The following is a 144179-nucleotide window of genomic DNA, read 5'->3' on the forward strand; positions in this document are numbered from 1 at the left end:
GAAGGAAAAGATAGAGGCAGTAAAGGAACCTGCATGAATTAAGAAGTTTCCTTGGGCTGTGCACATATTACCGGCGATTTGTGCCAAACTTTTCCAGCGTAGCCCATAGCCTCCATGAGCTTACAAGAAGAAGGAGCAAGAAGTTGCTTTCCAAACATTGAAAGAGCGTTTGTGCACTGCCCCAATGTTGGCATATCCGATTCCAGGAGCAGACTTTATTCTAGATACAGATGCGAGTGGATATGCTATAGGAGCCGTTTTATCACAACTGGTCGATGGACAGGAGAAGGTAGTTGCATATTACAGCCGTTCAATTGGGAAACCAGAGAGGAACTATTGCGTTACACGGAGAGAGCTGTTGGCATTGGTAGAGTGCATTAAAAATTTCCACAAATACCTCTACGGCCAGCGATTCCGCATCAGGACAGATCACGCAGCGTTGAAATGGCTTCTGCAGTTCCGTAATCCGGAAGGACAATTGGCACGGTGGATCGAGCGACTACAAAGCTATGACTTTTCCATTGAGCATCGAAAAGGTAGTACCTAGGAAATGCTGATGCAATGTAGTTGATGTAGTTTGGAATGCAAGCACTGTTCAAAGGCCGAGGCTAAAGAAGACATTATAGATGTCCGGCTAATGACTATAACATGTACAGATGAATTGGTAACAAAATCATTTTCGAGACCTTTGGCTGTAAATATAATGGAATATATCCTCAAAATCAAGGGTCTGGAAGAGAATAGCTTTAGCTGCAGCCGTGTTAACTTTTATATTGACAGTCAAGGAGCAATTAAGGCAATAATCTCGCATAGCTCAGCATCTAAATGCGTGTTAGAGTGTAAGCAGTCCCTGGAGAGAATCGGGACAGGGAGAAGCATAAATCTATATTGGGTCCTAGGGCATATGGGAATAGATGGGAATGAAAAAGCGGATGAATTAGCTAAAAATGGCGCATTCCTTGAAGCTTGCCCCGTAGACGCCCCAATTAGACTGCGCGAGATTAAGCGAAGGCGAGAGGTGCACATGATCGACCAAGCAGGAAATGCGTTGGTTCAAGCGCGGGGCTGTATAGTGTCGAAGATTATGTGTAGGTCTTACAACCTTAGACTAACAAAGTTGCTTCTATCATTAAAAAGAGAGGACTTGTAACGAAGCTTTTTCCGTCCCGGCGCTTCTCCAATAAGTGCTAGGGGTATACTCGCCGTGTCCAAGGTTCGCTTACAATAGATTTGTAAATTTGGGACACCGTGAAAATCGTTTTCATATAAATTCACTTTATTTCTCTAATTCTATATATGTATGTACACTATAATTAAAATGAAAAATTTTACGTAATCAAAAGAAGAAATATTTGTGGTTTTCGTTTCACTGTATGCTTGCTCTATACTGCGTGGTGGGCCAACGGTACTCGTGTCCCGTTATGACGCCTCGATGGTCGTTGCTGGTGTGTGTGTAAATGTGTTTTGTGACGCCCTGCGTCGGCGTGCGTATCCCGTTAGGACGCCCGGCTGGTCGTTGCCTGAGTGCGTGTAAAACGTGTTTCGGTGACGCCTTGCGTTGGCGTGTATGTACGCAACCCTAGTGTGGTTGACGTCGTGTATTTGCGTGACTGCTGTGGCCACCGTAGTATGTGTGCGTAGTGCTGTTGTGGCCAGCGTGGTGCGGTGACCAACGTAATGTGCTTGAGTAGCGCTGTTGTGGCCCGCGTCGTATGTTGGCGCTTGCGGTCAGCGTAGTGGGTTGGCGCAATGCTGTGGCCAACGTCGTATGTTTGCGTAGTGATGTGGTCCACGTACTATGTTAGCGTGGTGCGGTCGCGGTCAGCGTAGTGGCTGGCGTAATGCTGAGGCCGACGTAGTGTGTGTGCGATTGTGGCCGGGGTAGTGGATTGGCGTAATGCTATGGCCAACGTAGTATGTTTGCGATTGTGACCAGCGTGGTAGTTTGGCTGGCGAATGTCACCTGCTCGCGGGGCGTGTCACTGTGGTGGTGCCGTTGCTCACGAGTTCTCAAGCGGTGTTTGGTGGTATAACCGACACATTCACCACTTGAGGCCACGACTCACTCCTGTGAAGCGACCTGTCCACATGGTAGAACCGACAACTTCAATGGACGCTCCACAAGTAGCTCTGGTCACGACCACAGCTCCGTGCTTCGGCACGAGGGTAACTCTGGTACAGTTGACGTAGTAAGTTTGCGTAACTTTGCTGTGTCAACGCAGTATATTATCGGGGCGCTGTCGTGGTCAGCGTAGTAGATCGGCGCAGTACTGAAGCCAACGTAGTGTATTAGCTATGGTGCTGTTGCGGCCAGCGTTATAGATTGGGGTAATGGTATGGCCAGCCTATATATTAGCTATGATGCTGTTGCGGCTAGCGTTGTATGTTCGCGTAGTGTTGCTGCGGCCAACGTATATGCTTGCGTAGCGCTGTTTGTGGCGCTGTTACTGTCGGCGCAGGCGGGCGGACGCTGCCTGTTCGCGGGTGCGCGTTACTGTGGTAGTGCCGTTGCTGGCGAAGTCTCAAGCGGTGTTTGGTGGTATAACCGACACATTCACCACTTGAGGTCACGACTTACTCCTGTGAAACGACCTGTCCGCATGGTAGAACCGACAACTTCAAGGGACGCTCCACAAGTATCTCTGGTCACGGCCACAGCTCCGTGCTAACTAACTTCTGTCCTGCTATGTTGCTCCTTTTATTGCTTTGTTTGATATTGCTGGCTCGAATGGTTGCGTTGCCATGGTTGCTGTTCGATGTTGCGAAAGCTTGTTGCGTTGCTGAGATTTGTTAGTTTGTTTTGTTGGCATTAAAGTGTTGTGCTTGCCCGTTGTGTTGCTGAGACTTGTTGGTTGGTCTGCTGCTATAGCCTTTTGTGACTGGCTGTTGTGTCAATGCTGTATTGAACTTGTTGGTTGTGTAACGTAGCGTTACAATAAACCACTTGTACTTATGCTTGTATAGCATAGTCAACAACCACTAATAGCAAACCAATGAAAAAGCACAATAATGGTGCGTTGACTTCTCAACCAGTTTCTATAGCATAGCCAAAAACCACTTGTATAGCATAGTCAACAACCACTGATAGCAACTGATAGCAAACGAATGAAAAAGCACAATAATGGTGCGTTGACTTCTCAACCAGTTTGCAGCACCACCCATATAAACATTGAATTTGCATTTTTGCAATTCAGTCCTCGCAGGTGAGCCAGCGGGAGTGGTTGTCTTTTTAAAGACAAAATTGCCACTCCGGCTAGCTAGCCGAGTGGAAGGGGGCGCTGTCATGGCGCGGGTCACCCTCCACCAGAGTTGGACGACGCGAGTGGTGTCTTCGGACTATCCTTCCCTCCGTCGCCCACCCTGGTGTTGAGCGGCCCGCTGCCTTAATGACCAAATAACCCCCTCCCCCGCGGCTCGGACTGAGCGGAAGGGGCGCTGTCATGGCGCGAGTCACCCTTCACCTGGGCTGGACGACGCGAGTGGTGTCTTCGGACTATCCTTCCTTCCGTCGCCCATCCTGGTGTTGAGCGGCCCGCTGCCTTAATGACCAAATAACCCCCTCCCCCCTCAGCTCTGATTTTAGTAGGCTGGCCGGAGCGGAGGAACCACTCCCTCTAGTTAGCTGGGGAGAAGAGAGTGCGGCCGTGGCGCGAGTCACCCCCTGCTGCACCAGGATGACGCGAGTGGTGTCTTAGGACTATCCTTCCCTCCGTCGTCCTGGTCCGGTAAGGAATGACTCGCCGCCCGAACGACCGCACGACCCCCTCTCCGCAGCTCTGGTTTCGGCCGTGAGCCGATGCGTGCGCACAAGGGGCTACCGCTGTGCCGTTAAGGTGCACTTCCCCTCCGCCACGGGTCGACCCACGGCGCCTCGGCTGGTACAACCCCACCCCCCTTACGCACCTTCTACTAGTGTGCAAGTAGGGAGGCGGGGGTGTCCAGCGGTGAAACCAGCACTAACCCGAGTCCTCGCAGTCTCTTCCGCAGGTGACTGACCCCGCGACTACCAAAGCTGCCGAAGAAGAGCGATTAGCCGGATCCCGTGAAGCCGACCGACCAATACCAGCCCGTTGGTACGCCTATCCTACCCCGCCCGGAACACGTCGCCGCTGTCCGGGTAAACCCCGTCACCAGCCCATCTCCCCTCTCACCACGGCCCTGGTACGCGCTCCGTAGCCCACCGCCGCTGCCGCCGCATCGTCGCCCCTCTGGTGCCGCCGCTGCTACGACGACCGTTGGCCGTTCGTCATCCTACCGCCGTTAAGCCGCTGCATCCGTCACACCGCTGCTACGACGACCGTTGGCCGTCCGACATCCTACCGCCATTAAGCCGCTGCATCCGTCACGCCGCTGCTACGACGTCCGTTGGCCGTCCGCCATCCTACCGCCGTTAAGCCGCTGCACCCGTCCCACCACTGCGGCGACGACCGTTGGACCGTTGCTTCTATCCCGCCGCTGCTTCCGTACCGCCGTACCAGTCCGTCCGTTACCCGACCGTTCAGCCGCCCTACCGAACCTCCGTTAGTCGACGCTCCGCCCCCCCTCGCCATCTTGCGACGGAAAGCTGCTGTCCGCCTAATATCTCCAGCCGCGTGTGCGTGTGTTTGTAACAGATAAATATTGTGTATTTATTCAGTAGGGGTTTGTGGGACCTTTACTCGACTCTGGATTGACTGAGCGTTACCCCAGCCTTAGACAAAACCCACCTCATAAATGGCGCCCGAGCAGGGACCCTCCTCCGCAGATGACCGTGGAAAAACAACTACAACCACCACCAACACTGCCGGGGCGGGTTCAACGAACACATCGCTAGAAACAACACACACACAGGCTCCGGAAGGCACGCTGCTGAACACCGACTCGCTCAATTGGATCTACCTACTTAGGAAGGAGAAGCTGATCGAGGAGTGTAAGGAACACCGAATCGACGTGGAAGGCCAAACCGTAGCCGAGCTGCGTCGCGCACTGAGTACTTACGTGCGAGCGAAACGCGCCAGGAAATCCAGTGAAGACCTGTTGAAAGAGTTGGAACGAGAAGTGAACGGGGAAGAGGGGAAGTTCGCTACGCTACCCCAGCCAACAACAAAGCCGATCCCTTCAATCCAGATCCACAGCCCACAGCCGCACGGAGGAAAGGGAGAGAACGCATTACAGAAACGAGACGAAATGAGCGACGGTGAACTTATGAATACCGTTCGCCGCTGGGACTTGCACTTTTCAGGGGAGGAGTCACTGCACGAATTTCTTGAGAGGATAGAGGAGCTTGCCGAATGCTACCGCATCCCCGTCGACCGACTCCTCCCAACACTGCCGGAGCTTCTACGTGGGAAGGCACTGCAATGGTACCGCGTCCGTAAGCAACACATACACCGCTGGACCGATCTGCGGAGGGAGGTGCAACATTTTTTTCTACCTAAGCGACACATACGACATTTGGAAGAGGCCATCCGACAACGCAAACAGCAAGGCCGAGAGAAGGCCAAGGACTACATCCTCGCACTGGAAACGCTGATCCGCCAACACCCGACGATGTGCGAAGAGAATCACCTCGAACGGATCTATGATGGTCTACGCGTGGAATACCGCCTTTTCGTCAAACGCAGCGAGTTTAGGACGATCGAGGAGCTCCTGGAGCTAACGGAAGAGTATGAGCTGTTAAGAGGCGAGGAAGCGAAACAGGGAAAAATGGTGGCCCACAGCCTATACCACCTACCCATGGAATACGACAGCAAAGAGTGCTGTTGGCGCTGCAAGGAACGCGGACACCACCGCTTCCAATGTAAGGGCCCCTGGAGGAAGTTCTGCTCCCGGTGTGGCCAAGACAACATCCTCTCCAGGGACTGCCCATGCCCTCCGACTAGCCCAATTACCGAGAACGCATCCCGAACGCCGTCCAACGCTATTAAAGGAAGCCGCCAAGCACCGTACGTCCGACCAGAGAAGCCGAGGGAACCACCCGCCAGCAAATCAACCGCAAAAACACAGGTAGATGGCCGAATCTATATACCAGTGGTCATCGAGGACATGAGCGTGCGCGCACTAGTGGACACCGGCGCCACCCTATCCTATGTAGATGACACCATACGGAAACACCTAGAAAAGAACAACATCAAGGCACGCCCCAACAAGCGAAGTATCCAGCTGGCAGACCAAACGTGCGTCTTTACCTCAAATTCCTACCCGGCAAGGATTGTGTATCAAGGACGAGCCACAGACGCGATGCTGTCCGTTATCCCAAACTTGGCCGAACAGGTAATCCTCGGAATGGACTTCCTAAGAAAGAGGGGAATCATCGTCACGCTGGATGGCCAGCCGCTAGAGGCCACCGTGACCAAGACACGCTATGTGCATTGACGAGCCGAGAACACCTGAGCGACGAACAAAACACGGAACTGGGAAACTTCCTGGCGCATCACCAAAAGCGGTTTGGCGAAATCATCGGACCGAGCACTGCAGCCGAGCATACGATTCGTCTCAAACACAACCGACCGCTGAAGCAACGATACTACCCCCGCAACCCGGCCATGCAACAAGTAATCAACGAAAAGGTAGACGAGTTATTAGCCGGAGGAAGAATAGAACCATCACGAAGCGCGTACAGCTCGCCAATCGTGCTAGTCCGCAAAAAACAGGGCACGTGGAGGATGTGCATAGATTACCGTCAGCTCAACGCCGCCAGCGAACCAGACGCTTACCCGTTGCCGCAAATTGGAGCCATTCTCGACCAGCTGAAAGAGGCGAAATTCATCTCGACCATTGACTTGAAGAACGGCTACTGGCAAATCCCGCTCGCCAGAGCATCCCGACCATACACCGCATTTACAGTTCCTGGCAGAGGGTTGTTCCAGTGGAAAGTCATGCCATTTGGCCTACACTCTGCTCCGGCTACCTTTCAACGCGCTCTGGATTCGATACTTGGGCCCGAACTCCAACCAAAAGTTTTCGCCTACCTGGACGATATCATCGTATTGGGAGATACCTTCGAAGAACACTTGGCGATCTTGAGGGAATTGTTCGAGCGCCTACAAAGACACAGGATGCAAGTAAACTTCGAAAAGTGCAGCTTCGTCCAGCAACAACTCCATTACCTACTACATCATCAGTTCGAAAGGAATTCACACCGATCCAGCAAAAGTATCCGCTGTACAAGAGATGCCCGCACCGAAAACGCTCAAAGAGCTCCGCCGTTTTCTTAGAATCGCGTCGTGGTACCGCCGCTTCGTGGCCGACTTCTCTACGCTCGCCGCGCCGCTTAACCAACTGCTGAAAAAGGGACAAGTCTGGAAATGGGAGGCGCAACAAAATCACGCTTTCAAAGCACTCAAGGATAAGCTTTCCAGCGCGCCAATACTTTGTTGTCCGGACTTCTCTCGACCGTTTTTTCTCCAGACCGACGCGAGCGGAGAGGGCCTGGGCGTCGTGCTCTATCAACGCCATTCCGACCACGAAAACGTAGTAGCTTACGCCAGCCGAAGCCTAACCCAGCTGGAAAAACGATACTCGGCCACCGAACAGGAATGCCTCGCCGTGCTATGGGGTATCCGTAAGATGAGACCGTACCTCGGGGGTATCACTTCACCGTCATCACCGACCACCACTCACTAAAATGGCTGCACTCGCTCCAAAACCCCTCTGGACGTCTGGCAAGATGGGCACTGGAATTGCAACAATATAATTTCGAGATAGAATACCGAAAAGGAGCACAGAACGTGGTAGCCGACGCACTCTCCCGCTGCCCGCTACAACACGCCGATGACGACATTTTGTACACCATAACCAACGGAACAAACGATTGGCACGAGAGGAAAGCAAGACAGGTGCAGGAAAAACCTCAAGCACATCCAGATTACCAGATCGTCGATAACCGACTCTTCCGCCACATTTCCCCGAGAAATCAACGCTCGCGGTCACCGCAATGGAAGCTGTGCATCCCAGCCGACCGACGAAAGGACGTACTACAAGAAGTCCACGACGCCGCCGCCGCCGGACATCTTGGGGTGAAGAAGACGCTTAAGAGAGCACAACAGAACTATTACTGGCCCGGGATGTTCCGCGATGTTCTCAAACACGTACGGAAGTGTATCAGATGCGCAGAATACAAAGTCGAGCAAAGACGCCCAGCAGGATTGATGGCAACCATGCAATCATCACGGCCGTGGGAAATAGTAACCGCTGACTTCGTGGGACCACTGCCCCGTTCCAAGCAAGGAAATACTTGTCTCCTCGTCATGGTGGATAAATTCTCCAAGTGGGTGGAGTTGATCCCAGTGCGCCAAGCGACAACGACAAGCGTAATCAAAGCACTCCAAGAAAGAGTCATATACCGATTTGGCTGCCCGAAAACCTTCCTCACCGACAATGGTAAACAATTCGTCGGGAAGGCATTAGCAGCGTTTTTGAACGACCACCGCATCGATCACAAGTTTACGGCAGCTTACGCCCCGCACGAAAACCCCACCGAGCGAACCAACCGAGTCGTGAAAACCATGATAGCTCAGCGATGCAAGGACGACCACCGCACCTGGGACCAGGAGATTCCGCAAATAGCATTCGCGATAAACACGGCTAGCCACGAGTCGACAACAGCATCAGCAGCAGAAATCAACTTCGGTAGAGACCTTACAGCACCGCAGCAAGTGCGCACGGAGGGAGCAGTACCAGCAGAGCCACCAACCGTACCACCGTCCATCACCAAGTTATGGGACGAGATAAAAAGGCACCTAGCCAAAGCTTCAAAGCAACAGAAAAAACACTACGACTTACGCAGACGGCAATGGAAGCCACGCATACGCGAGCAGGTGATGAAAAGGGACCACCCACTCTCATCCGCGGCCGACAAATTCGCCCAGAAGTTAGCACCAAAATTTTCCGGCCCATATTTGGTGATGGAATATGTTTCCACGAACACGGTGAAATTAGGCCACCCGGAGCAAACAAAGCGACAACACGCGCACTTGCAAGATTTAAAGCCGTTCGAATTCTAAACAACCCCCGTTTTGCTTACTCATTGCAGGAATCAAACCGTCCAACAATGAGTCGAAAACAGCGGCAATCCACACCACCGGACTCACCGAAACCGATACGCCCGTGGCGCCCGCCGTTTGAGGCAACAGTGTGTCCGGCAAACAAACCGAAGATTCAGAGAATCCAAATTTTTCATGGGCCACCAATAGAGCAACTAATGGCCATAAAAGAAGACCCGCAACCAGAGCCACAGGGACGGGGCGACACCGAACACAACGAAACGAAGAAAACGACATACGAAGAGGGGCACCCCGATCCCGAACAATTTTTCGGGGAACTAAAACTAAAACGCCCGACAAAACTGAGCAAAAAGTGCTGGAAATTTTATTGGAAGAACCAGCGCGTCAAGGTGAAGATGATGGGCGAGAACCGGGCGAAAGTCTCGCTGATGGGAATCAACCGAATGGTACAAGTCGAATGAGACAGCAAGAGAAGAGGCCGCCGCATTTCTTTTTTATATTTTTATATTTTCATACCTTCTACAAAAACTTGTTAGATTTAAGTCAGAAATGAATTGTAAATTATTTTCACAACAAAAAAAAAAAAAAAAAATAAATAAATATATATATATATATAAATACCTTCATATCTACATAACATTAAAAGGGGAACAAGAGAAGTACGACAACGGACACAGTTTAGTACGACTCCACCCCCGACAAAAAAAAAAAAAAAAAAAAAAAAAAAACAAAAAAAAAACAAAAACAGTGGAACATTTTTTTTGAACAATTACAATAACATTAACTCTGTTAGATATAAGTGGAATGACTCTGTATATTTTTGGAAAAAAAATTTTTTTTTAAATAAAGTGCTTCGCCCACATGCACACCGGCACAAGACCTAGGCCATGCCTGGAGATCCATCTTTCCCCACCGCAGCTTTCCATCAACCGAAGTGGGAGGGGGACTGTAACGTAGTGTTACAATAAACCACTTGTACTTATGCTTGTATAGCATAGTCAACAACCACTAATAGCAAACCAATGAAAAAGCACAATAATGGTGCGTTGACTTCTCAACCAGTTTCTATAGCATAGCCAAAAACCACTTGTATAGCATAGTCAACAACCACTGATAGCAACTGATAGCAAACGAATGAAAAAGCACAATAATGGTGCGTTGACTTCTCAACCAGTTTGCGGCACCACCCATATAAACATTGAATTTACATTTTTGCAATTCAGTCCTCGCAGGTGAGCCAGCGGGAGTGGTTGTCTTTTTAAAGACAAAATTGCCACTCCGGCTAGCTAGCCGAGTGGAAGGGGGCGCTGTCATGGCGCGGGTCACCCTCCACCAGAGTTGGACGACGCGAGTGGTGTCTTCGGACTATCCTTCCCTCCGTCGCCCACCCTGGTGTTGAGCGGCCCGCTGCCTTAATGACCAAATAACCCCCCTCCCCCGCGGCTCGGACTGAGCGGAAGGGCCGCTGTCATGGCGCGAGTCACCCTTCACCTGGGCTGGACGACGCGAGTGGTGTCTTCGGACTATCCTTCCCTCCGTCGCCCACCCTGGTGTTGAGCGGCCCGCTGCCTTAATGACCAAATAACCCCCTCCCCCCTCAGCTCTGATTTTAGTAGGCTGGCCGGAGCGGAGGAACCACTCCCTCTAGTTAGCTGGGGAGAAGAGAGTGCGGCCGTGGCGCGAGTCACCCCCTGCTGCACCAGGATGACGCGAGTGGTGTCTTAGGACTACCCTTCCCTCCGTCGTCCTGGTCCGGTAAGGAATGACTCGCTGCCCGAACGACCGCACGACCCCCTCTCCGCAGCTCTGGTTTCGGCCGTGAGTCGATGCGTGCGCACAAGGGGCTACCGCTGTGCCGTTAAGGTGCACTTCCCCTCCGCCACGGGTCGAACCACGGCGCTTCGGCTGGTACAACCCCACCCCCCTTACGCACCTTCTACTAGTGTGCAAGTAGGGAGGCGGGGGTGTCCAGCGGTGAAACCAGCACTAACCCGAGTCCTCGCAGTCTCTTCCGCAGGTGACTGACCCCGCGACTACCAAAGCTGCCGAAGAAGAGCGATTAGCCGGATCCCGTGAAGCCGACCGACCAATACCAGCCCGTTGGTACGCCTATCCTACCCCGCCCGGAACACGTCGCCGCTGTCCGAGTAAACCCCGTCGCCAGCCCATCTCCCCTCTCACCACGGCCCTGGTACGCGCTCCGTAGCCCACCGCCGCTGCCGCCGCATCGTCGCCCCTCTGGTGCCGCCGCTGCTACGACGACCGTTGGCCGTTCGTCATCCTACCGCCGTTAAGCCGCTGCATCCGTCACGCCGCTGCTACGGCGTCCGTTGGCCGTTCGCCATCCTACCGCCGTTAAGCCGCTGCATCCGTCGCGCCGCTGCTACGACGTCCGTTGGCCGTCCGACATCCTACCGCCGTTCAGCCGCTGCTACGACGACCGTTGGCCGTTCGCCACCCTACCGCCGTTAAGCCGCTGCATCCGTCACGCCGCTGCTACGACGACCGTTGGCCGTCCGACATCCTACCGCCATTAAGCCGCTGCATCCGTCACGCCGCTGCTACCACGTCCGTTGGCCGTCCGCCATCCTACCGCCGTTAAGCCGCTGCACCCGTCCCGCCACTGCGGCGACGACCGTTGGCCGCTTTCCATCCTACCGCAGTTAAGCCGTTGCTTCTATCCCGCCGCTGCTTCAGTACCGCCGTACCAGTCCGTCCGTTACCCGACCGTTTAGCCGCCCTACCGAACCTCCGTTAGTCGACGCTCCGCCCCCCCTCGCCATCTTGCGACGGAAAGCTGCTGTCCGCCTAATATCTCCAGCCGCGTGTGCGTGTGTTCGTAACACATAAATATTGTGTATTTATTCAGTAGGGGTTTGTGGGACCTTTACTCGACTCTGGACTGACTGAGCGTTACCCCAGCCTTAGACAAAACCCACCTCATAGTTGGTCTGTTGCTATAGCCTTTTGTGACTGGCTGTTGTGTTAGTGCTGTATCGAATATGACGTGGGGTCGTTTTGTGTGGGCCAAATTAATGGTGTTATATTTGGTCCTCACAGACTGTAGACTCATGACGGGTATTCTGACTGGATACTGCCTTCTGGCGTCACATGCCTTTAAATTAGGCTTGGTCAGTGATAGCAGATGTAGGAAGTGCGCGCTGGAGGAGGAAACGATCGAGCATGTTCTCTCTTCATGCCCTGCGCTTGCCAGGCTAAGACTCCAACTATTAGGAGTGGTACAGCTGTCAGATCTAGAAGCAGCAAGAAGCTTAAGTCCTATGAAGCTTTTAGTATTTGCCAAGAGGACGGAGTTATTTTATAACATAGGTCCTGCTTTTTGATAGGGTTTTTCAGTTTGGTCGTTAAAACAAACTTCTGGTAACACTACGGACTTATTCAGTCTATGTGAGGTCCTCATGGACCGACCAGTACAACCTAACCTATCCTCAAAATCTAGCTCAAACTGTATACCTCTTTCTGAGTCCAGAAGAACCTAATTAGTAATTCAGTCTTCCTCCATATTTGTATTAGGTCGATTTTTAATTGAACTTCATTTTGTAGAACGATCTTTCACTTCTGCAATTTGTTGGCATCATTGACAGTTATAACGTCAAAGAATTTCTGAGTTACCAATTGTAGCCTGCAAATTGTGTTCTTTGATTATGCGGTACAAAAACAGCTCAGCTGATTCCTAATTCCCCTTTGGTGTTGAGATTTGAAAAATGTTTTAGTTGAGTCAACTGGTTTTTCATAGTGTTTACCGAATCTCTCGGATATGTTTCCTCAAGCTTTTACGCATTTAATTTTATTTCTTCTTATTTTCATGATCATCATTTCTCCAATGAAATTGAAACTCTCAAAACCCAGCTAGTAAGAGGCAACTGTACCTATTAATTTATCAATAACAAAGCTTCTGTACGGAATTTGTCTATAGCTGAAAGTTGAACTGCCGAACAATTGCCGATCGAACTCGTACAGACTCATAATCGTTTAGCGGCCTCTTCGTATGTATCGAACGCATTTTTTTTTTTTTATTTTACAAATGACAGCAGAGAAAAATGTCATGCCAAAGGGTTTTATGCTTTCGAGAATTTACATTTTCTTTGCTAGTCCCTACACCTCATTTCTAGCCAAGTCTTTCTGTTCAGCATCATCCCGAGTCGTAGTCAGTGAATTTTTGATGGGTACTAATCAAACTATCAGAGCTTTTGTAGCATCAGCAAGACTTGACCAGCGAGTACCACTCAAATATTTGGCACTGTAAGATACTTCAAGTGATGGTAAGATGCTCATTAATATCCCGTATCTCATCGTTGAACTCCTAAAAAACACAAAAAGCCCTCCCAGAAAATTGAAAAAGCTCTGTATGGGAGTATGCGCTGGCTGTTGCATAGCCCATAGAATTGTAACATGTCCCATGCACGGAATATAATCACTTTTAAGATTCTCGTCTGCATTCCGTCTATAAACATAGTTCGTTTTGGTGTGGACCTCCACAAAGAATAGCAGTCTTTTGTATTTGGTACGGCGGCTTTCCCAGTTTGGTTTACACCTTCCCAAACAACTTTCCCCCTTTATTATAGCCTGCCAACGAAGATTATGCACGGGATCCGGTAGCCATATCGCCCAATGTAAGGTGATGTAATACTTCTTGGTTTCAGCGGAACTTAGACTTCCTTACTTTTTGTTGATATTTAGACAAGTTGTTCAAACAAAATGAACACAGTTTTACATGCTACGTTGTACCAAAGAAAGAATAAGTAATCGCCAGGCCTTAGCGCCGAGTCCCGTCAAGCAAGATCCCGAAAATCCCGGGATCTCAAATGTGGAAAAAATGTACATCTCACACAAAAAAGCATAAACCTTACTCTTACAACATCTATAAATAGTGTTCGCCTGACCTACTATAAAATATGACGCAACTTAAGCAAAAATTCAGTTGTTGAAAACTCCTAGACGAAGTTGGTAACAAAATACTTGCAGCAGATGCAACTAACGGTAAAAGAAAACTCCAAACTTGAACAAGAAGCTGTTAAGCTTGCTGTCCGCAAGTAAGCTGTCAATTCGGCTTATAGCGCGATGCAACGTAAACTACTTCAGCGAACGAGTCGAGTATAAACAAGTGAAAGTGAGTTTTTCAGCCCGGAAGTGATTTAGCAGTGGCGCCGAAATAAGATAAAAAAGCAAACAAAAAATAAAATCGAACACCTCTGAAACGGAGCTGCGCTCTACATCTAATACATCATGTTTTACACCGTTATTTTTTTTACTGTATTAGTTTTGCTCTTTCTCTTTTGGGACGTTAAAAAACCGCCGAAATTTCCACCGGGACCAAAATGGTATCCAATTGTTGGTTGTGCTATACAAATCTCTGAGCTGCGCATAAAATGTGGCATGTTTTGCAAAGTCATTGATGAACTGGCCAAATATTACATAAACCCATATGGGTTATATGGACTAAAGATCGGTAAAGATAAAGTAGTCATAGCTTACTATAGCGATACCATAAATGAGATGATGACTAACGAAGATCTTGATGGCAAGCCCGATGGTATATTCTATCGTATGCGTACATTCAATTCGAAAAAAGGTATTTTAGTTACGGATGAGGACCTATGGGTAGATCAACGTCGTTTTATATTGCGTCACCTTAAAGATTTCGGATTTTCACGTGCTGGTATGGTGAATATTATTCAACGTGAAGCTCATTTCTTATTGGATGATCTTAGGGAAGTTGTTAACGAGCATGGCGGCAAACGTGCAGAAATATCAATGCACGATCTATTCAAGGTGAATGTGTTGAACACATTGTGGTCCATGATGGCTAGCAAAAGGTACGATCGCAAAAGTGAAGAGATCACCAATCTACTTACAATGTTTTTTGAACTCTTCCAAAACGTGGATATGGTTGGCGCACTCTTTAGCCATTTTCCATTTATACGATTCATTGCACCAAACTATTCCGGCTATAATGCCTTCGTAGAAAGTCATCAGCGAATTTATGGTTTTTTGCGTAAGGAAGTTGAGAATCATCGTCAAACATACAAAAACTATGACATGCCTCGTGATCTAATGGATAGTTACTTACGTGAATTGGACAATCCAAATCGAGGCGAATATTTCAGTGAAGAGCAATTATTGGCCGTATGTCTGGATATGTTTTTAGCTGGCTCAGAAACTACGAATAAAAGTTTGGGTTTCGCTTTTTTGCATATGGTACGCAATCCCGAAATACAGGATAAGGCATTTGCAGAAATCAAAGAGATGATTGGCGTTGAGCGTTTGCCAGAGTGGAGTGATCGTACCAAATTGCCTTACTGTGAAGCCATCGTGTTGGAGGCTGTACGAATGTTTATGGGTAACACTTTTGGTATACCCCATCGGGCATTGCGCGATACACGATTGAGTGGTTTCTCGATACCTAAAGATACAATGGTTATAGCTTGTTTTCGTGGTATGCTCATGAATTCACATGACTTTCCCAATCCCAACAAATTTGAGCCGGAACGGTATTTAATTGATGGGAAACTTAAAATACCTGATGCTTATAATCCATTTGGTTTTGGACGACACCGTTGTATGGGCGATATACTTGGTCGACAGAATATGTTTATGTTTATAACAACGGTATTGCAGCACTTTCGCTTTGTGCCATTGCCAGGAGAAATGCCAGATGATGAACCATTGGATGGGGCAACAGCAGCTGTGAAGCCTTTCAGTGCCTACATCGTGCCTAGACATGATTTGATCAATAACAATCGAATAGAAATCGAGTGAATGTTGAAAATATCAGTGAAATTAGATGTAGTATATAGTTACCGTTGTGTGTGTCAAATTAGTACAAAATTTCAGTATGGAATTTTTTCACAAAATTGTATGAGTAACTATTTTTATAAACCTAATAAAACAAACAAATTTACTTTATCTAAAAAAACTTATTTTGAAAGAAGTTCGAAATTCCCGCGAATTACACCATCGCGTGCTTCACATCATTCTCGTGTTGTTCCTCCTCTGTATTCGATTTTTTCTGATAGCACCAAAAAAGGATACTTAGGACCTTAGGATAATTGACAAAGCCAGCATTCATATTGTTGAGTGGATATATGCATTTGCCATTATGAAGTTATGAAGTATGAATGTTGGATATTTCGAGTTCTTTACTCACCTCCCGAAAAGCTAGCTGATGAAGAAGTGAAATTCAGAAAAATGTCCTAGTAACCATCGCCGTTTGTAAACTTTGCAATTTTTCTCTAATATCAATAACAAAAACATATGGGCCTGTCTCGCTAATTAAATACACGGAGATAAATTTAGTCTGATTTACATCTTTTCTGGCGTCAAGCGAGCCTCTCTAACCTTTGAGGAGGGTTCGTTTGACGTGGCGCTGATCCAGGAGCCATGGCTCTCATCGGGAGGAAAGATTTCCAGGCTCAGGATTTGGTATTTACTTTGCGCAAACGTAAGGGAAGGTGCGTGCTGCAGTCATGTTAATGAAACAGCTGCATTCATATATGCTACCTAATTACACTACAGAGGACGTAATGGTGGCCGTCGATCAGAAGAATAACCAGGCATTAATCCTGGCATCCGGCTATATGACCTATACTGCGGAGGCTCCAGCGATGGAGTGCAAGAGGCTAGTACAAGAGAAAGGGCTTACAGGGCGGTTGGTTGTTGTTGTAGCGATAAGGTTGCTCCCCGAAGGCTTTGGGGAGAGTTATCGATGTGCTGGCCTTTTGCCGGATACAGATCCGGTGCGCTCCGGTACCACAGCACCGTTAAGATGCTAGCCCGACCATCTCGGGAACGATTTATGTGACATTAATCCTTCAGGCCATCCCCTCCCTCCCCAACCACAAGTTCCATGAGGAGCTTAGGGTCGCCAGAGCCTCGTCTGTTAGTGAAACAGGATTCGCCGCGGATAGGTGAGGTTGACAATTGGGTTTGGAGAAGCTATATATTGCGCTGGCAACGTGAAGGGTTGCGCTACACAGCCCCTTGAATCTGGTATTTTAGTCGCCTCTTACTACAGGCATACCTACCGCGGGTATATTCTGACCCCCTAACCCGCTGAGGTAGGACGGTTGGTCGTAGGCGCGTATGCAAATGCGCACCACAATGCGTTGGGAGATTAGATATGAATGAGAGAGGCGAGTCTCTATTTTGTTACATTCTGCAAACCAATTTGCAGATAACTAACAGCGGAAGTGTCCCTTCATATGTTGGTCCAACATCCAGTAATGTTCTTCACATTACATTGAACGTGATATATCAAGGTATGATTGGATAGGTCTTAGTAGACCAACCTTCTCTGACCTTGCGTATATCAGCTTCAGCATCTCCCTAAAGAAGGTAGAGAAAGGAGGAACCGTTTGAAACCCTAGGTCAACGAACTGGACGAAATTCCAGAAACATGTAGAAACAACACTGGAACAACCCAAAGAGGCTGCCAATGTGGAGTAATTGGAGGAGTCGAATGGTTTCCTAGCAAATCGCTTATGACTGCGTATGATAGAGCTTGTCCTCTAATAAGCTTCGCAGGAAAATCAAAGCCGCCATTGTGGAGCAATGAGCTGAGTTTTCTTACAAGACAGGTAAAAGAAATGTTTAAGCTGACAAAGTGCGGAAAGTGAAGCGTGCCGGGACGAGTATAGGGATCTGAGGATTTACTAGCTTGAAATTAAAACAGAATATAAAGATGATAAAAAAATTTTAAGGACTACCTTTATATAAATGGACAAAAAAATAGAGGGCAGTTTTTCCTTTAATACATAGTCTTGTTGAATTTTGACTAAAAAACTTTAAAAATAGCTCATAGAAAAGAATTTTGCGATTTAAAACTATAAAGGTGGAGCGCAGTCTTTCAATTTAAGGCAAACCATGTACTTGGGATTAACTGATTGATTATTTAAAATTTAAACACGCGCTACCTTTATAATTTTAAATCCCAAAATTCTTTTACAAGAGCTATTATTAAAGTTTTTTAGTCATAATTCAACAAGACTATGTCTGTATTATAGGAAAATTTGCCTTCTATTTTTTGGTCCATTTATATAAAGGTAGTTCTTAAAATTTTTTATCATCTTTTTATTTTCAATTTTTTAGTACTGCCTACAAAAAGGCAATTGCATCTTTGATTAGTAATTTAAGTAATTCCTAAGTGAAAATTCGTATCTTTATTTATTTGTTCAAAATAGCAAGATTTAAGAAAATTAGTGAACACTGGCGAAAACAACAGAATTCCACCTCGCATCATAACAAGAGAATTCCACCTCGTTTGTCAGCTACTTAATTTGCACAGCTGAAAATCGTGGTGAAATTCGCATACGCCTGAACGTCTAAAAGAATCGTGGTGAAAGTCGCGTACGCCTAAAAGTACGCAAGGACGTGCATTGAGTTGGGCATTCAAAGGGGTGGAATTCTACAACGCCTGCAACACTCAGGAGGCTAGCCATGAATGTATGGCCTAATCTTTTAAATAGTTCGACTTTTGCGTTACGTAGCTCAAATTTTTTGATCAAACATTGCACTGTCACTGAGTTGTAAACTATATTTCAGGTTTCAAGTCTCTAGATATCCAGGAAGTTAGTTAAAAATCGATTGCAAGATTCCCAATTCAAAACTAGTTTTCTCAATATCTCGACCCATGCGCCACCTAGCGAAATTTTTTTGATAAAATATTGAATTGTCACCGGGTTCTGACTTACGGCTCAAGTTTCAGATCTCCAGCTCACCGGGAAGTTACTCAAAAATCGATTGCAAGATTCCCCTCGTTTTTCAAGGATTTGTAGTTATCTCAATTAGCACGCTACCTACCTTTTCTGTAAATTGTATTGTCACAGGTCTCGAACTATGGGCTAAGATACAAGTCTCTAGGTAACCGGGAAGTTAATTAAAAATGGATTGAAAGATTCCCGAATTAAAATTAATTTTCCTAATATCTCGATCCATGCGCCACCTAGCGGATTTTTTTGATAAACTATTGCATTGTCACCGGGTTTTGGCTTACGGCTCAAGTTACATATCTCCATATCACCGGGAAGTTACTCATAAATTTATTGCAAGATTCCCTGCGTTTTTTCAAAGATTTTCGTTTATCTCGACTCGTCTGCCACCTAGCGGCATTTTGTTTTCCACGAATTGTAGTGCCATCGACTCGCAAACTATGTGCTAAGTTTCAAGTCTCTGGATCACCGAGAGGTTAGTTAAAAGTCGATCGCAAAATTTCCATTTTAAAATTAATTTTGTGTATATCTCAATCTGTGCGCCACCTAGTGGATTTTTTTCACTTGCATTTTAATGTCTCCCAGATCTGAACTATGTTCTAAGTATCGAGTGTCTAGCTCAACGGGAAGTTACCGAAATAATTTTCCGTGGGTCAAAAATTCGTATGGAAATGAGGGGACAAACATGAAAGGGACTTAATATAAAGGTAATAAAAAGAGAATCTAATGGAAAAATGTGTGTGGACATCGAGTGCCCCGGCAAAACAGCGCGGTTGAGGAAAATCCCAGCAAGAGGAAACACTCCAGGGACTAATAAAGGAAAAGTACGGGGAATGATCACCTAATAGTGAGGAGTCGCTTGGGGTGTTTTCCGACACACATTTCGCATCGGGAGATGATTCAGAAGTGCCAGTAGACAACACTTTCATTTCGATCACGAAGCGGGTAGTGCCGGGCTTGGTGACGGATGCCAAGATCGAATGGCCGGTGAAGACTTTCTCTAAGTTCTGGTATATTCCCAGCCATGCTACAATTTTCAAATTAGGTCGGCCGTGGAAAGGCTTAAAATAATATTGGCGGCCGCCGTGGTCCTGGTCCTGGGTTCAATTCCCGGCCAAAGTAATATTAAAAATTTAAAAACAAAAAAAATATTCTAATCGGGTCATTCTAGAGACAGTAAGTTGTCGTGGAGGCCCAACTCGGAGGAGACAGTGAAGAAGGCCTCGACGGCACTGTAAAAGAATGCTGGGTTGTACGTGGGGTTTATCGCCTCTCTTTTTTTGTATATTTACAGCGATTGTAAAGCCCGTCCTTTACTATGGAGCCCTTGGTTGGTGGATAGCCACACAAAAAAGAACCTCCCTAAAACAATTCACAATCAGCAAGCGGCTTAAGTCCAAGAAAGCTTCTAGTATTTGCCAAGAGGGCGGAGTTGTTTTATAACATAGGTCCTGGTTTTTCAGTTTGGGCGATAAACAAACTCATTTAGTCTATGTGGACCGTACAGAAAATAGATTTTTTCCAGTTTCGAAAAATCTGTTGGTTAGGGGCTTTTTGAATTAAGTTTACGATACTCTCATTGACGTACCAACAACAACAACCTGTCGTTATGTAGGCCTGTTTTATAATATCGAAAAGTGAAAAAAGTCTCGAAAAGTGTTTCGGCTATGCTACCAATTTATATTGGGCCAAAAGTAAGCCGGTAATTAGTACAAAAATAAAACGAAATGTAAAAGACTTTATCGACACAAAATCGATTCTATTGCCGATCGTAGGGAGTGCATTTTCAACACTTAATACTTTGCAAAGTAATTTAAAAAAAATTAACTCACCAAAATTGTTTTATCTTTTTTTTCTGTTTTTTGTAGACTTTCGGCAAAGTTCACTGCCTATACAATGCAAAACTCTGAATATCCTTATTGTTAAATGAAAAAAATTGCTCACTTTTGGTTTTCACAAAACAAGAGCTTGTGGTTACTGTTTTTATAAACCAATTTTTTTTTTATAATTTACAAAGTAAATATACATTAAAATAATATTGCAATATATAACAGAAAGTTAACTTTCATTCAATTCAATTAAATTTCATGTAAGTATTTTATGCAGTACATACTTTATATCGTTAGCTTAATGTGAAAATGTGCTAAGTCACTTTTTTTTTTGAAAAATTGTATTTTAATGCAGTTTTAAAACTGAATTCAAAATACATCGATCACAAAAAAATATTAAAATTTTTCATTTTTACGTGCTGTGGGCAATGATGTGTAAATGTGCTAAGTCGGCAGCTGTTAAAAAAATGTAAAAAAATGTGCTAAGTCAACCTGTCAATAATATCAATCTGAATTACCAGTAATTTCTTTGTGCACGCATTTTATTTATTTATTTAATTCATTCAGTCTTAAAGTTTGTTTGTTGTTGTATTAACGATAAAGAAACTTCCCGAAGGCTTTGGGGAGTGTTATCGATGTTGATGACCCTTTGCCGGCTATAGATCCAGCACGTTCCGGTAACAAAGCACTATTAAGGTACTGCCAGCTCGACCATCTCGGGAACAATTCATATGACCACATTAAACCTTCTAGGCCGTCCGCCCTCCCCAGCCCCTAGTTCCATGAAGAACTTGGGGTCGCCAGAGCCTCTGCTGTCAATGAATCATAATTCGCCACGGGTAGGTGAGTTGATAATTGGGTTGGAGAAGCTATATATTGTGCTGGCAACCCCTTGAGAGGGTTGCGAACACAACCCCTTGAAATTTCATTTACCCAATTGAGACATGCCTTTGGTGTATGATAAATGCTTTGCGCTGACTATAATCTACTTCAATTCTTACATGTCGATAACTACATGCTTTCTTACAGACTAGTTAAAAATAGAAAACAATTCAAGCTTAAACTTATATAAGCTGTTATTAAAATTAATAACACTACTGAATCGATTTGCTAGATGTATGGTCCTAGTTATAGGTCCATTCGTAGCATAATTCGTTTTATGAGTTATTTCGATAAATAATCTATTATGCCGAAGATCACGTAGTGGAATATATGGAAAGAACAAAGTAGATAAATCAGAGCAATTCGTGTTAAAGTTTATTACTTATATGCAAGCATGAGTGAGATAAAAGTTCTTCTGTCATGCAAATCCTGAAAACCAAGCAATTTGTGACTGCTGGTATATGATGGCAGGCCGTCTGGCCAGTGAAGCATATGTAAAGCAATTTTTTCAAAATTTTGGGAACTTTCTCAATTTTATAGGAGTTAGATTCATAGTAAGGATTCCATATTATTGAGCAATATTCAATACCACTTCTGACCAAGGATATATAAAGTGCCTTCAACGCCATAGGGTCCTTAAAGTCACTGGTGTTACGTCTACTGAACCCAACCATTGCAACAAATTTTGAAACAACAAAATCAATGTGACTAGAAAAAGAGAGTTTGGAGTCAAAAATTACACACAAGTCTTTACTCTCTTGACAACGATTAAGGGATTTAGTTTATAGATAAAGTATGTGGCAGTTGTCTTTATGGAATAAGACACAACACAGCATTTGTTTGAATTTAAAAATAAGTTATTGTCTGCGCACCATACAGCTAAAGAGTCCAGATCAGAACCGTTGGAAATAAAATAAATAAATAAATGTAAGGCGCGATAACCTCCGAAGAGATTTTAGGTAGAGCTTCTCTTCCAATTTACGTTGTGCTCCTTTTTTTAATTTTTCCTACAAATTGGCGGGACGGGACCTACTTCTTTTATGCCGACTCCGAACGGCATCTGCGAGGCAGATGAGTTTTCACTGAGAGCTTTTCACGGCAGAAATACACTCGGAGTGCTTGCCAAACACTGCCGAGGGGTGACCCCGCTTAGAAAAATTTTCTTCTAATTGAAAAACCTTATTTCTAAAATTTTGATGTTGTTTTGCCCGGGGTGTGAACCCAGGGAATTCGGTGTGGTAGGCGGAGCACGCTACAATCACACCGCGGTGGCCGCCAATAGTTTGACAAATAAATAGTAATTTTTGTGAAATATATAGTTTTAGTGTTATATTTCAATCATTAAAGGGGGGGAGTGATGGGGAAACATATTGAGTAAAAAGTGCTAAGTCAGGAGAAAAAATTTGTTTTGAGGGAGGAAATTGTGCTAAGTCATAAATAGCTGCTGGTTTTATTTATCTTTTTCAAAGCTTCTACACTCAAAAGTATTGCAACTAAGGTATCCTCATTCGCAGTTTAAAAAAAAAAGATTATTTCAAAAATTATTCAGTTTTTTTCGTCTCCTGTAAAATTCGTAAAAAGTGGCATAGCACATTTTCACATTAAGCTAACGATATATAAAAGACCAGCGATAAAAAGTGTATTTATTTTAAGAATGAATAAAAGAGAAGCTTATAAAAATATCGGTAAAAGTGAGGTAAAAAAACGGTAGTAAAAGGTGGGCTTATAATTTTTTCCCATAAAACATGGACTTATAGTTTTTTTCCATAACAAGCAGACATACCGAGACATTCAATTCGGAACAATTTCAGGATCCCTTTGGTATTATTTTAGGTATCATTTCGGGTAAGCTTCAAAATAATTTTGAGACTGTTTCGGTAGAATTTTGGGGCGATTGAAGCACTTCGGGTATGTTATTTCGGATAATTTCAAGACTATTTCGAAACCGTTTCGGGACAACTACAGGATTATTTAGGGACCAATTGGGAACGATTTCAGGATAATTTTGGAACTGTTTTATGATCCTGTAACTGTCCTGAAATTGTTCCCAAAAAGTTTTGAAACGATTCCAAAAATAGTCTCGAAGTGTACTGAAATGATCCCGAAACTGTTGTTGTTGTTTTAGCAGTGCTTCGCCACATCCAATCAGGTTTCTGGGTATTTAACAGAAACTGTTTGTTTAGCATTTCATTTCTCTCCGTAATGGAGAGTACTCTCGCCTCATTCTGTCGGCTGTGTTCTTGGGACATAAAAAGACAGCACGAAGTAGCGGTTCTGAGGGCAGTATTTTGGCAGGCCTGTATTTTCTGCCAGTGAGTAACCTTTAGGCTTGGCGACCATATCGGAGATGCGTAGCAGGCAAATCCTGAAATTGTTCAGAATTATATATGCGGTATGCTTTTTATGGACAAAACGATAAGTCCCTATGGTAATGCTAAGCTTCTCTAACATTTTTTATCAATTATATTTTTTAAAGCGAAAAACTTGTATCACATAACCTATCGCTAGACAAAAGTTTTGTTATCATTCCTGCAAAAGCTTATTATCATGTTTTCATATTTAATAGAAAGATTTCGTTTAGTTGTATCTAAACACTTAATATATATATTTTCTGGATATCTTCTTTTTATATTTATAGTTTCACTACCATTTTCATAAATTAGCATAAGTTATAGAAGTGCTGAAAATGTTTACATACATACATATGGATGTACTTTTATGTATGTATATACGAATTTTTTTAGTTTTATTGATATTTGATATATGCAAATGAATTTTTAAATCATACAGACAAGCACAACTATTGTTCGTTTTTATTGTAAAAATAAATTTGATTGTTATTCTAGTGTCTACGATAACTGAAGTCCGGTAATTGTCTGGCACAACATATTGCCACCACATAGAGTATTCCAAAAAAGAAGTTCAACTTAGCTGTTTGACGCGGTACTGCGCTCATTGTTTGCTCATTGCGAAAGCATTTTTCAATTTGAAATGCCTTTGGCACTGTTATAAGAGGCAATAAAAACCATAGCGAGTATTTTAAGCCATATACAACAAAAACACTATATGGCGTAAATAAGAGTAAAGCATATAAAACGTGTGATGCTGTTCGTCCAATTAGTATAGCCAATGTTACAATGCCTGCTTTCCGATCATTCTCTGCATCACGCGTATTATTGCTATGCAATATGGCTTCAGCATTTAGTGCTAATGGTAAAGCATAATAAATAGCAGTCCAATCCACATGACCTGTTTGTGACATAAAAGCAAACAACACTGAAAGTGGACCAAAGAGTATTAAAATTACGACATCTCCAAGTGCAATATATTTGAAACCGATTCCTCCAGTATATAGAAAACTGGATGATAGACCGCCAAAATATATTAGTGCTAGGTGCTCCATTTTAGCCGGACTTAGAATGGCTAAGCAGATGAAACCACCACAACCAGCCATGTATAGTATAGCGCCCAATGAGACCACCTGAAAAAGTTTACATTTCAAATATGTATATTTAGTAAATGTAATTATAAACTTTATTGAAACCTATATCTCATGTACTTCAAACGTGTCATAACTCAAAAAAAAAAAATTTTTCAGGAAAGCCATCCAAAGATGTTAAATGCTATATGTAATTTTATTGATTTTCAGATCCTTCTCCAAAACGAAATGAAAGGACCCCCTTTTGCAAAATCCGCTACATAAATTAACAAAAACTTCGAAAGTTTCATATAATTACATGCAGCAAGAAAAACTTAACAAACGTAACAAACAATGCAGCTAGGAGTCATTTCGTACTTTAACACAAATTAAAAGGTATATGGATGCCTTTAAACTCGATTTTTGATGTGTTTCCAATAACCTTAAGATTCGGATTTTTAATGCTTAGCAATATTACAAAGTTGTTACTTTAGCCCATATGAACAAATTACTTGTAGAATGCTTTATGGTCAATTGTACACATTACATTTGAGCAGATACATATGGGAGTTTCAATTGTTACGGTCGCGACACTTTTTTAAAGAAAACTGTCAAAGTAATGTTTCGATCATAATACGCATAATACAGGTAAATTACAAATAAAAAATTATATTGGTAGAGCCTAGGAAAATTCAAAGAAGAACGTTACGGTCACGACATTGTAAAATTGATAAATTGTGGGGAACTCATTTCCGTACCATACACTGTAAAATTTTCTCAATAACACCGTTTTACCATATGTTAATTTGTTATTGCATCTACGGATACTGCGGTGACAAAAAAAAAATTCTTAACCCTTTCTGATTAGCATTTTAAAATGTTACGGTGGCGACATGGTTAGTTTTTTTAGTGTATTTTGGGCATTATCTCCACAACCGTTTGCTACACACAAATGAAAGGCGTCCTACCTTGATACCTTGATAGTCTTAAGAAAACTAAATTATACAAACGAAATGCATCATATCTTGATGGTCTGAAAAGCTGGTTTCATGTGACATCAATATTGGCGTAAAATATCTTAAGGTTATCCAGGTTGTTGTTCTTTTAGCTATAAGGACACTCCCCGGAGGTTTTGGGTAGTGTTATTGATGTTGATGGTCCTTTGCCAGATATAGATCCGGCAAGTCATGGTTGTTGTTGTTGTTGTAGCGATACGGTTTCTCCCCGAAGGCTTTGGGGAGTGTTATCGATGTGATGGTCCTTTGACGAATACAGATCCGGTACGCTCCGGTAACACAGCACCATTAAGGTGCTAGCCCGATCATCTCGGGAACGATTTATGTGGCCAAATTAAGCCTTCAGGCCATCCCTCCCTCCCCACCCCCAAGTTACATGAGAAGCTTAGGGTCGCCAGAGCCTCGTCTGTTAGTGAAACAGGGTTCTCCGCGGATAGGTGAGGTTGACAATTGGGTTTGGAGAAGCTATATATTGCGCTAGAAACCTGAAGGGTTGCGCCACACATCCTCTTGGATCTGGTATTTTAGTCGCCTCTTACGACAGGCATACCTACCGCGGGTATATTCTGACCCACTAACCCGCTGGGGGAGTACTATATATTGCGCTAGAAACCTGAAGGGTTGCGCCACACAGCCTCTTGGATCTGGTATTTTAGTCGCCTCTTACGACAGGCATACCTACCGCGAGTATATTCTGACCCCCTATCCCGCTGGGGGAGTAAGTCATGGTCACAAGCACCATTAAGGTACTAGCCCGACCATATCGGGAACAATTTAGAATGACCACATGGAATATTCTAGGCCATCCCGCCTTCCCACCCACTAGATCCATGAAGAATTTGGGGTCGCCAGAGCATCGGCTGCTAAAATACTTTGGTCAATATCTTGAAACTGAATTCAGTGGACTTGAAGTTGTTGTTATTGATGTAGCAGTGCTTCGCCCCATCCAATAGGTGTGACCGATCACAAATTTTCATCAATATCCTCTAACGGGAGTCCAAGGAAACGCGATGTTTCAACAGGGGTGGACCATAATGAGAGGGGTGTTAGAGGCGTTGGTTCCACATTACAATTGAATAGATAGTTGCTGTCATGTGGGGACACATTGCAAGCAGGGCATACATTCTGTATGTCGGGGTTGATTCTGGATAGGTAAGAGTTTAACCTGTTACAGTATCCAGATCGAAGTTGAGCTAGAGTGACTCGCGTTTCCCTAGAGAGTGTGCGTTCCTCCTCTGCAAGTTTGGGTATTGTTTTTTGAGTACAGGATTCACCGGGAAATTCCTAACATAGAGGTCCGACGCCTGTTTGTGGAGTTCACTGAGGACATGCTTGTGTTTTTTGGCTTCATATGGCTGTGTTCTCAGGTGCCGTATTTCCTCATAATGCTTACGGAGATGACTCCCTAAGCCCCTAGGCGGTGTTGGCTCATCAATTTAGACTGGGTCGAAAAAAAAGTTGCTAATGTCCGCCCCTAAATTTAATGATTATGTCGAGAGGGTTTCGGAAATTTGTTTTTTTTTTATCCTTCGAAATACAGCCGAAAAACCTTTTCTTAAACCTTTTTTTAAAATTGCTATGTCAATATTTTAGCCTTGAGAAGCTTTACATTTCCGTTTAATGTCCTTTTAAGCTATGAAGTCGTTTTCACATGATTAGGTCAGCTAACAAAATTGTACCCCCTAAAGTATCCTTTTTTTCCTTACCAAACGAAAATACTGAAAAATTCAAGAAAATGTTTTCAAATAATAAACAAAGAAGTTTTATCACTTTCAATATTTATTGCAACTGTTATTTTACCTGATTCTTATTATACTTAGACCTGAAACTCATAATATTTTTGGAGGAAAAATTATTATTAGGGTTTGCATTGAAAAGTTAATAAAGATATGCCAAATTTCATAAATAGGGGAAGCCAAAGTAAAAAAGTGAGTCAAACCTGTTGTTTCGTATTTATAATAATAACACTATGCGACAAAATCAACTTTTTTTCTGGGTATTGGACCAAACCCACTTTTTTGTAGAGATTGAGGCTTAAGTTTATAAGCAATGATCTGCTCTTCAATATAGAATTAACAAGTTTCTATAATAACCTAGACAATTAAAATACTGATTTCATCTAAGCAAATGTACTCTATCATTCGTTTATTTATTTATTTATTATTTATTAAATATATTATTTATTGTAACCTTTTCTTAGCCATAGTCATTAGCTTTAAGTTTCAAGTTTAAATTGTTCCCATTTTATGCCTTTTACTTTTAAAATAATTGTTGCCAAATTGTTGTGCTGGGATGAATTGCCTAATAAATACAAATACAATACAAGTAGACAAAGTAATATCTCAGTTTTTGGAAGTTAGCCTCCAAAAAATTGATATCGGCTTTCGAAGTTCGAAATTCTACATTTCGAAATTATTATTTTTTTTGTATCATTTAATCGGGGATTGGCCGTATTGCTTTTTTTAAATGTATGAAAACATTTATTTGAAGCAATTTTTAATTTTATAATTTATTTAATAATTTGGAAAAAATTTAAACAACGTGACATCAGGACGGACAAAATATGCAAAAGAAGGCAATTGGGAAAAACTTTACAACAACTAAGGCATGACGTAGCTGAATGCGTTTGTAACCATTTCAACTATCGTAGGAGTGCGGGTTCGACTCCCACTCCCGGGAGAAAAGGCTTTGAAGAGATTTACAAGGTATAATCGAAACAGTTGTCGCCTGGTCCGTCCTGATGTCACGTTGTTTAAGTTTTTCCCAAATTATTAAATAAATTATAAAATTAAAAATTGCTTCAAATAAAAAAGATACAGAACTGTGGAAATGCACATGCGCTTCAAAGCTGCACGAGTCACTGCCAATAAAGCCATAAGATCGGCTAAAGTACATTTCTACGAAAATAAGTTCAGCACTACTTTAAATTCAAAAGAAACTTGGAATAGGATCAAGAAAATTGGAATTGGCAAATCCAAGGCCGATCTCTCTGCCCCCCCTGATGTAGATGTTAACGATATCAATGATAGTTTTTTAAAGTTACCTCCCTCGGCTGCTAATGTATGTATTGACAACTACGGTGATCGTGTAAGTGTTGATGCTAGTCCCCTCGAATTTGTTCGTGTCGATGACTGTGATGTTGTGAAAGCCATACTTTCTGTGAAGTCCACCTCTATAGGCTTAGACGGAATATGTGCAAAATTTGTGAAAATTATTCTAATCCTGTAATCCTGCCCCATATAACCTATTTAATAAACTTGTGGAGTTGTGGAAAGTTATCCCCATTCCCAAACAAAACAAAGAGTACAGGCCGATAGCCATACTGCCTTTTCTTTCGAAGGTCGTTGAGCGCATCCTACATGGGCAGATCGCCACATATGTGCATGTAAATAAACTCTTAACGGACCATCAGTCCGGTTTCAGACCAAAAAGGAGCTGCACTACGGCACTTATTTCTGTGGTAGAAGATATACGGGAGCGCATAGATGATAACTTTACGGCTTTCCTAACCCTTCTTGACCATTCTAAAGCCTTTGACTCTGTTGACCATACCCTACTATGTAAAAAGCTGGAAAACATGTTTAATTTTTCCCGTCATGCAACCAACCTAATCAGATCTTATCTAGACGGCAGAACGCAGGCAGTATGTGTAGATAATAGAAAGTCAAACTTGTTAGACGTTTCGCGTGGTGTACCCCAAGGGTCAATCCTTGGTCCTTTGTTGTTTGTATTGTACATTAATGACCTGCCTCGTGTTCTTAAGTATTGTGACGTCCACATCTATGCTGACGATGTTCAATTGTATACGTGCTGTCCTGTCGATTGTATGAGTTTATGTATAAGTAACTTGAATCAAGACCTTAGTCAAATAGGTGTATGGGCTTCCATGAATGGTTTATGTCTAAATCCTAGAAAGTCGCAGTGCATTGTTATCCTTAGAAAGCCGCTAGCTACAAATGGCTTAAACAATATTATGTTTGCAAATTCTGTTATAGAATATGTTGACACGGCAAGAAATCTTGGCATAGTTTTTAACAAAACATTGTCCTGGAGAGACCATATCTTTAGAACCGTAGGAAAAGTGTACAGTATGTTCCGTACACTGTAGTTGACACAGTATTCCACTCCGCTACATATTCGACTACTTTTATCCAAAGCGTACTTAATACCTACGCTCCTCTACGGCTGTGAGATTTTTTCTAACTGTGACGCTGTGTGTAAAAAGAAGCTTAATGTTGCCTACAATAACATTGCTAGATACGCTTACGGGCTGAAAAGACTTGATCACGTTTCCTGTTATTCTGCAAAGTTGCTCGACATTTCTTTTGACAATCTTTTAAAGTTTAGAACACTTATTACCTTGCATAAGATAATCTACACGAAGGAGCCTTATTACCTATATCGAAGGCTTCAATTTCTTCATTCTACGAGGACAATGGTTCTTGCACATGTTAAACACCGTATGCTAATTTCTGAACGCCAATTCTTCGTTACTTCGATTCGTCTTTAGAACTCCCTTCCAGCCAGAATAAGACAAATAAGTAATGCACTGCATTTCAAAAAAGAATTAATCTTGTTCTTTAATTGACTCACCTCTCCTTCTTCAACTGACTCTCTTTACTGATCTTCTATCCGTTTTTCTTGCCACCTCCTATTTCCTCAAAGGATAGAACCTAATATTATTACTGTACTACCTACCCTTGCAATGTCCCCTTTATTCTTATTTCTGTTCTGTGTCCTTAGGCTAAACTCTTTAAAATTTATTGTAACCATTAAGTCTTATTTTACAAATTATCTATTGTTTAACTAAGTTATTGAAACATTTTTTGAATTTTCGCCTTTGTTCTGTCACTGTTCTGACTAGCACAAAAAAATAAAATTTCGAAATGTATTACTTTTTGAGTTATGAGCGGACAAAATCTACAATAAATGTGCCGAATACCGGCCACCGTCCAGAACCTAACCCACACGACCCTCTATACCTGCTTTCCGTGTAAAATCAACGGTATTCCAGTTATGGGTGTTTTCTTGCGGAGCGTCTCATATGTGGTTCATTACTTGTATTAAACTCAGGCTTTTCTGTATACAGACCTAACTTAAATCGAGGTTTCCAGAGTGGGGATTTAAGTTTTTGCAATAACTTGCAAAACTCGAGCAAAATGAAAACATGTTTAGACACGGAATTAAAACAACAATGTATTAATGCTTACCTCATCTTTGGTAAGTATGTGATCAACTAGAGTACGGTCGTCAGCCTTTTGCTTGTCGATACCTTTGATAAAATCAAAATATGTATTCACCACATTACCAGCACAATGTACTGTAACTATTGTAAAGGCGGTTAAAAAAAAGGTTACTAGACTGAAGTCAGCTACCCATTGAGAGCGATATACCAGTGCCGAGCCCATCAGTGTTGGTACTAAACTACACGATAATGACCAAGGTCGGAGCGCATGTAAATATGTTTTCAGCTTCATAAATGTTCCAGTAGATGTGCGTTGAATTGGGGTTGATGATTTACCATTAAGTAATGGTTCACTTCTTGTGCTCTCGTTTTCAGTGCATTCACGAATTTTATTAGGATTATCATTGAGTTTATGGTTGCGCTGATGTACTGTTTCCGTTAAAATTTTTTCGGTGCTTATTTGATGTTCTGTCCTGATGTCTCTTTTATTAGGATTTACTTCCACAGACGCCATGTTCGCCTAATTTAAGAAAATATTGCAAATAATCATATGTACATATGTAAATAGTTCATATATGCCTATGCGCATAATTACACTCACGTTTTGCTTTTGAATATTGCTTTTGCTAAACTAAATATTTACCTTATATGTACCTATTGGCTGAGACAGTAGCAGAAATTTATTCGTTTTCTGTGTATGTATGTAGTATGTGAGAGGATCACGGCCTTGAATCCCAAATAAATATCTTTGGAGAAAAGAAACAAGAAATTCACAATTGTTTATTCATTAGAATTGGTATATTGTAAATATGCAAAAATGCTTGGTGCGATAATACTTTACATACGAATATACATACAAACATTTTTGAATATTGCGAGTGCTATAATTGTTAGAGCGATGGAGATTTGCTTACATGTACTTTCGGCTTGTGACACTTGAACTATTTTGCCATATTGTGACAATATACTTATGTAAATATTTTAGCAGTGCTATCCCAGCAAGTTTTCAATATATTTTAGAAGTGGTTAAGTATGAGCGTGTTGTATAAACTCCATTGCTGGAGTAAGTTGCAGAGCCGCTCTACTACGTAACTACAAAGAGGATATATAAATAAGAGTCAGCTCGCCAAGATATATAATTATCCTCTTTGATTTTATGCACTTTAATGAAACAGCGATGAATTAACAAAATCTGGGGTTATGCACAACAATTAGCTCAACCGAATGGAAGTTTCTCTTTTTGGCTTTTCCAATTAAACCCACGTCACCATTGTTAATATATTTAAGTGACAATAGAAAGAATGACCCAAGAAATCTTCAACAGCTGCGATCACCGGATTTTGCGTTGGTATTTTCATGTAGGATTTTAAAAATCCAAAATTATATAGTTAAAGGACGTTTCTTTACAATATAAATATTTATAGATAGTAAGTTTTAAGTTTTCACACATTTTTTGTTCACAAAACCACAAAACAAACGAAAGCAGAGAAAATCGAATTATTCCTCTGGCACGCTGAACTAAAAAAGGTAAACAAAGTTCGTCAGCTAAGTACTCACTGAACAGACCAAGAACGAAATGAAAACAAAGCGATGGAGGACGTGCGTGCGTTCAGTGGGTGCTCGAGCTTTCACCAGAGAATTGAAAAATTATGTTAAATTGGCAACTTCAAAAAGTGGATTGCTTTGTGGAAAGTGTCTTGTCGTTTCGTACGTTTCGTTGAGTCAGTCGTTAATTTTCATTCGTGCGGTTGTCTCTGATACGTTAGTTGGTGTTGTCTGTCTTAAAAAATATATAACATAAATTGCATATTAAAAGAGAATCAAAAAAGGTTGAAAATTTGGTTAAATTTACAATCCAAAACAAATCACTTGAACTATAGTTTAAATTTTTTGGTTTGTTTCGTGTAAAAAAAGACGTCAAAATTGAATCGACGAAGATTGACGAGACTTTTTCCTCCTCTGCAACTGCTATGGAGGATAAAGCAACAACAAAAGATCTGGATCAATGGATTGAACAGTTAAATGAATGCAATCAATTGACGGAAACACAAGTGCGAACTTTGTGCGATAAGGTAAGCTAATAATTGTTAATTAAATGCTTTTAATTGATAATTTCTTATTGTGTCGTTTGGAAATGCGGCCATTATTTTAATCAATGTCCACATAATTATAGAGTGCGTCTTTGTCCGACACACTGCCCGAGGCCATGGTGGAATCACCAGGTGAAGTAAATAAAAAGAGATAGAAGATGTACGCTATCGAACTGTAGGGATGTATTTTCAACGGTCAGAAGAGGGTAAAATGTTTGCCCGCTTTGGAAAAGTAGGAGTAGAAAAATAAATGCTTTGCTACGAAGGAATTACAGACTGTTTTTTTCAGCATATAATATCAGTGCAACCTAAAGCTAATACAAAGGGGATACACAGGTCCAATGCGAGCTTATATTACCTTACGAATAAAATTAAAAACTTTAAACTGCGATGAGTAGTAAAATTCGATAATGCATCTAAAGTAAACTGACCTCAACTTCAACTGAAGTAGAAGCTTTTATCGAAAAACAGGACATAAGTGGGAGTGGTGTTATTCATTATATAGTTGAAATCTAGGAACTTTGCGCACTTAAATGGGTTTCGGGTTTGATGAAAAGTTTTACAGTCACACTTGGAAGTGATCGTAATACTTTTAAATGTGTTTCGATTTCTAAAAAGCCATTGTTCTTTCCATCTGCTCTGTTAATTTGACATTGAGAGTCGGAAGTTAAACATATGACCTTCTAATATATCATACAAACTTGATCAGAGATCTCCCATAAGCTCTTAACAGTTAATTCATGATGTATTACTAATGTTCCCAAGTTATTATTTACTAAAATATGTCAGGGGATATAATAGGAGTCGGCCTAGAACCAGAAGGTGCTAATCCGATCGAGCCGGATTCATATATTCTAAATTAAAATATATAACTGTAACATTCCTCTTAGTGGCTAATTTTTACGCCAAAACAACAATAGTGAGTAACAATTTTTTGTAACTGTATTTAGAAATCCATTGTTCTAGCGAAGTGTTTACATAAATAAGGTGTAATAGTTTTGGTGTTCTTGCACATTTCTCGAAAGTCTTCAGTAGCGCTACACAGGCGAAAATCCTTGTTGGAAATGACGCGAATTCAAATAGTTTGTTTTAACAAAGACCTGTTTCAGTTTTCTTTGGAACAAATTAAAAATACTTATAATGGAAACATCAATAATATGAACGCAATAGTTAAGCACGACCTTACTTATGGAAGCCCACACCAAAGATACCCAAATATGAATCTCTGTAATTAAATCCGGTAAAGGTCCATCGATATTTTTTTGGGGAAAAGAATAATTGATTTTTAATTCTGTTAAATTCCTCTGCCCAACAAGAATTCTGTTAAATTCCTCTGCCCAACACAAGAATTCTGTTAAATTCCTCTGCGCGACTCAAGAATTCTGCTATACTCAGAAAGTTTACTTCTGAACAGAATTCTTGAGTCGGTTTGAAAAAAAGTACTCTACGATATTTTACTCCTGAAAAATGCAAAAAACAACACTTTCGGGGACAACATTGGTGAAAAATTTTCAGATAGCCGAATGACAGAACAAAGAAGAATTTAGAGCGAGACAATTACTTCACCTGGTTATTCCACCATGGCCCGAGGCAAAGTGTTTCGTTAATTCGTCAGCCATCTTACAAGTTGCAAATGACAAGTCGCTGAAGTTAGAAAGGGGCAGAAAGTGTAATCTGAATAGAAATGGCAACGTTTGTGTTCTTATGTGAGATGAAATTTAACGAACCTAATTTATTTATTTATTTATTACGGTTTAAAGCCTGATTCAAGATACAAATAGTACTAGACTAGTCTATCTTATAGGTAGAGTTTTACAAAATTCTAATAATTTTGCCTTAAAAACTAAGATTTGATTGCAGTTTTTAATTTCCAATGGGAGCTCGTTGTAGCCCTTTAGGCCTTTGTAAAAAATGTTTTGCTTATCTATTTCTGTTCCAAACAATGGCAATTTGAAATTATGTCTATTTCTAGTATTTATATTGTGTGTTTGCTCTATTAGAACTACGTTATTACTTAAATACTCAGGTACATTTTCATGTTTCATATTAAATATCAACTTCATGGTATGAAAATAAATTTTTCGTTTGACACTCAACCAGTTCAACTTTTTTAACATATCAGCCGTTCTAGCATCTCTACGTTTTTTAAGTATAAACCATTTTGACGCTTTTGTAGTTTATCAATTTCTTTGCCGGCTATTATGAATAATATCGATGGGCAAATACACAAAGTGTGGTTCAATAATAGATTTATAAATAATTATTTTATATTTTTCTTGTATATACTTAGTAGATCTCTGCACAACACCAATCTATTCCGCAACTTTCGCAACTGTGTAGTTTATATGTTCTTCAAATTTAAGTTTGTTATCAATTATAATTCCTAAATATTTTATGCTATGAACTTTTTGTATGCTTTCATTATTTATTTCGGTAATAGTCTAGTTGAGGGGTCGACTGCTAATACGCTACCAAAAATATCGAGAGAGGTGTCAAAAGACGCGTATTAATCTCGAGAACAATAATCCGATGGCGGAAAAGAACAATTTTATCCATGTCCGGAGATATTTGCAGTTGAAGTTGGCGATTTGCATGTGGTTGTTGTTGTGTTCGTACCCACAAAAAAATGTGTGCATCACCGTGGCGGTAGCCACGGTTATACCACACACCCGGACTTGGCATGGCGTAGCCCAGGGTTATTTTTTATAAGCGGTGGTTTTTCGTTAATATCTTTTGAACGAGTTAATATTTTTATTTTCCGCCTTCGGATTATTAATACTGATGTCAAGACGCGTCCTTTGACACCTCTCTCGATATTTTTGGTAGCGTATTAGCAGTCGACCCCTCAACTAGACTATTACCTTTATTTCTAAGTCCTCATCATTAATATTTTTTCTTGTTATGACCATGTATTTGGTTTTGTTTATATTAAGCTTTAGCCTATTCGTCTAATTGCAAAAATAGACCAAATTTTATGTTTTTGTAGCAGTGATTGTTGACAAATCCCAATGATAATTCTTTAGAAGTATAAATATAAAAAAAGCTTTTACCGATGGGACATATAAAAAAATTCACATTTGGGATGCGGATGTTAAGTTAAATACCTGATGTAAATCGGGTTAGGTATTCAATGTTTCCACTTAAAGGAACACGCAAATTTAAAAATAGCTATTTACCTCTTTCTTCTTTTAGTTTATCCGTTGAGTGTTAGACAAATCCATTGCATGCAATGTTTGGTTCAAATTGTTGTGAAACATAAGTGAGGTTATGTGGAGTACGTATTTAAACTTTGTGCCAATTGAAAAATAAAAAACCATTCCTGTATATTACGGATATAGCAGATCCCATCCCGAAACCTCGGGAGTTTCTATTAATTTACAATTTTTGATTTCGGCCCTGACGGTTTGGAATTGGATGTATGAAGGAAGTCCATAAGTGATACAGAGTATATTTGCATTAATTAGTCATCCCACGCGTTTTAGGCCGATAACTTTTTTGCTGAGAAACATTTCATGGCAAAAACACAATGGAAGGGATTGCCAAGCCACCAAACAATTTGATGTTTGTTGTTCTCCCGCTTTCAAAAAGGAAGATATATACTCCGAAAATTTAATTTTTACTCCGGCATAGTCGTTTCTCAGATAATAGTTTCAAATACTCCGAACAGCGTGTAGCGAAATAGAAATTGCAATAATATGAGACTGCCTAGAATAAGAACTGAGTTCGCCAAAAGGTCTCTAGAATATTTAGGGTATAAAATGTACAATGAGTTACCTTCTGAGTTAAAGACTGAACATATTAGAAAGTTCAAAGAAAAACTGTTTTTATATGGTACGTCACTAAATGTGACATGAATATTTATGTTAATCTTTTAATTTTAACCTAAACTAGGTCTTAAAGACCGTAATAATATGAGCGAAATGTAATAAATCGAAGAACTGTAAAAGCGCTACGTCATCAAACTTTTTTTTTTCAAATGGCGTAGCACTAGAGTATGGAACCACTGTGAAATACTTGGGGGTCATCTTTGACACCAAGCTCCTCTGAGACAACATTTCGACTCCATGAAAACTAGAGCCACGAAGTCAATCATGGTATGCAAACGTCTGAAAAACATCAGCAAAATATTTTTTATAAAGGTCTAAAAAGTTTCAATGAACTGCCTATAGATATAAAAAGTTGTAATGAAATCGTAGCTTTTAAAGCAAAGCTTTACGAATATTGTAAAACCTTAGCAATAAGATAGTAAATTGTTTTCTAATTTAATTTAATTTATGAATTAGGCTTTTTTGCCGTAATAAATACATGAAATGAAAAATAGTGATAAATCGTATGTGCTGCCTATAGCTTAAAAGCGAATAGATTTTCAAAATATACCACCTGTAAATAAATAAATAAATAATTACATTGCCAACAAAAGCCTAAAACTAGTACCCAAAGTAACCAATCTTGGTTTCATTATCAATACAACATTGACTTGCAATGACCATGTGAACTCTGTTGTTAGTAAGGTGTAGGTTAGGTTAGGTTGCAAGGGCTGAGCTGAACACTATGGTAACAGCTCACTACTTAGGCCACCAATGGGCCCATTGTAATACCCTATACGGTCTCAAAAGAGGACCCCTACCCTGCCTAAAGCGGGTCAAACCACCTCGTGGAAATTATACATTTTGCCAGAGCCTTTACTTCATAGCAAGAGACCTCAGCTAGGTCATGTAGAAAAGGTTTACCGAGGATAGCCATCCTACGCCTACTAAGCGCTGGACAGTGACAGAGAATGTGCTGGACGCTCCCTTCCTCCTCTGTACATCTGCAGCTGCGACAAAAGTCGAAGGTCGCTCCCCCATTCTAGCACCGTGCGTGCCTATTAAGCAATGCCCTGTTAGAACCCTTATAAGGGACGATAGAGCTGATTTGTTTAGAGTCAGAAGCGCTTCTGTGCGCCCCTTGTCATATGAGGGCCAGGTTTGCCTGGATGTCTCACACGAAGATATGACTGACCATAGTCCATTTGCGATTCTTAAAGTGCTTGTGCTCACACGAAGCCTGAAAGTGGCCATGGGTATGCCTACCGAATCATTTCCCGGAAGGATATGGTCGGTGGTGCCCCTTCTGACCAGCTCGTCTGTTCTGCAATTGCCTTCGATATCACTGTGCCCAGGTACCCATATAAGGCTGATACTGAAGTGCTGAGCCATCTCGTTAAGAGATCTGCGGCATTCAGTGACCGACTTTGCGTTGTCGACGAATGAGTCCAGGGCCTTTAATGCGGCCTGGCTGTCTGAGAAAATAAACACCCGTTTACCATCCTTAGGCATAGACCCGACATAGTTCACAGCCCTGTGTATTGCCAGCATTTCCGCTTGGTAAACACCACAGTGATCCGGTAGGCGAAAAGAGACCTCTAGACCCAGATCCGGCGAAAAAAGGCCTGCTCCCACCTTCCCGTCAAGTTTAGAACCATCCGTGAATATGTTGATGGCACCCGGTACCGTATGTTGTCTGGTATTCCAGTCCTGTCGCGATGGTATATATATACTGTAATTTTTAACGAAGACTGTATAGTGTATAATGTTCTGAGGAACCTGATAATGTCAGCAACCTTAGGAGCTAACATTAGGAGAAAGCTTGCCATACAATTAATTATGCCGATAATGTGCTACTTTGAGCTGGTGTACAGCAAGTTGAGTTCCCAGTCTGCACACAAAATTGATGTAGCATTGAACCATGTCACCCGTTATGTGTTCGGATTAAGTAAGTTTGACCACATATCTGGTGGGAGATCGCGTTTGTTGGGCTGTGAAATTTCTAATTACCTGAAAGCCAGCAACTGTATTTTTCTCTATCGACTTATTAGTTATAAACAGCCAAGCTACTTATTTGATAAGTTAGTTTTCCCCAGATCTGCCCGAATCAACGATTTAATAGTGCCAACTTATAACTATTTAACTTCGGGCCGGCTATTCTTTGTCAATGCTATTCGTACATGGAACTCTATTCCAGCACCTATTCGAAGTAGTCTTAATAAAAGCAACTTTAAAAATATTGTTTATACTTATGTATTTCAGTTAACGTAAATATGTATATCTGAGTTTTCGCTATCTACAATTACTAGACAATGTGAATGAGCTTTCCCACTGTGCTATTCTCAAAGTGTAATAATTTATTTATTTATATATTAACTATAGATGCTAAATTTAAATACAATTTTCCTATTAAATTTGTTATTTATAAATTTGAGTTTGGCATAGTTCGACTTATTTTATTATTATAAGAGTTATTCATCTTGGTTGTACTATAAAAGATCCTAGATCTTATTGTACTAATATCTTGTCAATAAATACATACATACATAGAATGGTACGGTATACCGATGGCTCGAAGACGCCAGAGAGGATTGAATCTGGAGTCGTTGGACCCAGAGCCAAGATATCAATACCCCTGGAGCATACCGGAGCATTTTTCAAGCACGCTATAAGCCAGTGCGCTGACCTGCACCTTCAGCGCGGATACTCCAATGAAACAATCGCAATACTCAGTGACAGTCAGGCCGCCCTCAAGGGCGTTTGAAATAAAATCAGCACTGGTTCTTGAGTGCGTTGAAAAGCTAAATAAACTAGGTGCACACAACGAACTACTGTTGGCCTGGGTTCCTGGCCAGAGAGGCAGCAACGACACGACCCGTTGGTCCTGAGCCGTTCCTGTCAGTAGCCCCGCAGGAAATTAGCGGCATCTATTTGTAGAAGAGAGGGAAAAGAGGGAAGAACACTGGCGCTATATTATATGATGAGTAAGGAAAACAAGCTCAAACAAAAGTTGGAGCAGGGGGGATTGGAAACACGTCCTTTTCAACCTCCCAATATATTTTGAGCTGTGCTGATCGGAATCTTCATGCATTCCGACAGCGTCATTACTAAACAAAGTTGAGGGGTGATTGGGTACACGTTATTTTCAATTTCCAACATCCAAAGACATGTTTAGCTGTGTTGATCGGAGATCAATACATTCCGACAGCTTAAAATACAAATATAATTGAAAAATATACGTTCCAAATTTTGTTGCCTTAAGCTGGGAGCACTGGAGGATTGGAAACGCGTCCTTTCCAACCGTCCGATAAGAGTGGCTCGTTCTGCTGAGCTGCTAGCTTTTGGGTTGGGCGGAATCAAATGCATTCCGACAGCATAAATAATAAAACTGTGTAATCATACGTCTTGGAGTAGGGCAGGATTGAGAACACGTCCTTCCAACCTCTCAATGAGATCATCCAAGACTCGCCCGTTGGGACCACCAGTGCTGATCGGAATCTCATGCATTCCGACACCCCAAACGCTAGAAATCCTATTATTATTAAAATATATTTATAATTTGTAATAATCTAAGTTTTAGGCTTAAAACGCTGTAATAATATATAAATAATAATAATAAACAAACATACATAAAATAAATAATAATTAATAAACAGTATCCTTCATGTCCCTTGCACCAAAGTCAAAGCTTTAGCGGGTAAAACTTCTTTTTACTTAAAGTAACTCCAATTTATTTGACCCATGAAATGATTTTATGCCGTGGTTCAGTTTTCGAGCCTGAGCCTTTGACAGACACTATTATCGATAAATGCTTTTAATTCGAGCATGTACCACCAGCTTCTCCAACCCAACCTAGAACAAAAAACTTAAAAAAAACTGTATAGAAGGTAAAATTAAATTAAAAATAAAATAATAAAATATAAACAATTTTATAAAGTAGTTAATGAATGGATGACTTGAAAGCATTTCTCGGCATGGAGAAATCAATATCTTGACTCTTTGAGGGCATTTAAGTTCCGACAGAGCACGGGAATAGGGTTATATTGGAAATTGGATTTCAGACTTTCGTCGGCCAAGCTTGTAAATAGTTTCTGACTGCTCTGGTATGATAGGTGCTACCTATTAGTATTGCTTAGAATAAACAAGTATTGAGCAATCTAGACATTTCCTAGATACAGATATATGTATGCACATCTTTTTGTTCTTGAGAATACAAAATTAATCGCTTGCCAGCAGGAAGACGGAAATTGTTTAAGAGGAACCATTTGTGTAGTTATAAACAAAATTTTTTTTGATTTTTTTTTAACAAAGAATTTAAAGAAAATTTGTACCAATACAAACACACTTATAGCTACAGTGATGTTCCATGTAGTAGAGCCACACACTTTCAAAATCGTGTTGTCCATTACTCTTGCAGCTTGGTATGCTCTTGTGGCAGCTGTGTATACAGATAGGTTGATGGCAACCTTAGCCATAAAGGAACATAAAGGAAACAAAATAACGAGTGCGCTCATCGAACCAAATAACACATACATAAACACTTGTATATACATAAGTACATGATCAATTTTTACAGCAAGCATTCTTATTCGAATAAATCGCTTTTCGCTGTCAAGTCGTAAACTCGAGTGGCAAATTTATCATTTAATTAATTTCATTTTAGTTAAGTTTAGTAATTATAGTTTTTTCATTAATGTAAATACAATTTAATTTAAATAAACGGGAGTTATACAGCTGCTGAGCTAATTCGGTGTGTTCATCTATTTACCACACTCTAATTTTATTTAGTTTTACCTTCTTTGTTGCGACTTGACCATTTCTAATCGCTCTACTTCTCGTATTAGCTACCATCTTTAATGCACTTTTCTAGAAGAGCAGTATTTTGATTTATATGTTGTTGTTGTTGAATTAACGAGAAAGACACTTTCCGAAGGCCCTGGTGAGTGTTATCGATGTTGATGGTCCTTTGCCGGATATAGATCCGGTACGCTCCGGTAACAAAGCACCATTAAGCTACTAGCCCGGAATTCAAGGGGTTGTGTAGCGCAATATATAGCTTCTCCAACCCAATTGTCAACCTCACCTTCGAGCGGCGAATCCCGTTTCACTAACAGACGAGGCTCTGGCGACCCCAAGCTCCTCATGGAACTTGGGGGTGGGGAGGGAGGGATGACCTGAAGGTTTAATGTGGCCATATAAATCGTTCCCTTAATGGTGCTGTTACCGGAGCGTATCGGATCTGTATCCGACAAGGGACCATCACATCGATAACACTCCCCAAAGCCTTCGGGAAGTAACCTAATCGCTACAACAACAACAACAACAAGCTACTAGCCCGACCATCTTGGGAACGATTTACATGACCACATTAAACCTTCAGGCAATCCCTCCCACCGCACCCCTGTATACCCTGTCCGACCCAAAAATGTCCGCTAAAAACGTTGTCGATAACATTTTTGAGTCGGACAGGGTATACATGAAAAATTTTACAACCAAATTCAAATTTTTTTTAGTAGGTCATGAAAAAAACCTTAAAATTCAAAGTCGAAAAAAAGTAAAAAAAAAATGAAATTTCGCAGGTTTGAAAATTACTTTTTTGGGTATGCGTAGTGGAGCTTTCTTTCCTGAGCCCAAATGCTATCGAAAAATCGATGGCGCCATATCGGTTAACTTTCGTCCATACAAATCGACCCACCCTTATATATATACATATCGCTTACCCGGTTCAATAATGACGTAATTGTAATATATTAAGTTTTGGTGAAGCAAGTTTCAATATTTGCTATGTGCTATAAAAATGTGCGAATGCAATAACGACGCAAGTGGTCTAGCGCGGAAACTATTTGTAATACAATTATAAAATTTATACACATACAAATTTATACAGATTAGTACTCTTTTAAAGCTTTTGTGCGCGTTATCTCGAAACTTTAAAATTTACATTTGCGTCATTATTGAACCGGGGAAGCGATATGTACATGTTGTATTTTTTCAAATCGGATTCATTTACAAGTACATGTACAGTGTACATGAAACTACGCAAAGGTAGATATATCGTCGGTACAATGCCAAAGTCACGAATTAGATTAGATTAGATTTTGCAAAGCCAAAACAACAAATGTGCATTTTTTTGAAAAAAAATTTAAAAAATCATTTTTCAATTAACATTACTTAGTGGTTTACAAAAGAAAACTTTCCAATAGTGGTTGAAAAATGGTTTATAAAAGTAAACCTTCCAATAGTGGTTGAAAAATACAAAATTAAATCTCTATTTTTAACAACGTCTTACGCGTTTTTCTCAAAACATCAAATATGCACATTCGTGACTTTGGCATTGTACCTACGATATATGAAAGGAAAATCCCACTTACTTTTTATTGTTGGGCCGGATTTTTCCGTTGCGTTCGAGCAGGCAACAATTCACAAGAGAACGAGCTACGCTGTAAAGGCGTTGCCTGCTTTTTAGAAAAGAACAAAATATGTTTACAACTGTTGCGCGCGTACAAACAGCGCAACACTTTTCCCAAAAAGAAAATGCTATAAATGTTTGATGTGTTGTGGCTTTGAATACACATAGTAAAATGCGTTTTTTGGTGTTCTAGTAACAGTTTTGAACTTTTTGTTTTTACAAAGTTGCTCAAAATGAAATCGGAAACCTTTTTTTTTCAAATCTCAGAAGAAAATATCTCTCGCTCTTGGCGGCCACCGTGGTGTGATGGTAGCGTGCTTCGCCTACCACACCGGATGCCCTGGGTTCAAACCCCGGGTAAAGCAATATCAAAAATTTTAGAAATAAGGTTTTTCAATTAGAAGAAAATTTTTCTAAGCGGGGTCGCCCCTCGGCAGTGTTTGGCAAGCGCTCCGGGTGTATTTCTGCCATGAAAAGCTCTCAGTGAAAACTCATTTGCCTTGCAGATGCCGTTCGGGGTCGGCATAAAATCATGTAGGTCCCGTCCGGCCAATTTGTAGGGAAAATCAAGAGGAGCACGACGCAAATTGGAAGAGAAGCTCGACCTTAGATCTCTTCGGAGGTTATCGCGCCTTACATAAACTTTTTTTTTTTTTTTATTTTCTAAAGTTACAGATAAGGCCCCAGGTTTTCAAATTGAATTCGTATAATTGTCCCGAATTCCAAAACGGAACATGGCTTATCATTAAAAAAGCAGAGGCGCCTTGACCTCGTTGTCCTTATAAATAGAATTACATTTTTCTTATTAGCAATTATTTATTTATTAATTTAATATCCTTTTATTTTATTTAATAGGCAAAGGAAATCCTCTCAAAAGAATCAAATGTCCAGGAGGTGAAATGTCCAGTGACAGTTTGCGGAGATGTACACGGACAGTTTCATGATTTAATGGAACTTTTCCGGATAGGTGGCAAATCGCCTGATACAAATTACTTATTTATGGGCGACTATGTTGACCGTGGGTATTATTCGGTGGAAACGGTAACTTTATTAGTGGCATTAAAGGTGCGCTATCGGGAAAGGATTACAATTCTTCGCGGCAATCATGAATCCCGACAAATTACGCAAGTTTATGGATTTTATGACGAATGTCTGCGAAAATACGGCAATGCAAACGTTTGGAAATATTTTACGGACTTATTTGATTATTTACCACTTACGGCATTAGTTGACGGGCAAATATTTTGTTTACATGGCGGTCTTAGTCCATCTATCGATAGTTTGGATCATATTCGCGCCTTGGATCGTCTTCAAGAAGTGCCACACGAGGGTCCCATGTGCGATTTACTATGGTCCGATCCTGATGATAGGGGTGGCTGGGGTATTTCACCCCGTGGCGCTGGCTACACATTTGGACAGGTAGGCGAAATTTTCATTCACTACATATTATATACCTATCAATGCAAATTAATTAATTAATTGTTTACATTTGACAGGATATATCAGAAACGTTTAATAATACAAATGGACTGACACTGGTATCACGCGCTCATCAGTTAGTCATGGAAGGTTATAATTGGTGCCATGATCGAAATGTCGTTACAATATTTTCAGCGCCAAATTATTGTTATCGCTGTGGTAATCAAGCGGCTCTAATGGAATTAGACGATTCACTCAAGTTTTCATTGTAAGCTAAATACGAATATCGATTAATGAATGTATTGTGTTAAAGATTACGATAATAAAATTCTTTATTATATTACAGCCTTCAATTTGACCCTGCACCTCGTCGTGGTGAACCTCATGTTACACGAAGAACACCAGATTATTTTCTATAAGATAATTCTTCACACATTTTCATATATTATACCTACATTTATATAAACACGAAAAAGGAGAACAGCAGTAAAAGCAACAAACAAAAAATTATTTATATAAATTTAACTTCAACCATAAAAATGCAGGCAACACAATAAAAAATAAGTAAAATCAATGTAGTTGAAGTAGAAGGGTATATAAATGTATGCAAATGAAGATAACACCACATCTTAGGATATTAGTCTGCATTTGAACAGACTTGTTAAATTACCGAGAACGAGATATCTTGCAAACGACGCAAACTCGTATGGAACATAATTATGCATATGTTTAATTTGTAGGCTCTAATTTGCTGTTTCCTAGAGATAGTCCAAATAAAGCAAGCAAATTACAAATGTATTTAATACGAAAATATTTAGTAAGTGCAAATTGAAACTGCATGCACACAATTTTTCACTCTTTAGTTAGAGAAAAGAAACAACTGAACCAGACACAATCGATTTCCATTAAACTACAACCAACCGGACGTGGTCTGCGCTAAAGAGAGGCTGGCAGAAGTTACTCCACAAGTGAAATATGGGCATAGTAAAAAATTATTAAGTAATAAAAAAGCCGATAACAACATACTTAAATATATAGAAAAAACCGTAAACAACTCAAATTTATTAATTCAAAAGTTACAATTTGTATGAACCGTTTTAACTAATTTGAGGAAAAGGTAGGTTTGTTTATGTTCAAATGAGCAAATCAAAGCCGAAGCGAATAAAACTCACACATCTTTAAAATGGGTAGCTGAAAGAATATAATCCAGGTGGCAGTGGCACGTATAATCTTCAATTGAGACAAGAACAGAACTGACTGAGCGAACACAAGATAGGCGAAGAGTTTGTTACGTGTAAGGCTTTAAACAAACATACATTAATACATATATACACAAAACATAACAAAGAATACAAAAAATTATATAAAATTAATTGAAAACTGAGAAAACAAAAAATAAATTACAAAATACAAGTTGCTAAATTGTGAAAAGAAAAACAATTTATTATAATTAGTATTTTATTGCTAAACTGAAAAAATAAAAAATAAATAAAAATGTATTATAAAATTTTAAGTGTATTTTAAGGATATGACATATTGGGTTTTAAATCATGCAACAAATAAAATTGTGCAGCACTTATAATGTCCGGGAGGGTTAGATAGGTAGATACATGTGAGGTTAAGCATTGCGACCTATTGGTCTATTGTGCCCTCATTCTCTTTACAACACCTCATCCAAGCCGAGTTCTCTGAGAAAATCCAGAATGGTTCTCGGCTTCAGAGAGTGTATGTGACTACTTTCTAGTTTCAATGATCCTATCTTAGGAAAATAGCAATCCGTGATACATCTACGGACATCTGTAGAATCACCAAACTAATCTGGCCAGAGTACAACCAGAAAAGAACCGATGATCTACTAAATAGGTTTAGGGAGGAAATATACAGAACCACTGCCACTATTACAGGGCACTGGCCGTTTGACCCGCACGCGAGTAGAATGGGTATCCCATACAATGAGAGGTGTAGGAGCTGTAGACAGGAAGGTGCCGAGAAAATCGGTTACTCACTTCCTCTGCGAGTGCCCAGCCCTCGCGAATTTCCGGTCCCGAACTCTAGGCAACTATGAGTTTCCGGACTTAAGGCGGTGTCAAACTGCCGCATCAAGGACATCAGTAAGTATATTGTTTTAGCCAAGTGGTTTGAGTAAAACAATACGCAGGGTACATCAGCCAAAAAATATAATTGGTTCCAGTAGAAAGTGAATCAAAATGGCAGCTAGAGCGCTACTTGGGCCCGGCTCCACAGCCGGGCAGCACAGCAACCAACCAACCATTCACTGACTTTTGACAAAGTAGTTTGGCGGTATATTAACCAAAGATTTTTAGCTCTCTATAACGACTGTGCTATTCACCTACTCTGTTTTAACATCATTAACGAGAACACAATATTGAGTTGAAATGAAAGAAAAATCACGAATTCTGTTAGACTTGAATATCCTTATTGCGGCGGATTCCTTTGCAAACTAATTGTCCAAATAAAACCAGAGATATCTAGTTATTCCAAAGAGGATAAATATAATAAGGGACGTCACTCGTTACTGTGCATAATGTTTTTGGTTAGGGTAATCGCAGGTTTTTTTTTGGGCGAGATGTGCATAAATGTGAGGTATTTGTGTTTATTTTTCCGACTGTATTTAATTAATTCTCTTTCCAAAAATCACATTTGCATAAGGTGCCTACAAGATAGACTGGGTTTGGGCCCCATACAAAAAAAATTGCAAATGTTCGCCCCTAAATTTAAGACCATGTTGAGAGTGTTTCGGAAATTTTTTTTTTTTTAATCCTTTGAAATACAGCCGAAAAGGTTTTTCGTTGTAACTTGGTTATTTGACGTCCGATTTTTAAAATTGATATGTCATTATTTGGTCCTTAGGAAGCTTCACATTTCCGTTTAATGTCCTTTTAAGCGATGAAGTTGTTTTCACATGATTATATATATCATAAATAGGGGAAGTCAAAGTAAATAAGTGAGTCAAACCTGTTGTTTCGTATTTATAATAATAACACTGTACGACAAAATCAACTTTTTTTCTGGGTATTGGACACAACCCACTTTTTTGTAGAGATTGAGGCTTAAGTAAACAAAGTAAGTACTATCTCCGTTTTAGGGGGGGGGGGGGGTAAATTATGTTAGCTGACCCAATCATGTGAAAACGACTTCATAGCTTAAAAGGACATTAGAAAGAAAAGTGAAGCTTCTCAAGGCCAAAATAATGACATATCAATTTTAAAAATCGGATGTCAAATAAACAAGTTACAACAAAAACTTTTTCGGCTGTATTTCGAAGGATAAAAAAAAATTTGTTTTTTCCGAAACCCTCAACTCAGTCTTTAAATTTAGCGGCGAACATTAGCAACTTTTTTTTTCGACCCAGTCTACTACACGGCATGGATAAATACGCGACAATTGAAAATGTCCCTCTTGGAAAACATTAGGCATCAATTTTTTTAATTTCCAGCGAGTTACTCGCCACTCTTATCCTCTTTGGTGGAAGTGAGTGAGGTTGATATTTTTTGCATTACCACTCAACTGTGAAAGAAGGCTGGTGCATTAGTGCACTACCCCCAACTCTGCTACTTACAAACATCAGATCGAACATCTCGAACGTTACTCCCCTGTCTTCTGTCTTGACTTATTCTCTTTTAGTAGGAGCCTTAGGTTCCTCAAAAATAAAACACTAAAATCTATAAATTCTTGTAGGAAAATAAAGATTTTATTTTCTGTCATGTAGATAGTTGACATACATGAATAAACATAATTTGCACATTGCTTGTAGAAGATAATTTATTGTACATATGTAGTGTCAAATGCAGATACAAACATTTGTATATAATTATTATTTATGTAATTATGTGCTTGACAAGTAATTTTTTGCAATTTAAATAAATTTTGTATGTATTGACAAGAAGTAATTCAATAAACTAGTGTCATTTTCGTGAAATAATACGACGAAATCAATCTAGCAAGCTTTTACTTTGTAATAGGATGTTTTCTGCAAAGCTTTTTAATTAGCATTAAAATAATAAGTACGCGTTGCAAGCAATATCATACATTATCCATTTAAATGAGCAATTAAAGGCTTGTCCTAAATACTAAAAATAAAATAAAATACATGGTCAATAATACAGTAATTATTTTTTTTATTTTAAACTGATAAATAAAAATAAGTTTGTTTATCGGTTCAAATTTCCATTGAAGTTATGGCGGTTCCCATTCTTTGATGTTCTCGCTGAAATCTCATTAAAATTATCATTTAAGAAATCAGATGTGAGTTTTGCTATATTAACTGTAGTATTTGCCGAATCATTTCTTGTATCGCCATTGCCATTTAAACACAAATTATTATTAATTCGTAAATGCTCCAACTGCTGTTCCAAAAGAGAATCTTCAGAAGTTCTTAAGATCCCTTTGCATTTTGATACATCATTGTTATGGTGATTAGAAATAGGAGAGTTTAAGCTTGCTGGTTGAAGTGATAATGCATCCGGGGCAGCAGGATAGCATGGCGAGCGCGGTCGAGGACCGTCATCAGCTGGCAAAGCGAATCCGTGTGAAATTAGCATGTGACCAATATTAATTTCAACGCCTAGAAAAATATTTGTGCGATTGGAACAGAAAGATATTGAAAATATATATATTATATACTATATACTATTGGTATTAACCTTCTGTCAAGTCGAAAAGTTCGACACCGGGTATCGGTGAGTTTTCTCGTGCGGCAATTGTGCCACCAACAACTTTTGAACGTTCTTTATAACTTACTATGCGAGAAATCAGTTTCTTCCAATTGGCAACTGTAAAATAAAACATTAAATGTATGCAGAGACGAATATATATATATATATATATAGATATGCCCTACGAGAGGGAGGGGAGAATGGGGGGATTCCCGTCGGGCCCGGGGTTTCTCAGGGGGCCCGCGATTTAGCGATACTAAGACGATTTTTTTAATTCAGGAGAGTCTTTAGTTGTTCCATATGCAATTTTTAAGCCGAATTTCAAAAGCAACGAATATCTGCATTTCGTTTTAATATAGTGAAGTTAAGAATAAATATTTCATTTGGCAGCTAGTTCAAAACGCTGTTTATAGAACACAATTTCTATTACTCAACTAGTCAGTTGAAAATCTAATTCAAAAGGAGGCTACAATTGATACACTTATCAATGAACAGCTAATCCCTGAAACTCAAAAGTGGAATTTTGGACACTATTTTATTTTTGGGTGAAACTCGAATGCTGATTACTCGTCTTGTGCAACCCACAGCCTCAATTTATGTGGTGTTGTACGGCTGCAATTACTTTCTTCCGAGTTGCAAAAAAATGTTTTACTATTTTTAGCAGCACTCCACAACGATGGGACATCCTCAAAAAAAATGTACCGAGCTCTCTACATAGTCTTTCAGACAAAAGCCAAATTTGACTGCGCAAGCATACGGAGATGTTACCGGCATTCTCAAGTACATCAACAAGTTCGAATGTATCTTTCTGTCCTCAATTTGGTTCAAAATACTGACTACCATTAATGAAAGAAACGTCGTACTCCAAGCTAGAGACACCACCATAGATGTCGAGGTCCGACATCTAGATGCCTTATTGGCTGATTTTAAGTTTATCAGGAACCAATGGGAAACAATTTTAAACGAATGCAAAACAGTTGCTATTCAATTGAACATCTCGCCAAAGTTCCCAGACATTTGAAAGAGAAAACCCAAAAGACGTTTTGAAGGCAATGGAAATGAGATGATTATGGATGATCCAGTCTGATTTTAAGAACAATACATTATTGGTGATCGTTGATTCGGTAATCACTGGCATTGCTGAACGATTTGCAGCTATGAGAAATTTGAACGAGAAGTTTTCCTCTTTATGGCAATTTGATGACATGGATGAAACTACGGTTCGGGCGAGCGCGGCAAAATTTGTCCAAAAATTCAAGTCAGACGTTTCTCAAAGCCTAGAATGCGAAATAATTCACTTAAAACACATTTACGAAGCAAATTTAGATAAAGGTCTGTCACCACTGGAATTGCTAAATGCCACTCTGTAGCTAATGCAGAACGTTCTTTCAGCGTCCATGCAAGAATCAAAAACTTCCATAGATCGTGTTCATCTGAAGAGCGAGTTCCAGGACTTGCCACGCTTTGTGTTGAATCCGTTTTAACAAGACAGTTAAATTTTGATATTATTATAAAAAATTTTGCAACGAAAAAAGCAAGAAAAGCCACTCTGATATCCGAACTTTCTATATTGAATAATTAAAATTTATAATCATCATTAAATTTATCAGAAATGTTCTAAAATGTTACGAAATAACTAGAAAAGATTATTTGAAATAATATGTGGCTGTTAAAAGAGAATTTTATTTCTACGTTACAATAAAATAAATAGTAAATATTCTGTGTTAATTTTATTTTCAGCTCTTAGTCCAAAAATCATTTATATTAGTTGATGTGGAAAAAATTGTAATCCATCATAATGATTCAGGAATGAGACATCATTAAATCAAATTAATCAAATGAATTAAAGGTTTTTTATAGGGGCCCGTAAATTGTTTAGTCCCGGGCCCGGATTTTCTCTCTACGGCCCTGTATATATATATATATATATATGTTTTTAATTACCTTGGGTCTGTTCTTCGAATTTTTGTATCGACTGTGGATCCCAAGTATCTGAATCCTTCAGCATTGTAGACTTTATACCAGCTAAGAAGCATTCTACCGCTTGAAACCTTTGTAAGACAATGCAATTTTTATCATGAATTCAGTTATAAAACATACAAGTTAACCTGCATACCTCAATGTTAAAAAATCTGTACGTAATTCGAAAACCTCATGTGTTGTAACATATTCGCTATCGCCATAGTCCACAAAATAAAGATCTAATACAACTTCATTCGGGTTGTATTGGTTTGGTAAAATGCCAACAATTTCTGCACGATACCATTTGCCATCATATTTAAATACAGCTGCCACTATCTGTCCTAAATATGGTTCCCCAATTTGATGACGAGCTTTATTCTCCGGTTCGCTATAATATTCTGTCATTTCTTGTACCATCTCATCAAGCTTCTTTGATTGTGGCCCAATAATTTGTAACCAAAATTTCGATGGTGATGCTATTGCAGATACGTAAACCTCCATTTGCTTATCTTCGTTGCGAGCAGCGAGCATTTTCTCACTTGGATGCAAATGTGAACTCAATGAGGTTTGTGAAGAGTACATGCTTGAATTGATGCTATTCGAAGGTGAACGACGGGGTTCCCTGTGCAGCTCGACTTCTTCAACGGCGCGCCGAAGCTCTTCATCCTCTTCAATTTTTTCGTCAATCAATTTACGTGCTATATTCACCTACAAGAAAGATATATTATAAATAAATTTGGTTTATATCAAATTTGATAAACTTTACTTAAACGTTAACACAGATGATATGAATGTACGTTCTACGCTTGTTATAAAATGTAATATGAAGCGATTTTGTTGATCCTGCTGTTGGGCGGATATCCGGTTGGTATCCACGAAAAATTGGCAGAACATTTTTGTTTATTTTGAACAAGAAACATTAGAATTGTTCCTTGGACAGCCCTAGATATGCCGCAGTCGCCCCCGATTTGTGTTTTTAAGAAAATGGGGACAAAACAATACCGTGTTGGGCGAGAGCAATAACTTCTACGACAGCCGTTTCGTAAAGAGCAACCCGGAGTAACGTGTAGAATTTCTGCCAGCTCCGACTTCTTGCCCTAAGTTTTATTTTTTCATACGCCTTCCTTACAAAAATGAGATTTAAAGACAGCTATGGTCTTATACGTCTGAGCATTATGTCATAAGGCGGCTATTTTGGGGTATTACATCTTAAATAAAAATTTTCATTAACAACTTACAAATAAACCTTAATTCTGCCAATATCAAATTTTGCAAAATATATCAAAAGTTATAAGCTGTAAAAAGCCAAAGATATATGTATGTATGTATTTCATTTCATTCTTTTTCTGCTTAACCGAAAGGTATGATTGTCGGCTTTCTATAAGCAAACAATTTGACTAAAATTATACAATCATATTTATAAACAAATACAGCGGCCCATATAGGGAGAAAATGTCTAAATCATGTGCCTACCTGTTGCTGGTTGCCCGTTATGAGAATACGTCTTTTGTCCATAGCGCCACCGCCACGACCGCCTCTTGAATCTATAGCCACTTTAGCTAAAGAGATGCGACATATTTCTTGCATAGCCTCACCGCAACGACCCATAATTTTTCCATAAACACTTTGCGGCACCAATATTTCCTCTTTCACAATTGGTGCACGTTCAATTTCTTTTAAAAGCAATGCACGTGCTTGTTTAACACCGTCAGCGTAGCCAGTTATATCACAGAGTTTGTATTTATCATTCTTGTCTCTAGATTGGAAAACAATATTTGAACATACATGCATACAAACATAATATATCATATACATCAGATAGAGTACATACTACATAATTTACCTCAAGCGAATTTTTGTGCACGTCTGCTGCTCGATAGCGACTAAATTGGCTCCACCACGTCCCACACATAACGGTATATGTTCGTTCGATATTTCAAATTTAATATTCACTTCTTTATCATTCGGTTTTGTCGTTTTAGTCGGTTGTGATTGTGCTCTGCTTTGTTTTGTGTCTGGTCTATGTTGTGCTAAATCCTCCCCCTCGTCCTCATCACGTATTTTAAAATAAGCATATAACATAGCGCCACCCAGTGTACATAATCCAAAACCGAGGATTAATTTAAATGTGGGTACACCGGCAAAAGCGGTATTACGCAGCATATTGTGGCAATTTTTTTAAATTATCTATAAATAATTATCTACATATTAATAAAACATCTTTGAGTTATAAGAAGGCAGTTTTGGAACGCCATTAACTCAAATACATAATAGAAAAGCATTCCTTCATTCCACATGGATCTTCATTTTAGTGATATTTAGGCTTTTCTTTACCATATAATTGCTACTTCAGTGCAATACATGGGGGAGCTGATGGGACATTTCAATATAGCAGCCGAAAAAGTATACACATATGTATACATATGTGGGTGGGTCAAATTTATTGTTTTTCGAGCCTCCCTAATTTTGTTAGAAAATTTTATATCCCAATCCGAATAGCGGTTCTCACAAATAAAATACATGAAAATAAATGTCCAATTCGGTTTCGGATTGGGATATAAACTTTTCTAACAAAATTGGGGAGACTAGAAATTCATTTCAGACCTATAGTCGCATGGACAATATTACTCAGTATGACCCATAGATTCAGAAACTGGATGTGCACCTGAAGCTTTTTTCCCCATACTATTTTTTTTTTCAATTACGATTATGTGGGTTCCGGGCCATAGTTATATCCCGGGTAACTGTCAAGCGGATCTCTTAGCCCGCATCGTTACAACTGAACCAGATGAAGATGGCTGTAGGGATAGCTGGGCCTCGAGTCAGCTCAGCAAACGTTGGCCGGACACCACGTTTTGCAGGGTAGCAAGATCTTTCTGGCCGAAAGTGGATGGTAGGAGGTCTGCTGAAATAATTGGGTTCACTAAGACTCACCTATCAATGGTCATTGGGGTTTTGACAGGGCACTGTCCTATGGGTATCCATGCCGTACGTCCCAATATACTGGAAACTCCATCCTGCTGCAGCTGTATGGAGGATGACCAGAACTAGGCGAAAGTACTTCGGTCGCGACTCACTTGGATTACCCGAGGATTTATCCAAAGTTGAGATCGGTATCATTCTGAGCTTTATCATTGCTACCCAACGATTCTCTAAGTAGCTAGATCTAAGTATTTGGTATCACAACGGACCTTCATGTTGTCCAAGTGAGCTTTCCTTATCAGGGCAGCTACCACCTAACCTAACCTAACCCATACAATTTGACCCGCCCTAATGTATATGGTACTCTTCGAGGATGTAGACATTTCCTTAAAGCTCAAAACAGCCGCTCATTTATAATTTAGTTCAGCGGCATTGGAATGATAAGACAGTTTTGGTAAGGGGCGATAGTTATCTTATTTATGTCGTAGGTCTGATATGAATGCAGCTTTCCAGTCCCGAAGGAAATTACTAATAAAAAGGATTCTAGGATAGTGAACTGTCCAATGTTTGGCAGAGATATCACACGACGTGTTAACCGTCTATAGTACAACCCGAAGAAATCGACACAGAGCTCCATTAAATTTGATAATATACATACATATCAAAGTTGTTGCTTTAAGTGTTGTGGGATGAACGGGGACGGACATTGCTCAATCGATTTCTATTGCGATTCTGATAATTTGAATATGGAAACATACATACATATATCAATCAGTTCAAGCAGTTAAAACCTATGTACCTTAACACACAAAACTATTATTCCTTGTGCTCTTAGCACCCCTAGGTAGAAAAATCGATTATACCGTTATTGTGAAAATGCAATATACATAATTGAATGAATTTTCGTGAAATGATGGCATCGTTGGATACGAATGGTAGCAAAAAATATTAATTTAGTTCTATTTGCAATGCGTTCGTATTTATCATGAAGCAGAATGAAATGAGAAAATCAATGGGTTTTTGTTTATTTTACACACATACATATGTATGTACATACGTAAGTACATGTAGCATACAAAGAATATCTACAAACATATATTATCAAAATATCATCCCCCAGCGGGTTAGGGGGTCAGAATATACTCTCGGTAGGTATGCCTGTCGAAAAGCCTTCGGGGAGCAACCTTATCGCTACAACAACATCCAAATATCATACGATCAAATGCATTGGATACCAAGCACTGTGGAGTCCCCTTATGATGATAGGGTTGATAGCTTTTAATATTACAAATTATTAGCTACAACTTGATAAGCAAAGCACTGGCTTCGAAATAATTTTGTAAAATTAAGTTGAACTTTAACTTGAAACGGGAAATTATAATTTATAAAAACGTAAATATTAGCATTTTTGAAAGTTTTCGAAATACGTGTTGGACACTTTTACATACGTGTATGAAACAAATCCGAAAGCAAATATATAACATCGACATAAACTTACAAATACAGATTGAGAGGGCTAAATTTAGTAGAATGACATAATATGAATTCGTTGAGCTAATGCATGTAAAATTAATAACTAATTATTATTGACAACGATGAGGGATTGTGTACTAAAATCTTATCAAAGCAATGAGTGCTGACTATTGGCTTTTGTAGGGAACTCAAATAAGAGTTTAGCCCTTTCTATATATATATAGTCAAAACTCTACCTGTATGACGTTTATGTTACGTTTAAATTAGTCCATTTACTGGATGGTACAAAATACCGATTCGTTTGCAGCTATCTCGATATGTATTTTATTTATTTATTATTACGGCTGTTTAGACGTAAAACTTAATAATTACTTAATTCTAAAGAATATACTAATATACTGTCGGAATGCCAATTGATTTCGATCAATGTATAGACTAGCATAACAGACGGACAAGGGTGGGACCATTATTTTTATGACGGTTGAAAAGGGCGCGTTTCCCATTGATACTGAGTTATTTTGCTCAGACTTAATTTGTTCTTTGATTTGTTTATGCAACCCAGTGTAATTTTTTATAAGCTCGGACAAAAACCGCTAATGCAAAAAGGTGTTCCGGATCCCACTCCCAGTTTGGGAGGGGTGCATGATTATTTTTCGTTTTTGGAAAGATGATACTGATTTCTCTGAAGGTATCGTCGACTAGAACAGGAACCTTAATTTTCCAAACTCCTCCAAAATCTTTACACACCTGTAATGACTTGAATTTCATATTTAAAAGAATTAATACATATGTATGTATATTTGTGTCCACACAACTATACGCCATTTTTTTTTTAAGTTTTTCTTTGCAACCGCCGAATGGCTTGACATCAATCTTTTTGAATATAAAAACCTATTTTTACAGGTAACTCAAAACTTTGGACTTGTTTTGAAAATTAAAATTCTTGTTTCAGTCGACGATAACTACAAAAATAACAGCATCAATTACCAAATATCTACACTTTTGTCTGTCGCTACGAAAATGTCTCGATGTTGTTGTTGTTGTTGTAGCGATAAGGTTGCTCCCCGAAGGCTTTGGGGAGTGTTATCGATGTGATGGTCCTTTGCCGGATACAAATCCGGTACGCTCCGGTACCATAGCACCATTAAGGTGCTAGCCCGTCCATCTCGGGAACGATTTATGTGGCCACATTAAACCTTCAGGCCATTCCCTCCCTCCCTACCCCCAAGTTCCATGAGGAGCTTGGGGTCGCCAGAGCCTCGTCTGTTAGTGAAACAGGATTCGCCGCGGATAGGTGAGGTTGACAATTGGGTTTGGAGAAGCTATATATTGCGCTGGCAACCTGAAAGGTTGCGCTACACAGCCCCTTGAATCTGGTATTTTAGTCGCCTCTTACGACAGGCATACCTACCGCGGGTATATTCTGATCCCCTAACCCGCTGGGGGGAACACCGATATTATCGATATATCGATAGTGCCTTTCAAAACTATCGGCGTATACCCATATTGTGGCAATTTTTTTAAATTATCTATAAATAATTATCTACATATTAATAAAACATCTTTGAGTTATAAGAAGGCAGTTTTGGAACGCCATTAACTCAAATACATAATAGAAAAGCATTCCTTCATTCCACATGGATCTTTATTTTAGTGATATTTAGGCTTTTCTTTACCATATAATTGCTACTTCAGTGCAATACATGGGGGAGCTGATGGGGCATTTCGATATAGCAGCCGAAAAAGTATACACATATGTATACATATGTGGGTGGGTCAAATTTATTGTTTTTCGAGCCTCCCTAATTTTGTTAGAAAATTTTATATCCCAATCCGAATAGCGGTTCTCACAAATAAAATACATGAAAATAAATGTCCAATTCGGTTTCGGATTGGGATATAAACTTTTCTAACAAAATTGGGGAGACTAGAAATTCATTTCAGACCTATAGTCGCATGGACAATATTACTCAGTATGACCCATAGATTCAGAAACTGGATGTCCACCTGAAGCTGAAGTTCCATGAGGAGCTTGGGGTCGCCAGAGCCTCGTCTGTTAGTGAAACAGGATTCGCCGCGGATAGGTGAGGTTGACAATTGGGTTTGGAGAAGCTATATATTGCGCTGGCAACCTGAAAGGTTGCGCTACACAGCCCCTTGAATCTGGTATTTTAGTCGCCTCTTACGACAGGCATACCTACCGCGGGTATATTCTGATCCCCTAACCCGCTGGGGGGAACACCGATATTATCGATATATCGATAGTGCCTTTCAAAACTATCGGCGTATACCCATAACCCGTGCTATCGATAGTTTTCCATCTCTAGCGCTTTGTTACCGGAACGTGCCAGATATATATCCGGCAAAGGACCATCAACATCGATAACACTCCCCAAAGCCTTCGGGGAGTGTCTTTATCGTTATTACTACAACATCGTTTGTGATTGAATTCCTTGGAAACGGCTCCAGGTCTCAGGGTTCGGTCAAACGTGTTTCGTACGACAAACGTTGGTACGTACGGCACACGTCGGTGGGTAATTGCCGCTTTACTCTCCCTCCGCCTTTTGTTTATCCTTTTATTTACTCCTCTCTCTTTATCTCTTTCTCCTTCTCCGTCTTTTCCATCCATTCCTTTCTCTCTAGCTCCCTCTCCTCCCTCCCCTGCGTCATCTATCCCTATCTCTCTATCTTCGTCTAACTAAATCTCAGTCTTATTCTCCTTCCCTCGTTTTTCTTCTCTCGAGTTTTTATTCTTGTCCATCCCTTATTCTCTCTCTCAGTGCTAGTCCCAGTCCCAGAGGGTTGTATGTATTTTTGAATGCTGTTTCATAAAAAAAAATAAAAATTAAAATTTTATATAAAAAAATAAAGGGGTATGATAATCAAATGAGATAAAAAAAGATCCGATACGATTGGTAGTCAAAAATGTTGTCGTTGAGACCAAAAATGCGACTCTAGACCTGAGATTTCCATCAGGTGAGCGAGGCTGTTTGTATTTTTGACGTTTATCGCTTAGTGAACACACTTGGTATAGGTACACTATGACCATGGTAACTGCTGCATAGAAATCAATTTTTGATTTTTTCCGTAAGAACGTATCAGCTGATCGCTCTCTCACTAGACAGAGTTGCCTAGTAAACTTTTGTGCGCTAATTTTTGACCGTTTGCAAATTTTATGCAAAAACACCTAATTAGAGTGTGAAAATAATTGGAAATAATTATGTAAAAGTGTTGATTATAAATATGTAATCTATTTATACTTATTTAATATGTATTCCGGCCTTTTACAATATCAAAAATTAAATTGGAAAAAGTTGATGTTTCCATAAGCATGCATGCAAACTGGCCAATGGCAACAGTGCTTTGTTGTAAACAATACACACACAAATATGTTATGTACATGTACACAGACGCATACATTGATACCTACTGGCTTGAGAGTTCGGTCAAACGTGCTTCGTACGACAAACGTCCGTACGTACGGCACATGTCGGTGGGTAACTGCCGCATAAGAGATACAAACTTATTGAACTATAAAAGATCATACAAGATCTTATTGTGCAAATACTGTCAATAAATAAATGAAATGAAATGAAAGATATGCAGCTAGACCAAAGTTAGGGCAGAACATCGTCTACATAGTCTCCTAGTTACTTAAAAACAGTTTATTTTCGAACCGTTGAAACTCGTTAAGGGTGGATGCTTTTGTATTTGACAATACTGTACTTGATGTCGATAACATAAATGAATGTGCAAACATGTTTTTAACGCTTGCATGAATTCTTTAGCATTCGCATTTAAAGAGGGCTTTTTCCTTTCTGGAGATTTGTATTCTTTACAAATTTTCTATAACACAGCGCAACAGTGTTTGTCCAGCCTAAAAGGATTTGTTGTCCCGAGTTCGCATCTGATCTTTAAAAAATAAATATTCTTTGAAATTTCAAAAACTAGCGAGTGGATGAAAGTTACATTGCCTTCTTAATACTTCTTGACCACTCCAAAGCTTTCGATTCTGTAGACCACACTCTGCTCTGCAGGAAGCTGGAAAACCTATTTAACTTCTCTGGTCATGCAGTTGCCCTTATAAGATCATATCTTGGCGATAGGACTCAAGCAGTATGTATAGATGGTGAAAAGTCTGACTTCCTACATGTCTTAAGTGGCGTCCCTCAAGGCCCTATCCTGGGTCCTCTGTTATTTGTTCTGTACATCAATGACTTACCCGATGTCCTTAAGTATTGTAATGTTCATATCTACGCTGATGATGTGCAGTTGTTTACGTGTTGTCCTCGTGATCAAACTAGCTTGTGCATAAGTAACTTAAACCACGATTTGAATCAAATATTTTCATGGGCTGCTATGAATGGCTTGTGTATAAACCCGAATAAGTCAAAATGTATTGTTATTCATAGAAGGTCTTTTCCCACTAATGATTTAGAGAATGTAGTGTTCGACAATTCCGTTATAGAATACGTAGATACGGCGAAAAACTTAGGTGTAATTTTTAACAAAACATTGACATGGAAAGACCTTTTTAGAACGGTTGGAAAAGTGTATGGAATGCTTCGTACACTATGGTTAACACAGTATTTCACGCCTTTGCACATAAGACTACTTCTCGCTAAAGCGTACTTAATACCTACGCTACTCCATGGTTGTGTTATTTACTCTAACTGTGACTATCTGTGCAAGAACAAACTAAATGTTGTTTACAACAACATTGCTAGATATGTTTATGGGTTGAAAAGACTTAACAAGTATCACAAAATGCTGAAAGGTTGCTAAACATTTCTTTCGAAAATCTTTTAAAAGTCAAAACACTGTCCTTCCTCCATTAGTGGATACACACGAAGGAACCTGACTATCTATATCGTAAGCTTATTTTTCTGCAATCATCAAGATCGGTGCTTTTTCTTAAGCACATTAGATACCGCACGCTAACCTCTGAGCGTCAATTCTTTGTTACTGCAATACGTCTTTAGAACTCCCTACCTACAAGTCTTCGACTCTTAAGTAATGCTCTGCACTTCAAAAAAGAGCTAACATCATTTTTTAACGACTCTTAAACTGGATCTCAAATTGATGTTAAAATGTTCATTTCTAAGTCCTTTTCCTTTCTCTGTGTCTTCTTTCTTCATTTGTTAAATACTATTTAATCTATAACCAGACAAAGGTTATCATCCCTACTGCTGTCTTTTAATATTTATTAATTACTTTTATTTAGTTTTAAGATTTACATTTACATACATAAATATTTCACTATTATCCGTTATATTTAATTTAATTTGATTAATCATTAAAGATATAAATGTTCAATTTTTTATAGCTCATGCTATTCATGACTAGCATTGTTAAATAGTTTGTCAAAATTGTTGTGCTGGGAACAAATTTTCAAATAAATACATACATACATACATACAAATATAGTTTTTTACAAATAACAACCGATATAGGCTGCTGAATGGTATTTTTCCAGAAAAGCTTTTTTCTGCACCTTTAACCCCAAATTTCGCGTAACCTGAGCAAATCAGAAATTTTCAAGATCAAACTAGGGCTTCAGCCGTAAATCTTATCAGATTCGATAAATATTTTTGGCAAAAAAAGAGTTGTTCAGATTTTCTTGCCCTGTGCAATTAAAGAGGTGTTGGGACGAAAGTCCTTTTCATGTTTTGATACGAGAGTTAGAAAAAGGAAACTTGGTTGCAATATTTATTTTAAAAAGCAGAATCAGCTTGCAAGAGTAATAAGGAATGCTAGAAAATCAGTTTTGCTGCTGCTATGACTTTGCCAAGCTTAGAATGTATATTAAATAGACAAATAAGGCGCTTAATAGGTTCGTATGTATGTGGTTTTGGTGGACAATATCTCAGAAGCAGTGGTGAAAGCTAGGTATGCCGAGTTTACTTGTTTATTAATGCTATATACTCATTTAGAATAGACTAGGAAAAAAGGTAAAAGTCTAGTTGAGGGGTCGACTGCTAATACCCTACCAAAAATATCGAGAGGTGTCAAAAGACGCGCATTAATCTCGAGAACAATAATCCCAAGGCGGAAAAGAAAAATTTTATCTCTGTCCGCAGATATTTGCAGTTGAAGTTGGCGATTTTCATGTGGTTGTTGTTGTGTTGGTACCCACAAAAAATTTGTGCATCACCGTGGCGGTAGCCACGGTTATACCACACACCCGGACTTGGCATGGCGTAGCCCAGGGTTATTTTTTATAAGCGCGGCTAAAGGCCGCCAACGCAGAAAGGTGTTCTGCGCAAAAATACTATGGATCCCACCCCCGGTTTCGGAGGTACGCGCGGGTCTTTTTTCGGTTTTTCGTTAATATCCTTTGAACGAGTTAAAATTTTTATTTTCCGCCTTCGCATTATTAATACTGATGTCAAGACGCGTCGCTTGACACCTCTCTCGATATTTTTGGTAGCGTATTAGCAGTCGACCCCTCAACTAGACTATTACCGTAGGTAGTTTTAGCTTCTCTAAGTAGAAGCCAGAACCCTGTTATCCACGTTACATGTTGTGTTCTCCTATAAAAGCTCCTTCACATAAGCAGGTTGCGTAGACGCCATCTTATGCAAGATGTGCACGTATTTTTATGGATTTACTCACAATGCATAAGATTGTGTTAAACATATCTATGTGAAAACTGCTTATGTGATGGGGCTTTGAGATTGCGTTGGACACATCTATATGAAAAAGTTGATTGCTGCTAGGCATTAAAGGATCATTCGTGCGTTTCGCAACGCGCTCATGCCCATACATATTGACGTGTACATTCACTTATATATTATATATTTACATACGGTTAATTTTTTCTTAGCGCGATAGCTCGAATCAGAGTTTTAAATATTCAAACATTTACATCACACTTTCTTAAATGTTAAGTTACACAAAACAGCTGACCAATCTAAACTTGTCCAGCAATAGATAGTTAATTTTTTGTATTTCTTGTTACGTGCGCGTGTATCAAATGAAATCACCGTCTTAGATTGCCAAGAGCACACAAACTTACCAATAAATGATGTCCCCGAAGCCTCTTTCAAGCGTGTTTGTTCATATGATGTATTTTTCAAAAATTTATGTTTTATGTTTAACTTAATTCAAGGACAATCGCTACCTAATAAAAATTAAGCACTTTTATGAACACTTTTCTGACTTTTCCATTGTACATGGCTTTTCGTTTTGTCAGACAAAACCATGGCGGAACGATACAAAGTGGCAGCATGGTGACATACCTGCAAACATAAATAAAAGTTCCATGTACTTTGTTTTTGTAAATTCGATGGGCTAATGTCAAAATCGTACTGCGCCGGAAGTTAATGTATCAAATCAAATAAAAAAAGTTTATATTCAGCTGTCCCATGCTGCCACATGTATAGTTCCGCCATGGACAAAACAATTTATATCAGTGCTGGTCAGCGCCAAAAATTGCCAATGCAGCCAGCTACCAGTATTAATGTCATTGTGAATGAAACTAAGAGCCTCCTGCGATTTACAACCAGATTGCCTGAATTTTCTGTGCGATAGTGCAGTCGGGTGGCTTCGTGACACACGTATTTGTTGTCGGCTACACGTTGATGAAAATCAAAAATTTTTGATTTTTTCATTTAACTCCAGCTTATTTGATAGTCGCGGGGTGTGATTGACAAAACAGCAGTGTTGTATTTAGTTTGTGTCGACATTCAAAAGTAAAGTGCGCTGAAGAACAGCAATTCATATTAAAATTTTTTGAAACTTATCAATGTTTACCAGCTTTATGGAATGTAAAGCTTTTATTATTATTTAATAAAATTTGTATTATTTAATAAAACTGCTGTAGTCGCAAGTAAAAAAAGTCATCATCCGATGACGATATATTCACGACCGAACGCTACGGTTTCTCAATGCAAATTTTAATTGATGGCTTTTAATTTGATAGTCGCGGGGCAAGCGTCAAATACCCGACACGCACACATACAAAAATTCAGTCAATCTGGTTGTAAATCGCAGGAGGCTCTAAGTGTGATATCTTATCTGTCAACTGCCCTACAAGAATACTGACTATCATATGACTATCATCTGATTGTCAGCAATGTCAACCTAACGATCAGCGCCTCATACAAACTTTCTATCACAAACTTAAGGGCATTGTTTACTATATAGTTTGGCAGCTTAAGTAGGGGTTATGTTGCGAATAGAGTGGAAGGCAGTGGACTAGGCAGTCGAATGTCATATAATGAAGGAATGGTGTTCGGAGTTTTTTCAAAGTTAAAAAAAAAAATGATAAAAGCTTTAATATAAATAAAACTATTGTTTTAACAACAAACACGCCATATATATTCTGTATACATAAATTTGTAAGGATTGTCTCACTTTCAAATTTTAATTAAACAATCTAGTTTTTTTTTGAAACTGAGTCGAGAACTGTGCGTGTGAATGTGCGAATTTTCACCGATCAGCTGTTAGTTGCGCTACTTGGTAAAATTTACAATGCTTAAGGGGACTTGCGCAAATGTGATGTAAACAACTGTGTACGTGTGAGTTTTTGTCTCCTCCTTATACACCAACATGGCCTACTGATTAAGTATATAGCCGTACTGCTCACTCTAATTCCTTTTCCTGGATCAGTGCTGACACTCTAACTATCAAAAGGTGTCATAAATGATAGTTTACTGTAGATATCAGGTTTGACTGTTATACTATCATAAATGACCATTGTTATATTCCGCCAAAAATGAAACAATGCTTTTTGCTTTTTATTTACTTTATTTCATTACGTTTTTAATTTTGTACGTGATAAAAGCATACGTGTTTCTTATTTGTTTAAAATAAATAGTTTTATAAGAATTCAAGTTCAGAATGTTGAATTTAAATTCAGAAAATAACAAAACAACAGAAGAGCGCTTTCCTCATGCGGAATCACATTTAAAAATGAATCACCACTAACCACTATCATTTTTCGCGTATCGATTTTTTGAGTGCGCCCATACATTCCGACAGCTTTTGGTATTTTTTAATATTATTTTCGATATTTTTTCTTTTAGCATGGAGCTTTGAAATGCTCTCTTTTTCATTTTTTAAACTTATTTTTTATATGGTTTTCGTCGGTTGAAAATGGCGGAATTTAAAAAATAGCAAAACAACCGTGATAATCTTTTGATTGTCATATGACAGTCAGTAGTGACAACATGATTAAATAGGATAAACTGTTCTCGCATACATAAAATTCCGTTGAGAATTATGTATCTGTCTCACATGCATAATGGTTTCTGCTGTATGCTCTTTTGTTCTGTACCAGGTGTCCGAAGCTTTCCCAGTTTGAGTCCTTTATCATGATTATAGGATGTCGTTGGGAACATGCGGACATGCGTGAGCGAACAAAGGAACGTACATAAATTTGAGTATCAATGTTTACGTCATCGCAGGTTCAGCATTGTCAATTACAAGTGTGAGTGTATTAGTAAAACTATCAGCGTTTCTTGTAGGGTGACTGACAGGATGTTCAATATGGCTACTTTTTAGCGTTTTGACAGTGTGTTCAATATGGCGGCGCATAGGGCCATGCGGGTGATAGAAAGAGATACAGAATGAGACAGCGATAGTCAATTACAAATCAGGTGATCCAATCACTTTGGAATTTTGATGTCTACCCTTCAAAAAACGCGAGTACTCAAAAAATAATGTAAGGAATACTCCTTTGGGAGTATAGGACTGCTCCAAATCTGATCTGTATTCATACAAAAAATGTGCTCCAATCAGCGGTGGGCACCACTACATTTACACAGTTACCAAATTGAGAATGTGTTAGTAAACACGAACGCGTAGCGAGCACGAAAGCAAAATCAATTATTTATTAAGTTTGATTTCAATGCTTGAACGGTGAGCTCGTGTCACACGCATTCTTTGGTACTCTGTTTTAAGCGCGCGTGCGACACTTCCTTACTGTTGGACCATCGAAATCAAACTAAAAGAGCTGTCGTTGATTTTGACGAAGTGGCCATTGTGCTCTCGCTTATCGTAGACATATATGGTCGCTTAGCATATGCTAAGCTCACGCCCACCCCGGGCTCCAATTAACATTGCGATGTCCTAGGAGAGGAGTAGGTGATCCCACTCTCGCTTTGTTTGTGAGTATTCCATAGAGTACATATGTGAGAGTACTTTCCAAAGTACTTTCACTGTAGTACTCCATGGATCACCCACAGAGGATCATATGCCAAAGTACTAAAGAGGAATTGTGTCAAAAAGAATTATCGAAGTGAATTTAATTTAAAAGGAAAGTAAATGAAGAGGGGCAATACAACTTTTATATTTTATACTACGAATATTCTTATGTTATTTAGCATTTGCGTCAATAAAGAAACTTATATTTCTCTATACATACTATAGTATGTATACATAAAACCAGTGCGCTGTTGCATTTTATCAGAGTTGCCAAAATAAAATTTTATTATTACCCTGCAAAAATTGTTGGATTACGTGTTCCATTTTCTTATGGTGGAATACTCTAACAATACCGATCATTGCTCGTTTTTTAACGACCGTGATCACGACACGATGACGATCGAACAGAGTTGCCAAAAGTAAAATATTGCATACAAATAACTGATAATAAAATTTTACTATGGCAACTCTGATAAAATGCAACTGGTTTTATGTATACATACTATAGTACAGAGAAATATTAGTTTCTTTATTCACACAAATGCTAAATAACATAAGAACATTCGAAGTATAAAATATAAAAGTTGCATTGCCCCTCTCCATTTACTTTCATTTTAAATTAAATTCATTCCGACACAATTCCTTTTTAGTACTTTGGCATATGAACCCCTGTGGGTGCTCCATGGAGTACTACAGTGAAAGTACTTTGGAAAGTAATCTCACGCATGTACTCTATGGAATACTCACAAACAAAGCGAGAGTGGGATCACCTACTCCTCTCCTAGGACATCGCAATGTTAATTGGAGCACATTTTTTGTATGAATACAGATTAGTTTTGGAACACTCATATACTCCCAAAGGAGTATCCCTTACACTATTTATGGAGTACTCGCGTTTTTTGAAGGGTTGTGTAGATATGCCTCGTGTTCCAATGGTACATGAACCAGGTACGGATAGAGATTTAACATGAAAATGCAACAACGATTGCCGTCTTCCCGTGAGTTTTACAGCTCCGACTCACGCTCAATTCTCACGGGAATGCTCTGGATCATTGAGAGACTTGAGAAGCACATGTCGTAACATTTTCGCACACGTGAAATGTGATGGGCAGATGCCGCCGCTGTTTTTCATTTAACTCATACGGCGAAAGGCTAAGCAGCGACATCTATTTATGAAAAGTAGGTTTGTTAAAGGCAGCGTTGCCAAACTAAAAAGAAGTAATTAACAAATTATCTGGCTCACAAATTGAACCAGACTTCTATCTGGATTTATCTGGCTCAAACCAAGCTAAAAAAACTGACGACACTTTATTGGAACTTCAAAACACGAAAACAATTTCTATCGTGAAACCACTATTCCCCAAAATTAGTGAGTTTGACATGTTTTTGTTTATGTTTTACATTTAGTGAGTTTGACATAGTTTTTGTTTATGTTTTACATTAACACTTTTAACAATAAAAACAATGCAAATAATACGCGAAAATTATTTCGGTCTCTAATGGTTCACTTTTTTCACAAGAAAGTTGATTTTACTGTGTTTTTATGCACCAAATTTTCAAACTAAAAACAAAATTTTCATGTGTCAGAAAAAATAAAGAAAAAACGGCCGAATGTCAAAAAAACCTATCGAAATACAAACTGGCTCTTTTGTTTTTAATGACCTAGATTGTATTTTCCTTGAATTTCGTTAGTTTTTTGAAATATAGTTTACACACTTACACCAGTACTGAAAACGTATTAGGCGGGAGTGCGACAAAAAATTGGAGATAAAATACAAGAAAAAGTACACGAAAATAATGTAGTCTCATATAGGTATAATAATAATAATACCCAACGTATTAATACCCTCCAAATCCCGCCCAACCGCCGCGAGGGGGGCATCCGCATGACGCGCGGATTTGTTTTTGCTTTTGCCGAGTTGTTGATAGGCGGAGGTTTGTTAAGCGTTGAGGTCTAAAACTGCTCAGCTACAGAATAAAAATCATCAGCTGAGTATTATAAATAACAGTTAGAAATTATGCATATACTACATTGTTAAGTAAGTGAACTTTTTAGTACGTAAAATTTTTATTTTTTTATTTATTTTTGTTACGAGTTAAGATAGGATAAAACAGTTTTCTTTATGGTAAAAAGTGAATCCGTTATATCAAATAAACTAGAATGAGTGTTGAAATCATGACACAAACACCGAAAAGGTTCATTTAGTTCGAAATTAGTTCTACACTGCCTCAAAAGAAGAGGTTTGTAATGGCTTGACACTCGTGATGGAACGTTAAAGTTTACTTCGTTTAAGAGAATTGGGCGAGAAATCAACCCATTCAGTAGTTTAGTCGTAAATATTACGCCTAGCATTTCTCTACGACTTGCAAATGTTGGAAGATTGATAAGCTTCAGTCGACTATATAAGGGGGAAGATTATACGCAGAGTCCCACTGAAAATTGCTTAAAGAGAAAAGTAGAAATTGCTTTGGTACTGACTCAAGTCTATCTGCATGAACTCGATATTTAGGATTCCAAACTATTAATCCGTATTCTAATATTGGTCTAACTAGAGTGGTGAAAAGTGCTTTAGTTACATAAGGGTCACTAAATTCTTTGGACCACCGTTTCACGAATGAAACAACACCTCTAGCCTTATTGACAGTACCACTAATATGAAGGTTGAAACTAAGTTTAGTATCTATCGTGACTCCCAAGTCCACAAAATAGTTTACTGATAGAAAACAAAAATTATTAATTACATAAGAGGCTGCTGGCAAAGATCTTCGAGAGAGACACAAGAATTTACATTTATTGAGGTTAAGCGGCATTGAATTCACATTGCACCAGGTAACTAGGCAATTTAAATCCGCTTGAATCAAGGGACGCTCTTAGATAGACGCATAAGACCAAACAAGTTTTACATCACCGGCATACATTAGGATTTTGGAATTTTTATTGTGGTTCAAATATCATTAATAAATAGCAAGAACAGAATTGGACCTAGATGACTGCCCTGTGGGACGCCAGAGGGAACATCAATGACATTAGAAAGAGTATTTTTAAAAATAACTTGTTGCGTTCGACCGCAGAGATACGACGAGATCCACTGGGTGAGACCAGGTTGGAAACCAAGCCGATTAAGCTTGTAGATAAGTAAGGAGTGGGATACTTTGTCCAATGCTTTACTGAAATCATCGGTGTGAAGATTTTCCCTAAATCCATTACAAACATGAGTTGTGAATTCAAGTAGATTAGTAATGGTAAATTTGTCTTTACAGAATCCATGTTGCTGTTCTACAATCAAAGTAGAAATGGAAAAAGTTAGCTGGTTGGTAATTATCACTTTGGAATGGCCGACAACTTTGCAATTCCTAGATAGTTTTCTACACACGACCTACTGCCACTTTTTGGAGGCGTGTGAGAAAAGATTCCATCCAAGAAGAGGGAAAAACTCCACGTTTTAGGGACAGGTTGAAAAATCAGTTAGGGGTTGATAAATATATTCAGCGCATTTTTTAAGAAAGCAAGTGTGAATTAAATCAGGACCGTACTTGTAAGATTCCTTCAAAGACGTTAAATATGAAAAAACTTCATGAGAAAATATTGCTGGAATATTAACTGTGTTTAGTGAGTTAAGTTGAAATGAATATTCGTTTGAAAAAGAGTTAAGTTCAGTGGAATAGTTGGACTTGAAAAATTGTGCAAAGAAATTAGCAATATCTTAGTCGTCGCTAGACAAATCTTCCTGGTATTTTAAAGCAGACGGAAACCCTTTAACACTTCGTTTAGAGTTCACGAAACCATAGAAGGCTTTCGGAATGCAAGTTATTTTCTTTATCATCTTGCAGATGTATGTATTATAGCACTTTTTGTTTAATTCAAAATATTTATGACGCAAAATAGAATACTGCAAGTAATCGGAGTAAGAGCCCGACCTTTTGAATAATTTGAAGAAGCGCGATTTTCTGTTTTTTAAGGACCTCAGCTCTTTAGTGAACCATATTTGGACTGGTTCGGTAGACACACGTTTTCGCTTAGGTACGTGTTTTTCCAAAATACCGTACGTGTTTTCCAAAAAAAAAAATAATAATTTCACTCTGGAGAGAAAGTCAATAGAGATGAGTTTCGCAGGAATGAAATTTAGCGTATCACACGATTTTCTATACATATGGTTGCGTTTGCAAAGAAAACATTATCTGAAAATATAATTGAATACTTGCTTTTTATGCATACAATTTTTGAATAAATACACTTATATGTGATAACCAATATAAAGGGGCATAAACGGCAGCATTAAAAACCAATATAATTGAAAAATTTATGTTCCAAATTTTGCTAACGTAAGCTGGGAGCAGTGGAGGATTAAAACGCGTCTTTTCCAACCTACCTTAAAATAATGACTATAAGACTCATCCATGTGTTACGCTAATCAATATTCTGATCGGAATTGAGCAATTAATTATAATAATGAAAGATGCTGCTTCCGCTAGTGTTGCGAAAAATGTTTCTGTATCACCCCGGGAAAAATGTTTGGATATTCTGGTCAATAGTGTTACGCCAAAGAGGATAAATATATAAAAGACGTCAGTTTGACGTCAGTACAGGTGGTGTTATCCCATCAGCTGATTGCTTCTTCTTCGCTTAGATAATGGTTAGGAGACCCATCTAGCGGCTGTGGTTAAACAACTAGCTACAGCAACAGGGTGTACCGAAAAGCGGAGACACAACGCTCTGATGGCCATAGGGTATAACATATAGCTGAATCAGTTGCGATGAATTGTGGACACACATAGAATACATAGAATTAGTGTAGAGGGTGAAACAAATACACATATTTCAGTTACATCTGAGTATAATGCGTATTGAAATTTAGTAGGACAAAATTTATGCGCAGCAATTTCAGAGGTGTATTTAAAGTTTGTCGCTTAGCAGTCCATATAAAGTTTAAGCGTAAACGGATATACGCGTGTTAAAAAAACACGGCTATTGTTGCATTTGCATGTTAAAAATCTATCCGCATCTGGTCGACGCGTCATTGGAACGTTACTAATATATATCTACCATGGCGGAACCATACAAGGTGGCGGCACGGTGACATACCTACAAACATAAAAGTTCTGTGTACTTTGTTTTTGTAAATCGATTTATTTATGTCAAAATCAGCTGTCAACGTTCACCCACTTTGTATAGTTCCGCCATGCTTCTTACTGTATAACAGTCATATGTACTATGATGTGATGTTTAAGATATTAATTGGGATATGTTATTTAAAAACACATGTATGTGAACTTTATATTTTTCAAATCACTTAGCTCCCACGAACCACGATTGTTGAGGCTAAGTATCGCTTTACAAATAGTTTCCACTTTGCATCACGGAGTATATTGGTTTATGCCTTTGTTTCAAAGATGTCGAAAACGCCAGGAAGAAGAAACGACCATGATTGTGACGAGAAGTTAACTCCTGTGAGATGTAAGTAAATACATACATATTACGAAATTTAGCTATATATCATATGCATCCACTTGAAAAAAGTTCTTGATAGCCCACGAGTGAAATCAAACTCCAACGATGATAACTTTTCTGCAATCAAAGCTCGTATAGAGGTGATTATTCCGCTCTTACAGAGTAATTACACCAAGTGGCAGTTGGCTCAAAAAAGAGGCACAACAATTTGTACATCAATAGAGGCAATCAAAGTGGGTGCATTACAAAATAGAGATCCTAAAACAAGTACACTTTATCCGAAGGACCTAAGACCGTATGTAGATAAACTCATTGTGATAGTGTCCATCTTCGAAGATATAACCAAAAGTGCGTTTGATTCATTGTGGCAGTTGAAAGCATTAGGCAAATTGGCCGGTGTAGCAGATATAGTTTTCTATCGCTCATGGCAAATATCTCAATACATCAACTTTTTAGACGAATTGAGCGCTAGTTATAATCAAGAAACAAAGGTGAAGCAATATGTTGCACGTAAGTCTATTTTTAAATCATACTTTTGAAAGAATTTAATTGCGTTAAAATTTTAGGTGAATTGCCGCATTGTTTGAGTAGAGCAGATTTAATCCGATGTACCACTGCATGGGAATATCCACAATTTGTTGACGAATGGACATCACTCTCGTTCTTGTTCCTGAATGAAGAAGACAGATGCCGAAACAAAACATAAAAAAAAATTCCAAGGAAACTAGCAGTCAGTACCTCAAACGTTAAAGACATTTAACGTTAATTAATTTATTAAGATTATATCGTGACGCCACAACAAATGCAGAGATCATAGGTCTGTAGATGTACTATATTTGTTACTCTAGTTTCTAATCATTTTCGGAAGGTAGACGGTGACCAATGCACCAACAGCTGCCATTGTGCAAATTAACGCCCAAACACCCACAGAAGTGTATGAATATTTCTTATTGATTTTTGCAACTTTTGACAGAGCATTTTTATCATCTATTAGCTGCAAAGGCAAAATAAAATTTTTGAAAACATATTGCACAATTATATTAAAATGCGCATATTACCTTTGATAAATCTTCTACTTCTTTATCGATTTCGGTGGTGACCGTTTTTAGCTCTGTTAAAGCTTCTACTACAAAACGACTGGCAAAACTTTTTTCTCCCACTACTATATCTTCCGGTGGCATAATTTTCAATTTATAATTGGCTGCGGATAAGGCAGATCGCATATTTTCCAAATGGTCAATGGCATTGTCCACGATTTCACGATTGTACATTTCCGCTTCGGGCATATCACAAATGCTAAAAAATAATATTTATTTTTTTGCTTTCCTTTTTATATGCAATCTTACATTACTTTTTATAGGTAGGATCCTGATTGGGCAACTCTGCAAAGAAGTTCATTAAATCCTCACGTTCTTTTGCATTCTTGAAACCTATTAATTCCAGGTCCAAATTAGCGAGGGAAGCCAAATCGCGATATGATATTTCCTCTGCCAATAGTTTCTCTATGCACTCGCCGGAGTTATCACCATGTGATGATAGTAGTGTAGTAAGAGCTTCCCGATTGCATCTTCTTTCGCCGCTGGAACGTACCCAAGATTTACGCTGGAGCCGTGCAAAAGCACTATCCCGATCATGAGTCAAGCTACGTTTTTGGAAATCAGTATTTGCATCAAATCGCACTGCGGGCACATTAAGTGCAGAAGGCACCCGTGTGCTAGCATCTTGCATATTTTTTATCTTTTTAGTACCAATAATTCTCAAAAACGTTTTATAGTTTTTCAGCCTTTACTTAGATATTTTTAGAAGCTCAGTTGTTTACTATATAGTTTGGCAGCTTATTTTGAGGTTATGTTACGAATAGAGTGGAAGGCAGTGGACTAGGCCATTGTGAATGACATATAAAGAAGGAATGGTGTTCGGAGTTTTTTCAAAGTTAAAAAAAAATGATAAAAGCTTTAATATAAATAAAAATATTCTTTTAATAACAAAAAAAAGCTTTATATATTCTATATACATAAATTCGTAAGGATTATCTCACTTTAAAATTTGAGTTAAATAATCTAAAGCTTTTTTTTTGAAACTGAACATTTGAAATTTTAAATCATTGATTTAAGAATGCTGTTTATTCATTCTTTCATTCCTTGTTCAGGAATGTGGCTTAAAAGTCAACCCATTCTTCATTCAGTAGTGGGGGAAAAAAATGCACTATTGAACTCATTCGAAGAAAGAATGATATAATTGAATGAAACACAAACATTTTTCAACACAGAATAAGCATTCAAATTAATGCAACCTTTGCTAAGTGTGCACACACTTTTCTAGTACCAATCAATTATTGCCCCTATTACCGTTTACAACTCAACTCTGGTTGGGTTGAAATTTCGCAATTTGGTATTACAGATTACAACTCAACCTGTCAAAAAAAATTTCGGTTGAGTTGTCTAGTCTTACAACTTTTTGTGGCATTGCCGTTTACAACCTTGTGTTGGTGTAGTTGTCAAAGACGTCAAAATTTTACAACTGCTTACTAACAGTTGTCTCATGCAATTTTGCAGTTGTTTTGAAAAAATTTTACGTTTTAGAAGACGGTTCACCATCTAATTTTTAACAAAAATGTTCAAAGTTGGTATCAAAAGACACGTTACGACCTCCGATTTAAGAATCCGAAAACAAAAATTGTAATTATTTGCGACAGCATGACACTGGTAATACGCGTCCAAAAATATTGAGATAGGTGTCAAAACACGTTAATCTCGAGAACAATAATCCGGTGGCGGAAAAGAAACATTTTATCTCTGTACGGAGATATTTGCAGTTGAAGTTGGCGATTTTCATGTGGTTGTTGTAATGTTGTTGTCTTTTTTCGGTTTTTGTTTAATATCTTTTGAACGAGTTAAAATTATTTTCTGCCTTTGGATTATTAATACTGATGTCAAGACGCATCGTTTAATACCTCTCTCGATATTTTTGGACTCGTATTAGTGGCATGCTGTCGTAAAAAATTACCACAAAAATTAAAATTTTTATTTCTAATAAAATCTAATTTCATGTGGTTGTTGTATTTTGCCAGATTTTTTGTACACAGTAATGCAGAAAGGTGTTGGACCCAACCAGAATTATTTTTACGAATCGCGGCCAAAGGCCGCCAACCCAGAAAGATGTTCTGTGCAAACAAAACTGTGGAACGGGCCTCATATCTCGGACCCTCTTGGGCCATTTTGTGGGTCTTTGTAAATATCTTTCGAAAGAAATAAAATTTTTAATTTCCGCTTTCGAATCCTAAAAACGGAGATGGAAACCCGTCTTTTGATACCACCTTTGATAAGAGTTAGTTGGTGCACGGGCTTATAAAACGTTACCAAAAAAAAGCAAAAAATTTAAAGCCGGTAGTTAAACCTTTTTTAATCAAACAATAATCACCAATTTTGTACATATTTCTAGAAAAAAACAACGTTTAAACGAATTACATTGAATAACTTTTTGACTTTATGTAGCGACATTCCATAGTTGGACGAGGCTGGCCGCAGTTCGGATGCAGTCAAAATAGGTGAAATTATGCGAGTCCCATTGATACTTATCACTACTCCTGGGAATCCTATTTGAGTAAAATACAATTTTTTCTGTTTGGGTTTTAAACTACTTCGCACAAATACGCTCCTCAATAATATCTAAAACCAGTCCAACACCAAAATCATAATTTTAAAATACGAACGCGTATGCGGAAATGGTCCTTAATTTTGTTTAGTACTGAGTAAAATGCTTCCTTTCAAATCTGCAAAATAACTTCATATGAAACTCATTATTTGTCACTTAAACATTTTCTTACTTGGTGCTTGGTAGTTCCAAGGGATTGGAATGATCACGCGAAAGTTTTCCGTATTCGCGACATGTCAGTCACCAACATTTTTGTCATTATAAAATAGATTTCATATAATATTAATAAAAAAATCACATTTGAAAATGCTTAAATTTCTGCCACAAATTGATCAGCCGTTTATTTATCTGTCAAATCATCACTTTCTGAAGTTGGCAACTCAATTCAATTTCAACTGAAATAAGTTGTAATTCGTAATACCAAACAGGAGTTGAGTTGTCTTAAAGTTGAGTTGTTTTAATTACAACCCAACTAAGTTGAGTTGTAAACGCCCTACAAGACAGGTACCCGTTCCCTAATCGATTACTTAATCGTCATCAATAACTTGTTCACCAATTATCGTCTTAATGACTTTTACATTGCTGTCGTGAAAAAGGTAACGCATGTGCTCTCTCAAAATAGTGTACGTGTGACTCTCTTTCTCGCTCTTACCTATTGTGTTTTCGACATTCCTTCTCGCTCGATGTTATTTACATTTTTAAGTTACTTCATCAGTTATGTTTTCGTTATCGCTAACCAAAACATATGCAACAACAACAATACGGGTAACTGGTCTATCGGTTACCCGTATCGGTTACCTTCTGTCAAATCGCTTTTTCTATGAATGAAACGCTTCCTTTATGTTCAGATAATATTTAATTATAAATTATTCATATATACAATGTTTTTTTAGAATTTAAATTATTGCCTTATTACTCTAGCGAACTTTACATATGTGAATTTTTATATTTATAAACTATATAAATACATTAACGTCTATTCATAGTCGTGCCCTTTCCAAAACCTTGTTTTGAAGTTCTTATTTTTCCTGCGCTGGTAGTGTTGCTCATCAGTTTGCAGTCATATTAGTTTGGTAGGTATAGTAACATCAGACGTAGGGAAATTAGGAAGCATGTCAGGAGTATCACCAGAATCCAAAGAAGCATGGTGATTCGTCACCTCCGTTTTCTTCCATATCCGGATTCATTCCATACTAGTAATTATAAATATCTTGTAGATGCCACATAGGTGTAACCATACCCTCAAGATATTTCCGTTCAAATCTTGTGGTGTACACGTAAACTTGTATTTGTTCTAAATTATTCACCACATTCTAAACATAGAAAAGATGTATTAAGTGTTTGCGTAAATACCATTGTGATTACAATATGGACAAACATTCAATTCTAAACTTTTCGTTGTTACATCAATTGTTTCAGCGTGTTGTACACGTAAATAAAAATTCATACTTGAATGTATTTTCGTCTTCCAATCGCATAATTTACATTTTAAATAATGACTATTAGGCATATGAGAAATCTCATGGTCCAATAATTTGTTGAAGCTTGGTGTAGCTGCTTGAATAACACAAAATTTACATTTTGTACCACGTTCGTTATATTTAAATTGTAAATGTTCTGGTTTCTCTACACGATGCATAAAGTTTAGATGCTTTTTCCAACAATGTGCTGAATTTAATTGAAATACATACATTGGGCATTGTCTCATGATAAATTTTCCATAAATATACTGAGCCTCTTTATGTAGGCTCTTTTCTTAACATCTAATTCTGGCCGTACAGGATATGACAGTTTTGCTTCAGGTTATAATCCACACTCATACTATTTTCAGATTCTGTTTCATAATTTTCATCATTTTCAACATTGGACTTTGCATCAACATCATTATCATCGTCATTTTTTGATAGCTCTGTTTTAAGCTTCATATTTATCAAAGGTTCATCTTCCTTAGTATTAGAATTAGAAACATTGTCATCTTCGGTTAAGTTTTTATCAAGTTTAGCTTTTTTCCTAGGTTTAAATTCTTTACTATCCGTACTAGAATTAATACCATCATCAACATTTTTCGTGGTCTGTTTGAGTTTTTAAATTTGCCAATGGTTCGCCTTTATCAGTATTAGAATCAGAATGGCCTTGGCCATCTTCACCGTGTTGCAAAGTAGGCGACACATGTTGGTGTTGATGTTTGCGCATATTGCGGATATGTTGGTGGTTCACTAGTCATTAATTGTTTAGAAGTTTCAACTTGTTGCGTTTGTTGTTGTTGTTGCTGGCTGATGATGTGGTGTTAACGTTTGTTGTACAATTTATTCGGGTGATTGCACATATTGTTGGTGTGTTATAGTGCTGGAAATCCTTCCAATATTGAAAGTCCTTGATTAGTGTAATCCCCACGTAGTGAACTACTCCTGTGACCGCGTCCGCGGTAACTATTACATCTGAAGGCGCTTAAGTTACAGGCATAGCTGACATCGCTTATATAACAGGTTGACTCTAAAGTAAGAACCAAAACAAAATATTAGAATCAGTGTTTATGAATAACATATTTAAAATAAGCTCTTACAACAACGTGATCGGTGGCTACATCCCCGTGAAAGTAGTGTGGTGTTCCTCCTTGTATAAACGTAGATACTGGATGTGCTCAACCGTGCAGTTTTCTTCTAATTTGAGCAAATGTATGTTCTTACAGCCACAGCTGGAATATTTGGGATATTTCTATCCTCACATCGTCAAAATCAAATTACCTAGAATGAAAAAGAAACTCATATCAGTAAGAATAGATTAAAAGTTTTTAATATAAGCCGAAAAGTGTTCCATAAATAGGGCTCCACACATAGCTCTTTTCCAAAGGCACAAGAGAAACTTCAGATAACTAGAATCAGGACCTGGTAAAGTAACTTCAAAGGCGATTTAGTCGCCACTACTTCGTATGCGCATTTCTCTACTCTCCCTTTCGGCATGCATCATCAATTTCGTCATTACTATAAAGGCCATCTTGCTCACAGCAATCCAACAATCTATTTGTCCGCAAATTCGTGGAACTAAATTCCTAATGGAAGGTTCCTCTCCAAAAACTCTGTTTACAGCAGGCATGCTTAACGAACGAAACGATATCATTTCGTTACGATAATCAACGCTAATAAACGAAACGAAGTCACTTCGTTTCGTTTATTAACGTTAAGAACGTCAAATTAACGTTAATTTCACGATCTTAACGTTAATAAACGAAACGAAGTGACTTCGTTTCGTTTATTAGCGTTGATTATCGTAACGAAATGATATCGTTTCGTTCGTTAAGCATGCCTGGTTTACAGACAGTCTTTCGCCGTGAAAACGAGGGCAGTGAAATATTACATGTTCTGCGCCTTCCAATTCGGACGGACAGCTTGGACAGAAAGGATCCTCCTCTATCCCACGCTTATGTAGATATTCCTTCAAGCCACCGTGCCCGCTCAATATCTGTGTGAGATGGTAATTTAGTTTGCCGTGTTTTCGCTCGTACCATTCCGCTATATTCCGGACTAGCATGAAGGTTCAGCGCTCTTTTCTCGAATCTTCCCGCCGTTCTTGCCACCTAACTATTGTTCGTGACCTTGCGGTTTTCTTAGCATCTTCAGATGGTCGGCTGAATCCAATGCCATACAGATCGGCCATTTCACCTGAGAGTAGATCTACTGGGATTTTCCTGGATAAAACATGGATCGCGTCGTCGGAACAGCACATGCTATTCGTATAGCAGTAATGCGGTAGGCTGCTAGTATATCTTTTTGGTGGACCATTTTAGATCTGTGCCATACTGGTGCTGCATATAATATTATAGAGCTGGTTACGTTGGATAATCGCTGACGGGTAGCTTCGCTTGGGCCGCCGATGTTGGGCATTATTCGCGTTAGGGTTCCACTAAATCTAGAAACTATGTCCCCCACCGCCCTGAAGTGCTCCCTAAAAGTTAGTTTTGAGTCAATGATTACTCCTAGATATTTCAAGGAGGGCTTTGAATTTATTTGAAAATCTCCTATGGTTAGGACCAACTCATCCACAGTCCGCTTTGAGCTCATCAGAACCACTTCTGTCTTATTGCTAGCCATCTCCAGCCCCGTGTTCGTCAACCATTCCTCTATTCTTCCCATGGCGTCATTACATAATGCTTGGAGCAGATCAAGTTTCTTGGCCACTGCTACTACGACAATATCATCTGCATAGCCGACAATTTCCGTGCCTCCGGGAAGGTGGTTTTGTAGCACCCCGCCATACACCGCATTCCAAAGAGTTGGACCTAGAACAGATCCCTATCTAATCTATCTATCTATCAAATTATTCGGAGCAGGTACGGAACTTGTCTTGGGACACCCAAAGTGCACCCACGCTTCTCATGGCTCCAGCGGGTTAGCGGCTTCCTAGAACTTAAGCCACTTGCTGCTTCTAGATCTGACATCTGTCAGCTGGAGTCTTAGCCCGGCAAGCGCAGGGCACGAGCACAGAATGAAATCGATCGTTTCCTCCTCCAACTCGCACTTCCTACATCTGCTATCACTGACCAAGCCTAATTTAAAGGCATGTGACGCCAGAAGGCAGTATCCAGTAAGAATACCCGTCATGAGTCTAGTCTATAGTTTAATGATAATAAAAATATAAGAATCAGTGTTTATGAATAACATATTTTAATTAATCTCTTACAACAACCTGATCGGTGGCTACATCGCCATGTAGGTAGTGTGGTGTTCCACCTTGTATAAACGTAGGTACTGTATGTGCTCAACCGTGCAAATTGACATTAGCAGTAACATTATTTACATAAACATAGCTTGGTATTTGTGAAGGCCTCAATATAGCATACATTGGTCCAGTTCGGTGTGCACCAGCCACTGGTACAAACACTTTTGAATGCATAGCTTTCATATAGGATGGATGTCCAGCAGTGCTCCGGTTGTGCCAATATGTAATGGGCTGCTCCGTCTCTTGGTACGGCTGTATAGGTATAGGCGGGTGCAATGTATTACTAGGCTCAAGATCGGAAGGTACATAGATGGCTCGAAGACGCCAGAGGGGATTGGAGCCAGAGTTTTCGGACCCAGAACCAAAATATCAGTAACTCTAAAAGCACATCCGAGCATTTTCGAACGGAAGTATTCGCCATAAGTTAGTGCGCTAAGCTGAACCTTCAGCGCTGATACCCCAAAGAAACAATTGCCATACTCAGTCAGGCAGTCAGGTTCCACTAAAGGCACTTGCGGCGTTCGAAATAAAGTCAGCACTTGTCCTTCAGTGCGTAGAAAAGCTGAATCTTGTGCTCCTACACAACGTAGTACTGTTGGCCTGGGTCCTAGGCCACAGGGGAGTGGAGGGCAATGAGCAGGCGGACTCCATGTTTAATTTGCTGCGTCTCTCCCACAAATTGTCAACCCCCCAGCAGATCCTTGCAGCGGGTCTGCGCCATACTCTCCTCTTCCGGGAAGGTATCGACCCCAATCCGGGTCCTACTCCTGACCCCAGTACTGAGAAATGGGTTTGCTGTGTTTGCCGGAAAAGAATCTTTTTAGGACGGTCATATATATAAGGGCCTGAAATATTTCAATGAACTTCCTAATCACATAAAAAGTAGTAATAACTTCAATACTTTTAAAAAAAGTTTATTGGAGCATTGTAAAACCCTTCCAATAAGATAGTTTTTTTTTCTTTTATTTTTTTACATGATATACCGATACTGGAGCGCGAAAAGGGAATGGTAATAATGGTAGCAGCAAAATACAATGCATCCGGCCCTAAGGAAAAGAAAATCGGTCGCCACCTGTAACTCCAGACAGTTCCAACAACTAATTTCGCTGGAATTCGGTATTTCCAGCTGGTATTTACTGTTGCTGATCGGAATCATTCGCATTCCGACAGCATAAATATAACAATAAAATTATATAATGTGTAACAAAATTAACGAAAATAAGGCCAAATAAAAGTTGGAGCAAGGGGGATTGGAAACACGTCCTTTTCAACCTCCCATTATATGTTGAGCTGTGCTAATCGGAATCTTCATGCATTCCGACAGCGTCTTTACTAAACAAAGTTGAGGGGTGATTGGATACACTTATTTTCAATTTCCAACATCCAAAGACATGTTTAGCTTCATTGATCGGAGACTAATACATTCCGAAAGCTTAAAATACACATATAATTGAAAAATATAAGTTCCAAATTTTGTTGCCTTAAGCTGGGAGCACTCGAGGATTGGAAACGCGTCCTTTCCAACCTTCCTTTAATGAGTGGCTCCCAGACTCGTCCCTCTGTCACGCTAGTAAATATGCTGATCGGAATCACATGGCATTCCAACAGCATATTCAATAGAAATAAGTGATTATAACAATGAATTGTACTTAGTAGTTTAAGTTTTGGGCCTAAACAGCCGTAATAATAAATAAATTTAATTAAAAAATAAATACTCTTGTCAGTGTTTCACGTGCAAGGGATGGTTGCATCGGACAGGTTGCTCTGGGCTAGATTCCAAAATCCAGCGTCCTCGTAACTTTTATAAATCTTTTGTGGCTCTTGTTGTTCACGGCCTCATTACATTATGAGGAAATACGGCACCTGAGAACACAGCCGTTTGAAGCTAAAAAACACAAGCATGTCTTCAGTGAACTCCACAAACAGGGGTCGGACCTCTATGCCGGTGATTCCTGTACTCAAAGAACAAAACTAGCAGAGGAGGAACGCACTCTCCCTAGGGAAACGAGAGTAGTCACTCTAGCCCAACTTCGAGCTGGATAACGTAACAGGTTAAACTCTTACCTATCCACAATCAACCCCGACATACAAAACATTGTCCTGCTTGTAATGTGTCCCCACATGTCACCAACCATCTCTTTAACTGTATTGTGCAACCAACGCCTCTAACACTCCTCTCATTATGGCCACCCCTGTTGAAACAGAAAGTTTCTTTGGACTCCCGTTAGAGGACATTGATGACAATTTGTGATCGGTCGCACCTATTGGATGGGGCGAAGCACTGCTACTACAACAACAACAGGCGGACAACACGGTAAGAGAGGCAGCAACTGCATGACCCATCGATCCCGAGCCGTTCCTGCCAGTTGGCCCACAGGGGCATCTATTAGTAGAAGAAAGGGAAATAGGGAAGAACACTGTCGCAATATGCCAGGCCTGAGTCAATCTAAGTTACTGTTAGGGGGTTACAGGACAACTCGATATAGGGCATTAATAGGCCTCTCAAAAAGATAACCTAAGAACCCCAACGGCTATTCTTACAAGACACTGTAGACTGAACAGTCACATGCAAAAGCTGGGTATAGTATCGAACAACACATACCGATTTTGTGATGGATCAGCAGACGGTGGACCATATCCTTCTAGATTGCGGCGCAATTTCAAGACGTAGGGCTAAGTTTATGGGCTCACCATGGCCAGAGCATTCCCACATTTAATCCCTCAAGCAAAGAACACTGCTGGGGTTCATCAAGGAAGTCGGCTAGGATGAGGTGCTGTGAAGGAGATGTGCAAGTCACTGTGCAATCCTCAATAAATGATCTATCTATCTACGTTCGGGTAACAAGCACCATTGTGGTACTAGCCCCACCATCTCGGGAACTATTGATATGACTACATTAAACCTTCTAGGGTTGCATATTAATAATGCCGGCAATGCGAAAGTCTGCTAAAATGACCCATTCTCCATGGAATGCTCGATATATAACTTTCCACGTTTTGAAACAGTGATGAAAAGAGCAAAATTTACAATAATTTTAACTGGGTGTGGGTAGTAAGGTGTTGATGTCCTCTCTTAACGCAATGTAATGACAACTGCGATGCAGGGGAAATGACAAAAATCTTGCAAATCTACTGATAATTATTCATTTTTCCTCCCCTTCTATGCAGTTTTATGCATACATACATATGTATTTTTCTCTCCAAATGCTAATTAAAAAAATTAATTGGTTTTCACATGAACTTCGAACTCTGTCGTATTTGCATTCTTCAGTTGATTATCAACAAAAGCATGACAAATTATCACTAAAAAATTCATACATGTTGCTTATATATTTAATATGGTAGCCAATTTACTTACCCTTTCTGGTGCGATGATTCCTGGACAATCGGGCCTGACTAGACGCGATTTTTTTTGCGTTAAGAGAGCGTGCTTAACGCGAACCCTATCATGTTATGGCACAACTTTGGTGATGCAAAAAATCAAAGACATTTCTGCTTCTAATGCTTCTAGGATAGCAGCAGCAGCTGCCGGTGGCACCACATAAATAACAGTTGCAGGCCGATCAGTTGCCTTTTTTGCTCCGGCTACCTATTCAATTTTAATTCACATTACATTATCTACTATTGCAATTTTTAATCACTACAAATCAATATAAATTACCGAAGCAAATACTGGCAAACCAAGATGCGTAGTTCCAGCCTTTTTTAGGGAAATACATCCAACCAGTTTGGTACCGTATTCCAAAGCATGTTGCTTGTAAAGTACCTTGTTTTTGTAGATTTCCTTTGATTTTGGCATATTCTGAGCTGAATCGCAACCCGGCGGAGATGCTATCTATTAGAATAATATAACATTTTTTTTATTATTTAAAAATGCACATACGTATGAATGAAAATCAGAAAGTAAATAATGTTGTTGTTGTTGTAGCGATAAGGACACTCCCCGTTATGGACTTTGGTGGTCCTTTGCCGGATGCAGATCGGGTACGTTCCGGGAACCATTAAGGTACTAGCCCGACCATATCGGGAGCGATTTAGTTGACATAAAACCTTGTAGGCCATCCCGTCGATTCTATACAACTTAATATGGTAACGATTTAAAAGACGGTGCACCACCCAATTTTTATCAAAAATTATCAAACGTGGAATCAAAAGGCGCGCTTCGAGCTCCGTTTTTATTATTATTTGATATTTTTAAATTAGGTGGTGTACCGTCTTGTAAAACTTTACCCTTAATATTATTTTGGGCGAAGGCCGCCAACGCAAAAAGATGGTCTCTGCAGCAATATTCTTAATTTCCGTCACATGTCACAACTCAAATTAACTTAATGTTATTTTGGGCGAAGGTCGCCAACGCAAAAAGGTGTTCTCTGCAACAAAATTTTTAATTTCCGTCACATGTCACAACTAAAAGCACAAGATATTTTTCGTTGTAAACAATTTATATTTTTTTTGCGTTTCAATTTTTCCGGAATAATTAATGAACAGTTATTTCAATGACAGCATGAAACGTCGATGTGTTAGAGGAGAGCGAAAAAAGCTTTGAATGTGTGGGTGAACTGGTTACCTCCGTCTTGTAGGGCGGTAATAGGGGCATATGAAAAATGTACAAGCACAAAACCCGCTCAAATATCACATGGTTGCATTTAATTAAAGCTACTTCAAAATATCAACACAAAAATTTAGTTATTGACAGTGATGACCAGTTTTTTCGTTATTAAATGGTAATAAAGCACAAATTAAGATAATAATTAAGATAAGACCACGCCCCCATTGTGACATAATAAAAACAAGCAATAGACGCAAAAATATTGTATTCAAAAAACTTTGCACGAAAATTCTCTTTGGTGTAATTCACTGGAATCCATCTCATACGAAGCTTTGATAAAAAAATCTAGCTTTACTGCAGCATTCATCATACAATCCCTCGTCCTAGTAAAGCTGGAGTCATTGGTGCCGTATGTCGTATCGCTGTATCCGTATCCCTAACGTAATCAGCTTTTTATCGTTACGACGGTAAACCAAAACCCAATTGGTTGGCTACGATACGGTTACGACCTTCCCTCTCTGAAACCTAAAGAGTACACACGTGGTCTAAAACGGCTTTATCCTTTTGCTTTTGGCCACGTTCTGCAACCCACACCTCAAACAGTTCCCTCCTTGTTATCGTCATTACATCAAAACGAGGACCTACGGGGGTAAAGAATCAGCTTCTGTAAATTGCACTATTTAGCGCGTCGTCAACAACACAGTTTGACTGCAGATTATGCAACGGAGAACAATAATTATAAGAAATGATAATTACCGTTATATATTGTGGCCATTTTAAAAACAAACTGTATTCAATTTAAAAAAAAATTTGATTTGAAAATTTTTACTTTTTCGCGTCTAAACCAAGTAAGAATGCGACTGTGCGTCCTGGTTTTACTTAAATATATGTGTATCTTATATATCGTTAGCTTAATGCGAAAATGTGCTAAGTCAACTTTTACGAATTTTACAGGAGACGAAATGCTAATAATAATTTTCTATTTAATTTTGATTAATATATTTAAACTTAATTTTTTAAAAGATATTTTTGATAACTGAAAATATTTAAATTTTTTGATAATAAATAATAAATAATATAATAAGAATAAATTTAAAATATAACAAGTAGATAACTCTACACCCAGCAGCTCTTTTATGACTTAGTACAATTTCCGGCCGCCACGACCACATTTTTACTTTTTTAATTTGCTGAACGCGTTAACAAAAAATAAATAAAATTTCGAAATGTGGAATTTCGAACTTCGAAAGCCGATATCTATTCTTTGGAGGCTAACTTCGAGAAACGGATATAGTACTTTGTCTACTTAAGCCTCAATCTCTACAAAAAAGCCGGCTGTTGCACAGTGTAACTGATGCCAATTTGATATGGATAAGTAAAAATATGGTTATGACTACAGCGTTAGGGTTAAGACAACTGCCACATACTTTATGCACAAACTAAATGCTAAATGTCTTAATGGTTGTCAAGAGAGTAAAGACTTGGGTGTAATTTTTGACTCCAAACTCCCTTCTTCTAGTCACATTGACTTCGCTGTTTCAAAATTTATTGCAATGGTTGAGTTCGGTAAACGTTACACCAGTGACCTTAAGGACCCTATGACATTGAAGGCACTTTATATATCCTTGGTTATTGTTGTTGGTGTAGCAGTGCTTCGACCCACCCAATAGGTGCGACCGACCACAAATTGTCATCAAAGGATATATAACCCCATATATCCTTGGTCAGAAGTGGTCTTGAATATTTATTTATTTATTTATCAGTCTACAAATTAAACAATTATACAGACCAAATATACCGACACTTAAATCTCAGATGTAATACACGATATAAACAACATAAGCAGTCATCAATTTTAAAGTAATATTTAAACAGTATTGAATTAAACGCTTGACAATTTCAATTAAAAAGTTAGAAGTAAGCAAAAGATAAAATGTTGAAAATGTGTTAAAATGTACTCATGAAGGAGCTAGTAAATAATAATTTATGAAATTGACAATAAAGCATATTAATAGTAGATAAAATATATACAGAATAGAATTTATACAGAGTAAATTTGATTGCATACATAAAAAAATAATGATCACAACGCAATTTTGCAAACAAGTTTCAAGTAACTGGTACTTCAAATTTGAAACAGAGGGTTGAACAGTATATCACGGTTTAGCGTTCTTTGCTTCATTTCGAATTACAAATTTAATGTAGTTAAAAGGTATTTTTTAATACCAAGAAACGAGTCGCAGACGTCTAAATTTTTACAGTGTTTATTAAAATCACGACATAAGCAGTGAAGTGGTTCGTGCATTTCATAATTCGACCTGCATGTAGCTACAAAAATTGATTGAAAATGTCTAGATGGCCTAATAGGAACGTTAAACTTAATTTCACCAAGCAAAAATGGACTATTTATTGACCCTCTTATTAATTTAACAATAAATAAGACACCCAGCATCTCCCTGCGGCTCTGCAATGTAGGTAGCTGTATTAGTTTTAACCGGCTGCAATAGGGGGGAAGATTTTTAGAAGGATCCCATGGTAAGTGTTTTAAAACGAAAAGCAAAAATTGTTTCTGGACCGATTCCAGCTTGTCAGAATGAACCTGATAACGCGGATTCCAAATTATTGGAGCATATTCCAAAGTAGGTCTGACCAATGTGGTAAAAAGAGTTTTTGTAACGTATGGGTCATTAAATTCTTTAGACCAACGTTTAACGAAAGCCAAAGTACCTTTCGCGCTATTCACGCAATATTCAATATTAAGTTTAAAATCGAGTTTTGGGTCCATTGTTACGCCTAAATCAATAAAATTAGTAACTTGCTTGATTACATAGTCGCCAATAACATAATCATGGGATTGGAAGGACTTCCTTGTAAAACACATGAACTTACATTTAGGTAGGTTTAGTGACATGGCGTTTACATTACACCAGTCACCAAGACTATTCAGATCAGCCTGAAGACATGCCATATCCACGGGTGAGCGGATAGGCATTACAAGTTTGACATCATCAGCGTACATCAACGGCTTACAGCTCTTCAAAACACTAGGAAGGTCATTAATGAACAACAGGAACAAAACCGGACCAAGATGGCTGCCTTGGGGAACACCAGAAGTTACGTTTATGAACCGAGACCAACAATTATTAAATATAACTGTTTGTTTTCTTTCGCTCACATAAGAAGAAACCCAAGATAGAAGCAAAGGAGGAAATCCTAACCGATCAAGTTTGAATAAAAGTATAGAATGAGAAACTTTATCAAATGCCTTACTAAAATCAGTATAAATAACATCAACTTCACAATTAGTCTTAAAACTTTTGGATACAAAGGTTGTAAACTCGAGCAGGTTGGACACCGTTGATTTACCCTTGCAAAAGCCGTGTTGTGAAAAGTCAATTAATGAAGATACTCTAAAGGCAATCTGTTTTGTGATAATCAATTCAAATAGCTTAGGATTAGTGTTGGGTTTGGCTATTCCTCTATAATTTATAACCCACGTTCTGCTTCCATTTTTATGCAGTGGTATAATGAATGATTCTTTCCACTTCTTGGGGAATACCCTTGCTTCAGGGACGCATTAAACAAACAGGTTAGAGGTCGATATAAATATCGAGCACAAAATTTCAGCACTACCGACGGAATATGATCCGGACCACTAGAGTAAGAAATTTTTAGATTTTCCAGATGAGTTAAAACATCATCAGTACATATATATGGGACTGCCTGGGAATCCAGAGGAGACAATCTGAAAGGATAATTCGATGGCGGGTAATCATAGGTGTTTGAATAATTAGATTCGAAGAAATCCGCAAACATGTTAGCAATTTCGAAGCTATCGTTGGAAATCTGATCATTTAGCTTCATTGTAGAAGGAAACCCTTTTATCTTCCTTTTTGAATTAACGAAGCTGTAAAACGACTTAGGATTGACAAAAATTTGGCATTTAATCCTACTGATATAGTTCTTGTAACAAATTCTGTTCAATGTGTTATATTTGTGACGTAAAATTGAGTAGGCCGCATAGTCAGTCATTGATCCAGAAAGTTTGTAACGTTTGAATGAACGCGTCTTCTGGTTTTTCAGGCGTTTCAATTCTTTAGTGCTCCAAGCCGATGATGATATAGCAGTGGTTTCTGACGTAGGTATGCATTTTTTAAATATTCCGTATAATACATTATTAAAATGGGATATACTGTCATCAATATCCCCATCGTACTCAGGCCAATTTATTCTAGATACTTCGAGTATTACTTTAGACCAATTGGCTTTTCTAAACAGAAATCGGTGAGGGGTCTTACGCACTACATTGGAGGAACGCTCAGAAAAATTGTAAGATTCCATAAACATCGCGAGAGCAGGATGATACACATCTTCAGGCAGGGCAAGGGGGTCACATCGATTTATAAAACAATTTGAATCGTCTGAGAAAATTAAATCCTAGCATTTACCGAATTTATTCTGAATGTTGTTAACTTGAAAAAGTCCAACATCAGCAAACTCGTTTAGGAAATCATAGTCGATAGCACGAGAAGAAGTAGGGACTAGCTTCCCATCGATAAGACTCCATGACACACATTGACCAATAATATGGAATCATTTCTATGAATCTAACTCCTATAAAATTGAGAGTTCAAAAATTTTTAACAAAAATTGCTTTACGTATGCTTCACTGGCCAGACGGCCACCCATCATATACCAGCAGGCGCAAATTGCTTGGTCTTTAGGCTTTGCATGACAGAAGAACTTTTAACTCACTCATGCTTGCCTATAATGTAATAAACTTTCGTTCCATATATTCCAATGCGTGATCTTCGGCATAATAGATTATTTATCGAAATAACTCATAAAACGAATTATGCTATGAATGAACCTATAACTGGGACTATACATCTAGCAAAGCGATTCAGTAGCGTTATGAATTTTAATAACAGCTTATATAAGTTTAAGCTTGAATTGTTTTCTACTTTTAACTAGTCTGTAAGAAAGCATGTAGTTATCGACATGTAAGAATTGAAGTAGATTATAGTCAGCGCAAAGCATTTATCATACACCAAAGGCATGTCTCAATTGGGTGAATCCAATTTCAAGTGGCTGTGTAGCCCAACCCTCTCAAGGGGTTGCCAGCGATATATATAGCTTCTCCAACCCAATTGTCAACCTCACCTATCCGTGGCGAAGCCTGTCTTTATCGTTAATACAACAACAACAACAGAGCATGTACTTTTAGACTGAATGAATTAAATAAATAAATAAAATGCGCGCACAAAGAAATGACTAGTAATTCAGATTGATATTATTGACAGGTTGACTTAACGGCCAATTAACCATAACCAAATAAAACAGCTGATCGAACCTACCTGGTGGACATCAATGTAATCGATTAATGGTGCCATACCATAACGCTAACGCCATAACCATACCATAGCCAACCAATTGGTTTTTGGTTTCTCGCCATATCCATAACCTACAAATATTTGAGTTGGTGAATTTAATAACTTTTTGTGGATGTTATTCATTGTTTTGGATACGTTAAGACTAAGAGACTTATTTGTTGTGGAATATGTTTGTAATGTAACGCGTTTTCTTCATTTTTATGAAATTTTCACAATTTTTAGGTTAAGGCACCATTAATCGATCACATTGGAGATGGTTATGGATATGGGTATGGTTATAACTATGGTGTTATGAAGTTTAATTTGGCCGCTAAGCATATATGACACTATTTTATTTTTGCTTGGATTCCAAGCTAAAAAATCTGACGAAACTTTATCGGAACTACAAAAAAAAACAATTTCTATCATGAAAAAGCGAGACCACTATTCCCCCAAAATTAGTGAGTTTGACATGTTTTTGTATATCATTCATTATCTTTTATTGCAACAATAGTATTAGTACAATAAGATCTAGGACATTGTTTACTATATAGTTTGGCAGCTTAAGTAGAAGTTATGTTGCGAATAGAGTGGAAGGCAGTGGACTAGGCAGTCGAATGTCATATAATGAAGAAATGGTGTTCGGAGTTTTTTCAAAGTTAAATAAAAAAATGATAAAAGCTTTAATATAAATAAAACTATTGTTTTAATAACAACAAAAACGCCTTATATATTCTATACACATAAATTCGTAAGGATTATCTCACTTTAAAATTTGAGTTAAATAATCTAAAGTTTTTTTTTGAAACTGAGTCGAGAACTGTGCGTGTGAATGTGCGAATTTTCACCGATCAACTGTTAGTTGCGCTACTTGGTAAAATTTACAATGATCTAGGATCTTTTATAGTACAACAAAAAGATAAATCGCAATGTAAAAAAGAACAAAAGTAATAACAGAGGGTTATGTAAGTTAAATTATCATATTAAACATAGAGAAGTATCTTAATTTACTAGTATCTAAAATAAACAAATAATTAAATTTAATAACAAAACATTGTTTACACTCATACATATTGATGGCAAAAACTCAAGAAGTATAATGGTTTCAACTAAAATGAGCATAAAGAACATTTTTAAAGTTGCTTTTATTTAGACTACTACGAATGGATACTGGAATAGAGTTCCATAGGCGAATAACATTGACAAAGAATAGCCGTCCAGATGTTAGATAGTTATAAGTTGGTACTATTAAGTCGCTGAACGAGCAGACCTGGGGAATATTAGCTTATCATATAGGTAACTAGGCTCCTTATACATGATAAGTTGACAAAGGAAAATGCTGTTTCTAGCTTTCAGATATTCGAAGATTTCACAGCCCATTAGACGCGCTCTCCAGCTGGATATATTATCAAATCTAGCTAAGCCGAATACATAACGTGTAACATGATTAAATGCTACATCAATTTTATGAGCAGACTGGGAGCTCAGTTTACTGTACACTAGCTCAGAGTAGCAAATGATTGGCATATTCAATTGAATTGCAAGTTTTCTTCTAACATTGACCGGAGTATAAATAGCAGACATTCGTAAGTTTCTTAAGATATTGTATACTTTCTTAACCACCGAATTTACATGATCATCACAGGACAGCGTCGTGTTAATAACAAAACCAAGATTAGTCACTTTTGAAATGAGTTTGAGACATTTGCTGGCAACGCGCAAGGGCGGAATACTTGAGAAACTTATTCGTTTTTTAGATATAGGCAACACGTATGATTTCTCACTGTTCATGCATAAGTCATTTTTCCTAGCCCATTCAAATATGGATGTTAAGTCATTATTCAATCTTGAGCATAAATCATTTGTCCCCTCATGATTTCCCGACAAATATAGTTGGACATCATCAGCATATGCATGCATATGAGCATGCTGGCATGCATTAAATATGTCATTAATAAAAATACTAAAAAGTAGTGGACCCAAGATAGAGCCTTGCGGTACCCCTGCCAATAGTGGTTTTAGACCTGAAGTTTCGGAGCCGACTTTGAAAAGCTGGGATCTACCCGTCAGATAACTTCGCATGAGCCGCACTGCAGGGTCATCAAAACCAAAACAATTTTTTAATTTTAAGCACAGCAGGTCATGGTTCACAGAGTCGAAGGCTCTCGAGAAGTCAAGTAGGCATAATAAAGTCAACTGGTTTTTGTCAAAGGGTGCCCTGATGTCGTCTAAAATTTTTATGATAGCCGTGGAGCAACTGTGCTTGCATCGGAAGTCTTACTGGAATGGTGATAGCAGACTATGTTTGCTAACATGGTCTTGAATTTGTTCCGACAACAATATCTCAAAGACTTTCGAGAGTGCTGGCAAAATGCTGATAGGCCGAAAGTCACTAGGACAATCTGCAAACTTAGTTTTTGCAATGGGTATAACCGTGGCAACCTTCCACATATCAGGGAACAGGAGGTAGTAATACTGTGGTTGATAATATGCGTCAATGTAGGAAGAATGTACGGGGCAATTATTTTAAAAAATTTGAGCGGTATATTGTCCTGACCGATTGCGTTGGACCTTATTTTATTTATGCATCTGGCCACATCAAGTTCCGAAACAGCTGTAAACTCAAATACTTGACAAACAGGAACCACATATAAGGGAGGGGTTGGGAAACAGGTATTAAGAGAAGACGGGTTAGCTTGGCTCACAAAAGCTGCATTAAGATCTTCAGGATTAAGGGAACAGACAGAACTCTCACTCACATGTACACGAAGTTTTTTCAGATTACGCCACAAAACATGATTAGGCAACGATATATTCAACATTGTACTGTAGTATTTGCATTTTTCTCCCCTAATATAGGCTGTGGTCTCATTTCGTGTAAGTTTGTATGCACGTCAATTTGCGTCGCTTCGGTTTTTCTTCCAGAGGGAATAAAGCTTATTGCGCTTGATAATCATAGCACGGACGGATCTATTAGACCAAGGGAAAGAGGAAGATCTGCTGCTATATACCCGAGATGGAACGTTAGTTGTATAGAGGTATAAAATAATTTCATTTAAAAATCTCAGCTTTTCATGCACCGAACTCAAGCTCCAACAAGCAGACAAATTTATGCTGGAGATGTCTCCAAGAAGGTTATTTACGTCCAGTCGTCGATAATCTGGTGAAATGGATGGTCTAGCTACTGCACTGTGGTTATCGAGCACTACATCAAATAAACAGAAAATTAGATCATGGTCTGAGATAAAGGATAATTGAGCAACCTTTAAGACTTTAGACGTATCGGACACAATGAAATAGTCAAGAAGGCTGGGGCAGCAGTTCTGTCCATACCTTGTTGGTACGAACACATTAACCACTTCAAGACCAACACTTGAAACATCGTCTAACAAACGGCAGGTATACGGGTCACTACATAATAGATTAACATTAAAATCTCCGCAGATAATTATATCAGTGTAAAAAATTGAAATTTTGTTAAAAATTAAAAATTTTTAAATTATTTGTTTTTTAAATTATAAAATTTAGTATTTAAAATTTTATAATAAATTTAAAAATTTTGAAATTTTATTTATAAATTTTGTTTGATTTTTGTTGATTATTTAATGTAATTTTTATATACTATATTTTATTATTTATTCGACCGAGGACAATATTGTAAAATATTCCTTCACGTTACACCATTTATTAGGGTTATAGACGCACGAAAAAAGGAATTTGGACATTGAACTAGACACTTCAACTAGCAAGTTCTCAGTGATGCCAACAGCTATACTTGATATGATTCTCGACTTGAGATGTTTTTTACAATACTGTAACGAATTTACTGCAAATCCTCTTATTTCCAATCCTCTGCTAAGTTCGAATCACTAAACTGTTGAATAAATAACTCCAATTTGTAATAATGCAAAATGGCCTTTATTAAAGTACTTCACAATAACACTCAAACTGTGCAACGAATAGCTTGCTTAATAACCAACCTGATTGTAACTCAATGAAACTCTACTATTCAAAATAATACTGCTATTGCTCGCTAGATATCGTCTTAATCGAAACTGCTTGACTCAAACTGAATTACAGCGCCTCTACATCTGTCTCCTTTTATACTCTTTGGTTTCCTCGTTCGCATCTTCTAGACGCTTCCAGAATCTACCAGTCCAGTAGCTCTCAAACTTCTCAGTTGCAACTACAATTGCACAATTTTATAGTTTTTCTCATTGCATACTTATAGGAGTATCTCAGATATATGCACGTATTTGTGCATTGACTTTCAGCTGCTCGTACACGTACATGGTACATATATGTAGACGCAGTTATTGTTTCGTTTATGTAGATACATGATGATTGAATTATTTATGTGTATTCACGTCACTGCTTAGCATCGCTTAGAGCTGGCAGCACTCCTTAGTTTTGCTAATATTCGTAACACTGCCCTCCACCTAAGTCTGATCGTCCCGATCAGACAAATCTCTCGATCTAAACGCTGCTAGCATCGCCAAATGTACCACTCTTCTACTCCGTGGTTTCTCAATGCTTTGTATGCGGTAGATGGTATCACTGATCTTCTTCGCAACCTTGTACGGGCCTTCCCAACTGCACCGAAATTTGGATGGAACACCTTTCCCGCCAAGAAACTTTTCGAATTATTGTTCTCATGGTACCTGTGTTTCATCGTACCACTCAATACCCTGGTTCGTTCCTTCACACTCTGTTGTTTGGCCGATGAACTACTTCGTAGAGCTTGCGCTGGACGGATTTGCTTTGCATAATCAGTATCGTTCCCACGTTTCCCCACAGTAGTGCGCTCTGGCTTGAAGCTACCCTCGCATTCTTTCTCGAAATTCGTTGCTTCATTTTCCTGCGTCTTTTAGGTTTTGTCAATGCCAGTGTTTCTCTCGCAGGTACTTTTGATTTTGATTTATTTGGCCCATTCGATCTATCAACCTTTGCCTTTGACTTTCGTGGTCTTTGTCGAGTCTTTTCCACCAGTACCCGATTACTGCTGAACCCTTTTTCCAAACTAAAGTTAAGTGGTATGTCCTGGTTCTTATAGCGCATAATTTTTCTCCGCATATCGATCCTGATGTCATGGTCAACCAAGAAGTCCACTCCCAATATGACTTCATCAACGATCTCCGCCACAACGAATTTGTGTAGAACCATGACTTTTCCAATTAATACCTCACATACCACTTCGCCTTGGACTTGATTATACTCGCCTGTGACCGTACGCAACCTTGCTCCAGGTAATGACTTTACTCTCCTGTAGACCAAATCAGATCGAATCAAGGAATGAGATGCCCCCGTATCTACAGTCAGTACACGCTCCTTACCATCCACATTCCCTCTGATGGTAAGACTGCTTGATTTCCTTCCAATCTGCGACACAGATATCACAGGACATTCAATAGCCGGGGCAAGTTTTCGTTCTTTACATCCGACAGGCTCTTGCTCATTTCCGCCAGCTTTGCGTTTACGGCCACCCACATTGTTGGAACTATTAGGACCAAGATCGCAATGACGTGCAATGTGACCTGGGTTGCCGCACTTGAAACATTTAATAACTCCAGCATACTTCTGTTGAGATCCCTTCAGTGCTTCCAAAATTGTGTCTACCCACTCTGGCCTTTCTACTTCCACACAGCGTGCTTTGAAAACTGGCTTACACAGAAGCGACGCTGTTTCCTGAATCAGAGCATGCGATACAGTTTCAGCAAATGTTAGTTTTGGATTCGCATATGTAGCCCGCTCGTTTCCACATCTCGTATGCCATTTATAAAGCTCTGAATTTTTACCCTTTCAGTGTATTCCACGGGTGCGTCCGCATTTGCAAGATGAGCCAATCTTTCAATATCTGAAGCAAACTCCTGCAATGTCTCATTTGCTTTTTGGTAGCGCTTTTGCAACTCAATTTGGAATATCTGTTTTCTATGCTCGCTTCCATAACGTCGTTCTACAGCAGCCATCAATGCTCCATAATTGTTCCGCTCTCCTTCGGGAATCGTCTGTAGGACTTCCGCTGCTGGCCCCTTCAATGCCACGAACAGTGCAGCAACTTTATCTTCCGCATTCCAGTTGTTCACTGCTGCGGTCTTCTCAAACTGTAGCTTGAAGACCTGGAAAGGAACAGAACAGTCAAAAGATGGAGTTTTTACCTTCGTATTACTTGCTGAAGCAGCCGGCCGATTAAGTTGCAATTCCTGTATACGACCTCTCAACGCATCCACCTCTGCCTCGAATTTTTCTTCAAACTGCATTATTTTATCGTCCATACGCGCTTCGAGTTTTGATGATATACGCGCCTCTTGTTCTTTCAGTTGTGTTTCCATCTTTGATGTAATCTGTGTCGACATTTCTGAAATACGTGTCTCATGTGATTCCAGCTCGGATGCCATATATGTATTCTGCTCTTCCAATTGTGATGTTATACGAGTTTCCTGCGATTCCAGTTGGGATATCATATACGTCTTCTGTTCTTCTATCTTCGATGTTATTCGTGTCTCTTGGGATTCCATCTGTGATGACATATACGTTTTCTGTTCTTCCATTTGTGATGTTACTTGCGATGCCATTTCTGAAATGCGTACCTCCTGTGATTCTAGTTGGGATGATATTTGCGACGACATTGATGTTAATGTCGATGTTTGAGCAGCTATTGCAGCCAATATCATGTTCAAGTCTGTGCTCGTAACTGTCTGCGATGTTTCTTTTTTCTCTTAAATTTTTGTTGTTGTCTCGTCCCCATCAGGATAAAAGACATACTCGTCCACATAATTCCTTCTACTTCTATTGCCTCTCGCAGCCGTGCCTGAAGTTCGAGTTTAACGCCGCTTGTATTCAATCCACGGCTCTCCAACTCCTTCTTCAGTTGCTGGATCTTCAATTCACTGAACTTTGTCATGTCCTTGTTGTCCTCCGGAATTTATTCAACAATTCCTCTTCTGACACCAATTGTAACGAATTTACTGCAAATCCTCTTATTTGCAATCCTCTGCTAAGTTCGAATCACTAAACTGTTGAATAAATAACTCCAATTTGTAATAATGCAAAATGGTCTTTATTAAAGTACTTCACAATAACACTCAAACTGTGCAACGAATAGCTTGCTTAATAACCACACTGATTGATAGCTCAATGAAAATCTACTATTCAAAATAATACTGCTATTGCTCGCTAGATATCGTCTTAATCGAAACTGATTGACAACTCAAATCAAACTGAATTACAGCGCCTCTACATCTGTCGCCTGTTATACTCTTTGGTTTCCTCGTTCGCATCTTCTAGACGCTTCCATAATCTACTAGTCCAGTAGCTCTCAAACTTCTCAGCTGTAACTACAATTGTACAATTTTATAGTTTTTCTCATTGCATACTTATAGGAGTATCTCAGATATATGCATGTATTTGTGCATTGACTCTCTGCTGCTCGTACACGTACATGGTACATATATGTAGACGCAGTTATTGTTTCGTTTATGTAGATACATGATGATTGAATTATTGATGTGCATTCACGTCACTGCTTAGATCAGCTTAGAGCTGGCAGCACTCCTTAGTTTTGCTAATATTCGTAACACTATGCTTGGTACGACTTTACAACAACTAAGGCATGACGTAGCTGAATGCGTTTATAACCATTTCAACTATCGTAGGAGTGCGGGTTCGACTCCCACTCCCGAGAGAAAAGGCTTTGAAGAGATTTACAAGGTATAATCGAAACAGCTGTCGCCTTGTCCGTCCTGATGTCACGTTGTTTAAATTTTTCCCAAATTATTAAATAAATTATAAAATTAAAAAATTGCTTCAAATAAATGTTTTCATACATTTAAAAAAAAAAGCAATACGGGCAATCCCCGATTATTAAATCAAAAGAATTTTTATTATTACATTAACACTTTTAACAATAAAAAGCAATGCAAATAACACGCCAAAAATTATTTCGGTCTCTAATGGTTCACTTTTTTCACAAGAAATTTGATTTTAATTGTGTTTTTATGCACCAAATTTTCAAACTAAAAACAAAATTTTCATGTGTCAGAAAAAAATAAAGAAAAAACGGCCGAATGTCAAAAAACCTATCGAAATACAAACTGGCTCGTTTGTTTTTACAAAGAGGATAAATATAATACGAGCCGTTACTCGTTATTTTTTAGGCATTTACTTGATGTCGCTACTTTTTTTGGGCGAGATGTTTATAAATGTCTTCTATACATTTTCATGGGGTATTTGTGTTTATTATTATCTATCCTTTTTGGTTTTTAATGAACTAGACAAAGAGGATAGATATAATAAGAGCCGTCACTCGTTATTTTTTAGGCCTTTACTCGATGTAAACTGTGCGGTAGTCGCTACTTTTCTTTTATGAGGGACATTTTTGAATTGCCTTCCATTTATCCATGCGGTGTTGTCACTTTATGCAAACGTGTTTTTTGGAAAGAGAATTAAATAATAAATTAAATACAGTCGGAAAAATAAACACAAGTACCCTATGAAAATGTATAGAAGGCATTTATAAACATCTCGCCCAAAAAAAGTAGCGACTACCTCTACCTTTGGTTCAAAGAGGATAAATATAATAAGAGCCGTCACTCGTTATTTTTTATGCATTTACTCGATGTAAGCTGTGAGGTAGTCGCTACTTTTGTTTTATGAGGGACATTTTTGAATTGCCTTCCATTTATCCACGCGGTGTTGTCACTTTATGCAAACGTGTTTTTTGGAAAGAGAATTAAATAATAAATTAAATACAGTCGGTTCAAAGAGGATAAATATAATAAGAGCCGTTACTCGTTATTTTTTAGGCATTTACTCGATGTAAGCTGTGAGGTAGTCGCTACTTTTGTTTTATGAGGGACATTTTTGAATTGCCTTCCATTTATCCATGCGGTGTTGTCACTTTATGCAAACGTGTTTTTTGGAAAGAGAATTAAATAGTTAATTAAATACAGTCGGAAAAATAAACACAAATACCCTATGAAAATGTATAGAAGACATTTATAAACACCTTCCCAAAAAAAAAGTAGCGACTACCTCACAGTTTACATCGAGTAAATGCCTAAAAAATAACGAGTGACGGCTCTTATTATATTTATCCTCTTTGGTAATACGTCTATATCACTTCTACTGAAAGTTGCAATCTGTCAAACATTACAGTACAGATATACAACGAGAGAAGGAGACAAAATCTCAAGGATGTCGTTATCATCAACTGAGTGTGCATTCTCTCAGCATTCTTTTAAAAATTTGTGATTTTTTGGTTGCATATTATAAATCTCCATTCCTGAATGGCTTAAAATACTTTAACTCAAAGCTAGTGTGTGTGTGTTATTGAATGAATGGTAAAATATAATTCAATATAGAGTGTGAATGTAAGAACCATTCCCAATCTTTAAAGCTGGAGAATTTGGTGCTTTATCGGTAACCGTATCGGTAACCTTTTAACAGCTGATTCGACCAATCTTATGAGAATCAATGCAATCGATTATTGGTGCCGCTAAGGTCGTAACCGTATCGTAGCCAACCAATTGGGTTTTGGTTTACCGTCGTAACCATAAACAGCTGATTACGTTAGGGATACGGATACAGCGATACGACATACGGCACCAATGACTACAGCTTAATGAATGTAAACTTGAAATGAATGCACACTTTTTTTCCATTCAGTACTAAATACTTTTTCCCCAAGGTTATTTTTTGTATACTTTCATTGCCATCATGTATGTTAAATCAATTTAGGAGTTGGGTGCAACAAAGGCGTAAAATTGGTCAATAGCAAAAATGGCCCCTTCTAATTATTCAAGTAGTTTAATATTTAAGAATTCATGAGCTTAACGCCGACCTATAATTATTGAATTGTTTAAGAGCAACTGAAAAGAAAGAAGCAATACTGGTATATTGCGACGGTACCATTTCGAAAACAAATAAACAAGTAGTTAATTATAAACCAGGAAAGTCTTAAATCATTGTCATGGTGTTCGAACATAAGACATACAAGAAATAGTACTTCATAGCAGATTTTGTATACTTCGTAATTGGGTAGATTTTTTTAATTAATCGTGTGAGATCAAAAAATGTTAGGCTCTTGTGAGTTGATTGGTTTCCTTTTTAGGTAAATCTCGCGGATAACTCGCTTACATAAAACTATAGGGCTCTTGATAATATAAAGTATTCAAAAGGCATGAAAATATAGTCGAATTTGGCTGAAACTTCGCAAAGACAATCTATTGCTTTCTTGCTATATGTCAAAATGTTACTACTTATTTTGCTATTGTTGTAAAATGGATTTTGTAAATGAACACATTGTGCATTGACCAAATAGAGTAAATTGTGGATTTTTTTTGTCGATAATGTAACAAAAACAGATATTTGAGTTTAAGTCATTTAAATACATCAAAGTGCATAGGTCCATCGGCGATTTCGTTGGACCTTCATAATTCCGAGAATTTCGATAAACATATGTCTATTTCCATGACATCGTCCTACGGTGATTTAGGCTTTTTCTATTCACCTGATTCACCTTCCCCGTTTTCCTTCATCTGTGCCACAAAAAAAATGTTCCATTGGGAGAAAATCTTATTGACTGGCTCCATCGGACTACAGTTTTTTTACAGCTGATATTTTAATAGTGTTTGACGGAATATAAATATAGGACCCGAGTGGTTGAGAATAGTCTCTCTGCCTATTTGTACGGCATTGGTAAAATATTGAAATTATTTTGGTTGAATTCTATCTTACTTGAGCAGATTTGTATTCAAAGTTAATTTCCTTGCTATCAAAAAAGCTACAACTACCTATAGAGCCTACTTTAAATGGCTGTAATTACAAACTATTGTGTTTAGAAGAATATTTTTCTTAGAAAATAGGATATTGCTATTGCAATTAACTCACAAACCAGTATAGATACAGTATTTGACCATATACCGTTTGGAAGAATATATGGAGGAACTTAAGAGCTTTTATAATGTATTGCCTTTTCTTCAATTGTTTAATCACCAATTGAGGACGTGCAAATGTAGGCTAGTACTTTTTAATGCAAGCCTTTTATATGGCACATTGGCAACACTCATTTAGAACGATGACAATTTTCGGAACAGAGATGTTGAAATATTTGTAATTTGCTTTTTTTGTTATTAAATTTTTAGGATAATTTCAATATGAATACTTTTCCAGTTAACTGCTTCGTACTTTATTGTCATTTAAATATGGAAAAAACTGGTTATCACGAAAAATAATTAAATTTTTGTGGTGATATTTTGAAGTGGCTTTAATTAAATGCAACCATGTGCTATTTGAGCGGATTTTGTGCATGTACGACATTTTTCATAATTGATTGGTACTATAAAAGTGTGTGGACAGTCACCAAAGGCTGCATTCATTTGAATGCTTATTCTGTGTTGAAAAATGTTTGTGCATAGTACAGGTCTACAAGTAGGATATGTAGTAGCACGCACATGCACAGCCACGCTCACCTGATAAAATGTTTGTTCTTGTTAGTTTTTTTTTGTGGATGCTATTTGGAACTGTTGTACTTCTTAGGTCCAAGAAAAGTGTAGTTGCTGGTAACGAAAACCACGTAAAATTTTTATCGTAAAATTACAAAGAAATGCCCTTATTTACTTTCAAACGAGACTTAATTACATCCCTCTTTAAAATCCATATGTTTTGGACAATTTCAATTAACAAATTTTGATACTTTATTACCGGGGACGATTGCTAAAACACGACCAAAACCGTCGGGGGAGGTATTAATAGACGCGTTTTTGCCTCGCTTCCAATAATTCGAATACTTTTTCGCCTTTGGACTATTGACAGGACAAAACGCGTTTTTTCATTTCTCTTTCAACAGTTTTGGACGGGTTAGTGCAGTCGACCTCGGTTTCAAACTGTTTTTCGCGGAGAACTGTTTAACGGGTAGAAAAACTTAGCAACCGTGTTTGTATTCTTAATACTGGAATAAGTAAGCGTCCTCAGATATCCTAATTCAAGACTTTTGTATAATTTTCTGTAGGACCCATATAGGTGCACTACATTTTCATACTAAATTCGTTCAAAATATTTACCATCACAGCAACCCATATCTGATATTCCGCTCCTTTTTTTGTTTACCTGCGTCGCTTCCAACGACAGCAACCCCGGTAATTTTGACACTTCGTTCAGTGTCAAACGCATATTCCACGCAGGTTCCACTGAGTTCCACAATAGTTTGACACTGACCGAAGTGTCAAACTGCAATGTGTTGGAAAGAGAAAGGAATTGCTTCTTTCTCATACATATCATACTTGTAAGCCTGTACTATGATGTTTGTGTTTCATTCAATTACTTCATTCATTGTGAATGATGACAAAGTGTGATCTCTTATCTGTCAACTGCCTGACAGGTTGTACAATATGGCTACTTTTCAGCGTTTTGACAGGCTGTTCAATATGGCGGCGCCTATCTTCAGCGGGTGATAGATAGAGATACAGAATGAGACAGCGATAGTCAAATACGAATCAGGTGATCCAATCACTTTGGAATTTTGACGTTTATGCAGAAGAGATCACACTTTGTCATCATTCACAATGACTTCATTCTTTCTTCGAATGAGTTAAGGAGTGCACTCTTTTTTTTCCACTACTGAATGAAGAATGGGTTGACTTTTAAGCCACATTCCTTAGCAAAGAATGAATGAATGAAGAGAAAGCATTCTTAAATCAATGATTCAAAATATCAAATGATTGCACACTTTTACAGCTCTGTTCCATAGGCGGGTTCCGATAGAAATATAATATTTCAACAAACCGTCTCTCACCGATATACTCAATTGCAAAAATTATTTTTCTAAGCATGAATTCAGACGAGCTTTGACGGATGAGGCATATTGCAACTTCAAGACGCACGCGCAGGGATTCGAGGAACATATCTCTTCATTCCGAGATGCTAATGGCACCCTTCTGGTTCAATCTGGCCGGAAAACAGGATTTTTTGGTATGATCGTTGCTTTAAGAAATATTTTTCCATTATTTGAGAAGCTTAAAAATTTTGGCATAACATATCTTTCAACTTATAAGCTTTCACAAGACTTCCTGGGAACCTCTTTTGGTGCAGTTAGGGCTAGAGGGGGTTTCAAGAACAATTCCCACGCAGTTCAATTTAAAAGTGCATATAGACGACTCTTAGTAAGGCACGGGTTAAGTGCGATTGAAAGTGGGAATTGTACCTTCGACGGCGTATCCATTCTAGAGGCGTCATAAGCGTCTACTAGTATTCTTAAAAAAATAGCGAGGTAATAGATTTCGTGTTAGCAAATGTTTATGTTAATATGATGTGGGGATTGTCTATATATGTGGACAATGTTGTTCGTTATATTGCTGGCTATGAAGGTACAAAAGAAAATAAAATGTTCCACATGTCAAGGGCAATTGATAGGTGAAGAAATGCCTGTACTTTCAGCGCACAAAAATAAAGGTCCGTTTGTCGCACCATCTGTGGACATATGTAATGTTTGTATAGTGTCAGAGAAACCTTTAAGACAAGTTCTCAAGGCATGCCCAATTGGAAATGCAAAATTAAGTTTTATAAATAAAATTTTTCAAAATACATGCATTCTCCAATAGTGTCATAGACGACCACATAGCCATCGAAAATTTATTTAGCAATGACATCTTTAATAAACACCGGACACAGCTGTGTAAGGAAGTAATAAGTTTTTATTTCGATATTCGTTTGTATTTTGAAACGAAAAAAGGACTGACGAAAAAGAGTATGTTAGAAAAAAATTTACAAAACTGATATTATTTCAACACCAATAGCAGCCAGCCCAGTACTCATATTTTGTTTACTTTATCAAAAATTTTCTTCATTAAAAAACTCAAGATAAGTAAAATTTTGGAAACGTTTATATATCGTTTATTCAAGCTAATTCACTTTAAATTATTTTTAAAAACGTTTCAAGAAATGCTTGTTTGGATGTATGTATAAGTATATTTTTATACATGTATATTTGAATTCTTTTCACTTCAAAAATATGAATTCTTCGCCTTGTTTTTTTTTACTATTATGTAAATGTACTTTGTATTGCTGCAGCCCATGTTTAAATAGTAAATACATGAGACCTTGTATTGTATTTGTTGGCCTTTTCATTGTTTAATCGACTAAACTGAGATTTTATAACAATTAGTATGCAGAAGTTAGGTAAAGGGGATAATGACCCGTTGGTACCCCTTTAATACTTTTTTACACACGCTACTACAATTCACTAACACTAACAAAGCCCGCGCATGCGCAGAACATACATTTGCACAGTTTCAGTAAATAATGATTGACAGAAAATTTGCACATTAGGGAGATAGGATGGTATTGATATAGAAGTAATATATATATGATACACACGCAAAGTTTTCGACTCAGTTTCAAAAAAAAAACTTTAGATTATTTAGCTCAAATTTTAAAGTGAGATAATCCTTACGAATTTATCTATATAGAATATATAAGGCGTTTTTGTTGTTATTAAAACAGTATTTTTATTTATATTAAAGATTTTATCATATTTTTTTAACTTTGAAAAAACTCCCAACACCATTCCTTCATTATACCTCTTTAAAAAACGCGAGTACTCCATAAATAATGTAAGGAATACTCCTTTGGGAGTATAGGAGTGTTCCAAAACTAATCTGTGTTCATACAAAAAATGTGCTCCAATTAAAGCTGGAGACATTGGTGCTTTATCGGTAACCGTATCGGTAACCTTATAACAGCTGATTCGACCAATCTTATGAGAATCAATGCAATCGATTATTGGTGCCGCTAAGGTCGTAACCGTATCGTAGCCAACCAATTGGGTTTTGGTTTACCGTCGTAACGATAAACAGCTGATTACGTTAGGGATACGACTACAGCGATACGACAAACGGCACCAATGACTCCAGCTTAACATTGTGATGTCCTAGGAGAGGAGTAGGTGATCCCACTCTCGCTTTGTTTGTGAGTATTCCATAGAGTACATACGTGAGAGTACTTTCCAAAGTACTTTCACTATTGTACTCCATGGAGCACCCACAGAGGATCATATGCCAAAGTACTAAAGAGGAATTGTGTCGGAAAGGATTATCGGAGTGAATTTAATTTAAAATGAAAGTAAATGTAGCGGGGCAATACAACTTTTATATTTTATACTACGAATATTCTTATGTTATTTAGAATTTGCGTGAGTAAAGAAACTAATATTTCTCTATACTATAGTATCCCTGCAAAAATTGTTGGATTACGTGTTCCATTTTCTTCATGTTGGAGTACTCTAACAATACTCCTTTGCAAGGCGTTTGCGGACCACCATCAGCCGATCATTGCTCGTTTTTTAACGACCGTGATCACGACACGATGACGATCGAACAGAGTTGCCAAAAGTAAAATATTGCATACAAATAACTGATAATAAAATTTTACTATGGCAACTCTGATAAAATGCAACGGCGCACTAGTTTTATGAATACATACTATTGTATAGAGAAATATTAGTTTCTTTATCACGCAAATGCTAAATAACATAAGAATATTCGTAGTATGAAATATAAAAGTTGCATTGCCCCTCTTCATTTACTTTCATTTTAAATTAAATTCACTACGATAATTCTTTCCGACACAATTCCTCTTTAGTACTTTGGCATATGATCCTCTGTGGGTGCTCCATGGAGTACAACAGTGAAAGTACTTTGGAAAGTACTCCCACGTATGTACTCTATGGAATACTCACAAAGCAAGAGTGGGATCACCTACTCCTCTCCTAGGACATTGCAATGTTAATTGGAGCACATTTTTTGTATGAATTCAGATCAGTTTTGGAACACTCCTATACTCCTAAAAGAGTATTCCTTACACTATTTATGGAGTACTCGCGTTTTTTGAAGGGATGTATACATAAATTTATGGTTTAAACAAGTGCGTTGTTGCATTTTATCAGAGTTGCCATAGTAAAATTTTATCATCACTTCCCTGCAAAAATTGTTAGATTACGTGTTCCATTTTCTTCATGTTGGAGTACTCTAACAATACTCCTTTGCATTGCGTTTGCGGACCACCATCAGCCGATCATTGCTCGTTTTTTAACGACAGTGATCACGACACGATGACGATCGAACAGAGTTGCCAAAAGTAAAATATTGCATGCAAATAACTAATAATAAAATTTTACTTTGGCAACTCTGATAAAATGAAACAGGCACTGGTTTTATGTATACATACTAAAGTATGTATAGAGAAATATTAGTTTCTTTATTCACGCAAATGCTAAATAACATAAGAATATTCGTAGTATAAAATATAAAAGTTGTATTGCCCCTCTTCATTTACTTTCATTTTAAATTAAATTCACTTCGATAATTCTTTCCGACACAATTCCTCTTTAGTACTTTGGCATATGATCCTCTGTGGGTGCTCCATGGAGTACTACAGTGAAAGTACTTTGGAAAGTACTCTACGTATGTACTCTATGGAATACTCACAAACAAAGCGAGAGTGGGATCACCTACTCCTCTCCTAGGACATCGCAATGTTAATTGGAGCACATTGTTTGTATGAATACAGATTAGATTTGGATCAGTCCTATACTCCCAAAGGAGTATTCCTTACATTATTTATAGAGTACTCGCGTTTTTGAAGGGTTATTTCATAATGTACAAGTACAAGTGTGTTGACTTCTTTCTGACAGGAACTCGCTTAACTGAACATAACGGGAAAATCTGGGTAGCCATTGCTGCTTCGGTTGAAAACGGTCAATTAGGGTTCTGTGCAGAGACGTAAAAGATTGAAACAGGGTTTATATAGTCACAAAAGTGTTGCTCCTGTTCCACAGCATTTTAATTTTATATCATGGCGAAAAGTGTTCAGTTCAGAGTTATTGATTTTAATTAATAGAGGGTTACTCCTTTTAGTGTAAAAAGGAGAGAAAACGTAAAGTTTTTCAAACTATTGTGAAAAACTTTTTAATTTGAATTTCTGTTCCCAAGTTCACTATATTTGTGTAAGACATGACACAAAAACCATGCGCAAATATAAAACGACGAAATTTGTGCAAATGAAAATTTTGACATACACGGCTCAAAAACACTGCGCAATATTCATTTTTAAAGTAGCGCAACAAATGAAACATGTGTTTTAATTGTATAAAAAAGGCACTAATAATAATTTTCCACAGTGCTGGAATTCACGGTATAAGTGGAAAAACTCGCACCAGAAGCGTTTATTTGCCATTGTATTTATAAAATATATATTTTAATTGAAAGACCAGCTCAACTGCCCTACAAGAATACTGACTATCATATGACTATCATCTGATTGTCAGCAATGTCAACCTAAAGATCAGCGCCTCATAAAAACTTTCTATCACAAACTTAAGGGGACTTGCGCAAATGTGATGTAAACAATTGTGTACGTGTGAGTTTTTGTCTCCTTCTTATACACCAACATGGCCTACTGATTAAGAATATAGCCGTACTGCTCACTCTCATTCCTTTTCCTGGATCAGTGCTGACACTCTAACTATCAAAAAGTGTCATAAATGATAGTTTGCTGTAGATATCAGGTTTGACTGTTATACTATCATAAATGACCATTGTTATATTCCGCCAAAAATGAAACAATGCTTTTTGCTTTTTATTTACTTTATTTCATTACGTTCTTAATTTTGTACGTGATAAAAGCCTTTGTGTTTCTTATTTGTTTAAAATAAATAGTTTTATAAGAATTCGAGCTCAGAATGTCCAATTTAAATTCAGAAAATAACAAAACAACAGAAGAGCGCTTTCCTCATGCGGAAACACATTTAAAAATGAATCACCACTAACCACTATTATTTTTCGCGTATCAATTTTTTGAGTGCGCCCCACACATTCCGACAGCTTTTGGTATTTTTTAATATTTTCGATTTTTTTTTTTGCTTTTAGCATGGAGCTTTGAAATGCTCTCTTTTTCATTTTTTAAACTTATTTTTTATATGGTTTTCGTCGGTTGAAAATGGCGGAATTTAAAAAATAACAAAACAACCGTGGTAATCATTTGATTGTCATATTACAGTCAGTAGTGACAACATGATTAAATCGGATAAACTGTTCTCGCATACATAAAATTCCGTTGAGAATTATGTATCTGTCTCACATGCATAATGGTATCTGCTGTATGTTCTTTTGTTCTGTACCAGGTGTCCGAAGCTTTCCCAGTTTGAGTCCTTTTTCATGATTATAGGCTGTCGTTGGGTACATGCGGACATGCGTGAGCGAACAAAGGAACATACATAAATTTGAGTATCAATGTTTACGTCATCGCAGGATCAGCATTGTCAATTACAAGTGTGAGTGTATTAGTAAAACTATCAGCGTTTCTTGTAGGGTGATTGCAGCACTGCGCAATATTCATTTTTCAACTAGCGCAACAAATGAAACATGTATTCTAATTGTATAAAAATTATTATGTATAATTGAATTTGTGTGAATTCCTGTTACCAGCTAGAGATGGTCCTTACGCCTTCGATATTAACATTTTTAAGCATGTTATATTATCAGGAACCACAGGTAAAGTGTGTAAGATTCACCACACACGAAGAAAAAAACATGTGCAATATTTGCAGGCATGCGTAAATATCAAAATCGTTTTGATTTTAGCGCAGTTTTCTGCGCAAATAGCGCAGCCAGTGCAACCGGGCAAATCCTTGTGCAAATTGGTAATTGGCGCAAGGATACTTGAGCCGTGTATTGGCGTATAACACCAGAATCTGGAGTTCAATTCCTTAACTATGAAAAACTGAAAAATCTACTCATTTGCACACACAATTTACTTTTTGAATTTAGTTATGTTTTTATGCACAAAATTTTGAAACTAAAAACAAAATTTTTATTTGTCAGAAAAAATTAATAAAAACAGCCTAATTTCAAAAAACCCAATCGAAATACAAACTGGCTTCTTTGTTTTTAATGAACTACGTTGTATTTTTCTTATATTTCGTTGGTTTTTTTTAAATATAGTTCACATACTTATACCAGTACTGAAATCTTATTGGCTCCCTCGACTAAAAATATAAGAGAAAATACAAGAATAGAAAATAAAGTAGTGTTATACAGGAGTTTGATTTGTTTGCACACAGACGCTTTGGTTGTGTTGCATTCATTAATTCATCTGTTGGGCGAAGTATCGAAAAATTTACATAAATGCTTTGGTTGCGTGCCTTCGTTTTGACAACGCCAGACGAAAAACAATGAAACGCCGTACGTTATCTTTGCTTTGAAGCGACCAAAGCGTTTATATAATTTTGCCCTTATGCATTTGTGTAAACAGCCTTAGAAGTGAAATTTTTCCATGTTACACGTGTGGCGCTTTATATTTTGACTCTAATTTAAATAAGTTTTGCTTTCCGTATGTTTCCGCATTGTTGCAGGCTATTTCATCTGTAAATACTACAAAGTTTTATTTAACTATCAAATGCAACTCAGCTTGAAGTACTGTTGCGTACCAAAAATGCAACTCTTGACCTGAGATTTGCATCAGGTGAGCGAGGCTGTTTGTAGTTTTGACGTTTATCGCTTAGCTGACACACTTGTATAGGTACAGTCGCTGCCATAGGCGACGTCATTCGACTGCCTTCCACTCTATTCGCAACATAACCTCAATTTAAGCTGTCAAACTATATAGTAAACATCATTAGCGTGAGTGACTCCCCTGACCTAATCAGTCAGTGCGCTTCCTGCTAGGACATTGTAAATTTTACCAAGTAGCGCAACTAACAGCTGATCGGTGAAAGTTCGCACATTCACACGCACAGTTCTCGACTCAGTTTCAAAAAAAAAACTTTAGATTATTTAATTCAAATTTTAAAGTGAGATAATCCTTACAAATTTATGTATACAGAATATATATGGCGTTTTTGTTGTTATTGAAACAATAGTTTTATTTATATTAAAGCTTTTATCATTTTTTTTTATCTTTGAAAAATCTCCGAACACCATTCCTTCATTATATGACATTCGACTGCCTAGTCCACTGCCTTCCACTCTATTCGCAACATAACCTCTACTTAAGCTGCCAAACTATATAGTAAACAATGTGCTAGGGCCTCCAAACATTTTGTGCCTTTTCATTTACCTCTATGCCGGCAAAATTTTGCTAGGCCTGCGTCATTGGTGCTCGCGTTACAATAGGGGGACTCATGTAACCGTATAAATGCCTTATAAAGTGTGTAAACATATAAATTTATCTAGTTTACGCACGAGCTGTCAAATTTTGTATGAAAAATCATTTAGACAATTTGTATAAATTTACGCGCACATTTCATTGTGTAAACGCGGTAAACTCAAAGGAATGCAACCTTGCAGACATAACAGACGGCATTTTCATCAAAAATATCCAACATCAGCAAGTAAAGGCGTTTTAGTTTTGATTTTTCACTTAATCTTGGTATTTTTTAATTTGTATAACAATCAAAAAAAATTTTTTGGAAATAATACAGCTGAAAAACAATCAAGTTTATCAAGAGTATTACTAGGTGCGTTCATATAACCGCGTGTGTAAATGGATATAATTTTACACCTTACAAGTTTATATGCTATCATGAGTCCCCCTATTGTGTAAACGCGGTAAACTCAAAGGAATGCAACCTTGCAGACATTACAGCCGGCATTTTCATCAGAAATCTCCAACATCAGCAAGTAAAGGCGTTTTAGTTTTGATTTTTCACTTAATCTTGGTATTTTTTAATTTGTATAACAATCAAAAAAAATTGTATGGCAATAATACAGCTGAAAAACAATCAAGTTTATCAATAGTATTACTAGGTGCGTTCATATAACCGCGTGTATAAATGGATATAATTTTACACCTTATAAGTTAATATGCTTTTATGAGTCCCCCTAATGATTTGTATAACTGCATTGGCTTTGAATATTCGTTTGCTGCTTTACATACTGCTATACTCTAGGTTTAAGCGGGAGTCATTGGTGCCGTATGTCGTATCGCTGTATCCGTATCCCTAACGTAATCAGCTGTTTATCGTTACGACGGTAAACCAAAACCCAATTGGTTGGCTACGATACGGTTACGATCTTAGCGGCACCAATAATCGATTGCATTGATTCTCATAAGGTTGGTCGAATCAGCTGTTAAAAGGTTACCGATACGGTTACCGATAAAGCACCAATGTCTCCAGCTTTAAGGGCGAATTAATGGTGACTTATAACCATAAAGCCATAACCATATAAATCAGCTGATCGAACCTACCTTATGGAAAGGAATGTAATCGATTAATGGTGCCATACCATAACGCTAACGCCATAGCCATTCAATTGGTTTTTGGTTGCATACATAACCTAAAAATATTTGAGTTGGTGAATTTAATAACTTTTTTTTAGATTTTCTTCATTGTTTTGGATACGTTATGACTAAGATACTTATTTTTTGTGGAATACGTTTGTAATTTTTTCCGTTTTCATAATTTTTATGAAATTTTCACGATTTTTAGGTTAAGGCACCATTAATCGATCACATTGAGATGGTTATGGATATGGGTATGGTTACGACTATGGCGTTAGGGTTAAGGAAGTTTAATTTGGCTTTTAAGCGGGAGTCATTGGTGCCGTATGTCGTATCGCTGTATCCGTATCCCTAACGCAATCGGTTAACCAAAAACCAATTGGTTGGCTACGAAACGGTTACGACCTCAGCGGCACCAATAATCGATTGCATTGATTCCCATAAGGTTGGTGGAATCAGCTGTTATAAGGTTACCAATACAGTTACCGATAAAGCACCAATGTCTGCAGCTTTAGCCTGATATTTTAATTCCCACTTCACTGCCTACAGCACGTAAAAATGAAAAATAAAAATATTTTTTTTTGTGATCGATGTATTTTGAATTCAGTTTTAAAACTGCATTAAAATAAAATGTTTCAAAAAAGTGACTGCACATTAAGCTAACGATATATCGCTTTTAAAAGGTGTTTTTTGTGCTCATTGAATGCAAAAGAACACACCCAAAAAGCCATACAAACAGAAGAGGAAAGAAGCTCATTTACCGTTTACCGGCGAAAAAGGTGAAAATACGAAATTTATAGAAAATATCGAATTTTTTTGATTTATAAAGAGAAATTCGCAAAATGAATGCCTGGCTGCCGCTTGAATCCAATCCGGATGTAAGTTTTTTTTTAGTTTTAAATAATAAAATCATTCAAATTAATGTATTATGAGTCATTCCTATTCCTTCCACCATGTAGGTTCTAACCAAGTACATAAACAAACTGGGCGTTTCCGAGGAGTGGGCATTAACCGATGTTGTAGGATTAGATCCAGAAATGCTAGAATGGATTCCACGTCCTGTCAAAGCTATTATTTTACTTTTTCCCATCTCTGAAGCGGTAGCTATTTAATATTTATATATGCTTGAATTTTGAATTTTATGTATTATTATTTTTACTATTAATATCATTATTATTATTCTAGTATGAGAAGCATCGTGCCGAAGAACATGCAAAGTTATCTAATTCCCTTAAGGCCGTGCCAGCAGATCTCTTTTACATGAGGCAATTCACTTCAAATGCTTGTGGTACAGTTGCTCTTATACACAGTGTAGCCAATAATAAAAGGTAACACACTGATAAAATGTTCACGAAAGAATTCACCAAAACAAACAACTTTATCCTGTTAGCATTTCTCTCTCGGACGGTATACTGAAGAGTTTTATCGATAGTACTAGGGATTTAACACCAGAAGAACGTGGAAAAGCTCTGCATAATGATACATCATTTACAGAGGGACACCAGGAACTTGCTCAGGAAGGTCAAACTGCTGCTGATCCCCAAGAAAAAGTTAACCATCACTTTGTGGCTTTCATAAACAAAGATGGAACATTGTTTGAGCTGGATGGCCGCAAGGAATTTCCTATCAATCATGGTCCTACATCAGAGGAGACATTTGTACAGGATGCAGCAAAAGTTTGTAAAGAATTTATGGCACGAGATCCTGATGAATTACGGTTTACTGTAATGGCATTAACTGCAGCACAAAACTAAGCTCATTTTTTATTGGACTGAATTTCTATACTTATATAAGCACTTCCCAAGTGCCATTGTCTGTATTTATGCGTTGCTCTTCATGATTTTTGAAAAGTTCTTGTTTAAAAGTAGCTTTTAATTTTTGAATGTGAAATATGGTTGCACTAAATTTTCTAAATAAACGGGTTTATTTGCGTGCGTGCATTGCATTCACATTTGATTAAATGAAAAAAATATAAAATTGTTTTGCAAATGCTTCAATACTCAATATTTGATTTTTTTAATTTTAAATGGAAGATATTTTTAGATAAACAAGTTTTTGAAATGATTTAGCATGGCCGGTTTTCCTTGACAAAGGCCGTGAGTGTGGAATTCAATTGCAAATGTAAAGACATGTTACTACCTAACTCAGTTTCTAAGTCCTCATTTAAATGTTTAATTTCCTGATTGTTTTTGCGTTTGCTACTAAACATTGTTACTCTATATTTGATGAATGTAAACTGACTACGGCCCTTAAAGTCGCCCCTAATTAATATTATTGAATTGGCACATGCGCATATCATACAAATGGACACACATACATACAACGTACATGTGCATATCAACGAATCAGCAGGAATCATTTGTTAACGTAATTTTTGCCCTTTCATTTACAACACAAAACAAAATTTCTAAATGGAATTAAATTAGTTGTAAATAGATGTAAGCGCAAAAGCGCATATTTTCTTAAAAATGTTAATTAAGGAGTTAATACGACTATCGACGCAACATCGTACGTTGCATTGCTATTTAATATTAAGTATATGGATTTTTCTATTAATCGCTGGTAAATAGCAAATATATACATTTGCCGTATTAGATATGGCCTTGTGAATGCTGTTACCATTTTTAGGCATGTATAAATACATTGGCTACAGCAGCACTTCCTTTAGTACATTTCGCTTCCTCAATGGCCAATCGCAATCTGCACTTGTCAATGGAAATGATCCGGATTATGGTTTGGAAAACCAGGATAAAGCCATTTTTAAGTACAGTAAATTTAAAGAACGCTGTGCACCGCTGGAACATTTGATACGTCATGATGATGGAGGCATCTTAGATGGCTGGAAATTGCAAGGGGTATTGATAGTGATAAGGCACGGTGATCGCGGTCCTTTGTCTCATATGCGTGGTGTAATGGGGATCGATTGTGGTGTGGCCAATAATGCTTTAATCAATCGGTAACTACTATAATATATATCTACATACTATTCATACATGTGAGGTCTAATCATAAATTTCCTGCAGCTATCGCAGTTTCCTGTATAATTCCACATCGTCTTCAGGATCCAACCACATGTACTGGAATAAAGTGGGTCCATTTCATGGATTTCCTTTGATTCCGGCGTCCGAGCGGGCATGCCTTTTAGGACAGTTAACGTTCAAGTACGTATTTAAAGCGCTATAAACCATCGTATACAGGCTTGAGACTTCAGCCTATTAACCTTACCACTTAATAACTGCACTATCCTCAAGGCAAAAAATTTATATCGCGAGCTTATTAACCAGGTTTATTTTGAGGCAAGTTTTGACCACGAAATGGAGTTTAACAGCCTAGGCAATTTTTTACATTGGGCAGGAACTTGGGCCACTCGCTTTCCAAGGCAGTCGGTTGTATGTACCGGAGCGGGATTTTTCCCGGCCAAGGACTGTCATTTCAATGTAATCCCATTTAATTTGTTGTGTGCCTCCCGCAAACTGTCATCCTCCCAGCAGCTCTTTGCAGCGGGACTGCGCCATACTCTCCTGCTCCGGGAAGGTATCGAACTCAATCCGAGTCCGTCTCCTGACCCCGGTCCTGAGAAATGGGTTTGCTGCGTTTGCCGGAAAATAAGCATTTTAGGACGGTCATACTCTTGTCAGAGTGTCACATGCAAGGGATGATTGCATCGGACAGGTTGTTCTGAGCTAGATCCCAAAACCAGACGTCCTCGTAGCTTTTATAAATCTTTTGTGGATCCTAGCTGTTCACGCCCAAGGGCGTCCCGTAGTCTACGCCTTAGCGCTATAAACCATCAACCTAGCAGCTCCTGCCTTGGATGGTGCTACTTTCCTAGATGTTCTGGTATCGGCGACGGCACACCCCTACGGGTTTCATCGCGCCATGCTGCCAGACCGAAACCCCAACTACACTTGGTACCCAAATGCTTACCCAGGGACGTCCAGTCCCAGGGCCACAACAGCGTCCTAGCCCTTCACAACCCAGGCGTAGTCACCCGTCACTTACTCCAAGAGTGACGACGTCTCCCCCGTTGCACTTCAGAATTCTGCAGTTGAACTGTAATTGATTAACTGGCAAGATCACGGAGATAGTCGATTCCATGAAGCGGCACAACATCCGCATTGCTGCGATTCAAGAGACTAAACTCACAGCAAGATCTGCTCTGCAAACCTGTTCTGGGTATAATGTCCACAGGAAAGGTCGCGAAACCGGAAATGGAGGCGGTCTCGCGTTTATCATACACCACTCAGTGCAATATCATATTGTAACGAATTTGCTTGCAAATCGTCTTATTTGCCTTTTTGCTAAGTTCGTATCACTAAACTGTTGAATAAGTAACTCCAATATTGAAAAATGGCCTTTATTAAAGTACTTCACAATAACACTTATACTTTGCAATTAGCTGGCTTAATAACCAAACTGATAGCTTAAATGAAACCTTTCCGTCCACATGTCCTCCAACAGTAAGATTGCTCGATCTTCTTCCAATCTGCGAGATAGAGATTATGGGGCATTCAATTGCGGGAGCCAGCTGTCGCCCCTTGCGGCTGACTCGATTTAGTTTAACGATTGAGTGGTCTTGGAGATTTGCTCATCACCTTCTGGTCTGCGTTTACGACCACCCACATTGTTGGTGTTGCAATAACGCGCAATATGCCCTGGCTTCCCACACTTAAAGCATTTGACTGCATCATTATTCTTCTGCTGCGTACCCTTCAATGCTTCCAAAATTGCGTCTACCCAGTCTGGCCTTTCCACATCCACGCGATTAGCTTTGTACGCTGGCTTACTCAAAAGTGAGGCTGTTTCCTGAGTCAGTGCATGCGATAACGTTTCAGCAAATGTTAGTTTTGGATTCGCATATGTAGCCCGCTTCGTTTCCACATCTCGTATGCCATTTATGAAACTCTGGATTTTTACCCTTTCAGTGTATTCCACGGGTGCGTCCGCATTTGCAAGGTGAGCCAATCTTTCAATATCTGAAGCAAACTCCTGCAATGTCTCATTTGCTTTCTGGTAGCGGTTTTGCAACTCAATTTGGAATATCTGTTTTCTATGCTCGCTTCCATAACGTCGTTCTACAGCAGCCATCAATGCTTCATAATTGTTCCGCTCTCCTTCGGGAATCGTCTGTAGGATTTCCGCTGCTGGCCCCTTCAATGCCACGAACAGTGCAGCAACTTTATCTTCCAAATTCCAGTTGTTCACTGCTGCGGTCTTCTCAAACTGTAGCTTGAAGACCTGGAAAGGAACAGAACCGTCAAAAGATGGAGTTTATACCTTCGTATTACTCGCTGAAGCAGCCGGCCCATTAAGTTGCAATTCCTGTATGCGACCTCTCAACGCATCCACCTCTGCCTGGAATTTTTCTTCAAACTGCGTTATTTTCTCGTCCATACGCGCTTCGAGTTTTGATGATATACGCGCCTCTTGCTCTTTCAGTTGTGTTTCCATCCGTGATGTAATCTGTGTCGACATTTCTGAAATACGTGTCTCATGTGATTCCAGCTGGGATGCCATATATGTCTTCTGCTCTTCCAGTTGACATTTCTGAAATACGTGCCTCCTGTGCTTCAATCTTCGCTGTTATACGGTTCTCCTGCGATTCCAGCTGAGTTTCCATCTTGGATGTTATGCGTGTCTCTTGCGATTCCAGTTGGGATGCCATATTTGTGGATATTTGTGATGACATTTCTGTTATACGTGCCTCTTACGCTTCCATATTGGAGGTTATACGGTTCTCCTGCGACTCTAGTTGCGATGCCATATATGTCTTCTGTTCTGCCAGTTGAGATGACACTGTCGATGTTTGAAGAGTTATTGCGGCCAATATCATGTTCAAGTCTGTGCTGGTAATTGTCTGCGATGTTTCGTTTTTCTCTTCAATTTTTGTTGTCTCCCCGCCATCAAGATGAAAGACATACTCTTCCACATCAATTCCTTCTAATTCCATTGCCTCTCGTAGTCGTGCCTGAAGTTCGAGTTTAATGCCGGTTGTATTCAATCCACGGTTCTCCAACTACTTCTTCAGTTCCGGGATCTTCAATTCACTTAACTTTGCCATGTCCTTGTTGTCCTCTGGAATTTATTCAACAATTCCTCTTCTGACACCAATTGTAACGAATTTGCTTGCAAATCCTCTTATTTGCCTTTTTGCTAAGTTCTTATCACTAAACTGTTGAATAAATAACTCCAATATTGAATAATGGAAAAATGGCCTTTATTAAAGTACTTCACAATAACACTTATACTTTGCAATTAGCTGGCTTAATAACCAAACTGATAGCTTAAATGAAACTGACTTTCAAAATAATACTGCTATTGCTCGCTAGATATCGTCTTAATCGAAACTGATTATAGCGTCTCTACTGGTGCTTTTATACTCTTTTATTTCCTCATGGCATCTTCTAGGCGCTTTCAGAATTTACTTAGTTGCGGCCATATAATTATAACTACAGATGCACGTATATAGCTTCTCATATGCGTGTATTTGTGAGCGACACTTCAACAATTACAATTGCATACTTTTGGGAGCATCTCTTCTCTGCTCGTGTACTTACATATGTTTAGACATAATGTTTTATTCGTTTATGTAGATACAAGTGACTGTCTGCTTTATTGTTGTTGTGACTTCATTTACTTAGCATCAGACTAGGGATGTGAGTATCACCTGGTGTCACACATATTCGTCACAATATATTTGATCCCGACATCGGCCGCAGTTCAATGTCCTAGAACGTCACGGCTTATCTGTCCGGTTAGGCGACGTAAACCTAGAAATCATCAATATCTACATCCCTCCTGCCACCTGCTGCCCCAGTGGATACCGCCCTAATATTAGCGCCTTACTCACTGGCGAAAATCGCATTATCTTAGGCGATTTCAATGCCCATCACGATCTATGGCACTCAAACTTGCAGGCGGACAGTAGGGGTGAGATGTTGGCGGATCAAATAGAAGAAACGACGTTCTGCACAATAAACGGAGACGCCCCCTCTCGTATGGTAGGAAGCTGCCACAGTTCGCTAGATATATCAATCGTGAGCGCAGGACGCGTAAACTGCGCCAACTGGCAGCCGATGGTAACATTGGCATCCAACCACCTGCCTATACTTATTTCGCTCGAGCGTACCGCCGACCTCATCGTCACCGGAAAATGCACTCTCATAAACTTTAAAATAGGAAAGTGGGATGAATACAAATCACAGAAGCAGTGGGCCCAGACGACATAGCAATGCCGATGCTTAAAAGCCTAGGTAAAGAGGGTTTCAAATATTTAGCAAATTCCTATTCTAGCGGACCTGATGAAATTCCATCTCTTGTGCTAAAAACGTGTGCTGAATTCCTTTATAAACCTCTTACATGTCTTTTTAACGCATCCCTAAATCAAGGGATATTTCCCAGAAAGCGGAGTCTTTTATAATACCCCTTTACAAAAATGGGAATAGGTCATGTGTTTTGTTATGTATGAAACGAGATGGCAGCGCCACGACAATAAATTATTTATATATACATCTGGCAACTGTGTTGCCAGAACATTCTTTATCTTCTTCTTTATTACTTTTTTATCCAATCTGCGAGATAGAGATTATGGGGCATTCAATTGCGGGAGCCAGCTGTCGCCCCTTGCGGCTGATTCGATTTAGTTTAACGATTGAGTGGTCTTGGAGATTTGCTCATCACCTTCTGGTCTGCGTTTACGACCACCCACATTGTTGGTGTTGCAATAACGCGCAATATGCCCTGGCTTCCCACACTTAAAGCATTTGACTGCATCATTATTCTTCTGCTGCGTACCCTTCAATGCTTCCAAAATTGCGTCTACCCAGTCTGGCCTTTCCACATCCACGCGATTAGCTTTGTACGCTGGCTTACTCAAAAGTGAGGCTGTTTCCTGAGTCAGTGCATGCGATAACGTTTCAGCAAATGTTAGTTTTGGATTCGCATATGTAGCCCGCTTCGTTTCCACATCTCGTATGCCATTTATGAAACTCTGGATTTTTACCCTTTCAGTGTATTCCACGGGTGCGTCCGCATTTGCAAGGTGAGCCAATCTTTCAATATCTGAAGCAAACTCCTGCAATGTCTCATTTGCTTTCTGGTAGCGGTTTTGCAACTCAGTTTGGAATATCTGTTTTCTATGCTCGCTTCCATAACGTCGTTCTACAGCAGCCATCAATGCTTCATAATTGTTCCGCTCTCCTTCGGGAATCGTCTGTAGGATTTCCTCTGCTGGACCCTTCAATGCCACGAACAGTGCAGCAACTTTATCTTCCACATTCCAGTTGTTCACTGCTGCGGTCTTCTCAAACTGTAGCTTGAAGACCTGGAAAGGAACAGAACCGTCAAAAGATGGAGTTTATACCTTCGTATTACTCGCTGAAGCAGCCGGCCCTTTAAATTGCAATTCCTGTATGCGACCTCTCAACGCATCCACCTCTGCCTGGAATTTTTCTTCAAACTGCGTTATTTTCTCGTCCATACGCGCTTCGAGTTTTGATGATATACGCGCCTCTTGCTCTTTCAGTTGTGTTTCCATCCGTGATGTAATCTGTGTCGACATTTCTGAAATACGTGTCTCATGTGATTCCAGCTGGGATGCCATATATGTCTTCTGCTCTTCCAGTTGACATTTGTGACATTTCTGAAATACGTGCCTCCTGTGCTTCAATCTTCGCTGGGATGCCATATATGTCTTCTGCTCTTCCAGTTGACATTTGTGACATTTCTGAAATACGTGCCTCCTGTGCTTCAATCTTCGCTGTTATACGGTTCTCCTGCGATTCCAGCTGAGTTTCCATCTTGGATGTTATGCGTGTCTCTTGCGATTCTAGTTGGGATGCCATATTTGTGGATATTTGTGATGACATTTCTGTTATACGTGCCTCTTACGCTTCCATATTGGAGGTTATACGGTTCTCCTGTGACTCTAGTTGCGATGCCATATATGTCTTCTGTTCTGCCAGTTGAGATGACACTGTCGATGTTTGAGCAGTTATTGCAGCCAATATCATGTTCAAGTCTGTGCTGGTAATTGTCTACGATGTTTCGTTTTTCTCTTCAATTTTTGTTGTCTCCCCGCCATCAAGATGAAAGACATACTCTTCCACATCAATTCCTTCTAATTCCATTGCCTCTCGTAGTCGTGCCTGAAGTTCGAGTTTAATGCCGGTTGTATTCAATCCACGGTTCTCCAACTACTTCTTCAGTTGGGGGATCTTCAATTCACTTAACTTTGCCATGTCCTTGTTGTCCTCTGGAATTTATTCAACAATTCCTCTTCTGACACCAATTGTAACGAATTTGCTTGCAAATCCTCTTATTTGCCTTTTTGCTAAGTTCGTATCACTAAACTGTTGAATAAATAACTCCAATATTGAATAATGGAAAAATGGCCTTTATTAAAGTACTTCACAATAAAACTTATACTTTGCAATTAGCTGGCTTAATAACCAAACTGATAGCTTAAATGAAACTGACTTTCAAAATAATACTGCTATTGCTCGCTAGATATCGTCTTAATCGAAACTGATTATAGCGTCTCTACTGGTGCTTTTATACTCTTTTATTTCCTCGTGGCATCTTCTAGGCGCTTTCAGAATTTACTTAGTTGCCGCCATATAATTATAACTACAGATGCACGTATATAGCTTCTCATATGCGTGTATTTGTGAGCGACACTTCAACAATTACAATTGCATACTTTTGGGAGCATCTCTTCTCTGCTCGTGTACTTACATATGTTTAGACATAATGTTTTATTCGTTTATGTAGATACAAGTGACTGTCTGCTTTATTGTTGTTGTGACTTCATTTACTTAGCATCAGACTAGGGATGTGAGTATCACCTGGTGTCACTCATATTCGTCACAATATATTTGATCCCGACATCGGCCGCAGTTCAATGTCCTAGAACGTCACGGCTTATCTGTCCGGTTAGGCGACGTAAACCTAGAAATCATCAATATCTACATCCCTACTGCCACCTGCTGCCCCAGTGGATACCGCCCTAATATTAGCGCCTTACTCACTGGCGAAAATCGCATTATCTTAGGCGATTTCAATGCCCATCACGATCTATGGCACTCAAACTTGCAGGCGGACAGCAGGGGTGAGATGTTGGCGGATCAAATAGAAGAAACGACGTTCTGCACAATAAACGGAGACGCCCCCACTCGTATGGTAGGAAGCTGCCACAGTTCGCCAGATATATCAATCGTGAGCTCAGGACGCGTAAACTGCGCCAACTGGCAGCCGATGGTAACATTGGCATCCAACCACCTGCCTATACTTATTTCGCTCGAGCGTACCGCCGACCTCATCGTCACCGGAAAACGCACTCTCATAAACTTTAAAAAAGGAAAGTGGGATGAATACAAATCACAGAAGCAGTGGGCCCAGACGACATAGCAATGCCGATGCTTAAAAGCCTAGGTAAAGAGGGTTTCAAATATTTAGCAATTTCATATTCTAGCGGACCTGATGAAATTCCATCTCTTGTGCTAAAAACGTGTGCTGAATTCCTTTATAAACCTCTTACATGCCTTTTTAACGCATCCCTAAATCAAGGGATATTTCCCAGAAAGCGGAGTCTTTTATAATACCCCTTTACAAAAATGGGAATAGGTCATGTGTTTTGTTATGTATGAAACGAGATGGCAGCGCCACGACAATAAATTATTTATATATACATCTGGCAACTGTGTTGCCAGAACATTCTTTATCTTCTTCTTTATTACTTTTTTATCTTTCAATTGAAATACTTTTACGCATTAACTTTAAAATGTAACAATTAACTTATTTCATTAATTAAATAAACACTCATATATAAAAGTGGTGTCAGAAGTGTATTTAAAAATGAGCCTTACACCGGAGGATTTAAAAACAGTGTTGGATGCGCTAGCAGGAGCAATCCGAGGAGCTGTGGAGAAGGCTGGACAGAATGTTGTGGCAAATACAAAGTTAAATGGTTTGTTGTCACCCAAACCGCCACCGTTTAGTATTACGGAATATAAATCGGAAGATAAATCCTCAGTACAGGATTATTTCACACGTGTAGATTGGGCATTACAGTTGAGCAAGGTTCCAGAAGCGGAACAGCACAAGTTCGTACGTGTACACATGGGGACAGAGCTTAATACAGCGCTAAAAATTCTTGTTAGCCCAAAAACACCAGACTCGCTCAACTACAGCGAACTAAAAAATATCTTGATTCGCCATTTTGATGGCTGTAGGAATAAGTATGCAGAAAGTATCAAGTTCCGGCAAAACAAACAAGAAAAGGGAGAGCCGATTTGCAAGTTCGCACTTCGGTTAAGAGAAGCTGCTGTACACTGTGAGTATGGAGAATTCTTAGATAGAATGCTACTAAAGCAATTGTTGTATGGCGTAGAATCACGAGTTATTTGTAATGAAGTTATTGCAAAGAAACCAAAAAATTTTGCTGAAGCATACGAAATTGCGCATACAATCGAATTAACACAAAACGCCACAACAGACCTAAAGTGCACAGAAGTTATACAAACAAGCGAGCCAACGTATAAACTGGGATACGCACCAGTTAAAACAAAAAGAAATACAAATTCAAAAAACCCGAGTGACGAAGAACCGATGCAGAGGGCAAAAGAGAAAGGGTCCAATTGTTACGGATGTGGGGGGCAGCACCTTAGAAAAGACTGCAAATTTAACAATTCCAAATGCTTTGCAAGTGGAAGAGTGGGCCACATCCCAAAGTGTGTAAGACCAAATTAGATCAGATTTCAGAGGATGAATGTGAATCAGTTCAAAAACTAAACAGTGTTAATGCATGCAATGCAGTAGATAGAAAAATGGTTCCTATATATAGATGGGAAACAAATTCAGATGGAATTAGATACGGGTGCACCATGTGCAGTAATGAATTGCAAAACGTTGCGTTCGATTAAACCAAATTTTAGGTTGTTAAAGACAGATCGACGATTTACAAGCTATACGGGCAACAAGGTGAACTGCATTGGACGGGTCGTAGTAACTGCGACAATGGGGAAAACTTCACGACGACTTAATTTGTATGTCGTTCAAGGATATTGTGATACCCTTTGCGGCCGATAATGGATATCGCAATTCGCACGAGAAATAAACTTCACTGAACTGTTTTCAACGTCTAACCGAATCAATACTATAAATTCAACAGCACTAAAACTATCAATAAACCAACAAACGCGACTGCAACATCTCATTACACGTTTTGAGGACATCTTCAGTACGACAGCTGGGAAGTTGAGTAGGCCACCTGCAAAAGTAAAGCTCGAAAGCTGGAGCAACAGCAGTTTTCGCGCGAGCGCGCGATGTACCGATGGCGCTGAGAGGAAAGTATGCCCAGGAAATAGATCGTAAAATTCAGTCAGGTTTTTACAAGAGAGTGGAGCATTCAGAATGGGCCTCAACAACACACGTAGTAGCAAAAAAGAATGGCGGTATTCGCATTACCGGTAAATTTAAGCCCACTGTCAATCCAAAAATGATCATCGACGAACACCCGATTCCAAAAGCAGAAGATTTGTTTAATAAAATGAAAAACGCTACAATATTTTGTCACTTAGATATAACAGATGCATATACGCATTGAACAATTGACGATGAGTTTGCACATGTATTGACATTAAATACAGTGACGCATGGGTTAATACGACCTACTCGTGCGGTATATGGAGCAGCAAATATTCCAGCTATCTGGCAAAGAAAAATGGAGACTGTGTTACAGGGAGTCCCAAATGTTTTAAATTTTTTTGATGATATCTTGGTGTTTGCTGAAAACTTCGAACAGCTACTGATAGTTTTGAAACGACACTAAATCGCATTAAATCACATGGTTTGCATTTGAACAAGTCAAAGTGTGTCTTTGCGACACCATCGGTGGAGTTCCTTGGCCACCGCATCGACGAACAGGGCATACATAAATCCGAAAAACACATTGAAGCGGTACTAAACGCTCCCAAGCCAACGACTTTCGAAGAGTTACAGCTGTTTTTAGGAAAAACCACGTATTATAGCGCATTTATTCCAGATTTTGCCACAAGTGCACGGCCATTGCGGGATATGCTGAAAAGAGAGAAATTTCACTGGACTAAGGAGGCAAACCGAATGATCAATTCCATACGCAAGTCGAACATTGAATGCTACAGAACAACGCTATCCACATATTGACAAAGAGGCATTGGCAAATTGTGTGGGCGGTTCAGAAATTTTTCAAATATTTATAAGCGCGTCATTGGACACTAATCACCAATCATAAGCCATTGTCAAAAATATTACAACCTGACAAATCGCTTCCAGTATTATGCATAAGTAGAATGGCGAACTACGCAGACTTTTTAAGCAGATTTGATTTCGAGGTAGTGTACAAGAGCTCAAAGGCGAACGCGAATGCCGACTATCTTTCACGCGCCCACTTTCAGCCACCGAAATCATTACAAATTAAGCAGTTGCAACAGACAGCCATGACGAATCTAGACGAATCACGCTTCCCAAGGCAGTCGGTTCTATGTACCGGAGCGACTCGGGATTTTTACCGACCAAGGACTGTCATTTCAGTGTGACCCCATTTAATATGTTTCGTCCCTCCCACAAATTGTCATCCTCCCAGCAGCTCCTTGCAGCAGGACTGCTCCATGCTCTCTTACTCCGGGAAGGCATCGAATCAAATCCGCGATCGTCTCCTGACCCCGGTCCTGAGAAATGGTTTTGCTGCATCTGCCGGAAAAGAATATTTTTAGGACGGTCATACTCTGTTCAGTGTGTCTCGTGCAAGGGATAGTTGCATCGGACAGGTTGTTCTGGGCTTGATCTCAAAACCCGACGTCCACGTAACTTTTATAAATCTTTTGTGGCTCCTTGCTGTTCACGCCCAAGGGCGTCCCGTAGTCTACGCCTAAGCACCCCCACTACCTTCCAGCAGCCCCGCTGCTCAGCAAGCCACAACAAGTACACGCTGCTGCTCGCGCCCCACGGCGCCAACAACTCAAACAGCTGATACCACTCATAACTACTACCTTCGTAGTAGAGTTGGTAGCAATGCTGAGCATCAGCCCCTGCCCCCGTCTTCTCCCCCCCTCTTTTCCTTCAGCAATCTTGCAGGTCAGGGAAACAGACTCTTTGTCCCTACCTCCGTTTGCACCGTCTGCCAGCAAAGAATATATAGGTTTGCGATATCCGCCCAATGCAGCTCCTGCCTTGGGTGGTGCCACTTTCCTAGATGTTCTGGTCTCCGCGACGGCAACCCCCCGACGGGTTTCATCGCGTCATGTTGCCAGGCCGCAAACCCAAATCATCCGGGTACCCCAATGCTTGCCCAAGGACGCCCAGTCCCAGGGCCACAACAGCAATTTCGTCCTGGCCTTCCACAACCCAGGCGTAGTCACCCGTCACTACCCCCAGAGTGGCGGCGTCTCCCCTTATGCACTTCAGAATTCTGCAGTTAAACTGTAATGGACTAACTGGGAAGATTACGGAGATAGTCGATTTCATGAAGCGGCACAACATCCGCATTGCTGCGATTCAAGAGACTAAACTCACAGCAAGATCTGCATAGCAGACCTGCTCTGGGTATAATGTCCACAGGAAAGACCGCGAGAGCGGAAATGGAGGCGGCCTCGCGTTTATCATACACCACTCTGTGCAATATTATATATTTGATCCTGGCATCGACCGCAGGGACAATGTCTTAGAACGTCAAGGCCTATCTGTCCGGTCAGGCGATGCAAACCTAGAAATCATCAACATCTACATCCCTCCTGCCACCTGTTGCCCCAGTGGATACCGCCCTAATATCAGGGCCTTACTCACTGGCAACAATCGCATTATCTTAGGCGATTTCAATGCCCATCATGATCTATGACATTCAAACTTGCGGGCGGACAGTAGGGGTGAGATGTTGGCGGATCAAATAGAAGAAACGGCGTTCTGCACAATAAACGGAGACGCCCCCACACGTATGGTAGGAAGCTGTCACAGCTCGCCAGATATCTCAATCGTGAGCGCAGAACTCGTAAACTACGTCAACTGGCAGCCGATGGTTACATTGGCATCCTACCACCTGCCCATACTTATTTCGCTCGAGCGTACCGCCGACTTCATCGTCACCGAAAAACGCACTTTCATAAACTTCAAAAAAGTAAAGTGGGAAGAATATAAATCTTTTACAGACAACCGCTTTGCTGCCCTCCCTATCCCGACTGATGCCCGGCAAGGGGAGCGTGCCTTCCGTAAGGTCATTGAATCCACCTCGGCACGTTTCATTCCCGAAATCCGGCCCACTTCCCGGCGGAGGCCGCAAACTTAGCGAGAGAACGTGACCTTATTAGACAGCTTGATCCAGGCGACCCCCAAGTAAGGGATATAAACCAACGCATCAGATTGCTTGGGGACGAACACAAGCGGGCGAAATGGGAGGAGCACCTAAGAGGTTGTAACCTCTCTACCGGTGTGGGTAAACTTTGGTCCACCGTAAAGTCCCTGTCGAATCCGACTAAGCACAAAGACAAAGTTTCCATCGCCTTTGGCGACAAAGTGCTGTCGGATACGAAAAAATGCGCGAGCGCTTTCTGCCGACAATATATAATGCATCTTACGGTCGACAAAGATAGACGGAGAGCCAATAGACACGCACATAAACACAAATTCAGCGCGTCACCAATCACCATCACCGCTAAAGAGGTTGAGGACGCCATTTGTCGCGCTAAACCATCCAACGCAGTGGGCCCAGACGGCATAGCCATGCCGATACTTAAAAGCCTAGGGAAAGAGGGTTTCAAATATTTAGCGCATGTCTTTAACCTGTCTCTTTCCACCTTTGTCATACTCGAGAAATGGAAAATGGCCAAGGTGGTCCCGCTACTAAAGCCTGGGAAACCAGCTAACATAGGTGAGTCGTATCGTCCGATATCTCTCCTATCGCCAGTGGCAAATACGCTTGAAGACATTTTGCTCCCTTATTTCCAAGCAAATTTACAGCTAGCCCCTCATCAGCATGGCTTCAGAAAACTCCATAGCAGTACCACCGCGCTAAATGCCATTAGCACCCAGATAAATTGCGGTTTAAATTAAAACCCCCACCATAGAACAGTACTCGTAGCACTAGACCTATCAAACGCTTTTGATACGGTCAACCATGGCTCGTTACTGCAAGACCTGGAAGGGTCTACCTTCCCCCATGTCTTAAAAGGTGGACCGCAAATCTGGGTGGTTGGCAGGCATCGGTGCAAGTTAGAAACGAAACATTAAAACCAAGGAGAATTAAACAAGGGGTGCCACAGGGTGGCGTCCTATCCCCACTTTTGTTTAATTTCTACATATCTAAGCTACCTTCACCACCGGAAGGAGTCACAATCGTTTCCTACGCCGATGACTGCACAATAATGGCCACAGGCCCAGGCCCAAAGATCGATGCGCTATGCAATAAAATAAACGGCTACCTCCCTGATCTCTCCAGTTTTTTCGCCTCGCGAAACCTGGCATTATCACCGACTAAATCTTCCGCGACCTTATTTACAACATGGACGTCCCAAATGTCGACCATTTTGAACATCCACGTCGATGGCACTACGCTACCAACTGTCCTACGCCCCAAAATCTTGGGTGTGACGTTTGATCAGGATCTACATTTTGGTGACCACGCAGCCGCAATTGTTCCGAGAACTCAGAGCCGTAACAAAATCCTCAAATCCCTCGCTGGCAGTACCTGGGTAAAAGATAAAGAAACGCTCATGACTACATACAAAGCAATTAGCCAGCCGATTACGTGCTAGGCGTCACCCATATGGTCGCCAAGCCTAAAAATTACCCACTGGAAGAAACTACAGGCCTGCCAAAATACTGCTCTCAGAATCGCCACGGGCTGTCTTCTTATGTCCCCAGAACACCATCTGCATAATGAGGCGAGAATACTCCCCTCAGGGAAGAGCTCAACTTCGTTCTGGATACTGTAACAATACGAAATAACGAAATAATAAAACTACTGGAAAGCGGCCAGTGCTTGAAAAGGGCAGGGTGCAAATCCCCAGAAGTCAATTATAAGTTGTCCTCCGGATGTTTGACGTTCGAACATCGTGTTGTTATTCCACCAAAATATCGAAACAAACTGCTTGAAAATTTACACACGGGGCATTTAGGAATTGTTGAGATGAAAAGGATTGCTCGCTCATTCATATACTGGCCGGGCATAGACAATGATATCGAGAATATTGCGAACCAATGTGATGCATGTGCAAGACAAGCAAACAAACCGGCAAAAAGTGACGATCATCATTGGGAATACCCCAATGGACCATGGGAACGTATTCCTATCGACTATGCGGGACCTTTCGAGGGAGCGATGTTGCTGGTAATCTCGGACGCATACAGTAAGTGGTTAGAAGTGAGAGTTACTAAATCTATAACAGCAACGGCAACAATTGCGTTGTTGGACGAAGTGTTTGTGGCTTACGGCGTGCCGCTAACGGTCGTTTCTGATAATGGAACAAATTTCACTTCTGCAGAATTTAACAATTTTCTGACAGCAGTTGGTGTTAAATATCACAAATATTCAGCGCCGTATCACCCAGCAACTAACGGACAAGCAGAGCGTAGCGTACAAACAGTCAAGAAATCATTGGAAGCGATGGGTACTACGAGTAGTTCATTAAAGACAAATTTGAATGAATTTTTGAGGCAATACAAAAACGCACCGCATGCAACCACAGGGTCATCACTAGCACTACTATTTATGGGGCGACAGTTGCGCACAAGGTTGAATCTGATTCGACCAGAGGAAATTTCAAAGAAGGTAGGAGAGAAGCAATACGTAAAGTCCAAGAAAACTATTAGAGAGTTTGAACTAAATCAAAATTTTTACTTTTTGTCTGGAAATCCACGAATTTGTAAGTGGCTCAGGGGAACCATAAACGCACGTCTAGGTGACCTGCACTATGAAATACTCTTCATTGGGAAAAGTGTAAAACGGCATGTGGACCAAATACGCAAAGCCCCGGTTGGGCCTGATAAAACAGCTCGGGAAGTTGATTATTACAAGGCGAGGCTGTCAACCGAAGACAACACTAATGAAACCGAGGCATCAGCTGAAGTAGATAGCACTGAAGCAATAACGTAACCGATGGTTACTGAAACGTCACAAAACGAATCGTGGGGATCGGAAGATTTTGAAGGCTTTGCTTCGGCCAATAGTACAATAGCGCAAAATCCTACATCGACACCGCATACAACACCCGAAACAAGTAGGATACCTCAAATTCCACGGAGATCAACCAGACAGAGAAGGGCACCTGTCGGATACTCACCTTAGCACTTGCAGAGGAGGGAAAAATTTTATGTATGAAACGAGATGGCAGCGCCACGACATTAAATATATATATTTATACATCTGGCAACTGTGTTGCCAGAACATTCTTTATCTTCTTCTTTATTACTTTTTTATCTTTCAATTGATATACTTTTACGCATTAACTTTAAAATGTAACAATTAACTTATTTCATTAATTAAATAAACACATATAAAATGTTTCAAATTACCGAGGAATAGCAAAGCTTAGTGCTATACCCAAACTTTTTGAATCGATCATCACAACGCAACTAGATCATAGGGTATCCTCAATCATTGACTTTTCTCAACATGGCTTTTGCTCGGGCAAATCTACCGTGACTAACTTGCTTGAGTTCACAACTCATGTACAGAACGGATTTAAGGTTAATAGCGAAATTGATGTAATTTATACTGAATTTAGTAAAGCTTTTGATAAAGTTTCCCATTCACTTCTTCTGTTCAAACTCGATCATTTTGGCTTCCCGCCTTTGTTTCTATCTTGGATATCTTCATACTTGATGGATAGAAAACAAACAGTTATATTCAATAACTGTAGGTCAGAATCTATAAATGTTACTTCTGGTGTTCCTCAAGGCAGCCACTTTGGTCCAGTGCTGTTTCTGCTGTTCATTAATGACCTTCCAAATGTTTTGAAGTACTGCAAGCCGCTAATGTACGCTGATGATGTCAAACTTCTTATACCTATTCGCTCACCTGTGGATAGATCAAATCTACAATCGGATCTGAATAGCCTAGTCGCTTCCCAAGGCAGTCGGTTCTATGTAATAGAGCGACTCGGGATTTTTCCCGACCAAGGACTGTCATTTCAGTGTAACCCCATTTAATTTGTTGCGTCCCTCCCACAAATTGTCATCCTCCCAGCAGCTCCTTGCAGCGGGACTGCTCCATTTTCTCTTGCTCTGGGAAGGTATCGAATCCAATCCGGGTCCGTATCCTAACCCCGGTCCTGAGAAATAGTTTTGCTGCATCTGCCGGAAAAGAATATTTTTAGGACGGTCATACTCTGTTCAGTGTGTCTTGTGTAAGGGATGGTTGCATCGGACAGGTTGTTCTGGGCTTGATCCCAAAACCCGACGTCCACGAAACTTTTATAAATCTTTTGTGGCTCCTTGCTGTTCACGCCCAGGGGCGTCCCGTAGTCTATGCCTCAGCCCCTGGCCCGTCTTCTCCCCCCTCTTTTCCGGCAGCAATCGTGTAGGTCAGAGAAACAGACTCTTAGTCCCTAACCCCGTTTGCACCGTTTGCCAGCACAGAATATATATTTGTGCGACATCCGACCAATGCAGCTCCTGCCTTGGGCGGTGCCACTTTCCTAGATGATCTGGTCTCCGCGACGGCAACCCCCCGACGGGTTTCATTGCGCCATGTTGCCAGGTCGCAAACCCCAATCTACCGGGTACCCCAATGCTTGCCCAAGGACGCCCAGTCCCAGGGCCACAACAGGAGTTGCGGCCTGGCCTTCCTCAACCCAGGCGTAGTCACCCGTCACTTACTCCCAGAGTGGCGACGTCTCCCCCTGTGCACTTCAGAATTGTGCAGTTAAACTGTAATGGACTAAATGGGAAGATCACGGAGATAGTCGATTTCATGAAGCGGCATAACATCCGCATTGCTGCGATTCAAGAGACTAAACTCACAGCAAGATCTGCACTGCAAACCTGTTCTGGGTATAATGTCCACAGAAAAGATCGCATGAGCGGAAATGGAGGCGGCCTCGCCTTAATCATACACCACTCTGTGCAATATCATATATTTGATCCTGGCATCGACCGCAGGGATAATGTCTTAGAACGTCAAGGCCTATCTGTCCGGTCAGGCGATGCAAACCTAGAAATCATCAACATCTACATCCCTCCTGCCACCTCTTGCCCCAGTGGATACCGCCCTAATATTAGCGCCTTACTCACTGGCAACAATCGCATTATCTTAGGCGACTTTAATGCCCATCACGATCTATGGCATTCAAACTTGCGGGCGGACAGTAGGGGTGAGATGGCGGATCAAATAGAAGAAACGACGTTCTGCACAATAAACGGAGACGCCCCCACACGTATGGTAGGAAGCTGTCACAGTTCGCCGGATATCTCAATCGTGAGCGCAGAACTCGTAAACTGCGTCAACTGGCAGCCGATGGTAACATTGGCATCCGACCACCTGCCCATACTTATTTCGCTCGAGCGTACCGCCGACTTCATCGTCACCGAAAAACGCACTTTCATAAACTTCAAAAAAGGAAAGTGGGAAGAATATAAATCTTTTACAGACAACCGCTTTTCTGCCCTCCCTATCCCGACTGATGCCCGCCAAGGGGAGCGTGCCTTCCGTAAGGTCATTGAATCCGCCTCGGCACGTTTCATTCCCGCCGGCAGAATTCCCAAAAATAGCCCCACTTCCCGGCGGAGGCCGCAAATTTAGCGAGAGAACGTGACCTTATAAGACAGCTCGACCCAGGCGACCGCTAAATAAGGGATATAAACCTACGCATAAGATTGCTTGTGGATGAACACAAGCGGGCGAAATGGAAGGAGCACCTAAGAGGTTGTAACCTCTCTGCCGGTGTGGGTAAACTTTGGTCCACCGTAAAGTCCATATCGAATCCGTCTAAGCACAATGACAAAGTTTCCATCGCCTTCGGCGATAAAGTGCTGTCGGATTCGAAAAAATGCGCGAGCGCTTTCTGCCGCCAATATGTAATGCATTCTACGGTCGACAAAGATAGACGGAGAGCCAACAGACACGCACATAAACATAAACTCAGCGCGTCACCAATTACCATCACCGCCAGAGAGGTTGAAGATGCCATTGGTCACGCTAAACCATCCAAAGCAGTGGGCCCAGACGGCATAGCCATGCCGATGCTTAAAAGCCTATGGAAAAAGGGTTTCAAATACTTAGCACATGTCTTCAACCTGTCTCTTTCCACCATTGTCATACCCGAAAAATGGAAAATGGTCTAGGTGGTCCCGCTAATAAAGCCTGGAAAACCAGCTAACATAGGAGAGTCGTATCTTCCGATATCTCTCCTATCGCCAGTAGCAAAGACGCTTGAAGCCATTTTGCTTCCCTACTTCCAAGCAAATTTGCAGCTAGCCTGTCATCAGCATGGCTTCAGAAAACTCCATAGAACCACCACCGCGCTAAATGCCATCAGCACCCAGATAAATTGCGGTTTAAATTAAAACCCCCTCCATAGAACAGTACTCGTAGCGCTAGACCTATCAAAAGTTTTTGATACGGTCAACCATGGCACGTTACTGCAAGACCTGGAAGGGTCTACCCTTCCCCCATGTCTTAAAAGGTGGACCGCAAATTATCTGGGTGGTCGGCAGGCATCGGTGTAATTTAGAAACGCAACATCAAAACCAAGAAGATTTAAACAAGGGGTGCCACAGCGTGGTGTCCTTTCCCCACTTTTGTTTAAATTCTACATATCTAAGCTACCTTCACCACCAGAAGGAGTCATTATCGTTTCATACGCCGATGACTGTACAATAATGGCCACAGGCCCAGGCCCACAGATCGATGAGCTCTGCAACAGAATAAACGGCTACCTACCTGATCTCTCCAGTTTTTTCGCCTCGCGAAACCTGACATTATCACCGACTAAATCTTCCGCGACCTTATTTACAACATGGACGTCCCAAATGTCGACCATTTTGAACATACACGTCGATGGCACTACGCTACCGACTGTCCTACACCCCAAAATCCTGGGTGTGCGGTTTGATCAGAATCTACATTTTGGTGAGCACGCAGCCGCAATTGTTCCGAAAATCCAGAGCCGTAATAAAATCCTCAAATCCCTTGCTGGCAGTACTTGGGGAAAAGATAAAGAAACGCTCATTACTACATACAAAGCAATTGGCCAGCCGTTTATGTGCTACGCGTCACCCATATGGTCGCCAAGCCTAAAAATTATCCACTGGAAGAAGCTACAGGCCTGCCAAAATACTGCTCTCAGAATCGCCACGGGCTGTCTTCTTATGTCCCCAGAACACCATCTACATAATGAGGCGAGAATACTCCCCATCAGGGAGAGAAATGAGATGCTAACCAAACAGTTCCTGTTGAATACCCAGAAACCTGGGCATCCAAACAGACAACTGATTGATGAGCCAACACCGCCTGGGGCTTAAGGAGTCATCTCCGTAAGCATCGTGAGGAAATACGGCACCTGATAACCCAGCCGTATGAAGCAAAAAAAAAACACAAGCAGGTCCTTGGTGAACTCCACAAACAGGCGCCGGACCTTTATGTCAGGAATTGCCCGGTGAATCCAGTACTCAAAGAAAAGTACCCAAAACTTGTGGAAGATGAACGCATACTCCCCAGGGAAACGCGTGTCACTCTTGCTCAACTTCGTTCTGGATACTGTAACAGGTTAAACTCTTACCTATCCAGAATCAACCCCGACATACAAAATGTATGCCCCGCTTGCAATGTGTCCCCACATGACACCAACTATCTCTTTAATTGTAATGTGGAACCAACGCCTCTAACACCCCTTTCATTATGGTCCACCCCTGTTGAAACAGCAAGTTTCCTTGGACTCCCGTTAGAGGATATTGATGACAATTTGTGATCGATCGCGGCTGTTAAGTGGGGCGAAGCACTGCTACAACAACAACAACAACAATAGCCTAGTCGTATGGAGTAGTGTAAATGTAATGTCACTGAACCTGCCCTAGTCCAAGTTCCTGTGCTTTACAAGGAAATCATACCAATCCTACGCATATATGATTGATGATTACACAATTAACCAAGTAATTAGTTTTGTAGACCTTGGGGTTACGATGGACCCTAAACTCGACTTTAAATCGCACATAGAAGGTTGTGTGAACAGAGCCAAGTGGACTTTGGCGTTCGTCAAACGATGGTCTAAAGAATTCGATGATCCATATATTACTAAAACTCTCTTTGTATCTTTGGTGCGGCCAATATTAGAATACGCTTCGATAATCTGGAACCCTCGTTACTAGACGCACTGCGACAAATTAGAGTCGGTTCAAAAGCAATTCCTTATTTTTGCGCTAAGGGACTTACGATGGGACCCCTCAAGGAATCTTCCTCCCTACTCCTGCCGTTTAAAACTTATTCAGCTCCCTACGTTACGGAATCGTAGGGAGATGGTAGGTGTGTTATTTGTAGTACAACTTATTAGAGGGATTGTAAATAGACCTTTTCTGCTCGGTGAAATTTTATTTAATGTTCCCTTTCGACCATCTAGATATTTTCAACCGCTTCATATAAGCACATGCAGATCGAATTTTGAAATGCACGAACCTCTTCGTTGTCTGTGTACTGACTTCAATAAGCACTGCAAAAACATTGATACGTGTGACTCACTCTAAGTAATAAAAATATATCTGCTTACTACCTTAAATACGCAATGATTTGGGTGGGTGGCTTGGAATCACGTCCTTTCCAACCTCCCACTCTTATCACCAGCTACAGTAACTTTGGGCGGGTGGCTTGGAATCACGTCCTTTCCAACCTCCCACACATCGCAGCCCTACTTGTTACGTGTCAAATATACATCAGCTACTCGAAACCACGTACATTCCGACAGCACCAATAATCAATTCCCGTTGCTCGGCATCTTGGTCCATCCCGGCAACTAATTTAATAGTGTTTATTCATATTTTATAATATAATTTTGCTCACTTTGTATGCTTCTGTAATTTTTCTGTAATCCGTACTATATTTAGTCTGATTAATTGTTAATTTGTAGACTAATAAATAAATAAATAAATAAATAAATGTCTTCAACCTGTCTCTTTCCACCTTTGTCATTCCAGGAAAATGGAAAATGGCCAAGGTGGTCCCGCTACTAAAGCCTGGGAAACCAGCTAACATAGGAGAGTCATATCGCCCGATATCTCTCCTATCGCCAGTAGCCAAGATGCTTGAAGCCATTTTGCTCCCCTATTTCAAAGCAAATTTGCAACTAGACTGCCATCAGCATGGCTTTAGAAAACTGCATAGCACAACCACTGCGCTAAATGCCATTAGCACCCAGATAAATTGCGGTTTAAATTAAAACCGCCACTATAGAACAGTACTCGTTACGCTAGACCTATCAAATGCTTTTGCTTTTGATACGGTCAACCAGGGCAAGTTACTGCAAGACCTGGAAGGGTCTACTCTTCCCCCAAGTCTTAAAAGGTGGACCGCAAATTATATGGGTGGTCGGCAAGCATCGGTGCAATTTAGAAGCGCAACATCAAAACCAAGAAGAATTAAAGAAGGGGTGCCACAGGGTGGTGTCCTATCCCCACTTTTGTTTAACTTCTACATATCAAAGCTACCTTCGCCATCAGAAGGAGTTACTATCGTTTCCTACGCCGAAGACTGCACAATAATGGCCACAGGCCCAGGCCCACAGGTCAATGAGCTTTGCAACAAAATAAACGGCTACCTCCCTGATCTCTCCAGTTATTTCACCTCGCGAAACTTGACATTATCACCGACTAAATCATCGGCGACCTTATTTACAACGTGGACGTTCCAAATGTCGATGATTTTGAACATACACGTCAATGGCACTACGCACCCCAGCGGGTTAGGGGGTGAGAATATACCCGCGGTAGGTATGCCTGTCGTAAGAGGGGACTAAAATACCAGATTCAAGGGGCAGTGTAGCGTAACCATTCAGGTTGCCAGCGCAATATATAGCTTCTCCAAACCCAATTGTCAACCTCACCTATCCGCCGCGAATCCTGTTCCACTATCAGACGAGGCTCTGGCGACCCCAAGCTCCTCATGGAATTTGGGGGTGGGGAGGGAGGGGATGGCCTGAAGGTTTAATGTGGCCACATAAATCATTCCCGAGATGGTGGGGCTAGCACCTTAATGGTGCTGTGGTACCGGAGCGTACCGGATCTGTATCCGGAAAAGGACCAGCACATCGATAACACTCCCCAAAGCCTTCGGGGAGCAACCTTATCGCTACAACAACAACAACAACAACAACATGGCACTACGCTGTCGACTATCCTACACTCCAAAATTTTTGGTGTGACGTTTGATCAGGATCTACATTTTGGTGAGCATGCAGCCGCTATTGTACCGAAAATACAGAGCCGTAATAAAATCCTCAAATCTCTTGCTGGCAGTAATGGGGGAAAAGATAAAGAAACGCTCATTACCATTTACAAAGCAATTGGCCAGCCGATTGCATGCTAAGCGTCCCCGATACACTGGAAGAAGATACAGGCCTGCCAAAATACTGCCCTCAGAACCGCCACGGGTTGTCTTCCTATGTCCCCAGAACACCATCTACATAATGAGGCGAGAATACTCCCCATCAGGGAGAGAAATGAAATGCTAACCACACAGTTATTGTTGAATATCCAGAAACCTGGGCATCCCAGCAGACATCTGACTGATGGGCCAACACCGCCCAGGAGAAATCTCCGTAAGCATTATGAGGAAATACGGCACTTGAGAACACAGCCGTATGAAACCAAAAACACAAGCAGGTCCTCAGTGAACTCCACAAACAGGCGTCGGACCTCTATGTCAGGAATTGCCCGGTGAATCCTGTGCTCAAAGACCAATACCCTAAACTTGCAAACGCGAGTCACTCTAGCTCAACTTCGATCTGGATACTGTAACAGGTTAAACTCTTACTTATCCAGAATCAACACCGACATACAAAATGTATGCCCTGCTTGCAATGTGTCCCCACCTGACACCAACCATCTCTTCAATTGTAATGTGGAACGAACGCCTCTAACACCCCTCTCATTATGGTCGTCCCCTGTTGAAACAGCAAGCACTGCGAAAACAACAACAACAACAACAACTTGGGCCACTCATCCCTGCTTCTTGATGGCTGACGCCAAAAAGGAGCACGAAGAAATTGAAGTCTTCCACCTGCTTCCTAAAGTCGATTACTGCATACGATCACATCTTCTCTTTATAGCTTCATTAACCCATTTGCCAAGCTCGCTTTCCCGTGAAGAATTCTGTTTCTTAAGAAGGCGAGGCTCTGACGTTCCCAAGTTCCTCACGGAAGGAGGGGGTTGGTCCAGCTCAGGAACTTAACATCAAAACCAAGAAGGATTAAACAAGATGTGCGGCAGTGGTATCCTTTACCTACTTTTATTTAGTTTTAGTGTATCGAAGCTCCCCAATCTGAAGGAGTTACCATTGTTTCCTACGCCGATGATTGCACGATAATGGCAACAGGTCCTGGCTTTGCTATAAAATTAACGACAATCTTCCTAGTCTTTTCAGTATTTTCACCTCTCTAAATGTAGCACTGTTACCGAGTTAATCTCTTATTTACAACGTAGACGTAGCAAATATCGGCAATATTGAACATTCACGTCAATGGCCTTACGCTACCGCGTGCTTGGCACCTAAAAATATTGAGTGTGAGAGTAGGTGCAAAGCAGGGGCTGTATCGTGTTATACGATCCGTAATCGAAATCAATTTTTTTAATCGCAATAGCTCTGAAATGGTTAATCGGATTACGGAAATTTTGTAAAATGGTGGATACCAGTACTCGTTACGAAATTTTTGGGCAGTTTCATATTTATCGTTTGAGTGAAATTGCTTTTCGTTACGCTTCATAAAATCGTCTATCTCCGTGATCTTCCCAGTTAACCCATTGCAGTTAAACTGCAGTGTTCTGAAGTGCAACGGGAGAAGACGTCGTAAATCTGGGGGTAAGTGACGGGTGACTGTGCCTAGGTTGAGGGAGGCTTGGTCGTAAGTTCTGTTGGGGCCCTGGGACTGGACGTCCTTGGGTAGTCATGGGAGTACCCAGTGTAGTTGGGTTTTCGGCCTGGCAGCATGGCGCGATGAAATCCGTAGGGGTGTGCCGTCGCAGAGACCAGAACATCTAGGAAAGTGGCACCGTCCAAGGAAGCAACTGCATTGGTAGATGTCGCAAGCATACATATATATTCTGTGCTGGCAAACGGTGCACAAGGGGGTAGGGATTAAGAGTCTGGTCCCCTGACCTACTCGTGTGCTCGTGCCGGAACGAGGGCATGTTAAATACTCAAAAACCTGGGCATCCCAGCAGACATCCGATTGATGAGCCAACACCGCCCAGGTGTTTAAGGAATCATCTCCGTAAGCATTATGAGGAAATACGGCACCTGAAAACACAGCCGTATGAAGCCAAAAAACACAAGCAGGTCCTCAGTGAACTCCACAAACAGGCGTCGGACCTCTATGCCAGGAATTGTCCGGTGAATCCTGTACTCAAAGAACAATACCCTAAACTTGCAGAAGAGGAGCGCATACTCCCTAGGGAAACGCGAGTCAATCTAGCTCAACTTCGATCTGGATACTGTAACAGGTTAAAGTCTTACCTATCCAGAATCAACCCCGACATACAAAACATATGTCCGGCTTGTAACTTGTTCCCACATGACACCAACCATCTCTTCAACTGTATTGTGGAACCAACGCCTCTAACACCCCTCTCATTATGGTCCACCCCTGTTGAAGCAAGTTTCCTTGGTCTCCCGTTAGAGGATATTGATGACAATTTGTGATCGGTCACACCTATTGGATGGGGCGAAGCACTACTACAACAACAACAATAACCGATGAAACTTTCCAAAACATGCCGGGAAACTCGTTATGGTTACAAGAAAAAGAAGATGGCCCCTCGCAATCAGGGACTTCAGACTAAGCAACATGCCAGCAACTCCGTTCCGCGCAATTAAAAAATACTTCGAAGTCGAAAAATGATAGTGCGTATCTGTTTTCTGATCGTGAGTCTTCTTCAGGATTTAGCTTGTTGTGGAGATTTCTTCAATATTACATTTACCGAGTTCCATTTATCCAACCAGTTCGTCTACTTTGGACTGCAGTCTTTCGCACAATGCGTTAAACATAACCTTATATTCGATAACAAGCAGCCTGATTCCGCGGTCGTTAGCGTGGTGTGCGGGATCGCCTTTCTGGTGAATTGGGAAGAGCAAACTTTAATTCTAATCAAGAGGCATGTGTTCATATTTTGCATTTTCTGATGCAATTCTTCTCCTTGTTTTTCAGTAGCTCGGCAAACAGTGCGTCGTTACCGGGATCATTTTCACTTTAGGCCAGGTGGTGGAAGTTATATTCCGTCGTAAGGATTGGGGTGTCAGGCCCTTTGTTTCAATCTCAAAAAAAAATTTCCCGTTATTGCTTTCAGTGAGCAAAAATGAGGGCTAAGTGGAGAACGTATGCGACTTTCGACGGCAAACTTTCCTTACGAGCGTGCGTGCACTTTCTTCTCTGCAAAGACGACCTCGTTACGTGGAGGACACTGGCCTGCCCTTCTTCCACTATCCCGACTATAGTTCTCCCTGAATGGCTGTTATGTCTGCCATTGCTTTAACTAGGACTTCAATCAGTCAGCCAACTCTACCTTCTTATGCAAGAGTACGGACATTATACTGCCGTCCATTGAAAAAAGGTAGTAAAGTGTAAGAAGTAAAATCGGAGAAAATTGAAATTTTATTTTGGAAATTTAAGATTTTTCAAGTAAACCTCAAATTTAAACCTAATTTTACCTTTCACTGTGAATTTTATATGAGTACTAGAAGACCCGGCAGGCGTTGTCCTGCCCTAAATTTGGCCTATCTGCATACATTTTAATAAGCTTTTTCCGTCTCACTCTGCCCTCCCCCTCTTCACTTTTTCCTAATCCTTTTATTCACTCCTCCCTCCGGCTTTTTCGCTTCATCTATCTCCATCTTCGTCTCATTCTATCTCTTTCACAACCTCCTTCTCTCTTTTCTCTTCTCTCAATTCCTTCTCATTCTTCTGCATCCCTTATTGCCTGTCCCAGAGGGTGGTATGTATTTTATTCCAGTCCCAGTCCCAGTCCCACTCCAAGTCTCAGTCCCAGTCCTAGTCCTAATCCCAGTCCCAGTTCGTTTCTGGATAATATATTACTCTGTACTAAAGTACGCATCAACAGCTTTCATTTGATATCCATATTGTATAAACACTGTCTAGGCATTCACTGGCCCACGTTTTGGCCTATATCTCGAGACCCTAGTCACCCAGGGGTATGAAAATTACCCTCTACTAAAGCACTCATCAACAGCTTTCATTTGTTATCCATATTCTATAAACACATTCTAGGGGTACTCGGGTCCACGTTTTGGCCTATATCTCGAGACCCTCTACGTCGATCGCAACCAAACCTATGTAGTAACCACCGCGTGAGGCTTACTTGTGTGAAAGTTTGAACAAAATCGACCGACGCATCTCTTCAAACACCGGCGACCAACTATCACACATTTTGGTATAACACATTACGTATAAACAATCCTATATTTCAAGCTAGATCAAACTACACACGGGGTGCAAAACAAATTCAAAATCGGTTCAGTAGTTTAGGAGTACATCGCGGCCAAGGATTGTGACACGTGATTTTTATATATTAAGATTTATTTAGTTAATGAGTAAATTATAATCGCAGAAATTTATTGGCATTAAAATTCCTAAAAGGCAGTAAGTGCATTTTACTGCAATTTTTAAAACGTTTGCAGTGATGCACTATCAGGAAAAAGTAGATCTCATGCCAGGCTTTTGATTTAGTTTTTTCATCGGTAGTAGTTTTTGCGCGGCGAATCCCAAACAAAGCCCGGGTATAGTATTTTAATTTTTGTCGGCTCTTATGGCAGGCATGCCTTACAGCGGATGTGGTATAAGCCCCTCAATCGCGAAACAACTCTTTAGTCGTTTTTCAACTTACTTTTGTATGCTTACTTTTTGTTGAGAGTTCACCCACCCTAATGAATGTTAGGATGGTTCACAAACTTCAAATTTTTTCGATAAGGGGGCGGCTCAAAAATTAGCGATATAGCTCTTGTTTCTAATATCTAAAATCGATAATACTACTGGAAAACGGCTAAGGAGAGTGTCTTCATATGCTTGTTTTTATACTATTGTGACGAATATTAGCAACACTAAGGGATACTATCATCTCTAAGCCGATACTAAGCAGCCACTTGTATCTACATAAACAAATCAATCATTATGTCTACACATATGTACATATAGCAGCGGAGAGATACTCACAAAAGTATGCAATCATCGGTGAACTAGTAAATTCTAGAAGGAGAAACGACTAGAAATATGCGAACGAGGCAACCGAAGAGTATAAAAGCAACACAAGCTGAGGCATGAGCAATTCAGTTTGATTTAAGCAAGATATTGGTTGTGAAGTATCAGTGTTATTGTGAAGTCCTTTAATAAAGGCCATTTTGCTTTATTGAATATTAGAGTTATTTTATTTATTTATTTATTTAGTGTTTGTACAAGGAAGACTTAGTCTTTTAGGCAGTACATCAATCCGATTAAGTAATTATACCTAAATGTTACAAAAAGAAATTTACTTATTCATCTAAAGATATAACAAAGCATATATAAAAACAGAAAAGTTAAATACATACAAATTTTCAATAGTATATATTATTTATTCAACAGTTTAGCGATACGAACGTTAGTAGAAGGTGTAAAATAAGCGTAGTTTCACTAAATTCGTTACAGTATGTTTATTTTTGGCCTTGGTATGTACTTCTGTTAGAAGAACTGGGACTAGAAAAAAATGCTCTATTAATTTTTAAGGACCATTCTAGTATGACAAAGCTGAGTGTTTTTTAAATTTTATTTTTAATTTATTTTCAATGACTTTATTTTAACATACAGAGGCGTGGCCCAGATGCTGCATGTCGGTGAAATTCTGCATCAAATTTATGCTCATCAATTGGGATTACTTGTTAAACAAGCTCCGAACCGATCCTCAATGAGTGGATCTTCAACACCCAATTCGTTACTCAATTCCGATGAAGTTGTATTGTTTTCCACACGATATAGACGAACATTCCAATCAGCTCTTGCATTACTCTTCAGCTTGCTGCCCAATGATAAGTGGCTGGCTATGAATATTCTTGAATCTCATAGCATGGCATTTTGCTTTACCGACTGTGCCTGCCCTCAAGCAGAAAACTTATACAAACGTCAAAGAACTGAACAAAATTTAAATTTGACCTTTCAACCGGACATAAGTAAAGTCATACAATGGGTTGGTGGTACATTACTCCAAAATACACCCAACGGAGTGAATAATGCTCACGATGTTATTGATGTTTTGAATATGGTTTTGTGTCATGAAGCACCGTTACCTTGCCGTCGCTCAGCTGTAAACAATTCGCATACGTTTTCCACGACCCAGCCTAATACGATCGATTTGAATGATGTCATTAATATTGATCAAGACGACACCGCTTCAAATTTAATTGATGCTCGCCCGGCAGCCGAGAAATCGTTTAATGAAGAAGTTAGCGCAGGTGAAAATGTGTTGGGTTGTGTGGAACAATCCCATGTAATGGCACTTATGACCTACGCCAATTGGGAGTCAACGCACGAAGCGGAAAATGTTTACTACAAAAGAATTGGATTATTACGCGCCTACGGTATGATGCGTCATATTGTTAGTTATATGTTACGAATGATCTCCGGTGATCGAACGAAATTTGTACTCTACTCGGGTCATGATTGGACACTACAATATTTAACCGCTGCACTTGGCATAAGAACTGGTAACACCTTTATACCATATGCGACTCGATTGGCCTTTGAATTGTATAAAAGCGAAACACACACAGACTACTATTTCCGGGCTATTTATAATGGTCGGGATGTTACACAGCAAATTGATTTTTGTGAAGGTGGTAAAAGCTTACGCGTGACTCGTGATAGTCGTGGAAATAAAGCAGACCTTTGTCCTATTGAAAATATTATACGATTTCTACATGAAGATTATTTTTCATCTCTGAATGCGACTAATTTTAAAGATGCTTGTAGTACGTCAGCAGTCCCTCATAAAGATGCGGATTTTCGATGAGCAGAGGTATCATAAGAATGAAACTTATACATATCAGTATCAAAACATATACATACATACATCCAAGTATATATATTAAGTATGTATATATGATACATCAATAACTGTAGGTAGTTTTAAGCAAAAAACCAACTATGAAGGAAACTAAATTGTAAACCAAACATATCAAAAATATACAAAAGACTTAGGTTATAATAAACAAATTTACATACCTACATATTTATGTACATAAGGAGCTCATCCTCATTTTTTGCCCACCGAAAAATGCTTCTATTTTTTTTCTTCCAACCTATCACAACAGTGGCGGATCCAGGCGGGCGCTCTGATCTGGAACTTATGAAAGTTATAAAAGTTTGTTTTAATTACATATAAAATTTTAAAATGTTTAGCTTTTATGTATGTATAATCTATAGGATAGTGGCGGCCACCGTGGTGTGATGTTAGCGTGCTCCGCCTATCACACCGTATGCCCTGGTTTCGCACCCCGGGCAAAGCAACATCAAAATTTTAAAAATAAGGTTTTTCAATTAGAAGAAAATTTTTCTAAGCGGGGTCGCCCCTCGGCAGTGTTTGGCAAGCGCTCCGGTTGTATTTCTGCCATGAAAAGCTCTCAGTGAAAACTCATCTGGCTTGCAGATGCCGTTCGGAGTCGGCATAAAACATGTAGGTCCCGTCCGGCCCATTTGTAGGGAAAATCAAGAGGTGCACGACGCAAATTGGAAGAGTAGCTCGTTAGATCTCTTCGGAGGTTATCGCGCCTTACATTTATTTTTTTTTATTTAATCTATAGGATCGTCCTAATTGGTTAGGGAAATCGCAGGTTTTTTTTTGTGCGTGATTTGCATAAATGTCTTTATACATTTCATGGGGTATTTGTGTTTATTTTTTAACTGTATTTAAATAATTAATTAATTCTCTTTCCAAAAATCCCTTTTCCATAAGGTGCCTACACGACATGGATAAATGCGAGACAATTAAAAATGTCCCTCATAGAAAACATT

At 39.4% G+C, this 144179-nt stretch overlaps 8 protein-coding genes and 1 long non-coding RNA gene across 16 annotated transcripts; 5 read left to right on the forward strand and 4 right to left on the reverse strand.

Annotated features, from left to right (window-relative positions):
- The first annotated feature begins 13856 nt into the window (after positions 1–13856).
- Positions 13857–15921, forward strand: Cyp303a1 (Probable cytochrome P450 303a1). The gene has a single exon (XM_067770158.1). It carries the CDS (start codon positions 14232–14234, stop codon positions 15762–15764), a length of 1533 nt encoding a protein of 510 aa, XP_067626259.1. The 5' UTR covers positions 13857–14231; the 3' UTR covers positions 15765–15921.
- Positions 15922–20656: 4735 nt separating this feature from the next.
- Positions 20657–32597, reverse strand: heix (UbiA prenyltransferase domain-containing heix). Of its 2 annotated transcripts, none has more exons than XM_067768925.1 (4): positions 31957–32597; positions 31686–31788; positions 31068–31562; positions 20657–24904 (listed from the first exon to the last, which is right to left on the reverse strand). In XM_067768925.1, the coding sequence occupies exons 3-4, from the start codon at positions 31554–31556 to the stop codon at positions 24266–24268; spliced, it is 1128 nt and encodes a 375-aa protein (XP_067625026.1). In that variant the 5' UTR covers positions 31557–31562; positions 31686–31788; positions 31957–32597; the 3' UTR covers positions 20657–24265. The 2 variants fall into 2 exon arrangements, with proteins under 2 accessions (XP_067625026.1, XP_067625025.1); XM_067768924.1 differs by having other exon boundaries at positions 31904–32597.
- Positions 32598–32744: 147 nt separating this feature from the next.
- On the forward strand, positions 32745–46273 carry mts (protein phosphatase 2 catalytic subunit mts). 2 transcript variants are annotated; one of them, XM_067768927.1, is made up of 5 exons: positions 32745–32871; positions 32957–33114; positions 44203–44766; positions 44844–45034; positions 45113–46273. In XM_067768927.1, exons 2-5 carry the CDS (start codon positions 33013–33015, stop codon positions 45183–45185), a joined length of 930 nt encoding a protein of 309 aa, XP_067625028.1. In that variant the 5' UTR covers positions 32745–32871; positions 32957–33012; the 3' UTR covers positions 45186–46273. The 2 variants fall into 2 exon arrangements, with proteins under 2 accessions (XP_067625028.1, XP_067625027.1); XM_067768926.1 differs by having other exon boundaries at positions 32767–33114.
- A 2183-nt stretch (positions 46274–48456) lies between these two features.
- On the reverse strand, positions 48457–63000 carry papi (tudor and KH domain containing protein papi). Of its 2 annotated transcripts, none has more exons than XM_067768921.1 (7): positions 62818–63000; positions 53248–53591; positions 52878–53160; positions 51559–52112; positions 51387–51493; positions 49431–49559; positions 48457–49351 (listed from the first exon to the last, which is right to left on the reverse strand). In XM_067768921.1, exons 2-7 carry the CDS (start codon positions 53565–53567, stop codon positions 48939–48941), a joined length of 1806 nt encoding a protein of 601 aa, XP_067625022.1. In that variant the 5' UTR covers positions 53568–53591; positions 62818–63000; the 3' UTR covers positions 48457–48938. The 2 variants fall into 2 exon arrangements, with proteins under 2 accessions (XP_067625022.1, XP_067625024.1); XM_067768923.1 differs by lacking the exon at positions 62818–63000 and adding an exon at positions 62609–62727.
- An 8116-nt stretch (positions 63001–71116) lies between these two features.
- Positions 71117–72443, forward strand: LOC137242908 (uncharacterized). Of its 2 annotated transcripts, XR_010950401.1 has the most exons (4): positions 71117–71403; positions 71467–71907; positions 71964–72214; positions 72270–72443. XR_010950401.1 is itself a non-coding variant. In XM_067770161.1 (3 exons), the coding sequence occupies exons 1-3, from the start codon at positions 71340–71342 to the stop codon at positions 72101–72103; spliced, it is 645 nt and encodes a 214-aa protein (XP_067626262.1). In that variant the 5' UTR covers positions 71117–71339; the 3' UTR covers positions 72104–72443. The 2 variants fall into 2 exon arrangements, 1 of the variants encoding a protein (XP_067626262.1); XM_067770161.1 differs by having other exon boundaries at positions 71964–72443.
- Positions 71898–73242, reverse strand: daed (daedalus). Of its 2 annotated transcripts, XR_010950400.1 has the most exons (4): positions 72749–73242; positions 72456–72693; positions 72136–72391; positions 71898–72067 (listed from the first exon to the last, which is right to left on the reverse strand). XR_010950400.1 is itself a non-coding variant. In XM_067770159.1 (3 exons), exons 1-3 carry the CDS (start codon positions 73123–73125, stop codon positions 72242–72244), a joined length of 765 nt encoding a protein of 254 aa, XP_067626260.1. In that variant the 5' UTR covers positions 73126–73242; the 3' UTR covers positions 71898–72241. The 2 variants fall into 2 exon arrangements, 1 of the variants encoding a protein (XP_067626260.1); XM_067770159.1 differs by having other exon boundaries at positions 71898–72391.
- Positions 73243–75888: 2646 nt separating this feature from the next.
- On the reverse strand, positions 75889–84276 carry LOC137241379 (uncharacterized). 3 transcript variants are annotated; one of them, XR_010949989.1, is made up of 5 exons: positions 83998–84276; positions 83429–83602; positions 83126–83356; positions 77615–77795; positions 75889–77544 (listed from the first exon to the last, which is right to left on the reverse strand). It is a non-coding gene; the product is annotated as an uncharacterized lncRNA (long non-coding RNA). The 3 variants fall into 3 exon arrangements; XR_010949990.1 differs by having other exon boundaries at positions 83651–84276; XR_010949988.1 differs by having other exon boundaries at positions 83429–84276.
- A 27247-nt stretch (positions 84277–111523) lies between these two features.
- Uch (Ubiquitin carboxyl-terminal hydrolase) lies at positions 111524–112962 on the forward strand. The gene is made up of 4 exons (XM_067770162.1): positions 111524–111836; positions 111918–112058; positions 112144–112286; positions 112349–112962. Exons 1-4 carry the CDS (start codon positions 111801–111803, stop codon positions 112710–112712), a joined length of 684 nt encoding a protein of 227 aa, XP_067626263.1. The 5' UTR covers positions 111524–111800; the 3' UTR covers positions 112713–112962.
- A 346-nt stretch (positions 112963–113308) lies between these two features.
- LOC137241373 (2-phosphoxylose phosphatase 1) lies at positions 113309–143397 on the forward strand. Its single transcript, XM_067768920.1, has 4 exons — positions 113309–113520; positions 113587–113914; positions 113982–114119; positions 141981–143397. Exons 1-4 carry the CDS (start codon positions 113427–113429, stop codon positions 143176–143178), a joined length of 1758 nt encoding a protein of 585 aa, XP_067625021.1. The 5' UTR covers positions 113309–113426; the 3' UTR covers positions 143179–143397.
- Positions 143398–144179: the final 782 nt, after the last annotated feature.

This window comes from Eurosta solidaginis, chromosome 2 (genome assembly GCF_040869045.1).
Source record: "Eurosta solidaginis isolate ZX-2024a chromosome 2, ASM4086904v1, whole genome shotgun sequence".
In the NCBI taxonomy this organism is placed as follows: domain Eukaryota; kingdom Metazoa; phylum Arthropoda; class Insecta; order Diptera; family Tephritidae; genus Eurosta; species Eurosta solidaginis.

What these genes read in the sequence shown, in the direction of transcription:
- Cyp303a1 (XM_067770158.1), top strand. Translation starts at nt 14,232, where the DNA reads ATGTTTTACACCGTTATTTTTTTTACTGTATTAGTTTTGCTCTTTCTC.
- heix (XM_067768925.1), bottom strand. Translation starts at nt 31,556, where the DNA reads ATGGCGTCTGTGGAAGTAAATCCTAATAAAAGAGACATCAGGACAGAA. An exon ending in ACATACTTACCAAAGATGAG is followed by an intron (nt 24,905 to 31,067) that starts GTAAGCATTAAT and finishes AAACTTTTTCAG; the next exon opens with GTGGTCTCATTGGGCGCTAT.
- mts (XM_067768927.1), top strand. Translation starts at nt 33,013, where the DNA reads ATGGAGGATAAAGCAACAACAAAAGATCTGGATCAATGGATTGAACAG. An exon ending in TGCGAACTTTGTGCGATAAG is followed by an intron (nt 33,115 to 44,202) that starts GTAAGCTAATAA and finishes TTTATTTAATAG; the next exon opens with GCAAAGGAAATCCTCTCAAA. An exon ending in GATTCACTCAAGTTTTCATT is followed by an intron (nt 45,035 to 45,112) that starts GTAAGCTAAATA and finishes ATTATATTACAG; the next exon opens with CCTTCAATTTGACCCTGCAC.
- papi (XM_067768921.1), bottom strand. Translation starts at nt 53,567, where the DNA reads ATGCTGCGTAATACCGCTTTTGCCGGTGTACCCACATTTAAATTAATC. An exon ending in TGCACAAAAATTCGCTTGAG is followed by an intron (nt 53,161 to 53,247) that starts GTAAATTATGTA and finishes TTTCCAATCTAG; the next exon opens with AGACAAGAATGATAAATACA. An exon ending in ACTTTTCGACTTGACAGAAG is followed by an intron (nt 49,352 to 49,430) that starts GTTAATACCAAT and finishes ATATTTTTCTAG; the next exon opens with GCGTTGAAATTAATATTGGT.
- LOC137242908 (XM_067770161.1), top strand. Translation starts at nt 71,340, where the DNA reads ATGTCGAAAACGCCAGGAAGAAGAAACGACCATGATTGTGACGAGAAG. An exon ending in GAAGTTAACTCCTGTGAGAT is followed by an intron (nt 71,404 to 71,466) that starts GTAAGTAAATAC and finishes ACTTGAAAAAAG; the next exon opens with TTCTTGATAGCCCACGAGTG. An exon ending in GGTGAAGCAATATGTTGCAC is followed by an intron (nt 71,908 to 71,963) that starts GTAAGTCTATTT and finishes TTAAAATTTTAG; the next exon opens with GTGAATTGCCGCATTGTTTG.
- daed (XM_067770159.1), bottom strand. Translation starts at nt 73,125, where the DNA reads ATGCAAGATGCTAGCACACGGGTGCCTTCTGCACTTAATGTGCCCGCA. An exon ending in CAGGATCCTACCTATAAAAA is followed by an intron (nt 72,694 to 72,748) that starts GTAATGTAAGAT and finishes ATTATTTTTTAG; the next exon opens with CATTTGTGATATGCCCGAAG. An exon ending in AAGTAGAAGATTTATCAAAG is followed by an intron (nt 72,392 to 72,455) that starts GTAATATGCGCA and finishes TTGCCTTTGCAG; the next exon opens with CTAATAGATGATAAAAATGC.
- Uch (XM_067770162.1), top strand. Translation starts at nt 111,801, where the DNA reads ATGAATGCCTGGCTGCCGCTTGAATCCAATCCGGAT. An exon ending in CGCTTGAATCCAATCCGGAT is followed by an intron (nt 111,837 to 111,917) that starts GTAAGTTTTTTT and finishes TCCACCATGTAG; the next exon opens with GTTCTAACCAAGTACATAAA. An exon ending in TTTTTCCCATCTCTGAAGCG is followed by an intron (nt 112,059 to 112,143) that starts GTAGCTATTTAA and finishes TTATTATTCTAG; the next exon opens with TATGAGAAGCATCGTGCCGA.
- LOC137241373 (XM_067768920.1), top strand. Translation starts at nt 113,427, where the DNA reads ATGTTAATTAAGGAGTTAATACGACTATCGACGCAACATCGTACGTTG. An exon ending in GATTTTTCTATTAATCGCTG is followed by an intron (nt 113,521 to 113,586) that starts GTAAATAGCAAA and finishes TACCATTTTTAG; the next exon opens with GCATGTATAAATACATTGGC. An exon ending in AATAATGCTTTAATCAATCG is followed by an intron (nt 113,915 to 113,981) that starts GTAACTACTATA and finishes AATTTCCTGCAG; the next exon opens with CTATCGCAGTTTCCTGTATA.